The sequence below is a fragment of the Phyllostomus hastatus genome, unplaced genomic scaffold (assembly GCF_019186645.2).
Source record: "Phyllostomus hastatus isolate PE091 unplaced genomic scaffold, TTU_PhHast_1.1 phas_contig_64, whole genome shotgun sequence".
In the NCBI taxonomy this organism is placed as follows: Eukaryota; Metazoa; Chordata; class Mammalia; order Chiroptera; family Phyllostomidae; genus Phyllostomus; species Phyllostomus hastatus.
In genome coordinates this window covers 8,586,377-8,724,014 of record NW_025333928.1, presented here as the reverse complement: position 1 = coordinate 8,724,014, position 137,638 = coordinate 8,586,377, and the positions used below count along the sequence as shown (strand labels likewise).

The 137,638-nt window shown below is 49.4% G+C and overlaps 8 protein-coding genes, 1 long non-coding RNA gene and 2 pseudogenes across 22 annotated transcripts; 6 read left to right on the top strand and 5 right to left on the bottom strand.

Moving 5' to 3' along the window:
• Positions 1–23,431: 23,431 nt before the first annotated feature.
• On the bottom strand, positions 23,432–27,296 carry BCL7C (BAF chromatin remodeling complex subunit BCL7C). 2 transcript variants are annotated; one of them, XM_045849268.1, is made up of 6 exons: positions 27,024–27,296; positions 26,400–26,478; positions 25,977–26,085; positions 25,718–25,846; positions 24,173–24,258; positions 23,432–23,627 (listed from the first exon to the last, which is right to left on the bottom strand). In XM_045849268.1, exons 1-6 carry the CDS (start codon positions 27,113–27,115, stop codon positions 23,502–23,504), a joined length of 621 nt encoding a protein of 206 aa, XP_045705224.1. In that variant the 5' UTR covers positions 27,116–27,296; the 3' UTR covers positions 23,432–23,501. The 2 variants fall into 2 exon arrangements, with proteins under 2 accessions (XP_045705224.1, XP_045705223.1); XM_045849267.1 differs by having other exon boundaries at positions 25,718–25,879; positions 27,024–27,294.
• Positions 27,297–27,324: 28 nt separating this feature from the next.
• Positions 27,325–28,379, top strand: LOC123825668. Its single transcript, XR_006786931.1, has 2 exons — positions 27,325–27,483; positions 27,691–28,379. It is a non-coding gene; the product is annotated as an uncharacterized LOC123825668 (long non-coding RNA).
• A 1,209-nt stretch (positions 28,380–29,588) lies between these two features.
• On the top strand, positions 29,589–33,475 carry LOC123825598 (cardiotrophin-1-like). Its single transcript, XM_045849140.1, has 3 exons — positions 29,589–29,663; positions 30,843–30,961; positions 32,451–33,475. The coding sequence occupies exons 1-3, from the start codon at positions 29,639–29,641 to the stop codon at positions 32,910–32,912; spliced, it is 606 nt and encodes a 201-aa protein (XP_045705096.1). The 5' UTR covers positions 29,589–29,638; the 3' UTR covers positions 32,913–33,475.
• Positions 33,476–34,320: 845 nt separating this feature from the next.
• LOC123825446 (cardiotrophin-2-like) lies at positions 34,321–38,300 on the bottom strand. Its single transcript, XM_045848818.1, has 3 exons — positions 38,285–38,300; positions 36,316–36,452; positions 34,321–34,779 (listed from the first exon to the last, which is right to left on the bottom strand). The coding sequence occupies exons 1-3, from the start codon at positions 38,298–38,300 to the stop codon at positions 34,321–34,323; spliced, it is 612 nt and encodes a 203-aa protein (XP_045704774.1).
• A 3,644-nt stretch (positions 38,301–41,944) lies between these two features.
• LOC123825445 lies at positions 41,945–42,990 on the bottom strand (annotated as a pseudogene).
• Positions 42,991–52,155: 9,165 nt separating this feature from the next.
• LOC123825444 lies at positions 52,156–52,884 on the bottom strand (annotated as a pseudogene).
• Positions 52,885–63,237: 10,353 nt separating this feature from the next.
• On the top strand, positions 63,238–83,550 carry FBXL19 (F-box and leucine rich repeat protein 19). 4 transcript variants are annotated; one of them, XM_045849235.1, is made up of 11 exons: positions 63,238–64,778; positions 66,064–66,264; positions 67,897–68,040; positions 68,162–68,248; positions 68,342–68,560; positions 69,058–69,090; positions 70,344–70,855; positions 77,278–77,441; positions 77,531–77,692; positions 81,725–81,943; positions 82,049–83,550. In XM_045849235.1, exons 2-11 carry the CDS (start codon positions 66,088–66,090, stop codon positions 82,225–82,227), a joined length of 1,896 nt encoding a protein of 631 aa, XP_045705191.1. In that variant the 5' UTR covers positions 63,238–64,778; positions 66,064–66,087; the 3' UTR covers positions 82,228–83,550. The 4 variants fall into 4 exon arrangements, with proteins under 4 accessions (XP_045705191.1, XP_045705190.1, XP_045705192.1 ...); XM_045849234.1 differs by having other exon boundaries at positions 69,058–69,219; XM_045849236.1 differs by lacking the exons at positions 77,278–77,441; positions 77,531–77,692 and having other exon boundaries at positions 69,058–69,219; positions 82,049–82,215.
• Positions 83,551–83,709: 159 nt separating this feature from the next.
• On the top strand, positions 83,710–89,161 carry ORAI3 (ORAI calcium release-activated calcium modulator 3). Of its 3 annotated transcripts, none has more exons than XM_045849289.1 (3): positions 84,531–84,661; positions 87,112–87,232; positions 87,476–89,161. In XM_045849289.1, exons 2-3 carry the CDS (start codon positions 87,179–87,181, stop codon positions 88,145–88,147), a joined length of 726 nt encoding a protein of 241 aa, XP_045705245.1. In that variant the 5' UTR covers positions 84,531–84,661; positions 87,112–87,178; the 3' UTR covers positions 88,148–89,161. The 3 variants fall into 3 exon arrangements, with proteins under 3 accessions (XP_045705244.1, XP_045705245.1, XP_045705246.1); XM_045849290.1 differs by lacking the exon at positions 84,531–84,661 and adding an exon at positions 86,160–86,570; XM_045849288.1 differs by lacking the exon at positions 87,112–87,232 and having other exon boundaries at positions 83,710–84,661.
• Positions 89,162–90,848: 1,687 nt separating this feature from the next.
• Positions 90,849–113,794, top strand: SETD1A (SET domain containing 1A, histone lysine methyltransferase). Of its 6 annotated transcripts, none has more exons than XM_045849097.1 (19): positions 90,849–91,578; positions 92,315–92,479; positions 92,694–92,789; positions 94,508–94,778; positions 96,044–96,165; positions 96,397–96,626; positions 96,907–97,756; positions 97,914–98,699; positions 99,661–99,837; positions 99,969–100,056; positions 100,799–100,956; positions 101,109–101,196; positions 103,258–103,536; positions 109,216–110,250; positions 110,610–110,782; positions 110,872–110,982; positions 111,163–111,282; positions 112,737–112,874; positions 112,953–113,794. In XM_045849097.1, the coding sequence occupies exons 2-19, from the start codon at positions 92,330–92,332 to the stop codon at positions 113,124–113,126; spliced, it is 5,046 nt and encodes a 1,681-aa protein (XP_045705053.1). In that variant the 5' UTR covers positions 90,849–91,578; positions 92,315–92,329; the 3' UTR covers positions 113,127–113,794. The 6 variants fall into 6 exon arrangements, with proteins under 6 accessions (XP_045705053.1, XP_045705048.1, XP_045705050.1 ...); XM_045849092.1 differs by having other exon boundaries at positions 103,204–103,536; XM_045849094.1 differs by having other exon boundaries at positions 90,849–91,594; positions 103,204–103,536.
• Positions 113,795–114,122: 328 nt separating this feature from the next.
• HSD3B7 (hydroxy-delta-5-steroid dehydrogenase, 3 beta- and steroid delta-isomerase 7) lies at positions 114,123–117,627 on the top strand. Of its 3 annotated transcripts, none has more exons than XM_045849023.1 (7): positions 114,129–114,380; positions 114,825–114,993; positions 115,211–115,366; positions 115,627–115,735; positions 115,817–115,916; positions 116,059–116,221; positions 116,596–117,627. In XM_045849023.1, exons 2-7 carry the CDS (start codon positions 114,828–114,830, stop codon positions 117,009–117,011), a joined length of 1,110 nt encoding a protein of 369 aa, XP_045704979.1. In that variant the 5' UTR covers positions 114,129–114,380; positions 114,825–114,827; the 3' UTR covers positions 117,012–117,627. The 3 variants fall into 3 exon arrangements, with proteins under 3 accessions (XP_045704980.1, XP_045704979.1, XP_045704978.1); XM_045849022.1 differs by having other exon boundaries at positions 114,130–114,380; positions 114,822–114,993; XM_045849024.1 differs by lacking the exon at positions 116,059–116,221 and having other exon boundaries at positions 114,123–114,380; positions 114,822–114,993; positions 116,596–116,794.
• Positions 117,628–117,741: 114 nt separating this feature from the next.
• Positions 117,742–136,822, bottom strand: STX1B (syntaxin 1B). Its single transcript, XM_045849025.1, has 10 exons — positions 136,551–136,822; positions 127,995–128,069; positions 127,716–127,815; positions 127,552–127,626; positions 124,806–124,879; positions 124,330–124,438; positions 124,068–124,141; positions 121,580–121,717; positions 121,374–121,484; positions 117,742–121,111 (listed from the first exon to the last, which is right to left on the bottom strand). Exons 1-10 carry the CDS (start codon positions 136,578–136,580, stop codon positions 121,031–121,033), a joined length of 867 nt encoding a protein of 288 aa, XP_045704981.1. The 5' UTR covers positions 136,581–136,822; the 3' UTR covers positions 117,742–121,030.
• Positions 136,823–137,638: the final 816 nt, after the last annotated feature.

Genomic DNA, 137,638 nt, shown 5'->3' with positions numbered 1-137,638 from the left:
CAACCAATGTTTCCTAGCCTTTGCTGAGGGGCCATGTGTATATATGTGTGCAGAACCACTTTAACCTTTGCTTCCTGCTTACAGAGCCTCAAAGTCAGCTAGAGGTGAGAGCTTATGGTCTTCTCAGGCACTTTCTTGGGCACGCAAACACCTCTACATATGCTTGTGACCTAAAAACTCCCAGGAATATGTCAGAGCTTTTCAAGGCCCTCTATGGACATCTCATTCCCTAGTTTTTCCTTTTAAGACTTTTTTTTGTCATCCTTTTGCTACCCGCAACTGGAATGCCACCTTAGGCAGCTATAATGCTAAACAATTGCTAGTGACTGTTTTCAACTAGGGATAGTTCAGTATATCCCTAGGGATATGGCTATTCACACACCAAGACCCCTGAGTCAGGTCAAATAAAGACAACCCTTGAGAAAGAGTTTTTCAGAGAGCTATCAGACAGGTACAAGAGTGACACTTCTTTAGGAATCGGGCTCTTGCAGAGCATCCAACCTGTTCTTCTTCCTCCAGTGGCTGCTAGGCCATTGTTCTCACAGCTCCTTTAATTTTGAGGCTTTTAGTTTTAAAGGTGTCTGTGGACATGGGGGGAAGAGAATAGGACTAGGGCAAGTAAAACTCAACAAAGTTCATATTCTCACTAGGATGCCACTATTTATTCAAGAAAAAATAATAGTGGCATCCTAGTCAGACACCACTTTAGTTAATTTCCAGAGTGCTGAAAAACTTGATTTTGACAATTTTTACTAGGATTCTTGTTTTTGTGGAGTGAATTTTTGGAGGTCCTTACTCTGCCATTCTGGAAGAGTTCCCTGCTTGATCTATACAGCAAGGAGAAACCCTAGGTCTGGTAGCCCAAATTTTGACTTGAGTTGCAATGGTGGAGAGTCACAGCCTCTCACCAGTCCCCAGACTGACATCAATCATAGACCTGGGCCCCTTAATTGAAGGTGATGCTGGGTGTCTTTGAGAAAGGACCCTGCACCATGGCTGCAAGTGCTTGTAAATCTTCCTCCAACCCTTCCCCAAGGTACCTATGGCCATTTACTAGGGTATCTGGGCAAAGGACATAGCCAAGCTCTCCAGGATTATTACACATTCATTCTAAATGGGCTCTCATTCTTGGGGGCCCAAAATGCCACTTGGTTACCAGAGTAGGGGCTTACATAGGTCGGGTGACAGATGGAGTTTTAACTACAGGCCAATTCCATGGGCCCAGGTGGCCCACAAACCCATTCTATGGAAACTTCCTCAATGCTCCAGTTTATCATTAGAATACACATACATGGTAATTGGCACAGTCTCTAATGAGAGATTCAAAAATAGTAGAAGAAATCTTACAACACATTAAACATATAAGGGAAAGGAAGTCATGTCATTAAATGTATAGTTGGACAGATCCAGAAGATCTAGCATGCAAATAATAGAAATCCCAAATAAGAGAAAAGTAACAGTTGGACAGAGAAATTTGAGTCGGAAGATTAAAAGGACTTATAATTAATAAAAATAAGAATCTGATGAAATTTTTCAATTTTCAATTCAGAAATAGAAAAAACTTACAAGCTTCCAGAGAGAAAGACTAGGAACAGGAGTCACATGAGTTTAAGATCACCCCTCTGCAATACTATAAGCTGGGAGGCAGTACAATACAGATTGCTAAAAGAAAAGGAATGGCCTGGCTAGTGTAGCTCAGTGGACAGGGCACTGGCCTTTGAACCAAAGGGTCGCCAGTTCAATTCCCAGTCAGGGCACATGCCTGTGCTGCAGGCCAGGTCCCTGGTGGGGGGTGTGCAAGAGGTAAACACACATTGATATTTCTCTCCCTCTCTTTCTCTCTGCCTTCCCCTCTGTCTAAAAATAAATAAATAAAATCTTTAAAGAAAAAAGAAAAAAGAAAATAAAAGGAATGTAACCCAAGAAACAAGACCAGCAAAGACATCTGGCATACAATGTACAGCTCATATATGATGCACGTGCCCTTTCTCAGGGAAGTGCTCAAGAAATTCTCAGTAGTGATTGAGAGCTCACTTTAAATGGTAGAAGAGTGGGACTCTGTGCTTTAAATGTTAAGAAAGAACTCTTACAGAGTTATTAACTTTATTATTTTTTTAAGATTTTATTTATTTTTAGAGAAAGGGAAGGGAGGGAGAAAGCCAGGGAAACAGCAATGTGTGGTTGCCTCTCATGTTCCCCCTACTGGGGACCTGGCCCGCAGCACAGGCATGTGATCTGACTGGGAATTGAACCAACGACCCTTTGGTTCACAGGCTGGCACTCAATTCACTGAGCCACACCAGCCAGGACCAGAGTGATTAAGTTTAATGGAAAACCAAATAATAGACTAGCACAAAAAATTGTAAGGTATCTTTGTAAAACTCCAGAAGTAAGGAGAGTGGGGAAGTTAAAAGCATTCTTTTTTTTAAAGATTTTATTTATTTATATTTAGAGAGAGGGGAAAAGAAGGAGAAAGAGTGGGAGAGAAACATTGGTGTGTGGTTGTATGTTATGCACTCCCTACTGGAGACCTGGCCCACAACCCAGGCATGTGCCCTGACAGGGAATCGAGCCAGCAACCCTTTGGTTTGCAAGCTGGCACTCATTCCACTGAGCCACACCAGCCAGGGCTAAAAGCGTTCTAAAGAGATTACCTTTCAGAAGGTTGTGGAGGAGTTGGCCAGTAAAACATTTCGGTGAAGTAGGGTTATTACCACATACTGACATCACAATTTAAGAATAATTATGATTGTTAGGAAAGAGAAGATAAACACTAGAAGATAAAGGAAGGTAGGAGGAAGGTAATAAATACAAACTTGACCAAGCCCACAAATGTATTTTAAAAGCAAGCAAGAGCCCAAATAGTGTATGTAAGCAATGGCTAAGCCTCCCTTGGGGAGACAGAGCTTTGGGTGTGAATTGTTTCCTTTAGTTGTTCTAAGTAAATAAAACTACCTAATGACAACCCCGTCTTGTTCTTGAATAGAACACCTGAGCAGTGAACCCCTTGAGTTTGGTAACAAATCTGGTGACTCAGGTGGAACTCTCCTAAAAGGACTGCCTCCAGTGTGCTGTGGATGCTTGGCGGAGCAGTCAGCACAGCAGCTCATTCGGGACTTACACACCTGGGTCTCTACTGGGTGGAGTGCCTGTCCTCTGGGAGACTCCTGCTCCATGCTGACCACTGGACCGGCTGCCTGGCCTGCCTCCACAGCAGAGTAGAGTGGCCACCTGAACCTATTTCGTTCAATGCTTCAGAAGGGAGGTGGGTAGGCCAGTCCTTATGGTTGCTTTAACTAGTATTTCTACTCCTGTTTTAGGTATGGGATTGTTGGAAATATAGTTTCATTTCTAGAGTGCACTTCGATTCTGGGATTTTATAGGCAAAAAACTCTTTGTTGGGATGCTGACTCTTGAAGATATTTCTCTTTGAAGGTATTTCTGGAGGGGATTTTCAAAGGGATTGAAGGCTGAGAGACATGAGACATCCTCGGGCCACTGTCTGGTTCAGTACTTTTGGTAGTCATCCTGAGCTTCTGTTATTGGCCTTTCTGGTGAGCTGGGAGGCTTTTTCTTGCTTGAAGACCTCTTAAGGGCAGAAGAAGAGAATTTACTGATTTGTGGTATACCAAACCCACAGAGTTCAGCTCAACCACAGCAACAGGTTTTAGTCAGTGAGCTAGTCAGTGCCAAATTGTCTGAGAGGTTGGAAATGTCTCAAGAAAAATGGGAAATCACCTTTAATTCTGGATTCCAGTACCTTGGGATGCATCCCAAAACACTGGACACTTTTGCAATATGGTCCTTTAACAAAGAAACAACAATGCCCTGGCTGGGTAGCTCACTTGGTTGGAGCATCGTCCCATACACCAAAAGGTTTGTGGGTTCGATCCCTGGTCAGAGCACATACCTAAGCCACAGTTTATCCCCAGTTGGGGCATGTATGGGAGGCAACCCATTGAAGTTTCTCTTTCACAATGATGTCTCTTTCTCTCTCTCCCTCTCTCTCTCTCTCTTCCCCTACCCCCCTGCCTTCCTCTGTCTCTAAAATCAACAAACATATCTTCAGGTAAGGATTAAAAAATGTTTTTAAGTAAACTTAAAAAAACACACAAAGAAACAACAAATTTTTTGTATGCAGTGTTGCATGGCCCCAATATGTTTTAGGGAACCAGGAGTACTGGCCTGAAAATGGCTCTTTAAATTATAATACAATATTACACCTGGAACTATTCTGCAAAAGAGAGGGGAATAGGGGATGAAATCCCATACATTCAAAATTTTAGGGCATTATATCAAAATACCAGCTTACAAAAGAAATGTGAATTAAAGAGGACCCAAGGGTTGTAAACTGAGCTATCAGCCAAGACCTTGCCAGTCATTGAGGGCCCCTCAGAAGGTTTTCTTGATTTCTTGCCCTCAGGTGCCCTAAACTGGGGGGACACTGCCCTCTTTAGGAATGCACTTAGGAGAAGTCCAGAATGCCCAAAACCACACGTCTGAACACCTGGACAATGACTCCATCTCAAAAGCAATCCAAACGGGACCTCTGCCCATTGTGGACTACAAGAAAGAACTCTGACTATTCAACACTCAAGCTTGGCTGTACTGTGGATCGCATTTGGAGGCGTGCTGCCACGCTGTGCTTGAAACCAATGCCCTCCTCTCCATCTGCAGACACCACCAGTGACGGGGAATTCACGTCGGAAGTTTACTCTACTTGCTTCTTTCACTTAAGTTCCCTCTCTCTGTGTGTAACCTGCGTGTGACTATATTGGCTTGTTAGGGAGGTCTCCCCTAACAAACCTGGCTTTGTGGGCAGACACAAATGTGTGTGGGTGACTCCTTTCAGAGATGCTCCATTATTCATGACAATCCCTAATTTCAAGATAAATGGAAGAGAATACCTACTTGGAATGGGACAAAGAATGCCAGAATGGTTTTGAAAAACTAAAGCTAAAACTACAGGAAGCTCCTGCCCTGTGTTTATCTGATTTGAAAACGCTTTTTGAATTGTATATGAATGAGACTCAAGGAATTGCCCTAGGACTTTTAAATTCAAATGCTGAGGCCTCTAAGATGGGTGACTGCCTATTTTTCTAATTGACATGTCAATTGACATTGGCATGTCAATATTAGAAACAGAAAAATTAGCAGTGAGAAAGTCTCTAACTACATGGACCTCCCACCAGGTAGTCACTGTCCTTGAAATGAAGAGAAATAATTGGCTAACAGGATAATTCAATGACAGGTCAAGTTGTTGGATAATCCTAGCATCTCACTACAAAAAGTTGTCACACCCTCAAACCTGCTACTCTATTGCTGACCTCCTTAGGGCCCCAGATCATAACTGTGTTGAAATAATTGAACATGTGTTTACTAGTAAGAAAGACCTTAAGAGTGAGCCATTAGCTAACTCAGAAGAAATATGGTTCACGAACAGGAATAATTTCATATACTAGGAGTAACTTCATATAACCAGTGGAGTCAGGAGGGCAGGGTATGCAGCGGTGTCCTTGTTCGATGCCGTTGAAGCAGGAGCCCTTCCCCCTGGGACTTCTCAAAAAGTTGAACTCATAGCATTGACCTGAGCCCTGGAATTAGGAGAAAATTAAACTCTGACTACATATACTGATTCTAAATATGCATACTCTATACTCCACGTCCACGGGACTGTCCAGAAGAAATGGAGATTGCTGATGACTAGAAATAAGGAGATAAATGTAGACCCTTGATCCTAGGATTACTAGAAACCACTGCAAAACCTAAAGAGATTGCAGTGGTACACCACAGGGGTTTCCCGAGAGAAGACTCAGAAGTCTTCTCTCAGAAGACTCTGAGAAGACTCAGAACTCAGAAGTCTCAAAAGAACAGCCCTGCGACGCCACGGCAAAAAAGAGCATCTCTAAACAAAAGAGTAATGCAGCTGGCCCTCCTTTCCAGCTTAACTCTGTCTGAGTCAGTAGACTCCTCTGTATACCAAAAATTATCTAAATGTTGCCCAGAAATGAAGCTCTAAGTAGACTCCTACATCTAAGGGGCGGGTGATCAATGAACACAAAAAGACATTGTTCCTCCAGGACTGGTTAGAAAATAGTAAAAGAAGCTCATGACTCTCTCTACACATTATGGAAAGTAAACACTATATGAATGGTTAGTTAGGGTAATAGAAGAATCAGAAGAAGAATCATTAGTAGTGTCATAGCGAGCTGCATGCAACACACAAAGAATCACACATGTACTAGGCCTCCAGTACCACTTTTAGCCAGGCAGTCCAGGCCAGGAAATTTTGCCTCAAGACTGGCAGGTACACTTTACAGTAATGCCCCCTGCTCCTGGAGGATGCAAATACTTACTAGTATCAGTAGATACCTTACTGGATGAGTTGAAGCATTCCCACACAGAACTGGAAGAAGCAATGAAGTTGTGAAGGCCTGCTTAAGGAAATAATACATATGTCTAGACTCCCCAGGACCTTTCAAAGTGACAATGGGCTGGCTTTCACAGCAGCTGTAATAAAGGGAGTAGGAGAGCCACTCTACAAGTTAGCTGGGCCTTACATTTTTTGTGGAGACCACAGTCCACAGCAAAAACAGAACAATGGAATCAAATGCTCAAAAAGACCCTGACCAAACTGCGCTGGGGAACCAGTGAGACCCGGCTCAGATCAGGGCAGTGAATACCAACTGTCCAGACCTGGATTAGGGCAGTGTGTAAGAGAATGCGCAAGTCCTTTTGAACTTATTTACAGTAGACCCTTTTTGGACTCCTCCCAAATTTTAGGATGCCTGAACTCATTTATAAAACAGGCTGTTAAGCATATTATCCAATTAGGAAAAGTAACTGAAAACTTAAATAAATATGCTAATCTGATTTTACCCATACCAACAGATACCAAGCTACACCCATATAATTCAGAGAACCGGGTATATTTAAAAACCTGGAATCAGGGTCCTTGCAAGATCAGCTGGGCCCAATATGGACAGGTCCTCATTTGGCGTTATTAGCAACTCATTCTCTTAAACTACAAGAAACCTCCCTGGATACAACTTACTCTCTGGTGAAACCAGCTATACCACCTAGTGAGAACAAGGACCCAGATCCATAGTACTCCTGTGAACCCATCTGACCTCAAGTTGCTCTTGAAAAGACAAGTGATGTTCAGTAAGTCTACTCTTACCCCTGACTCTCCCTCCCCCCATATTCTGTCTCTTTATGGACTCCTATTCTTGGGAACCCCAGAACCCAGGGGACCCCAAGACTTTCATAAATTAGGAAGCCAGAGAATTTCACTCCTCTAACTTAAAGATGTACTCTGTCCACGTTAAGCAGAAAGCAATTACAGAAGTATGATCCTCATCTCCATTCCCTCAAGAATGAGGACTGAAAAAACTCCAGGACAAATTGTTAGATAGGACAAGGGTCTCAAGGTCTGGACTGTTCTTACTAAATGCTATTCTTGCTACATGTTAAAATGGAGCACAATGTTTTGTAGATGCAGCTATAACCAGATGAGTTGGACCTGAACCACCCTTACCCAACCAGATGCAAAGAAGAAATCCATATGTAATTAATCAAATAGTGTATATGAGCAGTAGCTAAGCCTTCCCTTTGGGGAGACAGCTTTGGATGTGAATCACATTTCCTCTACTTGCTGCAAGTAAATAAACCTAATGACAACCACTCTCACTCTTGAACAGAACACCCCAAGTGGCAAACCGCTTGGTAACAGAATCAGTGAACATGGTACTTCACATGGCGGAAGGGATTTTGCAGGTGTGATTACGTTAACGATCTCGAGATGGGAAGATTATCCTGGATTATCCAGGTAGTCTGGTGCAGTCACAGAGTCCTTAAAATTGGAGAACCTTTCCTGGTTATGGTCAGAGGGAGATGTAACTGTAGAAGAATGGTCAGAGAGGCAGACATTGTAGCTCCGAGTTTAGGGGAGAGGAAATCTGGAGAGCCTCTAGAAGCAGGTAAAGACAAGGAAATGGATTCTCCCCTAGAGACTCAGATGGAACACAACCGGTCCACACCTTGATTTTAGCCCAGTAAGACCCATGTGAAATTTCTGACCTATAAAATTGTAAAATGATAAATCTGTACTGTTGTAAGCCTCTAAATTTGTGGTAATTTGTTGCAATAATAGAATACTAATACAATAGCCCTGGCTGGTTGGCTCAGTGGATTGAGTGCCAGTGTGAGAACCAAAGGGTTGCTGGTTTGATTCCCAGTCAGGGCACACGCCTGGGTGGTGGGCCAGGTCCCCAGCAGGGGGTGTATGAGGAGCAACCACACATTGATGTTTCTCTCCTCTCCCTCTCTTTCTCTCTCTCTAAAATTAAATAAATAAAATCTTTAAAAATATTTTTTAAAGAATACTAATACAACAACAAAAAAAGATTTTAAACATTTTCCTATGACTGCTGCTTCACCTTCCTTCTCAGCTTCACTTCTAAACTAATCGACATAGTCTTATCACTGGGAGAGAACAAGTGCAATGAAAACTAAGCTTAAAAATAAGGGACCAAAGTTGTAGTTCTAGATTTTTTTAAAAGATTTTCTTTATTTTTTTTAGTATTTGTTTAACTTTTTTATTAAATATATTTTATTGATTATGCTATTACAGTTGTCCCATTCCCCCACCCTTTATTCCCCTCCACCTTGCACACCCCCTCCCACCAGCATTCCCCCCCTTTAGTTCATGTCCATGGGCCATACATATAATATTTATACCAATTTGCTGTGTGGCTCTGAGCTTATTGCATTCCTGGAACCTATAACTTTCATTATTTTAATTGACAACTATAAATTGAACAAAATATTTAGGTAGGCATTGTTTAGGGAGTAATCCCTCCCCAATCACAAAATCTACTTATACAAAATTTTTAAATATGAATATTTAGTCCTGGCTGATGTGGCTCAGTGGACTGAGTGCCAGTCTGTGAACTGAAAGGTTTCCAGTTTGATTCCCAGTCAGGGCACATGTTCAGATTGTGGGCAAAGTCCCCCCAGCTGGGGGCATGTGAGAGGCAACCATTCTATGACTCTCTCACACATTGATGTTTCTCTCCTTCTCTTTTTCCCTCACTCCCCCTCACTCTAAAAATAAATAAATAGCCCTGGCTGGTGTGGCTCAATGGATTGAGTGCCAGCCTGAGAACCAAAGGATTGCCAGTTCAATTCCCAGTCAGGGCACATGCCTGGGTCCTCACTAGCAGGTCCACACTAGTGGGCGCACAAGAGGCAACCACACATTGATGTTTCTCTGCCTCTCTTTCTCCCTCCCTTCTCCTTTCTAAAAATAAATTTTAAAAATCTTTTTAAAACCCTGGCTGGTGTAGCTCAGTGGACTGAGCGCGGGCTGTGAACCAAAGTGTCGCAGGTTTGATTCCCAGTCAGGATACATGCCTGGGTTGCAGGCCATGACCCCCAGCAACCACACATTGATGTTTCTCTTTCTCTCTCTCTCTCCCTCTCTCTCTCTCTCTCTCTCTCTCTCTCCCTCCCTCCCTTCCCTCTCTGAAAATAAATAAATAAAATTCTAAAAAAAATCTTTTAAAAACTAAATAGTCTTTTTAAAAATAAATAAGTATGGGTATTTACTTTTTTCTGTTCAACTGTTAGGCAACTGAGAAGTTCAGATCCAGTATATACAAATTTCAAGTCATTTCTGACTTGAAAGAAGTATTTCAAGTCATTTCAAAGTCATGACATTGGGGCTTGGAGCTGTAAAGTTAAAAAGGCAGCAAACATCCTATAGAATAATCTCCCTCTTAGAGGGCACATCACCTGTGCCAAAATAACCCATGAAACAAATAAATCCTAAATATTTCAAGAAAATAAGGAAAGGTCTGTAGAGTACCTATTACTAGAGGAAGTAATTTTAAATTATTTAAAATGTCACTTACTGCCTATTCAATGACTTTCAGTACAAGGAAAAACATCTATGGGACCTTCCACAGGTTTATGTATTCCATCTAGCTGCTGAGTGGTCATGAGGAAGCCTCACAGACACCTGGGACATTGGTCATACTTTTGATACCCACGAAAGTCAAGGGAGGCCCTGAAATATCCTTGTTCCTTAAAAGCAGCACATTTGCTCCCAGCAGTGACCCCACCAGACTTCTGAAATGGGCTCCTGTGGTCCCTGCTGTTTCAATTTACTTCTGGGTCTGGCTTTCAAACTTCCTAAGAGATTAGATCTGATCAGCTGGGTAGGCATGATGCAATTAATTAGGAAGTATTTTCAGGTCCAAATACCTCAGAGGCCACCAGGCCAGCCTATAGGAGTCCACTGACATTCTGGGCAGGACATCCGTTGCATGGGATGCCTGGTGAATTGCAGGATGATCAGCACCCCTGGCCCTGCTAACTGTGTGCTGGCAGCACCCTTGGAAATTGTGACAAACGCATGGGGCATCTGCCCCATGCCTGTCAGGCCCAGGACTGCCCGGCTGACAATCACTGAAATGGAAAACTGGGTTCAGGTGCCAATCCCTGGGTTAATTGCGGATTTAAGAGGAGGAGGGTGGAGTGTCATGCTTGGCCCCTTTACTCAGGAGGACTGCCACTTGAATTAGGAGAAAACCTCTCTAACAAAAGGTCTTGAATTCCTTCACTGGAATTTCTCCCACCAGGGGGGTTTTGAGGTATGTAATCATTTAAATTAGAGAAGGAGTACTGTACAAGTTAAGGCATATTGTGAGGGAAGGGAAATGATTTTAATTTTATTATAAAAGCAGTATATGTTCACTGTAGAAGGTTAAGAAACACAGATAAGCAAAAATAAGAACAACACTACATTCCTAACACCTAGAGATTCCTACTGCTAATATCTCAAGTTAGTCTTTTGTAAGAGCTCAGCGTGTAGCCTGGCCTGGAATAGAACCTCCATGACTGTTGAGGACTGAATAGAAAAGACTCGTCACCTCTATATTAGGAGGTTGGATATTGTGATCTCTAAGAAAACGATTCTCTAAAACTCTAGAGAAGTAGGGCAGCGGATAAAAGCATGATTTCTAGCATATGTATGTATTACATTGTAACACCCATGTATACACAGCCCTTGGCCTGACCCTGGCAAGTTATGAAGACCCAGTAAATAAGAATCATTGTTACCATCATGTCCTTGTCCCCCTCGTAGGCTCAAGGAGCCCCATCTTCTTTGATTCAAGCTCCAAGCCCCTCAGCCCATTTGCTGCTCCAGAAGCCTAGGCAGGTCTCCTAAGAGTAAACCGCGTGATCACCCCCAACCCCAAAAAGAACTTCTTTCTTTATAAAACAGGCTTTGTAGTGGTCTTTGAGTTTAATTGTGAAATTGCAAAAAAAAAAAAATGTTGAGAGACAAAAAGATTTTGCAGTTAAGGAGATGGAGCCATAGAGGGTTGCTTGGGTGCCACAGCCAGTCCTCATATCCCAGACTCATTTATGTGGTTCTCAACTTGGAAGACACTAAGCAGTTAAGAGAGCACAGGACTCGGGGATGGGCATCTGGGTTTCAATCACTGTTGCTCTATTCCCTAACTGTGTAATCCTAAGCAAGTCACTTCACCTTCTTAAACCTGTTCACTTGTCTATAAAATGGGAATTAATCCTTGCTGGGTTGTAGCAAAGAACAGAGAAATTGTAAATCTTTCTAGCCTGATGTAGACACACAGCAGTAACTCAGAGTGGCAGTTCTGGATCAAGAGAACAAGCAGCTGTTAGTTGACTCATGCCCTAAGAGGCAGGAGCTGGGGAGGGAGAAAAGTGTCCTGAGTGAGAGATCCAGGTCTCAGGATGCTCAGACACCTCTTTAGGAAGCGGAGACCCCAATTCTACTTCCCAAGTAGCTACAAACTGCTCCAGGAGGGCGCCAGTGTATAGGGAATGCTAAAACCTACTGTAAATGCTAAAGGAAGTAGCCCATAGCACACACTCAAGTCAGACTATGTGGATTCAAATCTGCCTCTACTATTTATTGTGGGACCTTGGACAGGTGAGGTAACTTCTCTATGCCTCAGTTTCCTCGTGTAACGTACTTACCTCACAGAGTTGCTGAAATGATTTTGTGAAATTATGCGTGTAGAACTCTTAGAATATTACCTGGCTCAATATTACCTATTTTGTTTTTATTAGACCCAAAATTACTTTTAGATGTAAGTTGCTTGGAGTTAGGGTTGAGACTCCCACTCAAGATGAGTAACAATAGACAAAACCTAATTGCCTCCTAAGGAGGACAGATGTGATTAACTTCAAGTCTGGGTCCAAGTTGAACTGCATAGCTCTGTGAGATTAGGACTGAGGTAATTGTGTTGACAAAAGTATGGCAGGATTTGGTTGTTTTGTCTTCTACCTGCTACTTTTTTTTTAGTTTAAAAATTAAGCTCTCTCTCGCCCTGGCTGGGTGGCTCAAACTGGTTGGAGCTACATACTGTGCACCAAAAGGTTGCGGGTTCGATTACTGGTCAGGGCACATACTAGGCTGCCAGTTTGATCCCCTCTTAGGGCATGTACGGGAAGCAACAGATTGATGCTTCTCTCTCTCTCTCTCTCTCTCTCTCTCTCTCTCTCCCCCCTCCCTTCCTCTCTCTCTAAAATCTAAGCGTATCCTAGGTGAGGATTAAAAAAATAATAAAAATTAAGCTCTCTCTGCATTTGAAGAAAAGGAAACTAGTTTTATTGGAAATGGGCTCTGAGTTTCATGTGCTTATTCCACTTATTCTTTCAGTGGAATGAGAAGGACTTGAGGGGAGAGGCAGGCCTTGGAGACAGTGATGACAGGAGATGGAAAACTCCCCGGGCCTGGAAGTGGGGAGAGGAAGGCCGGGTACGTGTGTGGCCTTGCTCCACGAAGTAGCTGGTCCTGAGAGCAGGTGGCTGCCTTATATCCCAGGAGACATCATGGGATCCTATGCGCAAGGAGTCTTAGCCAGCACAGAGATTCTGGTGCCCCACGTGGTACAGGGCAGAAGGCATGGAATTTAAGGAACCACTGTGGGCTTGGACAGTGATGACAACAGCAACTAAGATGAACTAGACTTTCCCTGGCACCAACACCATGTGAGAAAGTACATGCACCTACATACACTCCCACTCCCAACACACACCCTGGATTCTGGTGTGCCTTTGAGGAAGAGAGCCCCAACAGTGACTGAGAATGTTTGTTTCGAGTCGCAAATTGTTTTATAGAAACATTTGGATATTTGTTTGAATTATCTGAATATTGTTTGTACTCAAAACAATTTAACCAGCCTCATGTCCGTGTTTTTGTCTAGTGGCTACAGTCCTTTCTTGAGTTTGCTAGTCCATACCTCAGCCCATTTCACTTCCTTCCAGACTTGAAAAATATGTGGTCTTTGGAATTAGACAGACTTAGGTTAAGTCTGGGTTTTGCCACTATCTGGGTGACCCTGGACAAGTTACTGTACTTAACTTTTCTGCACCCGTTTCTTTCATCAGTGAAATGATGTGCTTCATTACAGTGAAATGTAACAGGGTGGTTTTCAAACTGTGTCCTGGAGAATCTCAAACCAGTCTAGAGTTTTCTGAACTTTCCCTTCAGGCACATTTGTGCACCACCTCTATTGTCATTCACTTAATCTTGTTCTTTAAAAGTATTAACTCACTTTTTATGGAAATGAATTTATTAAAAAAGAAAACTATCACTTCCATAAACTGGAATTACTTATCATTTACCCTAGAGTAGTGAAAATAAATACAACAAAATCAAAACAATGCTATTCAATTCTAGTTGGCTATAGTTATATATAAGCCAAAGCTCTGAGCTCAAAGCCCGGACTTTGTTCAAAGTAGATTATCTCAGTCACCAAAGGTCACATGATGACCTTCTCAGAAATGTCCAGAATAGGCAAATCTGGAGAGACAGGGATTAGATTAGTGATAGTCTAGGGCTGGGGGTGGGATGTTTGGATGGGAGTTACTGCTAATGAGTGTGGTTCCCTTCCAGGGGTGATGAGAATGTTCTGAAATTGAAAGGTGATAGTGCACAACTCTGTGAGTGTTCTAAGAACCATTGAACTGTACACTTTAAATGAATGAATTGTATAGTGAGTTATATCTCAATACAGCTTTTCATAAAAAGAAAGATGTTAAGTGTTTCTTGCTCTCTGAGGTAAATGAAGGGATGCAAAAATACCTGAACCTGGACTACTAGGTCTGTGACACCCACCTTCCCATCATCTCCTAGTGGTAAGCTGTTGCCCCTTTGTGAAAGGGTTTCGTTGTAAGCACTCAGTGTTAGCTGATATTCCCCAAAACAGACCTGCCAGTCAAGTCAAACCTGGGCTTATACTCCTGCCTACTCAACAACTCTGGAGAAAACTGCCCTGAGCCCGTTTTTCTTACTTCTAAAATGTGAACAGCACCTGCCTTAAGAGGTTGTAATAAGGGGGACAGGAATATGTAGCTACAGTTCCTGATGCACAGCTCCCAATAGTGCTGAGGGAGGACAGTAAGAACCGAGGCAAATTCATTGGCAAGTGGAATGGGGAAACTGAAACACAATTAGAAAAGGCCAAACAACTTGACCAATTTACAGCCAGCTAGTATATTGTGAAACCTTATGTTCCCTAATCAAGGGCACTTAAGAGCAAAGGGTTTACTCGTCTCCCTCTTCCCTAACCAGAGAATACGTAGCTTAAATCAGCCCCCCGTCAAGGAGATAAGTAACAGAGACCCAAGTAATGCTACTAGTGCCAGCCAAACCCAAGGACAGATGAAGTCAGGGGAAGAAGTAACAAAAACCCAATTAGAGCCAGACAGACCCCAAATAAAAATAAAAGAGTGACACTGACCAAGAATGATCCCAAACTCCCCTATAGGCTCATTTTCGTGAATCAGCTTATTGAAGGACCTGGAAAACTAATGAATAGTCTGCTGAAACCCTCCCTAAGACCTCCCCTAAGATTCCTGCCCACAGAAGAGGGATTAAAAACCCTCAAGATAAAGGACACAATGGGCTGGCTCTAGAGCACACTCATGCCTTTTGTAGGACCGGACTTTTAACTTTCTCCTAAACTCTAAGGGTTCCCACGAGACTTGCAACCAGGAGAGCAGCGGGCAGCAGTTGCTCATCCTGGGCTAACCCCCTGAACCTTCACCAGAGAAGAACCCCTTCTTCTCTGACTCTCCAGTTGAGCTAAAAGTAGCCAGCCTTGGCTCACTTCTTTCCTAAAACGTTTCTAGGGGGCCAAAGCAGAGACCGCTTAGATTCTCTCCTACTGCTTCTTCTACTCCAAACCCTTCATGGTTTCACTATCACCAGCTTTTAATTAATGTACTCTCAAAATCACCCGGACTTGTACGTGACATCTTTACGAAGAACCCACACACTACAGGCAGGGTTCTACTATCCCGCTCCCAGCCAGGTCTCTTTCTGGTGACAGTGGCTCTTCTCAGAAATATTCCAGGAGAAGCAGCGCTAGAACTCAGGGGATGTGGCTGTGAACCATGCCGCTTCCTGGACTACGTAAGGTAGTGGGAAAGCATGCCTATTCTATTCCGAAGGAACTTCTCTCTCGGTCTGTTTCCTTGACTGTAAAATGGGGATACCTCGGATCCCAGGGTGCGGTGAAAGAAACCCGACTAGCCCCGGGATCCTCATGCCTGCATTACAGCCTGGCAGGCCAAGGAGCAGGGGCGCTCAAGTGCCGCTCCAAATCACACCGCCAGTCCGGAACTGAGGGGAAGGGCCCCCACACGCCACCACAGAGAAGGCAGGGCCTTGGCCCGGCAGCTCTCCTCGGTAGTGCCCGGCATCCCGCCCGTCCGCCCGAGAGCCAGGGACCGAAAAGAAACGCGGACACTCGCACCTCCCCGTTGCCGGCCCGTCCCCGCCCGGCGGCCCTCCCGGCGCCGGAAGTCCGCCCGCAGCCGCTCTAGGACGCGGGGCGCCGCGCTCGGCGCCCTTAACCGTCTCCTCGCCGCGGCGCGGCGCCGGCTCGCGCGGGGCTCTTTCCGGGGCCCTTTCCGAGCGCGCCGCCCTCCTTTGTTTCCCGGTAGCTTTTTCACAAAGGCTGTGGGGGAAACGGTCCATTCCACTGACAAGGCGATTGAAGTAGCACAGCCGCTGAACCTAGCACTGGCACCCCGTTTGGGGGCTGTCGTCATTTATCCCAACCGCTTCACAATATCTTCAAGTATGAACATTAAAACCTCAGCTGGCATTATTACACGTTACAGGCAGTTTACTTTCGTTTCTTTGGCTCTGCATTTCCTAAATGTCCTAGCCTGCCAGTGATCCTACTGATAAGTCTAAAAATTAAAGATTTTACTTTACAAAATTTTGGTTTACATACAGCTTCTCAGATGCTGTTTGCTCCTGACATGGTTCACGAATGGATGGCCCAAAGATGAGGAAAAGATTATTGGCTCCATGTTTCAGACGAGACAACTAAGGTCTAGAGAAGTAAGGGATGTGTCCGAGATCACTCAGTGAGTACAAATCGGCTGAACCTGAAAAAGCCCACTCCTATCCTGCTGCTTGAGCCTCCTCTACACCACAGCTACCTCCCAGACATGGAAGAAAAACAGAGGGGACTGGTGGAAAAGCCATTGCCAACTGAAAATCGATAGGCAAATGTAAAATGGAAAGTACGTTACTGTGCTCTGCCCTGTGTAGGGCCCTGTGTCACCAGTCAGACAGCCGGGGTCCACAGCAGCGCAGAGACCCAGTCACCTACATGGGGATTCTGCCCATCGCTGAGTGTGCCTGTCAGTTATTCAGTCTGAAACTGGACGGGTTTGAGGACCCGCCGGGCCCACTGTGAGATGAACCTGAGCTCAAGGAGGTTTTGGGTCTCCAGGAGAACAGAGTTTTGAATACTATAATGAAAATGTAAGCAGAAGAAGAGTATAACTTTGCCAGTGGAGAAAGGGACATGTGCTTACTTGTTCTTTCATGAATGAACACCTATTATTTACCAGGCAATCCACTAGGCCCTAGGAGGACAGATGAACAATGTGACCTTACTCTAGCAGGGCAAGTGAGATGTCAATCGAAAAAGGAAGTGACTAACAGGGTACCTGACCTAGTTTAAGAGTCAGGGAACCTTCCTGAAGGAGGTGAGATCTAAACCAAGGCTGAATAAGTAGGCATCAGCCAGGAAGAAAGAGGAAGGGAAGAGTTACCCAGACAAGGGACCGCAGGTGCTGCAATGGGAAAGACTTCAGTGTGTTCAAAGTTCTGTGTGTTTTATGGAAGAGGGAAGGAGTGAAAGAGATGCACCAGGGCCAAGATGAGCAGACAGGCTCCCTTCTGCCATGATAAGGAATTTGGGGGGGGGGCAACTGCATGGGCAAAGGCAGGTGTGAAAGGGAACCATGAGGCGCATGTGGCTGGAGGGCACAAAGTAAAGAAGCTGAGGAGGTGAGTAGAGGCCTACACCTGCAAGACCTCAGAATGCCTGGCTGCAGAGCTCAGACATTAGTCTGCAGGCCATGCAAATGAACATAAATGAGAAGAATAAGACACTAAGGAGTGGTGGGCGTGCAACTGGGGAACACAGGGGCTCCGCCTCTGGGGGCAGGCAGCGCTCCACACTGCAAGGTGAGTACCAGCTTGGAGGCAGCCTCAGTGTCTCAGACTGTCTGTCAAAGGTAGCTGGGAGTTCAGATGTTTTTATATGAAATCACTTGATTTTAAGTGTTTGCAACATATTCAACACTATGTAAGCCAAACAAGTTATATCCATAGGCCAATGGTTCCCAAACTTTGCAGCATACTAGTATCACCTGTGAAGCTTTAAAAATGCCCAATGCCCAAGTTGCCTCCCATACCATTGAAAATGTCTGCGGGTACAAACCAGGTATTACACAATCCTAGGTAGTTCCAACGTGCGGAAACATTTGAGAATCGCCGCTGTAGGCTGAGTACAGGCATATCTCACATTGTTGTGCTTCACAGGTGTTGCATTTTTTTATAAATGGAGGCAAGACCCTCCACCAACAAAAATATTATGGCTCACTTTGTTGTGATACTTGCTTTATTGTGGTGGCCTTGAATGGAACTTGCAAAATCTGAGGTACACCTGTATATCATTTGGGTTTCCAGGCAAAAGCCTTGGGAAGTTTGAGAGCAGGGGAGGAGCAGGCCAGTTTAGAGTTTGAGGAAAATCCACCCTTAGGAGGAAGGTAGTGCAATCTGGGGTGAGAAAGGGGTAGTGGTGGGATCTGGCTAAGATCTGACCTCTTTCCAGGCAAGGCTAGGGTGACCAACCACCCCAGTTTGCCCACAACTGAGTGACTTCTTGGAACATGGAACTTAAGTACTGAAAGAAGTAGGCAAACCAGGATGCTTTGTCATGCTAGATCCTGCCTCCTGATATAGTTCTCTCTCCCCAGATTTCTGGGGGACTGATGCTACTGACTCTACATTCTAGAAAGGTCCCTGGCAAAAGGGTCATCTAGTTCCTTGGGGTGCACCCACCTGGGCTGAATCCCAGGCTTGACGGGCTTGTGCAGGTAGCTAGAAACAGGGAGGGGACTTAGACCCATCTGTCCTCCATGGGGCAGAGCAATCCTAGTCAAACCCAAGTCTGTGGAATACAGCCAAACAATAGAAAGGGACAAACTACTGACCCAACTATAGTATGGATGATTCTCAAAAACATTATGCTGAGGCAAAGAGAACAGGTGCGAATGAGTTCATACTGTATAATTCCATGCACATGAAGTTCTAGAACAGGTTAACCTAATCAAAACGACAATCAGAACAATGGTTGCCTCTGGGAAGTTGGGAGGGGAAGGGGCAACAGGAACTGGGGGAAGATAGTGACATATTTGACAAGGGCTCGTGTTATGCAGATGTATGTATTTGATGAAATTCACTGTTAACACCTGGGCATTTCATTATGTGGGTATTTTGCCTCAAGAGAAAAGAAAAACAAACTTGTAAATAAATACTAGTTAATGATGCGTATGCTGAAGTGTTTAGAGGGAAGCATAACATTGCACCTTATTTTGAAATGGATATGGGATAAAGCAAATACAGTAAAATGTTATAGAATCCAAGTGGTGAGAATATGGGTGCTACCTGTAAAATTCGTGCAACTTTGATGTATGTTTAACACTTTTTATAATAAAATTTTAGGGAAAAAAACTAAGTCTGATCATATCACTCCTCTGCTCAGACTCCTTCAGTAGCTCTTCATCCATCCCCGAGTAAATGCCCAAGTCCTGACAATGGCCTCCAACAGAATGACAATACATTCTGGTTATCTCAGGTTTCACCTGTTATCTGGGCATAATTATAAATACATCATCCTCTTTCATTCCCCAAGTTTGAATGACAGATTATGTGTCTGCTTTGCCTGTGAGGCCCTTCCTGACCCGACTTCATTTTCCACCATTCTGCATCCCTGCCTCCCTCCCGCTCCAGCCACGCTGACTGACCTCATTCCAGGCACATTGCCCCTCAGGACCTTCGTCTGTTCCATCTGCCCAGAATGCTCTTCCCCCAGATATCTGCATGGCTCTCTCCCTTACCTCCTTCAAATTTTTCATCAAATGTCTCTCATAGGGCCTCTCCTGAGCTCCCTATTTAAAACTGCAATCCACTCTTTTCCCATCTTCCTTGCTCTATTTTTTAAAAAAGTACTTTTAACTCCCTACATATGATATAATTTACTGAATGTAAACTCCATGAAGGCAGGGTGTTTGTTTTGTTTTGTTTTGTTTTGTTTATGCTGTATCCCCAGGGCCTAGGACAGTACCCAGCAAACAGTAAGAGCACAATACACGTTGCTGTGAATAAAGAATTCCCCTCCCTAGTGGTGCTCACAGTCTGGTGCCACAGCAAACACAGACCATCCCAGGGTAATAACTGGGGCTCCACAAAATGGCAGAGGAGGGTACAGGGGGCATGAAAAGAGAGAAACCCCCACCAGGAAGCAGAGGTTTGAAAAACAAGGCATATGCCAGACTTAGAGGGGATGAGAGGGGCACCCCGGCAGAGCAAATAGCATGAGCAAAGCCTTAGAGGACGAAAATCAGTGGTGTGTATTTGAAGGCGATTATAAGTGTTCCAAGGGTAGCTGGGCAGGGTGCAAGTGTCAGAGTGCGGGCTTCACCCTGCGGGTGATGAGAACTGGAGGGTTCTAACCCAGGGCAGCATCGTGAACAGATTTGGGTTTCTGAGACGGCCCATGTGCTGGGCGGAGAATGGATTGGGGGTGGGCAAGAGTGAAGCAGGGAAACCCGCAGGGAACCGCCCAGAAAAGAGTGGGACCCTACACAAAGGGGCAGAGGGGATAGTAACTTAGGACAGAGACTTAACGTGTCATGATAGCACATGGGATTTTGACTCTGACTTCTGGGTGCTCTCATCTTAGCCAATTCTGGTATCATGGAGCCATTTCTTGGCACAGGGTGGTGAAAACAGGTTGGGAGGAGGATGAGGCTCAGGTTTTATGGGACATCCCAGTGGAGAAGTCTTGAAGGCATGTGCTTTGAGTCTGGAAGTAGGAGGCAGAACTTGGAGGCAGAGACTTGAGAACCATTGAGTCAAGGAGTAGGCGGGTCCCAGCAAGGAGAAGAGCGGCATGAAGAAAAGAGCTAGCCCAGGGCAAGAGATATTTAAGGTATTAGGGAGAGGAGAGAGTGGCAGAGGGGAAAAGTGGCACTGGGCCAGGACCCGAGCCAGGGGTAGAGAACAATTACAAAAAGGAAAAATATGGACATTGGGAGGAGGCGGGGTGGGCATGGTAAGGTGATGACTGAGGAATTTGGCTATAGAAAAGGTAGCTTTTAAATCGGGTCAGCCCTGGGTGATGTGGCTCAGTGGACTGCGTGCTGGCCTGCAAATCAGAGGGCCCCTGGTTTGATTCCCAGTCAGGACACATGCCTGGGTTGTGGGCCAGGTCCCTAGTAGGGGGTATGTGGGAAGCAACTGTACATTGATGTTCCTCTCCCACTCTCCTTCTCTTCCTCTCTCTCTAAAAATAAATAAATAAAACCTTTCATAAATAAGTGAATAAACAAACCCAGTCACAAGTAGGGGAGTAGGGGTTGTGTAGCCAGGGCTAAGAAACAGATAAATGCCTGGGGACTGGGACCAGGAGAAGGAGAGAGATTGGGGAGACTCAAGCATTAGCCTTTCAAGGCTGCTCAGAAATGGACTTCTCCTCCCCAGTTTCATTGACAGGCAAGTCTCTGGCCTGTCTCTACACCCTAGTATCCTCATCTGTAAAATGGGGTAACAGGAAAAACAGCTGCCATTTATGAAACACATACTATGTGCCAAGCCAAGTATTCTCTGTCCATGTATTTAATCCTCACAATGGTCTCACTGGGTAGATGTTACTATTCTTCTCATTTTACAGATGAGAAAACTGAGGCACAGAGATGTAAAGTCCTTGTTCAAGTTAACGTAGTGAATGACTGGAGATGCTGATATTCGAACCCAGAGCCCGAATCCTGGGCCATAATACTGTACTACTAACCTATACAAGGCGCTTCCCAGTTTGCAGAGCACTCTCATCACACCATGGGCTGATTGAAGGGAATCATGAGATGACCCACACACCCAGAAAATAGCGGAAATTATTACCACAAATAGTGAGGTTGGATAATGGCCCTCCAAGGATGTCCACACCCTAATTCCAGAACCTGTGACTATGTTACTCTTCCAGGCAAGCGAGATTTTGCAGATATGATTAAGTTAAGGACCTTGAGATGGGAAGATGAGCCTGGATCATCCAGGTGGGCCCAATGTAATCACAAGGGTCCTTATACAATAAAGGGAGGCAGGAGACACAGAAAAGGAGACCTGACAACCAAAGCAGAGAACGAGAGAGTTTGGGAGATGCTACACTGTTGGGTTCTAAGATGGAGGGAGGGGCCACAAGGCAAAAAATCAGGTGGTGTGCAGAAACTGGAAAAGGCAGGGAAACAGATTATCCCTTACAAGCCAGCCCTGCAGACACCTTGACATGTAGCCCATTAAGACTAATTTTGTACTTCTAACCTCTGGATAGTAAGATAATAATTTTGTGTTGTTTTAAGCCACTAACTTTGTACTAATTTGTTACAGCAGCAACAGAAAATGAATACACATCCTTGCACACCTGGACCCCAGGCCAGCCCTGGCTCAGCTACTTATTGCGGCAGCTGAGGTCAGGAAACACCGTCACACTTTCTAATAGTTCTTTCAGTTTCCACTTTGGTCCTCTCTGAGCCTTAATCTCTTCTTTTATTAAAAATAAAAATAGGGCTAATACACCTGACCCTGACTCTCTTGCAGGCACAGAGTGAATGAAAGTGCTTTATATTATTTAAAGATTCCCATAAACACTGGGACAGATGAGGCCTACTTATTTTCCCCACTGCTGAGATGGACACACTACGGCTCAGAGAAGGGAAATGTTCCATGCAGAGCCACACAGTTAGTGAGTAACAGAGCCAGGACTTGTAACAAGATTCTGACTTCAAATCTACCACACTGGCCCTGGCTCAGTGGATTGAGCACCAGCCTGCAAACTGAAATGTCACTGGTTTGACTGCCAATCACGGTGCGTGCGTGGGGTGCAGGCCAGGTCCTTGTTGTGGGGCACATACAGGAGGCAACCAATCGATGTTTCTCTCCCTGTCTTTCTCCCTCCCTTCCCCTCTCTCTAAAAATAAATAAAATCTTTAATAAACAAACAGACAAAAACACACTAAGGTTAATCTCTCAGAGCTCACCTTACATGCCACCTCCTCAGAGAAGCCTTCCTGGATAGCCTCAGACCATTCATTCATTCATTTGCCAAGCAGTTGCTATGACTGCTCTGTGCCCAGTGCCTAAGTACCACGGGGGACCAAGTCTTGCCTCAGGAGCCCACAGCATAGTGAACAAGGCAGACACACAAACCAACCATCCCAAACAGCCTGATAAATGCTGAGATTAAGAGAAGGAAGCACAGAGGGTTGTGAGAAACCAAAAGATGGGGAACTGACTGTGCCTGGGGTGAGGGAAGGCTTCTTGGAGGAGGTGGTGATCGGGCTGGGGACAAGTGAGACTCAACTGAAAGTGTGGGAAGGGGTTCCAGTGGAAGAATGACTAAGCAGAGGCAAGGAGGCACTATATTGTAGCTTCCTGAGGGCAGCAAAGGGGTTGAGTTGTCCCAGGCCCCAAAGGGCCTCCATGTTCCTGTGTACAAATGGGAATTGCCCAGAGCTTTGGTAATTGCTGGGCCCAGGTCCCTGGATTCCCAGAAGAGGGCTGAAGGTCAGGAGTGGTCAAAGGTAAGAGATACAGGGCAAGGTGGAAGGAGTTTGGGTGAGTCGGGGTCCTGGCTCAAGTCCCCATTCTGTATCTGATTCATGGTGTGACTATAGGAAGATCCTCTTAGAGCTTCAGTGACACCATCTGAGAAATGGAGCCTGAGACAAAACTGTCTCCAAAGACCCTCCCCAGCCCCTGACGGGGAAATGACATGACACAAAATTACAAAAGGGTCTTTATTTGTAAAAAGTCAAAGGGGCCCCTGGGGCAACAGGAAAGGCAGACAGGCTTCTCAGGGGTCGGGGGCATTTGGGCAGATGCGCTTGAGTGGGGGGGCGCCCTCCAAGTCCTCTGTGTCACCCTGGGCTGCCTCGGGGACAGGTGGCACTGGCTCAAAGACAGGGTAAGCTTCAGGGGCCTGGAGAGGAAGGGTGGACAGGCGTGAGCTCCACCCAAACCCAGGAGGGCAGCCTCCTAGCCTCTGCCTTCTCCAAAGCTTCCACTCCACTCCCCTCCCGGACCCAGGAGTCTAGCCTAGAGCCAGGGACCCGGGATGCAGATTAAGTAGGGCACCAGAAACAATACTGTTTTGGGGAAGGGAGTTGATATTTAACATTTCTGGGAAATGCATCAAAGTAGTCCTTGTGGGAAAAGTTAGAAAAGTTTATGGGGGACTTTCTTAAGCTAATTGTATAGTTTAGGATTTAAACAAATAACACTTACAGGAGCACCATGATCTTTTGGGCTTTCAATGGTCTTAAAACAGCCCTGATCCAGCCCGCAGGACTTTGTTTCTGAAACACCCTTTCCTTTTTAGTCCCGAGAACCCAGCTCTATGCTTCCACTGAATCTGAGGTCTGCATTTCCCACCTGGACCTCAAGAGTGCATCCCCCAAGCCTCTGGCTGCCCCAGAGCCCCATTCCCTCCGAGACCCAGGAGTTCAGCCTTCTGGCCTCTCTCACCTCAGCCTCCAGCAATTCTGGAACAGGCTCCTCCTTGGTCAGCATTGGGGGTTCATCGGTGCTGCCTGCTGTTATACCCCCAGGATCTGGAATGTCAAGGTAACAGACATTCCCTGAGCAGCTGCCCCATGCCATAGCACAGACCAGGGGGAAACACACACCAGTCACGTGAGCCCCCGGGCTGTGGGAGCACTGAGGAGGGAGACGAGCACCTGGCTGCAATCCAGGAAAGACATGGGAGGGACATTTAGGTAGGATCTTGACAGATGAGGAGGATTTGATCAGGTAGACGGATTGGGAAGTGGAGCACAATTTAGGAAGAGGGAAAATATTCTTAGGGAACACAGATTCTGGGGTTGTACTCTGTGGGTTCAAATCCTAAACTTGAGCAAGGGACTTAATTCCCCTGGGCCTCAGTTTCCCTATCTGTAAAATGTGGATAAGTATAGTAATTACCACAGAAAACTGTTGAGAGAATTAAATGAGATAATATAGGTAAAGCCCTTCGCATAGTGTCTGGCCCATAGTTAAGTACTCAGTAAATGCCAGTTAGTTTCTGCATCAGTAAAGGTGCAGAAGTACATGGCACCATCTAGACACAGCCATAGGCCCCAATCACGGTGTTCCTGCAGGGAGCAAGGAGGTCAGGAGGGAACAGTTCACAAAGGGCGCAGAGTGCCGGGCGCAGAGTGCCAGGCTGCAGTGATAAAGGCCATGGGGAGCCCCTGCAGGCTTTGAGCAGGAAAATGACCATCAGTTGTGTGGAGGGGACTGGGAGGAAGGAGACCTACAAGAAGGCTGGAACCAGGTGAAGGTGAGAGATGACAGAGCCTGAGGAGGGGAAGGAAGGTGGGCAATGTTGGGAGACAGTACTGACCAAGTAGGGGATTGACTCTATGGAAGAAAGAGAAGCTAAGGAAGACTCATGCCCAACACGCTGGCTCACTGGCTGTGTAAGCTGGGGCAACTTACTTAGCTGCTCTGGGTTTCAGTTTCTCATCTATAAACAGTGATAGCAACGCTCGCAGGATTGTAGTAGGGGTTAAATGAGATAAAATAAAACATGTAAAATGCTTAGAAGAGTGCCAGGCACACAGTAGAAGCTCAGTAAGTATTAGCTGTTATTATCACTTATTATTAATGACTCTTAGAATTATCACTGTTATTTATGTCTCAGCAAATATTTACTGAGCACCTACTATGTGCTGCATGGTGTTCTGAAAACACAATGGCAAACAAGATCAATACAGACCCAACATTCAGGAAGCTAACAGGAGGTGGGAGTAGGGGGAAAAGATACTTAGGTAGTAAAAATTAAATTTACATGAAAATCCCAGGCAGTGATAAGTTATTAACAGACCAGAAGAAGTCAAGAGGAAGAAGACAGTCACTAGAAGTAGGGCAGTGATCTTCCACAGGAGTCACTGAAGGCCTCCTGAGGAGACGACACAGGAGTGGGAACAGGTATGGGGATAAGCTGGTAGCTTCAGCTTGGGAGAGGACAAGATGCAGAGGGGAGGGCTCCTGGGAGGCACCTGGTCCTACCTCTCTCCTGGCCTAGCCGTGGAGGCTGAGCTTCCTCTGGGACCCCTTCTGGTGGTCCAGAAGGTGACGCAGGGCGGCTGGGCTGGGGGGTACCACCAGGGCTGGGCTCAGTGCCCTTCTGCAGGGAGCCTTCCGAATGGAAACTCTGGTTACTATTCTCATCTGTGAGAGCAAAAGTTGAAAGGGTTGGGCCTGAGGTCCCCAGTCTCCTCCTTCAATCCCATAGCGCCCCACCGCAAGTCCCAGGATCCCTACATACCATTGAGATCAAGCAGGATGAGAGGGCCACCCCCTCGGGGGCTGGCACCCCTGCCCCGACGATCCCGGCCTCGGGATCTCTCTGCCCCGCCACCTGCCCTCCTTCGCTCCTGGGGATAAGAGGGGCAAGGATCAGTTTGCGCTTGCAGAACCCCCACTCTACAAATAAGTAAACCGAGGCACAAAGAAGCAAAAGGCCCTGCATGAGGTGATAGAGGTGGTGCACACTGGGTATAAGGTCTTGAATTCTGGGGTCTGGAGGTGGAAAAAAGGAGAAGGGGTGGAGTTGCCAATAATTGTTAACATGTGTCTGGGCTGCTGTATTTGAGGTCTCAGAGTGGGGACTGGAGGTGGAGGCCAGGATGGGGAGGGGCTTGCCTGGGGTTGCACAGATGCAGGGTCTGGTGTGGGGGTGCTTGCTCACCTCCTCCTGGGGGTCCACCACGGGCACCCACTTGAAGATACGAAGGGAAGTGTCGCCCACAGTCACCCAGCGCTTCTCCCTGTGGGAGAGTGGGGGACTAGGTCAGAAGGGCCTGAGTTGAGAGCCCCCCTCAGCAGCTAGACACATCTGGGGATACCTGCAGAGATGGGGGTGGTCCATAGGGAAGGGGCAGTTTTGCTAATGGGGCATAGTTAGAGGGAGAAAGAGAGCTCTGCAGACCCCAGGGCATACATGGGGGCGTATGTCCCTCTCTCTCTAGTGAGAGAGAGGCTTGGGGCCGCGGCTCACAAACCCCTGGGGTATACTGGGGCACATGCCTACGGGTCTGGCTTGAAATCCGGACATACTTTCTGGAGAAGTGTCAGAGCTTTAGGAGGTGGGGAATAAATGGGGGGCTCCTGCTCTGGGAGGGCACCGCTGGGGAACAAGCTTTGTAGACTCCAGGGTGTAGCCAGGAGAAGAGGGACAGAGCCCTGCAGAACCAGGGCGCAGCTGGGGGGCACTCCTAACACCTGGGGCCACAGCTGGTGAAAGGAGGATAGACGCCTTTAGAGGGGGAGTGGCCCCGCCACGTCCCGTCCCTGGCCCCGGGACTGAGCTCACCATCTCCGGACCTTCTCGATGGTCGCCATCACCTTCTTGATGTCATCCTTGGCCCGGCTCCGGGTCTCAGCCCGCACGGTCCGGCCGGCCATGCTGGCGGGGCTGGGGCCGAGACCGAGCCCGCGGCTGGGCCGCCTCCCGTCCGGCGGGCTGAGGCTCGGCGCCAGGCCGGGTCGCCGTTCTCTCAGCCAGACGTCCCTCCGGGAGTTGGCCGCGCCCTCCCTCTCTCCCCAGCGCCTCCGCGAGTCCCCGCCCCGCTTCCTGCCGCCGCGCCCCGCCCCGCCCCGTCCCCGAAGCTGCCTTAAAACGCAGACCGCCAGAACCAGGCCTGGAAGCCCGCCAGCCCCGCCCCTCCCCGGCCCGCCCCCTCGGGGCGCCCAGACACGCAGCGCCCCCTGCCCGCCGCCCAAAGGGAGGTTGGGGGTAGCTCCGCGGCTGGACGCGCGCGGCAGGGCTGGAGGTTCGTTCAAGACCACGTGGGCTGGGAGAGCTAGAGAGACTGTGTCCGGGTGTGCGTCCGCTGCGCGTGGGCGTCCCTGAAACGCGCGCATGCCTGTGTGTGTGTGTGTGTGTGTGTGTGTGTGCGCGCGCGCGCGCGTGTGTGTCCACCCTCACCAGGGTCTAGGTCTACACTGTCCAACTATTTCTTCACCCATTCATTTAACAGTCTATTAACTGCGTGCCAAGTACGTGCCAGACACTGGATCTCCACCCACCAGAACAGCTTAACTGAGGATGACAGACCGCACCAAGGGTAGACGAAGAAGAAGTAGAGCGACTGGACCTCTCATATTTCTGGGAAGTGTAAATTCTGAGACACCTTGGAAAGCACAGTTTTCGATTGAAGCCCAAAATACACCCCAACATTATGACCCAGCAATTCCACTCCTACATCATCAACACCCAACAGAAAAGCGTAGTTATGAGCACCAAGTGAGATGTACTGGGATGTTCATAGTACTATTTATAACAGCCTCAAACTGGAAACAACCCATCAAAGGAAAGTGGAAAAGGAGCTGTAGCCTATTCACACCTTGGACACAGAAAGGAGCATGATGTCCCGCTGCATCCAACAAGGGGGACAAGTCTCACGAAAGAAGTCAGATACAACTGTACACACTGTGTGATTCTGTTTACATGATGTTCCAAACAGACAAAACTAATTTATGGTGTGAGAAATCAGGATAAGGGACACCTTGGGACTGCGAGGGGATAAGAGGGGGCTCTGGGAACTGGTTGTGTTCTGTTTCTTAATCTGGTGCTGGTTCCTTGGGCATATTTACTCTTAAAAATTCATGGATGTTTGCACTTTTCCCTATGTATATTATACTTCAAGTAAAACTTTATTTTAAATGAGCATGTCTCGGTTGATATGATGCTGTTTGCCAGCAGATATGACATGTATTAACTTGTGTTGCTGTGTGTGTGTGTTTTGATGTGACTGTCCACAGAGGTTAAGGTATAGGAAGATGGTTATGACAGCATTTTTGGAGCCAGACTGCTGGGGTAAAATCCCACCTCTGCTTATCCATTGACTCTGGATAAGTCACTTGTCTCTAATTCCTCAGCTATAACATAGGAGTGAGTTAGTAAGCATATAGCTCTTTGAACAGTGCCTTGCATATAGTAAATACCCAATAAATATTTGCTGTTAATAAGTATGTGATTGTGGCCCCTACCAACAATCTGGCTTCATGAATTTTAACTGCTGTGCCCTCTGCCAGCAATCCCTTTCTTCCTTTATTCTGGCAATACCTTCACAGACACCCAGGCCTCCTTCCCAGTCCCTTCTCTCACATTGCCTGCTGTTGTCTGTAGTCTCCCCCATCAGACTGTAAGCTCCTCAAGGAATCAGAGAGCAAGTATGGATCACCTCTGAGTCCCAGAGCCCAGGACAAAGTAGGCATTTGTCTGCACTAGGTTAGTGGAGGTTACGTCAGTAAGATACCCCACTCTGTACCTGTCTCTGTAGCTTGATCCTGGGTGAGAATTAGTCTGTATGCAGTAGAAGTGGGTGTCAGAAGGGTTCCCTTACTGAGCCCAGTAAAGTGAGATGAGCTGGTGTATCAGTCCTGCTCCCAGTAAGTGGAAGGAGACAGAGAGCAAAAAGTATCTTAAGATAGGCCTGGAGGTGTATGTCTGGGCAGGTGCAGCCCAAGCCTTAGGGCCTTTTCTCGCCTCTCTCAAACTCCCTCTCCCCCTCCTTCCCAACCAAGAAAGAGAGCCGGCACATTCCTGTCCTGCCAGCTCCACCCTCTCCTATCTCCCCAGTTTTCTCCGAAAAGCAGCCCAGGAGCCAAGTCTTGCCCCAGATCCGAGCCTGAGCCTCCTACTTCTGACGTGTTGCAGGGCTACCTCCCAGGCCTAGGCGCCGCCAGCAATGAGGTCCCAAGTCCACCATACCGACAACCTGCCGACCCCCTCAGGGCCCCTTTCTCGACTAGGGAGCGCAGGCAGTGAACTAAGCTCAGGGACAAGGAAAGTTGCCTGGGGCGGGGGAATTTGGGGGGGGTTGAGCCCTGATTGGCTGCGCTCGGGCCCGCCCCTACCCCTTTCCCCCTTCTCCCTCCTTGGAAGGGGGGCGTGGAGGCAACCGGGATCAGCCTGGGGCCAGCATGAGCCGGAGGGAGGGAAGTCTGGGTAAGGGACTGAAGGGCAGATGCCGAGTGCCCAGGGGGAGCAGTGGTCAGAAGGGCTGGAAACTGGGGTCTGGGCCCTGCTACCTCCGGGTCCGGGAAGGGAGCGGCCTGGGGGGCGGGGGGGAGAGCAGGGCCCGGGTGTCAGGTAACGAGCGGTGAGCTGTTGTAGAGCTGTGGGAAGGTGCTAACGCCAGAGTTCAGAGGAGGCCTGGGGCAGTGCTTCAGGTACATAGTCTCTGGGATTAGATCACGGGTTCGAGTACACCCTGGGGGAGGACTGGGGTCGTGGCTGAGGCTGTAGGACTAGACCCTCTTTTGAGTTTTGGGAAAGAATCAGACTGGGGGCCAGAGGGAGGGGTAGAGTTAGGAGAGGAAGTCTTTTGGCCACAGGAGATAGTGAATGACAACGGGAGACGAAAGTCAAGGCTGATGAGGATGGGAATAGGCGGTGGGAAACTCAAACCCGGTGGAGGTGGTGTGGGGCGGGAGTTGCGGAGCTATGACTACATCCCCCAGAATGCCTTGGGCGCGTGCGCGGGGTGTCTCGGGAAATGTAGTCCTCTTAGGGCACCACCCTACAGCTTGTGCTAAGCAAGACTGATCACTCATACGTTGATGCTGCCTGGTGCCCAGCTCTGGGCCTTGCGCAAAAAAGCTACCGGAGAGGAAATGGTACTTCAGTCTCCCAGTCTGTAAACTGAACTGAAAGGTACATTCCGATTTGAAGTTCTGTGCTTTCGTGAGGTTGAATTCCACCAACAATCACAGAGGTACAGAGATATGTGAGCCTTACCATCAAAGGGCTTCCAGGATGAAACCAATTCCCACAGATAAAAGAGCTATTAAAATAACTACCTTGGAAGTATGAAGAAAAGGCCTTAAGTAGAAAGAAGAAGTTAATTTAAGAGAGGGGTGAATCTGAGGCTGCCCTGAGGAGGCAGTATTTGAATTTGGCTTTAATAATAACATTCCAATAGTGAATTGAGGACAGGAAACATTTCATGTAGAACAACCATTTGGCAAATGTCTGGTGCCTCATTTTCCCTCAGTTGGAATGGAGCAGAGCCTGCCTGGCTTAAAAGTTGGGGAATTCAAAGCTGAGCTTCTGGGTTCAGGAAGAAAGTGGTCAGGAGTAGGGGTTTGGGTTACCCTCATTCTTCCCCCCCCCTTTTCCCACCAGAAAACCCCCAGGCTGACTCCTCAGTCTCATCCCTTCCCCTCTTGGAGGCCAAGATCCATCAGACACACAGCCTTGCCCGCCTCCTCACCAAATATGCTGAGCAACTGCTCCAGGAATATGTGAGTGTGGATGGATATGGGGGTGCCAGAAGCCTGGGGGACAGGGAAGTACAAATCACAGGGTTTCCTGACTACCAGTTTTTCTCAACCCCATTTCCCAGCTGCAGAAATTGGGGCTCCGAGATGAATCAGTAACTTGGCTCTGGCCACTGAGCAAATTGGAGGAGGACCTTCTTTATGCCCCAAATGCCCCTCTGTCCACCTCTGCTTGGAGGCTCCCTCCTTGGTGCTTTACGACAGAGGCAACCTGAGAATGAAGAGATCTCTGGTCTGAGAGACAAGAAACCTAGCTTCTAGGCTCTGTGTGGTTTTGTCACCTCACCTCCATGGGCCTTGGTCTCCCCAGCTGTAAAACAAGGAAGTTGTACAAGATAAGCTGCGAACTCTTCTACCTGTGCTATGCAGAGAGGCCAAGAAAGGTTTTCAACCTGTGACAAAAATTCCATCCCAAGAGGGGACTTTTACAAAGGGGGGGGATCTGCCAACATCTTTGGTTGGATAGAGGGCCCTGCTCAAGGAAAGAAGGAATTTTCCCAAATTATTCTGGTGTAGTGGATGAACATTATGGTTTCAAATCAGGCAAACAGTGGGCCTGACACATTGCTGTGACTTTGGGCAGGAGTGATAACACTAAAATAGTGATGTAACAACTATGACAGCATGTAGTGGGATAATAGAGCTAGCTTTGTAGTCCTACCAACTTTGGTTCAAATTCCAGCTCTGTCCCTTCCTAGATGGGTGGCCTAAGTCAAGTCACTGTATTTCTTCAGCCCCAACGTGCTCATTTTCAAAATCATCATCATTACCATCACACCCATTATTGCGAAGATTAGGAGTAGTGTAGTGTGTATAAACCAGCAAGCACAATGCCTGAGCCAGCGGCAAGGTGTTAGAAAAGAATAAATGGCATTGTTCTAGCAGTTTTCCAAATTATGAATCACCTTTAGCTTTTGTTTGCTTATTCATATGACAGTTATTCATGGAGCCCCTGCTGTGTGCCAGGCAGATGCAGAGGTGAGCAAGGATGAAGGGAGAGAGTGAAACATACTAGTTAATGCACTATCTTATGGAGATCTCTGGTTGGAAGACAGGACAGGGAGCTGTTCCCGGGCCCCCTCCGGCCCCCATTTTACAGAAGACTGAGGCTCAGAGAAGGAAAATGGTTTTGTAAGAAACGGAACAGGTAGTAGAAACAGGATTGCAACCTAGTGCATAAGATAGCATTAATAAAAGAGCTATCATTTATTATGTCTTTCCTCTGGGCCAGGACCTGCCTTAAGCTTTTGAACATGCTCATAAACTACGTTTTGAAGTTGATAGTGTTGTTATCTTCCCTTTAGAGAAGAGGAAACAGGCACTTTTTTGTTGTTTTGTATTACCTCAAACACAGCAGCTCTGTTAGGAATTTGTCCTTTGCGAGATGGAGATACTGAGGCCCCAGGTGACAGGAGGAGTTCCGAGAGTCCCGCTGACGGCCCTGTTTCCACAGGTGCAACACCAGGGAGACCCCTTCGGGCTGCCGGGCTTCTCTCCTCCGCGGATGCCTGTGGTGGGCTTGAGCGCTCCGGCACCGGGCCACGAGGGCCTGCAGGCGCCCGAGCGGCTGCAGCTGGACGCCCGGGCACTGGCCGCGCTGCCACCGCTGCTCGACGTGGTGCGCCGCCTGCAGGCCGAGCTGAACCCGCGCGCGCCGCGGTTGCTGCGGCGCCTGGAGGACGCGGCGCGCCAGGCCCGGGCCCTGAGCGCCGCGGTAGAGGCAGTTCTGACTGCGCTGGGGGCCGAGCCCCGCGGGCCCTGGCCCGAGCCCGCCGCCGCCGCCACAGCCGCTGCTACCGCCGCCGGCGTCTTTCCCGCCAAGGTGCTGGGGCTCCGCGTGTGCGGCCTCTATCACGAGTGGGTGAGCCGCACCGAAGCCGACTTGGGCCAGCTGGTGCCCGGGGGCCCCTCCTGAGCGCGGGCGCGGCCCTCAGTTCTCTGACACCTTCTCCTCACCTGTCTTCATCTCTCCATCTCTCTCAGTGTCTCCATCTCTCTGTCTCTGTCTGTTGTCTCTCTTTGCGTTGTATGCTCTATCTCATTTTTCTCTAGGGACCTTCTTGTCTCCATAGTGACTTTCCATGTCTATCATATTCTTGCTTTCTCCCTCTTTTCTCCATCGCTTGAGTCTGCCTAAGTCTCTCTTGGTCCCCCCTTTACCCATTTCTGGGGGGGCACTCTGTACCCCCTTTTCCTCTCTTATCTCCTTTTAGCCCCATATAAGCACATGTACAGCTCAGCCTCATCTCAAGAAGGGGACACCTTGTCACTGTTTCCCTCTGTCCCTCTCCCTTTCCCCAGAGTCATTTCGCCTGCTGCCCTCTCCCTCCCCCATCCCATCCCTGCCCTCTCTCCCTTTCATGCCCTTCCCCTCCTTCACTTCCCTCTGCCCTATTCTTGCATCTCCTCTTCCCCCAAACCAGGTCTGTGAAGAGAAACACTTTACACCTTAAAAGAGTTTCATTTCTGATAATAAATCTTTTTTTTGTAAATAAAGTGTTAAAAAAGATAAAAAGAACACAAAAGTTACCAGTATATATACTTGTTGAAAGTGGGGAGACACCTTTGAGAAGAATAGGATCCTTGGGGTATAGCCTGGCCCCTGAGACATACCCAAAAGCCACAGTATAAATAGGGTATTCCTGAGAGACCCGGGCCAGGGATGCCATCTGTCAGCCCAGAACAGGAATGAATGTGTGCTGATCAGGAAACAGATGTGGCATGAATCCTTAGTTTTTTTAAGAATTGAACTTCCATTGATCAGGAAGTAAAGCCCCTTAAGATGGGAAGTTGTAACAGTGGCACAGTCAGAAAAGGAGACTAGGGGAGGAAATGAACTCCAGCAAGAAGAGAGGCCCGCCTGCTCCACAAAGTCCGTATCTTCAGACAGGAAGTGAGGTAGACAGAGACATGAAGGTAGCCCTTGGACCTTCCCAAAATTACAGGAAGGGGAAGGTCTCAAGGAGAGCCTAGAAAGGAGACCAACTGTTTGTTCCCCATAGAGTGGAAGTGAAGCCTCTTCAAAGAGGCATTTCTCTCCACCCAGGAAGTAGGCAACTAGTATCACTGGATTGGTAACTCATGAAATGATATCCATGGAATCCCACCCAGATCTGGAAGGGAAGCCTTAGTTAGGACCTAGGCAGGAAGGCCGAGGCAATAGGGCATTGAGGCCTGTTTCCCAAGAAATGTTCCCCAAACATGGCACACAAACCCCATCTGCTAGACAAGATGTGTTTTCTTTCTAGTGAAGAAGCAAGGCAGAAAAGAATCCATTGTGACAGGAGAAATATTGCAGCCTCTGATAGGAAGTCCTACCTCATCTATCCAGGGTACTTGGCCTTGAGCAGAGCCAAGTCTCTCACAGCTCTGTCTGTCCAGTAGCCATATTCCCGGGTCACTACATAGCCTCGACATTTCCTCTCGAAGGCTGAGGCTCCAAAGGAGACAAGCCCAAGAGTGTCCTCTTCAGGGGGCATGGGCAGGCCCAGGGCAGTCGTGATGGCAGCCATGTTGCCCAACAGGCCTTGGGCCCTGAGTCTCGCAGCCCTGAGCTGAGCCAGCAGGATAGGACTGCCAGAGTTCAGGCTGCTTTGGTCATCCCCCACGAGCTGGAGGTGCTGGGTCAAAGCCAAGAAGTCCCCCTGGGCATGGCCCAGCCGCTCCCCATCATCCAAGGCATGCCAGGTCTTGAAGGAGACAGTGGTAGGTGGCAGGCTGCTCAGCTGGAGCTCAGGTGCTGAGAAGCCAGGGTCACTAAAAGGGCTGCCCTGGTACTGGAGCTGCATGAGGGACAGAGATAGGAGTGAGGGGACCAAAGGGGTACCCTGAGACTCCCTGTGATTTCACATTTGCCTTTTACAAGACCAGCATCTTCCCAGGGGGAGGTGCTATCCTCTACCCTTCAGAGAGTTGGTGGGATGTCCTAGCACAGAGCCTGGGCTCTATTGGGTTCCAACTTAATTTCCTCCATACACAAGTTGTACAACTTTGAATCACAGCTTCAGTAATCCCTATGTGGCAATATTATTGTGAGATGATAAGAAGTAATATATATAAAGCTCTTAGTACGGCACCTGGTGTACAATAAGAGCATGATAAGCCACCATTAATGGATAATAATATTAATATGAGCACAGATTATAGTAATTACTATATTATAATATTTTCAATCTGAATATATTATTGACAATATAGTTATAACCATGTATATTTCTTTTTTATTTATAGCATTTAGTTGTTTATGTTGGTTGATTTTACTATAATCATTGAGAAGTAATTATTAAGATTATAAAATTTAGTTGAGTGCCTTTCTCATTAAAGTCCTTACCTCCACAAACCTAGACCCACAGAATCTTACTGCACACTGATAAATTCCCTCACAGATAGGTCACCTAGTTGCACATCCCCATTGTACAGGTGGAGAAGCAGGCTTAGGGTACCCCAAACTATCCATGGAATGGTAGCAGGTATGGGACTAGAAACTAGATTTAGTGACTCCACATGGGCCTGGAATATAGGACAGGGGGAGAGTCACAAACTCTAGAGGTCCAGGGGCCAGACAGATGGTGTAACTCGGGGAAGAAAGGAAGACTAAGATGGACGGGGGTGGGGGCGCAGGGGCTTTGATCAATGGGATCCCTGTGTCTACTTTAGACAGGCATTCATATTCCAAATTGAACAAGCACTGCATGGCTCAAACAGAAAACATCTGTTGGTCAGACCCAGCCAATAGGCTGTCAGTCTGAACTTCTAGACAGTTGGGGGACTTGGGGAGAATTGGCAGGAATTGGCATCGAATGTCACAGACCTGGTTTAAGATCCTGGCACTGTCAGTTATTAGCCGTACGACCTCCGGCAAACTATTCACGCTCTCTCAGACTCAGTTTTCTTATCTGTAAAGTGAATTATAACACTATGTCTCAGAACTTGCTGGGGAGTCAGTAGGATAATGAGAGAGAGTGCTCAGCATGGCAGAAGGATCAAATGCTTGTGGAAATAATTGTGACCCGGTAAAGCCCTTCCCTCTGCATGCTTCCTTTGAATCTCCTAACAGTCCTGACAGGTCAGCAAAGGGGGGGATCACCATCCCATTCTGCAGATGAGGAAGCTGACACTGAGAAAGAATGACTTACCCAGGATCACCAACCATCAGTGACAGTGTTCATGTGGGTGAGACTCTAGTTGACAGATCCACTGTACCCTCGGACCCATGGAGGAAACTCCTCCTAGCCTTGCTCTGTTTCCCCTGTCCAGGGCTGGACAGGGAAGGCAGTGTTCCTCTCCCCTCGTCCCCTCTCGTGCCCAGTATCACTCACATAAGTCTGCAGCAGCATTGATGTGTTCTTCTGCATGTAGAGGGCCAGGCTATAGGCTTGACTGATGGGCTCAGCTGGGGAAGAGGGGGCCCCCAAACTGAGGGGTGGCAGCAGCAGGGTCAACAGGCAGAGAGGGGCTAGCAGAAGAAATCAGAGGTCAGACCCTTGCCCCTGACCCTGTCTACTGATTCATTTATTTCTCATAACAGCTCAAATGGGTACAGCCCTTGTGGCCTACAACAACCCTGTACATCCAAGTCAGGGCAGAATCACCCTGAAAGTAGATTTCCAGTCCAGAAGATTCCCTTCAACTCCAGACCCATGTATTCAACTTCCTTCTTGACATTATCCCTTAGATACTAATAAGCATCTCAAACTCAAACTATCCACTACCCATCTCTTCTCCCATCTCTGGAAAGAGCACTTCCATTCTTCCAGTTGCTCAGGTCAAAGCCATGGGGTCCTCTTTGAGGCCTTCCTCTCCACATTCAGCCCCACAGTAAACCCTGTTGGCTCTGTCCTTAAAAGGTAGCTGGCTACTCCCTGAATCCCAGCTGCCAGCACCTCTCACCTGACCATTTACAGTGGCCTCCCCACTGGTCTCTGCTTCCACCCTTGCCCCTGCCCTCCCTGCTGTAACCCCTCAAGTCCAACCCCTTAGATCACTCCCCTGCCTGAACCCTCCCGTGGCTCCCACCTCACACAGAGTGAAAGCCAAAATGCTCAGTGTGGCCTAGAAGGCCTGGCCCCTCTTCACTGGCCTCCATTCTGTTCTGCAGCATTCTCCTTAGCCTGCCGGGACCACCCCCAAACCTTCCCAAGGCTGGCTCCTTCTTGTACTTCAGGCTGCAACTCATATATCAAAAGCCTCAACCTCTCCCAGATTTTTAGTCTTCACAGACTTGTGCTATGTGCAGCTACCTCATTTATTTGTTTGTCTACATGCTTGTCGCTGTCTCTGCCCCTAGAATGTTGGCTCCAGGAAAGAGGCAACCACACCTGATTTCCCAGTGCTTGGCACAGGGCTTAGTATTTGTCCAATGAATGAAGGGCTACCATGAACATCCTTCTCCCAGCCTCTGTGGGCACTTTTAAAAGTGGAAATATCTGGACTGGAGGGTATGCTTGTTTTCGATTTCAGTAAATGCTGCCGAATTGTCCTCTCAAAGGTCAAACCCAGTTTATGTTCCCACCAACGGTGTAAGGCTCAGAGGCAGGGGAGTTATTAAGGTTGCCAGAAGAAAACAATGGAGATGAGAGGCAAACCAGGATGGCCTCCTCTATTCTCCTTTCTAGATTCCTGTGTTCCCAGAAGTTCAGAACTTAAGAGAAGGCCGAACGTGAAGGCTCATTCGTTCATGAATCCATTCAACAAACCTGGATTGTTGTACTTACCTTCTATCATGGCATTCTAATTTACTTATTTATTACATGCACGACTACTGTCTGTGTGCAGAATAAAATCTCCATGTGACCATAGATTTTTGTCTGTTTGTTCACTGCTCTATCACCAAATGCTTAGATTATTTTTTTAGATTTTATTTATTTATTTATTTATTTATAGAGAGAGGGGAAAGGAAGGAGAAAGAGAGAGATACAACAATGTGTGGTTGCCTCTCATGCACCCCCTTCTGGGGACCTGACCTGCAACCTAGGCCTGTGCCCTGACTGGGAATCAAAAGGGCAACCCTTGGGTTCACAGGTCGGCACTCAATCCACTGAGCCACACCAGACAGGACCAAATTCTTAGGTTATTATCTAGTACAAAATAAGCACTTCAAAAACTACTTCTTGAATGAATGGATGGATTAATTAATTAATGATGAATGAAGCCTTCTGTGTGTAAGAATTTGGTGTTTCCCAGCAGATGCAAAAATAGCCAGGCACAGTTGGGCCAGAAGGCCCAGGCATTGCCCCCTTTGAGACCTCCTGGTCTTTGGGGCCTTGGTGCCCCGTCCCCCTCACTCACCCAGCAAACAACTCATGCTCTCTCCTTGGCTCCTTCCTCTCTGCAGTCTCTGGGTCATTCTGGGCACCTGTCCTGTCCCTCAGATGGCTTTATACCTGGGGTGAGCCCTGGAGCTGCCCAAGGGGGAGGGAAGGAGTCACATGGGGGAGAAGAGGAGATGCAGAAGCTCCAGAGGCAGGGAAGGGGACACTGAGGTGACACACTAGTACCTTACAGCCCCCAAACTCAACTTTAAACCCTGGATGCTGGGAGGGCGGGGGTATGGGCAGGGAGGGATTATGGGGGACAAAGGGGACGTCCTGCTCCCTGCAGCTCTTCACGTCCCAGGATCCAGTTTCCCATGAGGAGGAGGCTGCCTGCTCTGCCCCACAGGGACCCAGGCATTGGGCCCTGGCTTCAGAGGAGTTTGGAAAAAGGACAGGATGGATGTCCTGTGAGCAATACCACCTGCACCCAGGTGCACTCTTAGATGTGCTCACATCTACACATATGTTGGTACATGGGCACACACCAGGCATGTGCACACACACACTTTCATGCATGCATGCATGCATGCATTCATTCATTCATTCAAGTATTTATTGACAACCACTGGGTGCTGGCCCCTGTTTGAAGTGTTGAAATAGAGCAGAGAACAAGTCAGACAAAAGTCCTTGCCCTCGTGGCACCAACACTCCATACCTACACACATGTTGTCACACGTACACCCAGCCAGACCTGCACACATTGCACAGGGAGAGCCTGTGTACAGAGGAGTACACAGGTGTCCACACAAAAGCGCAGATGTGTGAGTGCATAGCCACAACAGGAGGTCCTGCCAGAGGTGCATTCACACAGCAAACATATACATACATGGGTGTATACACACCATGGCCAAGTGTGTGCACACAGACACATCTGCAGCTGGGGGGCAGGAGTCCTGAAATCTAAACACATCTTAGTCTTTGCTGTCCCGGGAGATCTTGGGCCAATGGTTGTTGTCCGTCCAGGCACAGCACACACCGACACACAGACATGTATCTAAAGCCCTCCCTTGTCTGGGCCTTACGGCAGAGGGGTGGGTAGGGAGACAGGTGTTAGATCTGGTCCCTCTCCAGAGCTTTCCAATCTCTTCATAAGGGATCACTGTTCCATTCTCAGCCCCTGCCTACCTGCTGAGTCAGAGAGTGTCAGTCAGAACCCCACCCTGCTTCCATCTTGTGGGTGACTGAAATATTACTCTACCTTCCCTCATTCTTTGGGGCTGGTGTGGAGGGAGAAAGCCCATATCCTTTCTGCTTAGGCAGGAGATACGTATGTTCACTCATCCACCCATGTATACATGCCATCAGCAGATTTTGATGGAGGCCCTGCTGTGTGCTGGCACTGGAGGGGAACAGTCAGGCAGGCCAGGCCCCTTCTGGGCACCCAGTCCAGTGGTTTAGGCAAACAATAAACATATGAACTGATTGAAAAAATTCCTAAAGCAACAATGCTCAGAAGATGCCAATATAGGCGGATGTGATTAGCTGGGGGTCAAGGAGACTTAGATAAGGAGACTAAGGCCCAGAGAGGGATGGCTACTTACATGGACTCACATAGCAAGTCCAGGACAGATCCTACACTCCTGTCCCTAGCACAGGACTGGATCTGGGGTGTCCTTGGCCTGAACTGTGAGCTGAAGGAGAAAAGAGGTTGAGAAAAAGATGGGTTCTGAGGTGAGGGATTCTAAATTGAGTCTCCAAACTGGTCAGGCGGTAATGTCAGGGGATTAGACGAGGCCCATTGACAGGGTGCACTGAGGCATAGGCCAGGCCAGGTAGTGGAGGTGGAGAAGGCGGGCAGGAGGGGAGGAGGGGAAGAGGGAGGCAGATACTTGATCTGGTGCTATTCACAGGCGGATGGTGTACGGATGGTGTACATGGGGCTGGGCCTCATCCAAAAGGGCAGACTCACCCTCACCCAACCACACCCCCTTCTGCTTCTCTCAAGGCCTTCACTTTCTCCTTCTCTGGACCCCTAAGTGCACCTTCACAGCTGGAGGAATAGGACCCCATCCCAGGCCCAGCTCTATTCATCCAAGATGTCTGTCTTGGCAGGGGTTAGTGGTTCTGCCACCCTGTCCAGCCCCACCTCACAGCCCACCTCTCTCCATCTCTCTTTTGGTCTCACCAAAAACTGATGCCTGAAGAATCCTAGCAACTTATGAGTCAACAGACTTGGATTCAAATCCTGCCTTTGTTCATCACTAGTTTTGGCAAGTTACTTAACCCTCTATGAACCTAAGTTTGTTTCATCATCTGGAAACTGGGATAATACCCACCTCCCAGGCTTTCACTGACTCCACCCTCTAAGTGCCTTGACTCCTGCTATGAGGCCCCTCTTGGGTCCCTGAAGTGTTTCCCCAATGGTACATAATGCTTTCTCAGTGTCTTACGATACCACGCTTGAAGCTCAGTCCACATCAGTCACACATCTCCCAGGACACTCAAGCATGACCCAATGCCACCTGGCAGGTCACAGAGTGAGTCCCAGGCCTCAACGTTAAGTTCAGCTGTCCTTCCATCACTAACTATAAATCTTCACCCTCCTTTTCCAGGCAGAGAACAGCACATGCAAATGCTCTGAGGTGGGAGCATGCTCAGCAGTTTTCAGAACACCGAGAGCAGAGATTGATGCTTGGTGAGATATGACACAATAGGGAAGAGCAAACATGGCCTTGCCCTCTCCCACCACCTCCATACCTTTCCTTACTCCCCAGCGCCCTCAGGAGAAAGCTCTCACTCTGTAGCCTGGCCTTTGAGGTCTCAACCCCTGAGTCCCTTGCTTTTCTCACTTTCTGCCTCAGCTGCATAACCTGTTTATAATGCCTGCCTGCTCAACACCAGGCCTTTCTCATGGAATTCTTCCTGTGTAGAAACCTCTCCTGCTTCTCCCTCACCTGACACAATCCTTCTCACGTTTTAAACTTCAACTCAGGTCTTACCTCCTCTGGGAAGTTTTCCCTTCCTCCTCTGCCCCTTCTGGGCTCCCTCAGCATCCCCATTCCCCCTGTCCATTTACTGGTCACCTCACACTGTGATTCTCAGTCCCCCAGTCTCTCTCTCCTGCACGTGACAAGAGGCAGAGCCTTGTCACCTTTACATCCCTAGTGCCAGACCATGCACAAAGGAGACACTTCAGTGAGTGTTGGATGAAGGAAGGAAAGCAGGAGCATGGGGGCTGTGCAAAGCCAAGTCCAGGAGTCTGTTCTGCTGAAAACTAGTTCCTGATCTCAGATGCACGTCTTGTTACTGCCTCTTCTTGATGGGGTGGCAAACTGAAGGCACAGCACGAGTACGCAGAAGAGGTGCCCAGGGCAGGGATCTTCAGGGTGAGGAGCACAGTCTGCTGCATTTGTCTAGTCCATGAGCCTTCACAGCACTGTTCCAGAGGCTGGGGTGTGGAAGGGCTCCTGCCCTCTGGGAGCACACAGCCTTCCTCATTGTCATTGTCACTAACACTTCTTTTTTGTTTGTTTGCTTTGAACCTTTAATGCAAAAAAATATATATCGAGCTCAAGAACAGTGTGGCATGTCACTGGGTCAAAGTTGGGGATACACTTTACAAAATTAACAAACAGGAATATACATAAACAAAGATACACATGGTCACAGTATGAAAAACTGATACCTGGCACTATTAAGTCTCGGTTTCCTCATCACTCAGCAGCATGTTTGGGACCCCGTGGGTGATGTGGAACAGTCGTCCATACTCTGGGCATTGCAGCGTGCCCTCCATCACCTCCACCTCCAGCTGTATGTGGTGCATCTTCCTCAGAAATGTCTCATCTTGCTCATATCCCTGAATCTGCTCTGTGGGCACCCCGCCCAGATGCAAGGTATTGGCCACCTCCTGAAGCACCGCCCACTCCACCTTGGGTACATAGGTGCCACGAAGTCAGATTTGAACTCCATGAGCATGATGCAGACCTCAGAGGCCTGCAGGCTCAGGGGGGAATCCATGGGGTCCCACTCCTTTCACGTGTGAGCTCAGGAAATTGTGGGTAAGCAGCTTCACGTCTCATCAAAACTCTCAAGAAGCTGGAACCGGCATCACTTGAGTGCATTTCTGCACTTGATGACATTTCTTGAGTGCATACTAGAGGCCTGGCATTGTTCTAAGCTGTTTTTGAAAAACTCATGTTTCCTTTACAAAACCCCACAGAGTGGAGAGCACTGTTTTCCCATTGTATAGATGAGGAAACTGAAGCACAGCAAGGTTAAGCAGGGTCACACAGCTAGTAGGGAGCACGTATAGCTAGGGTTTGAATGCAGGCTCCAGAGCCAAGACTCTTTACCATTATCACCATTTCTAGTCTCTAGGAATTGATACTTTCTGGTCCAGGAGCCTTCCCACCATCCTTATCACCCCAGATTCCCTTCAGGGTTATCTGACAAGGGGCTATCATCCCCATTTCACAGATGAGATGCATATGTTACCTGTCACTTTATACCTAGACATTATCTTGTTTAACCCTTGTAACAACACTGGAAAGTAAGTGTGTGGTTATTACCTCTACTTTTACAGATGAAGTTCAGAGGTTCGGTGACTTGCCAAAGGTCATACAGAAAATGAATTGTATAAGCCTTTAACTCAAAACTGGCACCAGTGTCCAAGCTGTTCCCTTCCACCCCCAGATGTAGCTCCTTTGCTGTCCCAATATCTGCACCACTATCTGTCCCCATGCTTGGGGCACATAGCTGGACACCATGAGGACCAAATGGAAAACACAGATCAGATCAGACAGTGTGCTGCCCAATGCACCTATATCCCCACTGGTGTCCTAACCTAGTCCCAACTTGGCCCTTGGCAATCTCTCTGGAATCTAACCCAGCTTCGCTTTTACTCCTGAGCAACCATAGCCTTAACAAGGAGGGCCAGAGGAAAAGGTGTAATGACCCCTGTACCAGAAGCAGAGTCTGATGGGGAGCAGGTTGGGGGCATTGGTTTTAAAATTGGGAGAAAGTGCAATTAGAGCCAGCAGGGCTGTATTCCATCCAGCAATTACATACTGCATTACCATTGTGTAACCTGAATTTCCCAAAGAAGTGGCACATGAAGAGTGTAATCAGATAACTGGATCCTACCAAATAACCAAAACTCCTCAAAACTGTACTGAATTAAACACTGAGTGATAGAGGCACAGAACCAGGCTAGTAGGTCAATGGAACAGAACAGAAAGACCAGGAATAGACCCATGTATACACAGGGATTTAGGGTGCGATAAAAGGGACATTTCAAATGAGGGAGGATAAGGATAAAATATTAAAATGAAGGGTCTTGGTATGGCTGCAAGATTATATGGAAAATTTTAAGTTAGACCCTGTGATGCATGCAGCGGGTGTCCCACCCAGATCCCCTCTGCTCTCAGTGCACCTATCCCCATGCTGGTGTGAGTGTTGGCTGCTGACTCACAACTGCCTCCTCCTCCCTCAGATCCAGGAACCCACTTTGTGGCAAAGGAAATGTGGTGGTGGACACACTACAATTTGCTGCACCATCAAGAATCTGCTGGCCACTTGCGGTGGTAGATCAGCCTCAGGAAGCGCAGCTGAGAAAACAACATGGAGAGGATGCAGCACCAACCTTCGGGATGAGGCACACATCCTGAAGTAAAATGGCTGTTTTACAGTGCTGTGCCGCAGACATAGGTACATGAGCCTGGGAGCAAAGGAATAGAAGCAGGAGTGACTCTGCTTACCATCATTGCCAGTGACCTCCCCAGGGAACCTATGCTTCTAGCCCCCCAACTTCAGACCCTGAGGGTGTAGGGGTCTTAATTCCCATGGTGGGTGTGGGTATTTCCACTGGGGTCATGGCTAGAGTCCCAGTGACTTTTGAGCTACACCTGTCCCCTAATCACTTTGGTCTCCTTGTGTCAATAGACCAGCAGACAAGGAAAGGACTTGCCATACAGCCAGAAATAATAAACCCTGGTCATCACCAGGAGGTAGAACTGCTGCTATGTGATGGGGAAGGCAGGAATATGTTTAGCACCCAGGTGATCCATTAGGACATCTCCAGATATTCATGCTAAGTTTTGTTTGTAAGTAGGCAAGTACTATGACCATGGCCTGATAGAATATGGTAACTAGGGACTCATCCCTTCAGGGATGAGGGCCTGGGTCAACTACAAGGCAAGATATGGGGACAAGCAGAGAAAAGCCAGTGTATAAGGTGAGGAGGAGGAGGGGTAGATGAGTGAGCAGCAGAAGAAGGACATGATAAACATCAGTTAATGCTCTAAAACTAATTCCCCTAGGTTTATCCAGAAATTGTGACCAATCAGAATCCTGCAGAAGCTGTATGTGGATAGAGTGAACTGCATGGGAAAAACAAGTAGATCAGAGAAGTGCAAAGATGAACTGTAGTGCAACTGTTAGTACCACCCCGGGTCCCTTTACTAACTGTACACCCATCCACCAGCTTCCCACACCTCTGGAGAACTACCCAGAACTCCATGGCAGATCTTGGCCAGTGACTGAATGGCAGAGATGTATAAATGGCAGATTTCTTGCCTCCAGGAAGAACTAACTTGGTGACCACCAGCTGAGAGCACATTTTTGCTCAGCTTTTCATCACCGCCCTATTCTAATGACCTCATTCTCCTTCTGAGAACATTTCCTCAGTCACTTGGTCAAGAATTTTCATTTTGGACTGTTTCTTGGGAACCTAAAATAAGGCAGATCCCTTTCTAACACCATTTTTTAAATAATGTGTTAAATACAAAAGAGATCTCTAAAATTACTAAGCAGAAACATAGAAAAATACTTTAAAGGGTATATGAAAATACTGCACAGGGAAAACTGCCCCTGTCTGGACCTGCCCCCACTCTTGTTTCTCTTGTCCTCTTTTCTCTTTTTCTGGTGCTCATTTTATTGGTGAGATGTGGGTAATAGAACAGCCATGGGCTTTGGGGGACCTTTAACTGTCTTTGTTGTTGTTGTTGTTATTGTTGTTGTTTATAGAAACACTAAGCATTCAATTCCAGAAAACCAAAAATTGTACCTTCCCACTGAATACTACTAAGGGGCAGGTCTTCTGCTCCATACCTTTTCTGTTTTTCTTTCTCTCTTGCTAATGCTTTTAAAAACAAATGAGTTTTAAATATAAATAAAGTTTTTAAAATATATAAAACAAGGCTAAGAGAGAGCCTTCAAAAACAAGTCATGGATGTTCAAAAAACTTAGTGAAGTCCTCAACAACATAAAAAAGATCCAGTCAGAATTGAAGGATACATTAATTGAAATAAAGAACAATTTACAAGGAAACAACAGTAGAGTGGATGAAGCCAAGAATCAAATCAATGATTTGGAACATAAGAAACCAAAACAACAATAACAACAACAACAACAACAACAACAATCAGAACAGCAAGAAAAAAAAAGAATCTTAAAAAATGAGGATAGTGTAAGTAGCCTCTGGGACAACTTCAAGCATTCCAACATTTGCATCATAGTGGTGACAGAAGGAGGAGAGAAAAGAACAAAAAATTGGAAATTTGCCCTGGCTGGTGTAGCTCAGTGGACTGAGCATGGGCTGTGAACCAAAGGCTCACTGGTTCAATCTCCAGTCAGGGCACATGCCTGGGTTGTGGGCTAGGTCCCCAGTAGGGGACATGTGAGAGACAACCACACATTGGTGTTTCTCTCCCTCATTCTCCTTCCCTTCCCCTCTCTCTAAAAATAAATAAATAAAATCTAAAAAAAAAAAAAGAAATTGGAAACCTATTTGAAAAAAATACTGAAAGAAAACTTCCTTAATCTGGTGAAAGAAATAGACATGCAAGTCCAGGAAGCATACAGAGACCCAAACAAGATGGATGCAAAGAGGTCCACTCCAAGACACATCAAAAGTAAAATCCCAAAGGTTAAAGATAAAGAATCTTAAAAATAGCAAGAGAAAAACAGTTAGTTACCTACAGGGGAGTTCCTATTGAATCTAAAAAACAAACTAAGCAAACAGGAAGAACAGGGACAGAATAATGGATAAGGAGAGTGTTCTGACAGTTGCCAGATCAGAAGGGAGTTTGGGGGAATGGGTGAAGAGGTGAGAGGATTAAGAAGGACAAATTGGAGCCTGGCTGGTGTGGCTCAGTGGATTGAGCACTAGCTCGCAAACTACAGGGTCACTGGTTCAATTCCCAGTCTAGGGCACATGCCTGGGTTCCGGGGCAGGTCCCCAGAAGGGAGTGCACGAGAGGCACCCACACATTGATGTTTCTCTCCCCCCCTTTCTCCCTCCCTTCCCCTCTCTAAAAATAAATAAATAAATAAAGTCCTTTTGAAAAAGAGGTACAAATTGTTAGTTACAGAGTAGTCATAAGGAGGTAAAGTATAGTATAGAAATGGAGTTGCCAAAGAACAATGGTGTAGGGATTGCCTGAGGGAGCAGGGAATGTTGGGCGGAGGGGGGAAAAGGGGGAAAAATTGGGGCAGTTGTAATAGCATAATTAATAAAATATAATTTTAAAAATTAATCAAGTAAAAAAACAAGTCACAAAACATAATACCTATAAAAATAAAAAGTTAAAGTTTGATATATTTGAATACATCTGTCCCTTTTTTTATTATAAGTACACCCAGATATTACTTGTGATTACTATTAACTTGCACTCTCTTGCAACACAGAACACTAATGGATTATGCTTCCATTGATACTGTCAGTGGTAACAACCAGAATGTGGCAGAAGTGATGTGTGACTTCTGAGGCTAGGTCATTAGAAGTGGCTCTCTGGACGTTTGCCCTTGGAACCCAGATTTCATGTTGTAAGGAAGGAAGGCCACATCAGAGGCCATGTGTAGGTTTCTGTCTTAAAGCCCCAGACTAGGCCCTCAGCCTAACAGCCAGCATTAATAGCCACATACTTGAGTGAATGAAGATTTAGATTCCAGCCCCCAGCTTTTAAATCTTCTAGCTGAGACCTCAAACATGATGAAACAGAGACGAGTCATCCCTACTGTGGCCTGACTGAATTTCTGACCACAGAAACCATGAGAAATCACAAACAACTGTTGTTTTAAGCCACTAAATTTAGGAAAAATAAATAAAACAGGGACTATGTGAAATATGTGGCACAAAAAATGAAGAGCAATTAAATTACATAGACTCAATAGCATTTGCAGAAAGAATCTGGACAGTTCAGAACCCAAAGGGGGTTTAACATTTCAGATTTCCTAAAATTTTTTGACTCTTCAACATTTTATATACAATTGAGCTGATTTTCCCATAAATGTAGTTTGTTTCTTAGATATATGAAAATTAACATGCAGAAAAACTTCTCTTTGGCAAACTGAAAAACCAGGTTGGCTCTCCCTTGCAACGACTTGAGTTTGTACATGCTTATATAACAGTGAGTATGCAAGGATATATGTGAAACCATCCATCCCTAGGTCCAGTTCCCCCTCACTCGACTTACAACCCAATCTCTTTTTCTGTCACAAAAGAGAGATCAAATTCATGGATCAAGAGACAGAAAGAGAGCAGCATTATGAGAAATATCTCTTACAGATGACATTACTGAGGTTCAAATAGGCGAGGTCACACAATGCCCCACAGCTAGTGGTAAAGCCAGGTCTCCAAATCAAGTATCTTTGATTCCAGATTTCAGTGGATGAAAGAATCCCTGGGATTCCTATAAATACAGAATCCTGGACCCCATCCATTGAGTTATTAGGTCCCAAAGAGCCCATGCATCTGAATTTTTTAAAGTATATTTTATTTATTATGCTATTACAGTTGTCCCATTTTTTCTCCCCTTTATCTTCCTCTGCCTGTACTTCCCTTCCCTCTAACATTCCTCCCCTCAGAAATGTTCACATCCATGGTTCACATCCATGGTTCACATCATACATATAAGTTCTTTGGCTTCTCCATTTCCCATGCTATTCTTAGCCTCCCCCTGACTATTTTGTACTTGCCAGTTATGCTTCTTATTCCCTGTACTTTTCCCCCATTATCGCTCTCCCCCTTCCCACTGATAACTCTCCATGTAATCTTTATTTCTGTGATTCTGTTCCTGTTCTAGTTGTTTACTGAGGTTTTTTTTTTAACTTAATTTATTTATTTTTTGAGAGAGGGGAAGGGAAGGAGGAAGAGAGGGAGAGAAACATCAGTGCGTAGTGGCCTCTCATGCACCCCCTACTGGGGCTCTGACGTAGCCTGTAACTCAGGCATGTGCCCTGGCTGGAAATGGAACCAGTGACAATTTGATTCTCAGGCTGGCGCTCAATCCACTGAGCCACACCAACTAGGGTTGTTGTTGTTTTTAGGTTCAGTTGTTGACAGTTGTGAGTTTGTTGTCATTTTACTGTTCATAGTTTTGATCTTCTTTTTATTAGATAAATCCCTTTAACATTTCATATAATAAGGGCTTGGTGATGATAAACTCCTTTAACTTGACCTTATCTGGGAAGCACTTTATCTGCCTTTCCATTCTAACTGATAGATTTTCTGGCTAGAGTAATCTTGGATTTAGGTCCTTGCCTTTCATGACCTAGAATACTTCTTTCCAGCCCCTTCTTGCCTGCAAAGTTTCTTTTGAGAAATCAGCTGATAGTTTTATGGGAACTCCTTTGTAGGTTACTCTCTCCTTTTCTCTTGCTGCTTCTAAGATTCTCCCCTTATCTTTAATCTTGGGTGATTTAATTATGATGTGTCTTGGCATGTTCCTCTTTGGGTCCAACTTCTTTGGGACTCTCTGAGGTTCCTGGACTTCCCGGAAGTCTATCTCTTTCACCTGATTGGGGGAGTTTCCTTTCATTATTTTTTCAAATAAGTTTTCAATATCTTGCTCTTCCTCTTCTCATTCTGGCACCCCTATGATTCAGATGTTGGCACATTTAAAGTTGTCCCGGGGGTTCATAAGCCTCTCCTCACTTTTTTGAATTCTTGTTTCTACATTCTGTTCCAGCTGAATGTTTATTTCTTCCTTTTGTTCCAAATCATTGATTTGAGTCCTGGTTTCCTTTCTTTCCCTGTTGGTTCCCTGTACATTTTTCTTTATTTCATTTGGAATAGCCTTCACTTCTTCCTTTATTTTGTATCTGTGCTCAATCATTTCTCTGAACATCCTGATTACCAGTGTTTTGAACTCTGTATCTGATAGGTTGGCTATCTCCTTGTCACTTACTTCTTTTTCTGAAGTTTTGATCTGTTCTTTCATTTGAACCATATTTCTTTGCTTCAGCACACCTGGTACATAGTAAGGAGTGGAGCCTTAGGTATTCACCAGGGCAGGGCAACCCACTTGGCTTTATGTTGTGGTGCTATATGTGAGGTGGGGAGTCAGAGAGAACAATGCCTTTTGCTAGGCTCTTGCCCCACTTTCAGTCACTTCCCCCATGACCAACAACCAAATTGGGCCCTTCTAGTGCTGGCTCTTAGGTGGGTGGGCTTGTGTACATTCCAGGGCCCCATGGGCCCCTCCAATGGACTCCACTGTGAGACTGGTAGTTTCTTCCACTGCTACAACACCCACAGGTTTTTACAGCCAGAGGTTCTGAGGCTTTATTTTTGCCCATGTTGGAACCCTGGGTTCCCTGGTCTGTCTCTCTCCCCAGTTGTTCCTCCCCATTTATCTGCACATAAATGTGGGACTGCCCAGTCCACCCAACTACCACATTGCCCCATATCTTCTCCACTCTGGCTGCCCATCTCCACCCCTCCTACCAGTCTGGATTAATGTTTCTTCTTTAACTCCTTGGTTGTTTGACTCCCTTACAGTTTGAGTTTCTGGCAGTTCTGGTTGTTTTCGTTTTTAAATTGGTTGTTGTCCTTCTTTTGGTTGTGTGAGGAAGCAAAGTGTATCTACCTACACCTCCATCTTGGCCAGAAGCGAATATTTGTCTGAATTTTTAATTGGGGCCAGCTCCCAGGGGATTCTGGGTCCAACTTTCAGTGCCACTGAACAATACACACAACCCTATCTTCCATACAGAAACAAGCATGGCAAAAAAAAAAAAAAAAGCTGGGAACTGTTGTATATTATAAAGACAGGACAATAGGATTAGTTATCCACTGCTATGTAACAAGTTAAACCCAATGGTTTAAAATAACATTTATTATTTCCATTTTTGTGGGCCAAGAATCTGGGCTGAGAGGCTTTGAAAAGGCTACAGTCATCTCAAAGGGCAGAAGAATCTGCTTAAGTCCATTCATGGGGCATTGGCAGGACTCAGTTCCCCAAGGTTGTTTGTCTGAGAGCCTTAGTCCTCACCTGGCAGTTAGCTGGAGGCTGCTGCTCTCAGTTCCATTTTATGTGTACCTCTCACAGCATGACATCTTGCTTCATTAGAGAAGACAATAAGAGCCAGAGAGTGCTAAGAAGATGGAATCTGCAGTCTTCTATAACCTTATCCTATCCTAGAAGTGACATCTCATCACTTTTGCCCACTCTCTTCATTACAGAAGCGAGTCACTAGGTCTAGCCTACATCAAGAGGAAGGGAATACCAATAGGCCAGGGCCCATTATTTATTTAGAAATCACAAACATCTGTGGTTATGTTTTTTAAAAGATTCCTCATATCTGGAGCATATTACAAATGAGCCCTGGCTGGTATGGCTCAGTGGATTGAGTGCTGGCCTACAAACTGAAAGGTTGCTGGTTTGATTCCCACTCAGGTCATATGCCTGGCATGCGGGCCAGGTCACCAGTAAGGGACATGTGAGAGGCAACCAATCACTGTACCTCTCACACATTGATGTTTCTCCCTCCCTTCCCTTCTCTCTAAAAGTAAATAAATAAAATCTTAAAAAAAGAATGTTACAAGTGAAATGTTATGACATCTGGGATTTGTTTTAAAATAAAACGAGGGGGGAGGGAAGGGGAATGAGTGGGAGTATATGTGAAACTGGCTTAGTCATATGTTGATAAATGTTGAAGCAGGTAATCTTACATGCATAAAGGGTTCATTATACTGTTCTACTTTTATATGTTTTCAAAATTTTCCATAATAGTTAAAAATCAAAGTGAATTGAAACTAAAAATTGTACACTGGCCCTGGCAGGTGTGGCTCAGTGAACTGAGCACAGTGCCCTGTGAACTGAAAGGTCACCAGTTCTATTCACAGTCAGGGCACATGCCTGGGTTGCAGGTCAGGTCCCCACTTAGGGCTGTGCAAGAGGCCACCAACCAATGTTTCTCTCACACATTGATGTTTCACTCCCTCTCTTCCTTTCCCTCTCTTTCCTTCTCTCTAAAAATAAATCCATAAATAAAATCTTTTTAAAAAACAGAATCACAGAGACATAAAAAGTAAAAAAATTAAAAATTGTACACTGAAGTCGGAATAACATACAAATTCTAAAGCTGTTGCATATTAACTGTATTTTAATTAGAGAAAACAATAATGAGAAATATTTCAGATAGGGATAGATAAAAGTAAATATAAAAAAGGGGGAAAGGCAGGGAGGAAGGAAGGAAAGAAGGAAAGAAGGGAGAAAGAATGAAAGAAATAGGCTTGGGATGCAGCCAGCGTGAGAAGCAAAGAAAGCAAGCGTGATTCATGTCATTCTAGTGAAAGAGAGAATTTTGGACACCAGCAAATCTAAGCCCTTGAGGTTTCCTAGTAACTGTATAAGAAGAGCTGAAGTTTAGGGGCTATCTTGGGCCTAGAGGGATGGAGCAGCTGGGTCCATTTCCGAATGGAGATGGATGCAGGTGATGTAGTGGCAGCTGGTGGAGTTATTACACAGGTATTTTAGGTTCTCTATCATGCTTTGGAAGGATATAATATTGTGCAGGATGCCATAGTCTTACAAATCCTAGATTATGGGGTGAATAAATCCTAACTCCGAATCTCTGCACAGAAGCCTGAGGCTCCCTTCTCACTCTGGACTGGGCAGAAATTTAGTGCTGCTTCCTTCTGAAGGAGCATTCTTCTGTAAGCCTGGCTTGTCTTCCTATAGGCTGACAGAGGACAGTGGAGCAGCCAACACACAAAACTATCATTTGTGCATGGCTAAAGACAGTGGTGATTTTATAGCATCCTGGGTATTTCATGTCCATGAAGTTAGAGTTGAGGTTCTGCACCAGGTAACTTCTTGTGTTTTCTCTTCTCCTCTTCTGGAGAGGAGTGAAGGAGATCCTTAGTGGGAGGCCATCACTGTGGGAAAAGGCCAGAAATCTTTTAACATCATTTGATTCTTTATAATTGTGTATGATTCTTTATTTTGATTTTATTTTATTTTATTATCTTAGAGGGAGGGGAAGGGAGAGAGACATTGATGTGAGAGAGAAACATCAACTGGCTGCCTTCCTTATGCACCCCAACCAGGGATGGAACCTGCAACTCAAGCAAGTGCCCTGACAGGGAATCCAACCTTTGGTTTGAGGGACAATGCCCAGCCAACTGAACCCACTAGGGTATAATTGTGTATGATTCTTTACAAAGATAATGCAGTCATTTTGGGACAGGTAATTCATTTGTCTAGCTCAATATTCAAATGGACCCAAAAGGCATCTGTTCACTAAAAGCGTTTTCTCCCATCTCTGTTCTCCAGAGACTCAGTTCCCCACCCTAGAGGCAACCATGCCTACTTGTTTCTTCTGAATACTTTCAAGTACATTTACGTACATGTTATCAAACATGAATTCTTGGTTTTTGCCTTTAAATTTTTTTAATTTATTGATTTTAGAGAAAGAGAGAAGAAAGAGGGAGTGAGAAACATCAATTTCCTGTTCCACTTATATGTGTATTTATTGGTTGATTCTTGTATGTGCCCTGACCAGGGATTGAACCCACAACCTTGGGTATGGAGGCAATGCTCTAACCAACTGAGCTACCCAGCCAGGAAACTAAGCTAACTGACTAGGGTGGTTTTTGCCTTTTTAAAACAAGTAGTAGCAAACCACACACACTGTTGTGCTTTTTTCATTTACCAATGTAGCTCAAAATCATTCCCTACTAGTTATTTGATTTTACACAATTATATTTAGTTATCCACTTTTAAAACAAACAAAAAATGACTGAAATATAAGTTTGAAAAGTTTCCAGGTAATATTCTAAGTTCATTACATAATTTAAACCCACATCTTTTACATCCATTCTAAACTAGATACTTGTTGTAATTACATCCTTTTTCCCCTGTTATGACAATACAATGGTTTGTTGTTTAATGGAGTAAAATGTATATAACATAGACTTCTGGTCAAGATGGAGGCATAGGTAGACACACTGTGCCTCCTCGCACAACCAAAATAAGGACAACAAAAATTTAGAAACAAAAAAACAACCATTACAGACAGAAAATTGAACTGTGTTGAAGTCAAACAACCAAGTCATTAAAATAGACACATTCATCCAGACTGGTAGGAGGGGCAGAATCGAACAGCTGGATGGAAAGAGGTCATGGCAAAAAAAAAAAAAGCAGTGGTTGGTGGACCCCGGGTGTGTAAGGTGGCAGCAGGCAGACCCAGTAAGGTGGTGGATTGTAGAGGGGCGCTGGCACACAAAGTGGCAGGTGGAAGGGGTGGTTCCACATGCACGCGCAGATAAACCAGACAAAACTGGGAGCAAGACAGACTGTGCAACCCAGTCCCAGCGAGGGAACATAAAACCTCGAAATACCAATTGGAAACACCTGTGGGGGTTGAGGTGCCAGGAGAAACTCCCAGCCTCACAGGAGAGTTCATTGGAGACACCCATAGGGTCCTAGAACATACACAAACCCCCCACACAGGAATCAACATCAGAAGGCCCCAGTTTGCTTGGGGGAAGTGGTGGAAATGACTGAAATCTGGCAGAGAGTGGAGCAAGCGCCATTATTCCCTCTCTGACCCCTGCCTCACATACAGCGTCACAACCCTGTGACTGGGTTGCCCCACCCAGGTGAACACCTAAAGCTCCACCCCTCACTATGTAACAGGTGCATCAGGACAAAAAAAAATGGTCCCAAATGAAAGAACAGATCAAAGCTCCAGAAAAAATACAACCAAGTGACAATGAGATAGCCAACCTATCAGATAAACAGCTGAAAGCACTGGTGATCAGGGTGCTTACAGAATTGGTTGAATTTGGTCACAAATTAGATTAAAAAATGAAGGCTATGCTAAGTGAAATAAAGTAAAATGTACAGGGAACCAGCAGTGATGGGAAGGAAACTGGGACTCAACGGTGTGGACCAGAAGGAAGAAAAAAATAATCAAACAGAAAAGAATGAAAAAAAAAAAGAATTACAAAACTGAGGAGAGGCTTACGAACCTTCAGGACATCTTTAAATGATCCAACATCCTAATTATAGGGGTACCAGAAGGAGAAGAGGAAGAGCAATAAGTGGAAAAGTTATTTGAACAAATAATAAAGGAGAACTTCCCCAATCTGGCAAAGGAAATAGACTTCCAGGAAGTCCAGGAAGCTCAGAGAGTCCCAAAGAAGTTGGACCCAAAGAGGAACACACCAAGGTACATCATAATTACATTAGCCAAGATTAAAGATAAGGACAGAATCTTAAAGCAGCAAGAGAAAAGGAGACAGTTACCTACAAAGGATTCCCCTTAAGACTGTCAGCTGATTTCTCAAAAGAGACCTTGCAGGCAAGAAGGGGCTGGAAAGAAGTATTCCAAGTCATGAAAGGCAAGGATCTACATCCAAGATTACTTTATCCAGCAAAACTTTTATTTAGAATGGAAGGGCAGATAAAGTGCTTCTCAGATAAGGTCAAGTTAAAGGAGTTTATCATCACCAAGCCCTTATTTTATGAAATGTTAAAGGGGCTTATCTAAGAAAAAGAAGATAAAAAACATGTACAGTAAAATGACAGCAAACACAATTATTAACAACCACACCTAAAACAAAAACAAAAATAGACTAAACAAACAACTAGAACAAGAACAGAACCACAGAAATGGAGATTGCATGGAGGGTTAGCAATAGGGAAGTGGGAGGAGAAGAGAGGGTGAAAAGGTACAGAGAATAAGTAGCATAGATGGTAGGTAGAAAATAGACAGGGGGAGGGTAAGAGTAGTGTAGGAAATGTAGAAGCTAAAGAACTTGTAAGTATGACCCACGGACATGAACTAAAGGGGGAGATGTGGGTGGGATAGGGTGTGCAGGGTGGAGGGCAGTGAAGGAAAAATGGGAAAATAGCATAATAGCGTAATCAATGAAATATTTTAAAAATTATATACATAACACAAAATGTATTATCTTATTCATTTAAAGTGTACAGTTCAATGGCATTAAGTACATTCATTGTTATGTAATTATTACCACTGTCTCCAGACTTTTCATCATCCCAACTTGAAACTCTGAATCTATTAAACAATAACTTTCCCTGGCTGGTCTGGCTCAGTGGTTTGAGCGCTGGACTGCAAACCAAAGGGTCTCCAGTTCAAATCCCAATCAGGGCACATGCCTGGGTTGTAGTCAGGTCCCCAGTAGTGGGCATGTGAGAGACAACCACACATGGATGTTTTTCTCCCTCTCATTCTCCCTCCCTTCCCCTCTCTAAAACTAGAAAGGAAATAATACATAAATAAATAAAACTCCCCATTCCCCATTCCACCTCCCCCAGCCCTGTTAACCACCATTCTATGTTCTGTCTCTATGAATTTGACTACTCTAGATACTACATATCAGTGGAATCATACAGTATTTGTCGTTTTGTGTCTGGCTCATTTCACTTAGCATACTGCTTTCAAAGTTCACCCATGCTCTAGCATGTATCACAATGTCATTTCTTTTTATGGTTAAATAGTATCCCATTGTATGTATGCACCGAATTTTATTTATCATTCATCCATCAATTGACATTTAAATTGCTTCCACCTTTTGGTTATTGTGAATAATGCTGCAATGAACATAAGTGTACAAATATCTGTTCAAGTTCCTGCTTACAATTCTTTTTGTTACATACCCAGAAAGGGGATTTCTAGATCATATAGTAATTCCATGTTTAATTCTGTTTGACTAATGAACTAATGACACATAAATTTGTTGTTTAATTTATTAAGGACTTACCATACTGCACTGTTTTACATTCCCATCAGCAATGCACAAGGATTCCAGTTTCTCCACATCCGCACTAACACTTGTTATTTTCTGTTTGTTTCTTTGTTTGTTTTTAAATAATAGTCATCCTAAGGTATGTGAAGTGGTATATCATCTGGTTTTGATTTTCATTTCTCTAACAACTCTTGATGTGCTTATTGGCCATTTATATATCTTTTTTGGAGAAATGTCTATTCAAGTCTGCAATTAAATCCCTTTTCTTTTTTATTTTATTGTTGTTTAAGTACAGTTTTCTGACTCCCCCCACCCACCACTCCCCCTGACCCCAGCCATCCCCACTTCCCTCCCCTGATTCCACCCTGCCTTGGTTTTGTCCATGTGTCCTTTATAGTTGATCCTGAAAACCCTTCATCCTTTTCCTTCCTATTATCCCCTCCCTCCTCCCCTCTGGTTACTGTCAGTTTGTCCTTAATTTCAATGTCTCTGGTTACATTTTGCTTGCTTGTTTGTTTGTCGATTAGGTTCCACTTAAAGGTGAGATCATATGATATTTGTCTTTCATTGCCTGGCTTATTTCACTTAGCATACTGCTCTCCAGTTCCATCCATGCTGTCGCAAAGGGGTTCCATCCATGCTGTCGCAAAGGGTAGGAGCTCCTTCTTTCTTTCTGCTATGTGGTATTCCATCCTGTAAATGTACCACAGTTTTCTGATCTATCCATTTACTAATAGGCACTTAGGTTGCTTCCAGAACTTGGCTATTGTAAATTGTGCTGCTATGAACATCGGGGTGCGTAGGTTCTTTTGGGTTGGTGTTTCAGGGTTCTTAGGATATAATCCCAGGAAGGAATTTCCAGGTCAAAAGGCAGTTCCATTTTTAGTTTTCTGAGGAAATTCCATATTGTTTTCCACAGTGGCTGCACCAGTCTGCAATCCTACCTACTGTGCACTAGGGTTCCCTTTTCTCCACATCACTTGTTTGTTGCTTTGTTTATGATGGCCATTCTCACTGGTGTGAAGTGGTATCTCACTGTGGGTTTAATTTGCATCTCCCTGATGGCTAGTGAAGCTGAGCATCTTTCCATATGTCTCTGGACCCTCTGTATGTCCTCCTTGGAGAAGTGTCTGTTCAAGTCCTTTGCCCATTTTTTATTTGGGTTCTTTGTCTTCCTGGAGTGCAGTCATGTGTGCTCTTCATATATTTTGGAGATCAAACCCTTGTCTGAGGTATCATTATCAAATATGTTTTCCCATATGGTTGGTTCTCTTTTCCTTGTAATGCTCTTTTCTTTAGCCATGTGAAAACTTTTTATTTTGATGAGATCCCATTTGTTTATTCTTTCCTTTATGTCCCTTGCTCTAGGGGATATATCTGTGAAAATATTGCTGCGTGGAATGTCTGAGATTTTCCTGCCTATGTTCTTCTGAAGGACTTTTATGGTGTCATGACTTATATTTAAGCCTTTTATCCACATTGAATTTATTTCTGTGTGTGATGTAAGTTGGTGAAAAAAGTTTCATATTTTTGCATGTAGCTGTCCAGTTCTCCAACACTATTTGTTGAAGAGGCTATTTTTACTCCATTTAATGTTGCTGCCCCCTTTGTCAAATATTGATAGAGACTTGGAGTTTATTTATGGGCTCTCTATTCTGTTCCATTGTCCATATATCTGCTCTGATGCCAGTACCAGACAGGTGCTGTTTTTATTATAGTAGCCTTGTAATACAGTTTGATATCAGGTATTGTGATCCCTCCTACTTTGCTCTTCTTTTTCAAAATTGCTGCAGCTATTCAGGGTTGTTTATGATTCTATATAAATTTTTGAAGTGTTTGTTCTATATCTGTGAAATATGCCATTGGTACTTCAATAGGTATTGCACTGAACCTATAAATTGCTTTGGGTATTATGGACATTTTCATGATGTTAATTCTTCTAATCCATGAACATGATATATGCTTCCAATTGTTTCTGTCTTCCTTAATTTCTTTCTTCAGTGTTGTGTAGTTTTCTGAGTACAGGTCTCTTACCTCCTTGGTTAGGTTTATTCCTAGGTATTTTATTTTTCTTGTTGCTATATCAAATGGGATTTTTTTCCTGATTCCTGTTTCTGATATTTCATTGTTGGTATACAAAAATGCTCTTTTGAATTCTGAATATTGGCTTTGTATGCTGTTGTTTTGCCAAATTCATTTATTAGGTCAAGCAGTTTTTTTGTTGAGTCTATAGGAGTTTCTATGTACACTATTATGTCATCTGCAAACAATGACAGTTTTGTTTCCCCTTTTCCAATTTGGATGCCTTTTATTTCTTTTTCTTATCTGATTGCTGTGGCTAGGACTCCCAATACTATATTGAATAGAAGTGGTGAAAGTGGCCAACCTTGTCTTGTTTCTGATCTTAGTGAGAAAGTTTTTAGTTTTTGCCCATTAGGTATGATGTTGGCTGTAGGTTTCTCATATATGGCCTTTATTATGTTGAGGAATGCTCCCACTTTTCCCACTTTGCTGAGTGTTTTCATCATAAATGGGTGCTGTACCTTATCAAATGCTTTTTCCGAATCTATTGATATGATCATATGATTTTTGTCTTTGCTTTTGTTTATGTGATGTATTACGTTTATTGATTTGCGAATATTGTACCATCCTTGCATTCCTGGGAGGAATCCCACTTGATGATGTTGTATGATCTTTTTAATGTATTGCTGGATGCAGTTTGTCGATATTTTGTTGAGCATTTTAGTGTCTATGTTCATCAACGATATTGGCCTGAAATTTTCTTTCTTCATTGTGTGTTTATCTGGTTTTGGGATTAGGATGATGCTACCTTCATAAAAAGAGTTTGGGAGGCTTCCAGGAATAGTCTGTGAAGGATAGGGGTTAGCTCTTCCTTAAATGTTTTGTAGAATTCTCCTGTGAAACCATTCAGTCCAGGGATTTTGTATGTTGGGAGGTTTTTTTTTTATTATTATTGCTTCAATTTCATTAGCTGTTGTTGGTCTGTTCAGGCTTTCTGCTTCTTCTTCATTCAGTTTTAGAAGATTATATTTTTCTAGAAATTTATCCATTTCACCTAGGTTTTCAAATTTCTTGGCATATAGTTCTTCATAGTAATTTCTTACAATCCTTTGTATTTCTGTGGTATCAGTTGTAATCTCTCTTCTTTCATTTCTGATTGTGTTTATTTGGGTCCTCTCTCTCTCTTTCTTAATGAGTCTGCTTAAAGGCTTGTCAGTTTTGTTTATCTTTTCAAAGAACCAGCTCCTGGATTTATGCAATTAAATTATTTAAAATATACATTTAAAACACTAATGACTTTATTATATTTGTTAAAATGATACCCATTCATTACAAACAAAGGAAAAACCAATGGCTTTATTTTACCACCCAGAAATAGTTGTTACTATATTAACATGTGGTGAACATCATTCTAGTTATCTCATAGGTAAATGAAGAAACAGAAAAAAATTATAGTGATCAGTTCATACTGTGTGTCCTATTTTTTAAAAAGATTTTATTTATTTGTTTTTAGAGAGAAGGGAAGGGAGGGAGAAAGAGAGGGAGAGAAACATCAATGAGTGGTTGCCTCTCAATTGCCCCCAACTAGGGACCTGGCCCAAAACCCAGGCATGTGCCTTGACTGGGAATCGAACTGGCAAACCTTTGGTTCACAGTCCAGTGCTAAATACACTGAGCCACACGAGCCGGGGCAGAATATTATTAACTATATTCCCCATGCTGTACTTTACCTCCCCATGAATAACACCCAATTTCTACTTTATTTTTTTAAGATTTCATTTATTTATTTTTAGAGAGGGAAGGGAGGGAGAAAGAGAGAGAGAGAAACATCAGTGTGAGGTTGCTGGGGGCCGTGGCCTGCAACCCAGGCATGTGCCCTGACTGGGAACCGAACCTGCGATGCTTTGGTTCACAGCCTGCGCTCAATCCACCAATTTGTACTTTAAAACATTTTTAAATTTATTTTAGAGAGAAGGAAGAGAAATATTCATTTGTTGTTCCACTTATTTATGCATTCATTGGTTGATTTTTGTATGTGCCCTGACTGGGGCTCAAACCCACAACCTTGACATATCTGGATGATGCTCTAACCAACTGGCCTACCCTGCCAGGGCCCAATTTGTACTTCCTAGTCCCTTCACCTTTTCATTCATCTCCTCAAACCCCCTGACTACTGTCCTTATATTTTAATGTCAACATGGATGGATTATAGTATTTTCAGCTCATGTTTTCAGTATATAAATAATATTGGCTTATGGCAAAAACCTCAAACTGTAGAGTAGGTTCTAATGCAAAAAGCAAAAGTTTTCCTATGTCTTCATATGCAGTCTCACTCTGTCATTCCCCCTATGCACCCAGCTGTGGACCCAGGAATAGCACCTGGCACTGTGGTGCTCAATACACAGTGTAAGAAATGGTCTGGCTTATTCTGGTTGTCTCAGGTAATGCAATGGAGTCAATAATGCTTACATTAGAACTGAAACAAGCTAGGTGGGGACTGTGTTGAACTGGTGAGTACATCCTATCCAAAAGGGGCAGCCACTGCTCAGCTCCAGCTGTTTCTTGTTCTGAGAATCCAGACTCAGAGTTGCTACATTACAGGATTTCAAATTAAAATGAAAATTCACTTTTGCATCAGAAATTTGCTGCTGCTGCTATGTCAAATTAAACACACATGTGGGCTGCATTTGATCTGTCTGTGGATGTTCCACTAGTTATGAGGATGGGCTCTGGAGTCTTGCGTTTGATTCCTGACTTGTCCATTCTAAGCCCCAGTTTTCTTATCTATAAAATGAGATTCTACCTCATAGGATTCTTCTTCTGTTGTGAGTTTTTTCTTCTTTTTCCTCATAGAATTTTTATGATCAAATGAAATGCTGAAAGCACTTAACATCTGAGGTGGACTCCTCATAAAACCTACAATCTAGTGGAAGAGTCAATAAATGAATCTCATCTGGGAATTATGGAAGGTGTCACTGGGACAGTGGCATTTAAAAAGAGACCTGAAGGATGAATACATTAGTTGGGTAGAGAAGTGGAATAGGAGGAAGGGAAGGGCATAACAGGCAGAGGGAACAGAACTCAAGAAAGACCTGAAGTAATTATGTAAGCCAAAGCTAAAACAGTGAGGACATAGAGGAGACAATCTTTGGCAGCCAAGGATTTTCTAACTGATAAATGTGAACTAGACGGAGACTGTAAGCCCTTACAAATTTAGGATTTCACACCATACTGACTAACGGTTAAGTTCTTCTTACAGAAAAACCATACCTCTAACCCTCTCCTCTAAACACAGAAGAGACAAGGAAGCCTTGGGGTCAAAAATAAGTAGTTTTCCAGGCAGAGAAAGATCAAGAAGACAGGAAAGAAGGCACGGAGGTGGGAAGCAGTTACATTTGCTTTGGCAGCTGAGGTGTTTAGGGCAAGGGTCCCCAGCCACTGAGCATTCACATTATCACCTGAGCCCCGCCTACGCCCCCACCCCCACCCCTGTCCGTGGAAGAACTGTCTTCCACCAACTGGTCCCTGAGGCCAAATAGGTTGGGAAGCACTGGTTTAGGTTTATGTCTCCAAAGCTGGCTGGAGAGGGGGCTGGCAGTATGTAGCACCCAGGGGTGTCCAACCTGCAGCCCGTAGGCTGCATGAGGCCCAGGATGTCTGTGAATGCGGCCCGATACAAAATTGTAAATTTACTTAAAACATTATGAAATGTGTGTGTGTGTGTGTGATTACGTGTCACAATGTAATTTAATGTGTGACCCAGAGACGCCAAAGGTTTGGACACCCCTGGCCTACAACTTCATGTTGAAGTAGGACCTCCCAGTCAAGTGGAGAATGGGCGCCCCCTGGTAGCAGTGCTGAGTAGTGGACTCTGGAAGACCAAGCTGAGGAGTTCTAGGGGTGGAAGAGCGGGGCTCAAATGGAAATAGCCTGCCCAGTTTTCTTCTCTCATGAGCTAACTTTTTCCAGCATGATGGATTCCTGGGATCCCAGAATAACTGGGTTAGAAGGGACCACAGAAAAGGAACCATCAATGTGCGTCCCGTGTCAAGCCCTAAGCTGGGCACTTTTGTGACCATTGTCTTAACACACCTAACTCTGCTTCAGGGTAGGCATCATTATCCCCATTTTTCAGATGTGAAAACCGAGGTTTGGTGACTACCCAAAGAGGGACGGGGATTTTGCATGACTTTAGAGCCTTTTCCCTGGTACCCTCAAGACCTGAAAGGTACTTATTCCCTGAGATCTGGGGGAACAAGCCTCGAGTGTGAGGTGTACGAGCTTTCCAAAGACAACAGCGTGATGGTGCTTTTGCCCACAACCACGCCTCCCTTGTCACAACAATACTGATTAGTGTTGCTTTCCTTTAAGAGCCTCCCCTGAAATATGAAGTCCTCGCCAAACGGGGAGGGGGGCATTATATAATCCTGGCTTGCCCAGGCTTTTTTCTCTTTTGCCTGCTCTGAAGCCCACTAATGACATAAATTCTTCCCCTCCACTAGCGAGTGGGGGCGTGGGACTACATTTCCCGGCAGGTCATTGAGAAGCGGGTAGCTGGGAGAGGGCGACCGTAGGTTTCTGTGTGCTCAAAGTTTGGCCTGTCCCCCGTAATACACACTTCTACAGCCCACATCCTTTCTCTGCAGTAGCTAAACGAACTACGTCCCCCAGCAAGCATTGCCGCAGAGGAAGGGAGGCCGCCATTTTTATTGTAGTCCCTTTCCCCATTTCTACAGGGAGTAGCCTTAGGCTGTGGACTACAAATCCCAGGACATCATCCGCACTTTCTTCGGCTGCCATCTTCGCCGGTGGTCCCCGCCCCTTTTTATTTCCATTGTCTCGACTGAAGATAACTGAGAGGGGACTGGAAGACTGCAACTCCCGTCAGGCTCTGCGCCACCAGGAAGGGTATTTTGGTATTAACAGGCGGACTAGGTGCTCAAGGTGGTATAATGAGGCGAGGGGAAGAGGCTGGGTAGCCTGCCATCTTTACGGTAGTCTCCTTAACCTCCCGGTTTCGTCATTCTTAAGGAACACTAGCAGGCTAAAAAAACTACTATTCCCATCGCACCCCATAAAATCGGACTACTAGTCAGGTTGTACGCCCCTCTTCCGCCATCTTGTTTGTAGTCCTCGCTCCTTTTCACCTTTCCATTGTTCCTGACGAGTAGAAATGGCAGCGGGAAAGCAGCAGATGAACTGCGACTCCCGTCAGGTACCACTCACGCGGAGGGTTGTGGACAGAAGGGCGTGTGAGTGCCTGGGAAGGAGGTCGGGTCGTGGGGGGAAGGCCATCTTGTTTGTAGTCACCGTTCCCGCTCCTTCTGTATGCTCTGCAACGGGGAGCCTCGGGTCAGCCGGACTATAACTCCCGGCATCCTCGGCTCCCTGCTTGGCACGCCCTCCGCCATCTTCTTTGTAGTACCCGCTAACCCCAGGGCCCCATTGTTCCCACGGTAGCATCTGTGGCCGCAGGACTACGACTTCCGTCGTCCCCTGCGCGTGTTCCTCCTGGCAAGTGGAGTAGTAGGGCAAGGAGGAGGCAGGGGGCGGGGTTCCTCTGGGAGAAGGAGGGAGTAAAGAGGTGGAGGAGGAGGGAAGGAGGAGGGACAGGAGGGGGAAGAGAGGAGGAAGGAGGAAGGAGCTCAGGAGGGATGAGAGAGGAGGCCAGGGCCCCGGGCCGAAGCAGCACCGGGCCGAGGGACCAGGGGGGCTGAGGCACCCCGATTGTTCCCTCCCCCTTTCCCTACCTCTTTCCATCCTTTCCTTCCACCCTCCTGCTTGAAGAAGGGAATTTATTCAAATTTTATTTAAATCCCTGTCTCTGGAGGGTCGCGCGCTGGGGGGGAGGGGGAGAGGGCAGGGGTGTACGCAGGCTGGGGGGGCGGGGCCGAAGCAGCTTCCTTCACCCCCCTCGGTTTGCCAGATAGTAGTAGGGCAAGGGGCCTCAGTCCAGGGGCGGGCCCAGGGGAGGGGGGCAGGTTACAGGGACCCCCCCCTCCCCGGGAACCGGCGGTGGGCGGGCCTTGAACCCCGGAAACGGTGGGGGCCCCAGGCCTGGACCTGGACCCCTGGGCAGTGGGGGCTGGAAAGGGGCCAGTTAAAGGGTCCTGGGCGCTGGGGAGAGGTAGGGCGGGGTTGGGGGAGGGGAGCTGGGACTGGGACCCGGGACTGAGAGGGGCCCGGGCAGAAGCTGAGCACCCTGCGTCCGAGGAGCCCCCGTTGGCCTGGGGGGGCTGAGGGACTGAGCCCCCCAGAGCAGGACCTCCCCCTGGAAGGGCCGCGCCGCAGCCCGTGGGAGGGCCTCGCCCCCGGCGCCCCCCATCTCCACTCGCTGCCGTCCCGGCCTCCACCGGAGGGAGGGGCCGAGCGCCCTCGGGGGGCCGTGGACCCCGGCGTTCTGAGCGTTCCGCGCCCCGCGCCGCCCGGCCCCCCCGCCGCCGATGGCCGCCGACCCGCCGGGAGCTGCCGAGAAGGGAGAGATGGCTCCCGGGACACGTGTGAGGTGGGTTCATGCGACTCCTCCTCACCCCCAGACCTAGGCAGCTCCCACTCCCATTCATCCTCAGCCCAGCCTCTCTTTACCTTCCCCGCCCCCAGCCTCACCCTTTCTGTGCTCCAAACTCATCTCCAGTCCTTCATCCTGTTACCTTTCTACCCGGGGGAACTGACCTTCCTTCCTAGACCCGGCTTCCCCTTGCAGACCCCCATCCCCGCCTGCAGTCGCCGCCCTCCAGGCTCCTCCCTTGGAGCCCTGGAGGGCCCCTTCCCCACCCCCATAGGTGGATCTGAAAGCTCCTGGAAAGGGGGAAATTGGGGTAAGATTCCGGCCATGAAGAGAGAGACCCTTCAGGCCTGCTGGGATCTTGGAGGATTTGGTTTCCATGGGAAGGGGAGCCTAAGGGATTCTAGATAATTAGGGATGGAAAGCAGACTGGGAAGCTGGAGATGGGGGACACATGTACCAGCCCATCCTGAGTTGTGTGAAAATGTCAGGCTGGGTTCTAGAATCCCAGGAAATCTGGGAGGTTGCCCAGGTTCACCTGAGAGATATGAAAGGAGGGTGTCCTAGGGCAGAGGAAGCTCTATAAGGAGCAGAGGAATTGAGATCTTGGGTGGAGGAGGGACTGTGAAGCAGCATTTCAGGGGGTGTCTCAGAACCCTGGAAATTGGGCAGCAGAGTGAATTTTTAGGGATAGGGGTGGGTGGGGCAGGGATCCCATTGGATCTGGTGACAATATCTAGGTTTGGGAGGAAGATAAATTGTGTATGAGAGGGAGAAAGGTCTGGAGCTTCCACTCAGGAATCTGTGGTTGTCTTGGAGGTAAATCTGGGGAATTTTAACTTGGGGAGAGCATGGGTGGGGTGTAGTACATTTGGATAACAGGAGAAGAGTTGGGACTTCCTCACATAACTCCACAGAGAAGGAGTCCCTGCTTTCTAAGCAACTTTGATGTGGGATGCCAGTGGAAAGGCCGGTGCCCCTTCATCTTCCTTGGGTTAGTCAGGGGGGCACTGAGGAAGTGTTGGAGGAGGATTGAGGTTAGGAAGCCAAGTTCTCAGACTTCAGACTCCCAGAGGAGCCAGGTGAACTGCTTGGGAGAGATAGGACTTGAGGGAGTGGTTTCCCCCCCACCCCCTGTAGGAGGAGTGAGATCCGTGTTCCTTATCTCCCTGGGTAGGAGGATGAGCTCTAGCTGCCTAGAAGTGGGGGGAACTGTCAGGAGTTTCTCTGGTCAGGGCCACAGGAGGCCCAGCTGACCCTGTTCCCATTTCCCATTCACCCACAGCCCTCGGCGTTGCTGACGCCCCCAATGTCGTCGAGCAGCCGGGGGCCGGGGGCCGGAGCGCGCCGACGCCGAACCCGCTGCCGCCGCTGCCGGGCCTGTGTGCGAACTGAGTGCGGGGACTGCCACTTCTGCCGAGACATGAAGAAGTTCGGGGGGCCTGGGCGCATGAAGCAGTCGTGCCTGCTCCGGCAGTGCACTGCCGTGAGTTCTACCCCGCTTTGGGACTCTGGGTGCCCTTCCTCAGCCAGCCTAAATGCCTTTCTGGGGTGCCTGGTGGTCGCTTCCTAGGGTAGAGTTGCTGTTTGTTCACTTCTTCACTGGTTTGTTCAAATGTCCATCAGGCCTGTTGTTTTCCCCTCAGTTCCAGTTGAGGGCAATGTTAGGATACACAGAGGAATCCAACCCAGTCTCTACTGTCACACTTTTCCCAACTTTTCAGGGGCACAGATCTCTAGAAAACCTGGTCCTTCTCAACCCACTCCCTAGAGGTATCTGTGCACAGTGGCCCACCCCCAGAGATAGTGCCTGTGAGTAGGTCTTAGCCTTCTTTGTCCTCTTTCTGACTTGCCAGAGTGGTCTTAGGTTTGAGGCCAAGCTTACCCTTTGTGTGACCTTGAACAGATCACTTGGAATCTCAAGGTACCAGTCTGCAAAATGTTTCTTTTGCCGAGTTATTACAGTAGCACAGATATGAAAGTGCCCACTACAAGGTCCAGTACACAGTAGGTATCTAAGGAACATAGGTTTTTTCTCAGCTGCCTCCATCCATTGAGCTTCCCAGACCCCCAAAGAGTGGCCCTTCCCTAGCAGCCATGAGCAGCCACAGCATCCTGTGTCCCTCTCCCCTCACCACCACCCCCTTTTTTCCCTCCAGCCGCTCTTCACTGCTTGGTCTCCTCACCCCACAGCCCCTTTCTTCTCTGTTCCCAGCTCTAGCCCACTTTTCTGTTCCTTCTTCCCCCTACCTGCTTCTTCCTTGAGTCTGTCTCACAGCCTTCAGCATCCCTAATAAGACTCAGTACCACTGTTCTCAGAGTCACATTCTCTGAAGGCTGCTTCCTTTTCCCTAGAATTGGCCTTTAGTGTTCCCAGGGGTCTTGCCTAAACCAGGTTCATTGTGAGGTCCAGAGCAACCCTAGGCTGCCCATTGGGCAAACCCAGAATCATCCCAGGCTGCTATTGTATCTCCTCCAGCCCTCTCTGAGTATTATTGCCATATTTGCCTATGGTCTGTCTTCCTCTTAAAACCAGCTACAATTCCAGGGTCATACAGGCCCTGGATCCAGCTGAACATTCACAACAGTGAGAACAAACTATGTATTGACTGGCCCTCTTGCATTATCTCATTCTTAAAGCAGTCCTGCACAGGAAAGTTCCTAGTCCCATTTTACAAGTGGAGAAACAGAAATAAGGAAATTAAATGAGTTGCTCAAGGTCATGCTGCCAAGAAAGAAGAAATAAGAAATTCAAGCCCAGGCTGGTGTGGTTCATTTGGTTGGAGCGTTGTCCCGTAACCAAAAGGTTGCAGGTTCAATTCCCCGTCAGGGCACATGCCTGGGTTGTGGGTTCACCCTGGTCCAGGCATGTATGGGAAGGCAACCAATTGGTGCATCTCTCTTGCATCGATGTTTCTCTCTCTCCTTTCCTCTCTCTCTAAAATAAATGATGGAAAAATGTCCTCAGGTGAGGGTTAAAAAAAGAAATTCAAAATTTGACCCTCCTTGGCCCATAGGTTCTGAACCTCATCCAACAGCTGGCCAAGGTTCCCAAAAAGAAGGGTCTTTCCCTTGTTGCTTGCCTTCGGGGTTTCTGATGCCCCTTCTCCCCCAACAGCCCGTGCTCCCACACACAGCTGTGTGCCTCTTGTGTGGGGAGGCTGGGAAGGAGGACACAGTGGAGGGAGAGGAAGAGAAATTTGGTTTGAGCCTCATGGAGTGTACAATCTGCAATGAGATCGTCCACCCTGGCTGCCTGAAGGTGATGGCCCTGGGGAAACTGGAGTCTGGGATGGGGCAAATTGTCAGGGAGCAAGGAAGTGGGGAACACTGCCTCTGGGTTTACTGATACCTATATCTACTTCCCTGCCCTCTGCCCACAGATGGGGAAGGCTGAGGGTGTCATCAATGCAGAAATTCCTAACTGCTGGGAGTGCCCTCGCTGTACCCAGGAAGGCCGGACTAGCAAGGTAGGGGCAGGGACTGGGCTGAGTGCTGTCCTCTCAGTAGGCAGTGGGTTGGGGAGCTGTGCAGAATCTCACCCCCAGCATCTGTCTCCTCAGGATTCAGGTGAGGGACCAGGCCGTCGCAGGGCCGACAATGGCGAGGAGGGCGCCAGCCTGGGGAGTGGATGGAAGCTGACAGAGGAGCCCCCGCTTCCACCACCCCCACCCAGGCGCAAGGGACCCCTGCCTGCTGGGACCCCCCCAGAGGATGTGCCTGGGCCCCCCAAAAGAAAGGAGAGGGAGGCAGGGAATGAGCCCCCCACCCCAAGGAAAAAGGTGAGCCAGGGAGCATGCTTAGTAGGTTTCAGCCCAAGGGAATTTGGGGGCTGTAGTCCTGTTAATTTTTGAGGAGGGTGGACCTGGGAGGCAGTGCTCAAGGGGTTCCCTCAGAGGTTATTAAGAGATGTAGTTCAGGAAGTGCTGAGAGGAGGATGGGGCATGCTCAATGTGGAGGAGAGGTACATGTGAGGGGCAGCTGGCATTGGGCAGGGAATCTTTGGGAGAGCTGGGTACTTTAAGGATTAGGGAAGGAGCGGACTCAAAGCTGCTACCGAGGAAGGGAAAGGGCTGGATAGGACTTGGTGGGGAGGAAGGGAAGATGAGAGCAGGATTACTGAGCGTAGACACTGGTTGGAAGGTGAGCATGCTCAAAGCTCTCCTTGTGGTAGGGGCTTCTGGGAATTGTAGTCCAAGAAGAGAGCATGGGTCTTAATTTTGTGGACAATGAGGGGCTAATGGGTCTCTCCCTTTTCCCATGTGTCTTTCCCTGGTAGGTGAAAGGAGGCCGTGAGAGGCACCTGAAGAAGGTGGGTGGAGACGCCTGCCTCCTCCAAGGATCGGACCCAGGCGGCCCAGGCCTTCTGCCCCCCAGGGTTCTGAATCCAAGCCAGGCTTTCTCATCCTGCCACCCTGGGCTCCCTCCCGAGAACTGGGAGGTGTGCCGGGGATCTTCTCCCTCCTTCTCCTATCTTTCCTTGCCTTACCCTCCATCCTGGAGACCAAGATCTGTCCCTTCCTGTTTGCTGTGCCCTACCCCTGCCCCACTTGGCCATGATGAACATCCAGACCTCTGGGAAGAGTAGAGGAAGAGGATGGGTTGGGGCCAGGCCATATGCGTCCCTGACTTTCCAAGAACCCTTGGGGTATTATCTGACCCTTTTGTATCATCTTGCCAAACCTTAAAGGAGAAAGAATTGAGTCCAAAACCCTGCCTGCCGATTCCCTGTGAGGCCTTAGCAACTTGCCAGCTGCTCTGAGCCTCAGCTTTCTTATCTAGGAAATGAAGATGATACCACCTTCCTTACCACCTATCTCACAGAACTGTTTAAATCTACTGAAAGTAAATGATGGGCTTTGTAAATTTTAAAACTTACCTAGAACCAAGGAAAATAAGGCCCAGAGAGGTTAAAAAAGACTTGCCTAGTATCACACAGCAAAGCTAGATATCAGCTGCTACTTTGCATAGACACACTAAATGCAGGGGTCTGCCTGGTTGCATCCAAATCCTGCTTCTGCCATTTGTCACTTTGGCATTTAATCTCTCTGAGCCTATTTTCCTCATGCCTAAAAGGAATGACCCAAGTTGCCACTCTATTCAACCACTGTGAGGATGTGATGAGTCAGTGACTATGGGATTCCCTGCCTGGGACCAGGAGATCTCTGTTATTCTTATACTGTTGACTTGACACTTGGAATTGTCTACTCCAACATCCCATGTTGTGGATGATGAGGCAGGGGCTTCCTAAGGTCACACAGAGAGTTGAGAGCTGGGCCAGTACTCCTGTCCGGATCTCTGTTTTCCATACCATACTGCTTGGGGAAATTGATGAGCTTTTGGAACCCGTAAGGCTTTCAGTTCTTTGAATTAGTGCCTTCATGTGACAGATAAGGAAAGTGAAACTCAGAGGGACATGGCTTGGCTGATGTCTTACATTGTTCAGAGCCAGTGCTGGAACTCAGGACTGTCTCTTGGGCTGTTCATCCCCTGGTGACTCCTCATAGGCTGGGGTGGGAAATTGTGTGTCGGACCCTAGAACAGTTTTCTTCTATCTCCTTGCAGAAACCAAAACCACCTTTGGCCTCTGCTGAGGGCCCAGCAGCGCCATCCCCATCACCACAGAGGGAGAAGCTAGAGCGTTTCAAGCGGATGTGCCAGCTGCTAGAGCGGGTGCCTGACACCTCCTCGTCCTCCTCGGACTCAGACTCAGACTCCGACTCATCAGGCACATCGCTGAGTGAGGATGAGGCCCCTGGTGAGGCCCGGAATGGGCGACGGCCAGCCCGGGGCAGCTCCGGCGAGAAGGAGAACCGTGGGGGACGACGGGCTGTACGCCCTGGCAGTGGGGGGCCCCTCCTCAGTTGGCCGTTGGGCCCTGCCCCACCGCCTCGGCCCCCACAGCTGGAACGGCATGTGGTACGGCCCCCACCTCGAAGTCCTGAGCCCGACACACTGCCTTTGGCTGCTGGATCCGACCACCCTCTGCCTCGTGCCGCCTGGCTTCGTGTCTTCCAGCACCTTGGGCCCCGAGAGCTATGCATTTGCATGCGAGTCTGCCGGACTTGGAGCCGCTGGTGAGTGGCCTGCATAGGCCTGGGTTCTGGTGCTAACACCCTTTTCATTTTCAGTGTGAGTTGCAAAGGGTTCCTGATTATTCCTCCCTGGTCACTGTTCTTGTGTTGATACTTCTGTAGTATGTGCACATTATGTAGTGTGATACTTCTGTATTTACTATGCCCAGGTTGCTTTCCATTTTTTAGCTCATTTAACCTTTGTAACAACTTTGTGAGTTAGGTACTATTATTCTCTCTTACAGATGAAGTTGAGGTGTCAAGGTCATGTGGAGAGGAAGCAATAGAACCAGGAGTTTGAACCCAGGCCTTCTTGCTCCCAAATCTTCTTAACAATGTCATTATGAGTATTTAGTATGTGCCAAGCACAGTACTGACTGCTATATATGCATCATCTCATTTCCTTTTCACATTTCCTCTTCTGAGGACCATCTAAATGTTCCATTTACATACGAGAAAGCTCTTTGCTGAGGTGGCCCCTGCCCTAAGCCATACTTGGGCCTTCTGACCCCAAATAACCTCTTCATGTCCCAGATCCACCACCAGCTCTCTCTCCCTTTCCTCCTCCATCTCTCCACTGCTTCCTGAGCCTTGTTTATTCAGAAATCTCCTTCATCCTCCCAAACCTTTGGTCTTTCTTCCCCCAGTCAAACTAGTATAGCACTCTGTTCCCCTCACAGCACTATAGTGGCCTTCTGCATGTTAATGAGCCTTCATTCATTTATTCATTTCCATGTTCCAATCAGTTGCTGGGATGCTGCAGTTACTGTGTCAATTTTATCTCCATATTCTTAGCACAGGACAAGGGGCAGTGTAGATGCTTAAGAAATATTTTTTTTATTTTATTTATTTATTTTTAGAGAGAGGGGAAGGGAGGGAGAAAGAGAAGGAGAGAATCGTCAATGTGTGGTTGCCTCTCACGTGCCCCCAACTGGGGACCTGGCCCGCAACCCAGGCATGTGCCCTGACGGAATTGAACCAGCGAGACCCTTTCGTTTGCAGGCCAGCATGTAATCCACTGAGCCACAACATCCAGGGCAAGAAATATTTTATTAAATGAGTAAATTCAGGCTGTTTCTCAGGCACTTAACTGTGGAACAGGCATCCTGTTAGGCACTTTGCAAATGTTGCTGATTTGTTCTTCATAATAGCAATTTTATAATACAGCATCTGTGTACTTTATAGTGTTTTTGTAAGCTAATATAGCTAAAGAACTGAGGACCGTACCTGGGAAATAGAAACTACTCAGTGCCTTAACTGTAATCATTATTATTCACTCAGTTATAAGTAAGTACTGAAAGCACAGACTTAAATTTACATCCTTAAAACATTGATTTATGTCCTAGAAGAGCTCCCAGTCAACCTAGCAAATAGTTACAGCAGTTGCTGGGGATTACCACCTCTGGCTCATGTAGTACTTAATGAAATGTTTGCTGAAGCCTCTTCATCAAGACCGGCCCTGTGCTTAATACTTGGGACCCAGAATGAAGAGGCCTTGATTTCTGCCTCATGAAGAGACTTGTGACCAGAAGTAGAGAGGCTGGACTGCACAATGGTTTCTAGCTTGGGCCCTGGATCTGGTCCTTACAAGTTTCATCATCTCTGATTCTGATACTTCTTGGATGTGTGGCCATGGTTAGACAGCTATACCTATCAAGACCTCAGTTTTCTCATCTATTATTTGGGGTTCATATTAATACCTTGTGGGGATTAAATGAGATGGTTCTTGCAAAGTACTTAGCATAGTTCCTGAAGGGTACTGAACACTCGGTGAAATGGTGGTTTTCGATAAGAAGAATGAGGGCAGGGCAGAGCAGGGGCCTGTGAGGTGGGGCACAGTGGGAACAGGAGCTCTGTCAGAACTGGGGGCAGCAGCAGGGGCTGTGGGGATGGAGAGGAAGGCCTCAGGTTGAGAAATTTTTGAGAAGCAGAATAGCTTGGATTTGGTGACTTAAGTGTCTGTTGGGCAACAGGGTAACTCTCAACTGAGTTTCTGTCCCACAAGCCTGGGTGGGCGTCAGTGCCATTTCTCACCAAAGGAAGAGAAGCAAGTTCTAGGGGAAAGTGAATGCATAGACTTGACATGTTTGATCTAAAAGGTTTGTGGACCAGTCGGGAGCTAGTAGGAAAACAGCTGGATGTACAAATCTGCTCAAGAGAAAGATCTGAGTTTAGAAACTTGGGACACAGCAGTGAATAAACAGGTGGGAGAGCAGGCAGTTGCAGGTCTTCCTATCTGGTGGCTTCTGTCCTCTTGGAACTAGAAGGTGAAGTGATCTACCAAGAGAAAGGTCCAAGTTTGGGAGTTTTTAGCCTATAGGTATCAGCTTCAAGGAAGAGGGCAGAAGACAGGAGGTCATTGTTTGTGAGTTAGAGAAAGAGCAGCCGGAAACTTAGAGGAGATCGAGGGTGGAGGTGTGTTCTGAGGGAGAGTTTGAGGAAGGAGTGAATCACGAATGTTGGCAAAAGGTTGTGGGAGTTCAAGGACCAGAGTAGCAGTTAGATTTTGTTACAAGGAGGCCTTGGCATCCTTGGCCGTTCTACATGGGGGTAGGGGACCAAAGCCAGGTCACATGGGGTCAAGGATGTCAGCTTAAAGGCAGGGACTTTATCTCTTTGCTGCTATACCCTGGTTTCTAAGGTGACACCTGGCATACAGTAGGCACACACACAAAAAACTTGTTGAATGAATGACAGTGAGGAAATCAAGATGGAGTGTAAAGAGGTAGTAAGGGTGGAACTGGAGAGAAATTCGTTGGTGGGAGAACAGAAAGTTGCAGGCTTTCCTCTCTGGTGGCGTCTATCTTCTCTTGGAACTGTGAACTGAAGTGATCTATCTACTGAGAGTGGGGGGAGAGAAGGCAGGCAGAAGTGTGGAGGAGTTGTTGAGTTGCAGGGAGGAGGGTTGGGACTTTGGAGGACGTGGGCAGAGAAGGGTGGCAAGGAAGGGACTGAACATAGGGTCAAGGCCAGTTGGAGTTGTGAGTAAAGACAGGGATGGACAGATTGGAGGACATCAGTGGCATCAGGGATCCCAGAGAGCTGAAAGGAAAGAACTGGCTTTGGCTGAGGCCCAGGAGGCTGTTGTGCCCATTACAGGTAGCAGTTTGGGCTGCTCCATCTCTGTCCCCAGAGGGCCTCTGTGGGGTGGAAGAGGGCTCTTTTGAGGACTAGAATTTAGCATTTTGGAGATGGGCTTAGTAGGGGGATGACTTACTTGGAGAACTTGAACATCAAGCCCTGACCCCCTGGATGATGGCATGCCTTGGCCTCTTAAGAGTTCTTCCTGCTTTTTGCCTTAGTGTTCCCCAGCTTAGAAAGAAGCTATCTATGGCTCCCTGTTGCCCTCACAACAAACTCCCACAGTCCTGTTGGACCGTTGGTCATGAACAGTGCCCCAGTGACTGCACTAAATACTTCCCCTGAATCATCTCCCTTCATCTTTGTAGCAAACCTTTGAAGTAAGTGCTGCATTTACTCCCTTTTATGGTTTAGAGAATGGCCTAGAGAGGACAAGTCACTTGCCTAAGGTCATTTCAAAGTACAGAAGTGGCAGAGCTGGGATTTAGATACTCATAGTACTTACACCCTTCACCTCTGAGCTCTGTGGCCATGACAACCCAGCCTGGCATTCTAGCCCTTCTTGACATGCCACCCCTACTGTAGGCCTCCTCTGCGGGCCTCACATCTGCTTCCTCCCCACTTACCAGAGATCAGGCTCTCAGTCCAGGCCAGCTTGGTAAGCCCTGGCTCTACTCTCATTTAGTAGCTGTAGTACCTTGAACATGTTTCTTGACCTCTCTGAGCCTTGTTTTCCTTTACTTTAAAAAGGAGATGATAACAGTATTTATTACCTCCTAGGGCTGTTGTGAGGTTAAATGCTTAATTCATAGAAGAGTACCTAGCACATAGTAAACCTTGATAAACACTAGTTATTAGTGCCGGAGTCATCATCATCATTCTCATTATTAAGAGACAATGAATTATTCCTGCTACCTGAGGTTCTCAAAGCTCTCTGTTTCTGTGTCCTGGACCTGGATACTAGTTCTTCCCCATCTGAAATGTACACCCTCTTTCTCCTCTCCGCTCACTGGAATAGTGGCTGCTGTCCTTAAATTCTCATCATGCAATGTCTCCCTGGGGCACTTCCCTGTCCCAGTCCTCTCATTGACTCTTATCATGTCTTTTGTTGCTTCGCTTCTGTCTGCTGACTGTATCTCCCCCATTTTCTGACTGCTTCATGCCCAGTGGAGGCTGGACATTTACTATTAGTAGGGCACTCAGTGACTGTTTGTTGCCACTCTGAGGCTTAACGGACAGATTGGGTTCAGCGAAGAAGAGTCAGGAGAGACTTCCTGGAAGCAGAGGCACTGGAGTTGGAGGATCTGGGTTGGTTGGCATTTCCAGCACAACATGGGCCACAGTGTGTTGGCACCAGACAGCCTTGTGTGTTGATAGGCTGGCAGGTGGTTTGGTGTGGCTCTTCTGGAATACGATGCAGAAACAATTGGAGGCCTGTGTGTGCCTCCAGGGAGAAGGGTGCCCTTCTAGCCATGGAAGATCCAGGAGGAGCTTCAGGTTGGTGGTCACAGTTGAGCTGGGACTCAAGACTGGGTCAAAGTGGGCAGAGAGGTTTTGGGTGGAGCAGGGTTTTACTAGGTAGAAAGAGGAAAAGGGGCAGGACTTAGGGACAGAAGCTGGGTCGAAGGTAGGGTTTTGTTTTGTGTTTTTCCTTTCTAAAATTGGAGAGATTTGCAAATACTATTGGTTGAGTGGATGGAACCAGGAGAGGGAGGGGCTAGCATGCCAGAAGGGGGCGGAAATGGGAGGAGGTGATAGGTGGGACAGAGAGGTGGAGTTGTTGGGGTTGAAGCCTGAATGTCTGTGCTTCCAGCATTCCCAGACCTGTCACCCAGGGGCTCTGGAGTATGCCCAGAAGTTTTAAGTGGTACAAAAACATGGCTTAATTCTTTTATTAATTTTGAAAAGAAAGTCTCTCCATTGTGTGCTATTGTATCTTTAACACCTTTCTTATATTTATGTCCCTGTTTAACAAAAATAGTCTCTAGGCAGTAGTCTAACACCACAGCAACACTCAGCTAGAACTTAATAACCCTGGTCTGTTTTTATTGTATTTATTTCTATGGTTAACACATTTATGTGAAATAGTACTGGTTTTAAGTACACAGAAGGGATCAATTCATGTTTTGCAGATACATGGATAACAAATGATTGGGGTTTGAGGATTACTGCTCTAGCCCAGGGCTTCTTGAATAAAAAGCTGATCAGAATTGGGGGGCGTGGGGGGGATAAGGTTCCTGGGTCCCTCCCCACCCCTGCTGCTTTTGACACAGTTCATCTAGCCCAGGGGGAAATTCCTGACATGCCTTCAAGAACTGCATTAAGAAGAGTTTTCAAAGGGAGGCTCAAGGAACTTCAGTGTATCACGAAGTATTAATAGATGACCTTGGGAGAGGTAGGGAAATGTTCCCTGGTAAAATAAGTTTGGGAAGCCCTTTTCCAGTTCACTTCATGTTGGACTAGTCAAGGTTCTCAGAACTGCTGGGATCGGGAAACCAGTTTTAACTTTGTTCAGGCTTCATTCATCTTCATAGCTTACTCAATACCTTGGACTTGCCAGGTCTTCTATAAACATTGACTAAGGGAATAAATGAAAAGGTATAAATGAAGTATGTTGTGTGGGGGGTGCTCAGTGGAAGCTTGGCACTATTTGTTCATTCAACTAAAGTGCAACAGATAACCTACTATGCGCTTGGCACAGTGCTGGGTATTTGGGGAAACCAAAGGGAAAAGCCAAATCTGCCCTTGTGAAGCCTACATTGTAGTTGGCAGTACACAGTAATTGAGCAAAGAGAGCAAATAGAGCTGTAAGTCAAGCCTTGGGCACCTTGTCATCAGGATGGGGTAGATGGGAATCAAGGGCACAAATTAGTAGAAGAGATGAAAAGTGCCTGCAAGCCAACAACATAACTTGGGGTGGGGGGTGCAGTGCAGTTGGGGTTGCTGATAGATACCATTGGTGTTACAGTAAATACAGCATATAGGGTGTTTTTTGTGTGTCTTTGGTGGAATGTATTATGAGTTGTAAGGTACGAAAACCAGAAAGACCTTATTTGACCTTATAGCAATCCTGTGGGGCAGGCCCAGTAAGGATCATTATCTTCGTTTTCTAAACTAGGCCTCTGAGGCTCAAAAAGAATGGATTTTCCCAGGGTCTCACATCCAGTTAGTGATGTTCTTGAGCCCCAAATTCAATGCCCTTAACTTGGGTCCTGAAACTTCCTGCACCTGGCCCCTATCTTCTATATGGATCCTGGAGAAAATTGGGGTGAACTGGTGAGTGTGGTGAGGCTTGTGGGTTCCCTGAGAACTGAGGGCTTTGTCTACCCCCTTGTGGCCGGCAGGTGCTATGACAAGCGTCTGTGGCCTCGAATGGATCTGAGCCGGCGGAAGTCACTGACTCCACCGATGCTTAGTGGTGTGGTTCGTCGCCAGCCCAGAGCCCTGGACCTCAGCTGGACAGGTGTCTCCAAGAAGCAGCTCATGTGGCTTCTGAACCGACTGCAAGGTATGGCATAGTGGTGAGGTAGAATAGGGTGAGTTGGGGGATAGACCTGGCAGAGAGCTCTCTTGCACCAGCTTCCTAACTTCCTCCAGGCCTGCAGGAACTGGTGCTGTCTGGCTGTTCCTGGCTCTCTGTCTCTGCCCTGGGCTCAGCCCCACTGCCAGCCCTGCGGCTCCTGGACCTGCGCTGGATCGAGGATGTTAAAGACTCCCAGCTCCGAGAGCTGCTGCTGCCTCCGCCTGACACCAAACCAGGTGCAGCCTCCATTGTCTATTGTAGAATGGGTTGGGCAAGGTGAGGGTATGAGGCCTCCAGGGTCTCTTGTGACTCATGCTAGGTGTTAAAGGTTTGAAGAAAGGATAGAACACTTGAGTTTGGCTAGGAAGACCCTGCTTGGCCATTGTTCATTCATTCACTCACCTGCTGTGTGCTGGGCTTTGTGATAGGAGTGGGGGAACATCCCTGCCCTTCAGGGGGTGATAATTACAGGATTAAGCACACTATGGGATGAAGCAAATACAGGACACTGAACTCTGAGAGGAGCCAGGGTATGTGAGTGAAGTCACTGGGTGTTGTGACCTCTACTGAAGAGCCTCCTCCAAAGGGAGCGGTGGCAATGGCCATGGGAGAATGTGAGTCTCATGTGTCCAGTAAGTTCTGTTTGTTAAGATGAACCAGAAATACGTATTTTTCTGTGACATATCCTGGTTTTTAAATGATGGAAATCAGTTCAGGTTCTTTTAAAATTCATGTGTGGGCCAGTAAAAATATGGCTGAGGGATGGATTTGGTCCCTAGATTCCCTTGCCTTACAGTAAAAAGATACAGATTTTCCTCAGGGAAAAGAGCAGAAAGAGGGAGCCAGTTGACTTGGAAGGTTGTGTGGAGGTGATACTATCATCTCTCCGGTCAGGGCAGCCACCTCTTCACCATGAGTGAGGCCCAGGTACCCTGCCAAGTAAAGTCACCTTTTATTGTTGAGCTCGTATTCTGGGCTGCTCCTGTGTAGGACCCTGGAGACCTCAAACTGAACCAACCCCATCCCCCACCCTGGTAGAACCCCAGTCATGCAGGAGAGAGAGACTCAGAAGGAGAAGGTTGTATGGCTTGATGTGGTAGGGTAATGGCTATGGTCGGGGGAGGGGGAGCAATGAAAGAAACCCTCTTTGAAAGGAGCTATTTGAGCTGAGTGCTGTGAGAGACAGGGTTTCCTAGGGAATGTGAGGCAGAATAAGTAGTTCTGTGGGGCAGGAGGCCCATATTGACTGAGGGGTATGCTGGGAGCTGAGGCTGGTCAGGTGATCAGAGGCCTGGTCACCTTAGGGGTCATTTGGAGGTGTGAGTGTGGGAGCACTGAGGCCTTGGGGGCTCCTTGTCTAGTTGAGATGAGATGCTTACAGTAGCATCCTCTTTGGTCTGCACCAGTCTGTTCTCTACACCCAAGTCAGGAGAACCATCCAGAAAGACAAATCGAGCCATTTCACCTCTGTGCTGTAAACTGTATTTCATTGGTTCCCTGTGTTCTTTGGACAAAGACCAATGTTTTACTATAGTTGCTAAGGCCTGGCATGGTCTGGTTTCTGCTGAGCTGTGTGATCCTTGCATTTTAGCCACCTCAACCTCTTTGCCAAGTTTCTTCCAGCTCCAAGGCCTTTGCCCATTCTTCTTGGCTCAGTATGCTCTATCTTCCTTCATCTAATTAACACCTAATCACCCTTTAGGCTGCAGTGTAAATACCACTTCCTCCCAGAAGCCCTTGATGATTCTGTCCCCACTTGAGATCAAGTTCCCCTTTAGCTTTGAGAGCAGTCCCCTCCTAGCAGATCAGTGTACTGTTAGGAAATGGTTTGATTAACATGTTTCCTCTCACTAGGTTCTTAAGCTCTGTGAGGGCAAGGACTATCTACTTGCCCCAGCACCTTGCTTTCACAGCTCTCTCAAGGCTCCTTTTTTCCCACCCTCCCCTCCCCTCCCCCTTCCACAGCAGCCTTGAAAGAGGAGTAGAAAAGCAGCTAGGATTCTTTGCATTTTCTGGACAAGGCACCAGAGGGCCAGAGGGGTTAACTGACTGCTGCAAGTCACATAGGCCAAGCCAAACCAGAGCTTGCCCATTGCCCCCTCTACTGGGAATGGACTGAGCCAGGAAGATTTGGGCATGAGTAAGGGTGGGTATTGGGAAGAGTACAGTCCATGAGGTGAGAAAGTGCTGGTTAGCTGGCAGACTGACGCCTTCTCCTTCCTGAATTCACTTCAGTTTAAGCCCCTTTATCAGGAGTTTGCAAAGATGAGTTTTCTGGGCCCTTGAGACCTATTGTGCCTGTTGGAACTCTATGCTTACCTTTCTGATCTTGGCTCCCTGGTTCTAACAGCGTTCCTAGAGCAAAACTTAAAATTCTGCTTCTTGCTTTCGCCCCTGCTATTTTCTGCCTTGTGTAGTCTTCTCCCGTCTCTCTACAGGGTCAGTCCTTGAAGGCCCTGCTTAAATGCTACCCCTCAGCAAAACCCTCGCTGATGCCCCCTTTTCCCCACCCGAGCCAGAGTGTCCTCTTTCCTCTGCTTCCCTCTAATGGCTTTGGCTATGGCCCAAGGTTGAGGGCATCTGTAGATATATTCCCTCTCCAGGCTTTCAGCTTTTCAAATGAAAAAAATAAAGGGAGTAGAAGTCAGAGCTTGCAAAGTCAAGTACCCACAGAGGGGCGGGACATACAACAAGCTGTGGGCTTGGTATAGGACATTAAGAAGGAATCCCTAGCAGCCCAGTGATGCCAGATGTTACGATTCTCAAGGAGAAGCTCAATATCTAAATTTCTTTATAAAAATGTCCTTTTTTATAGGCTTAATCACATAGGAAATTTTTAGCATTATTCAGACTCCATAACACACTATGTGTCTGATGTAGTTTAGCTAAAGGCTAGGCTGGTGCCTGGGGGTAAATAGTGTTGTGATAAGAGTTTGGACTTGTAGTCACCAGGCCTGCTGTGCTGGCTTTGTTACTTCATAGTCACGTGACCTTGGACAGATTGCTCAAGAGTTTGAGCCTCCATTTTCTCATCTGTAACAGGAATGATAATTAAAGGACTTGTCTCCTGAGGCTGTGGTTCTTAAAGCTTGGTCTTCAGACCAGCAGCTTCAACATCAATGGAGAACTTGCTAGAAAAATAAACGCTGAGGCTCTAACTTAGAGTACCTAAACTCTGGGGGCAGGGTCAGCAATCCATTTTAACCATCCTACCAGGGATAGTTAAATAGTTTGAGAGCCACTGGCCTAGGAGCAGACAACCACTTAGCCCATGTTTGGCCCTCAGTGACTGCTCAGTGACTACTGGTGCACCATAGGTGTACCAAACACTGTAGTGCCAGGAATGTGGTAAATACAATAAAAGGGAAGCAGACCCTGTGCTTTTGGTGCAGAGACGAGCAGTGTAAGCTCTTCTAACCCCAGAGACAGATGAAGAGGAGGACTCTGAGCTCAGACCTGAAAGCCAGAGACACTGGTCAGGCAGAATACTGAGCACAGGTGGCCATAGGGAGAGTGTCTCAGGGCAGGGTCAGCTGTGGGTTTGGTCCCAAGCATTTGGGGGTGAGGGAGAGGAGTTGAGAGCTGAGAAAGGGCTAAGACCTTATAGGAACTGGAATGTTCACCAAGGAGATTGGACTTCTTTGAGGTGCTGTCAGAGTTTTTAGCAGAGAAGTGATAATATTGTCCTACCTAGTGTTTGAGAACGGCTCTCTTTGGATTCCAGGAAGAATAGGAGAGACTAGAGTGAGGAAAGAGGCTGGGGCAGAAATTGAGGTAAGAGTGGTGTTGATTCAGAGTGGTGAAATGGGGAAAGGAGAGAAAGGAATCCAGTTAGTGACTTTACTAATCACAGAAGCAGAGGGAAGTGGAAGAGCAGCCTGGAATGATAGTCCTATTAGGGATATTGTTTGTTGCATGAATGACTATAGATTGAGTATCCGTTTGTCAATTTTGGGGATAAAGCAAGAACAAGACAGACAAAAATAATACAGGGAAGGGGTAGGACTTTGTGGAATATTATAGTTTCAAATAGAGTAATTTTGACAGACATCACTGAGGAGGCAGTGTGAGCAATGAACAGATGAGATGAGGTCAGACATGTGGGTGTTTGGGAGAAGAGCAAGCCATGCAGAGTGCCAGTGAGGCTCACATACAGTGGGAGCAGATTTAGGGGGTAGTGAGGAATATGAGTGGAAACATAGCTGGTCTGGTTGCCTAGTTGTAGGTATGGAAGCAGGGAAGTACTGACCTCTTACCTGCCTATCCAGGGCAAACGGAGAGCCGTGGGCGGCTGCAGGGGGTAGCAGAGCTTCGCTTGGCAGGCCTGGAGCTGACAGATGCGTCCCTGCGGCTCCTGCTGCGCCATGCACCCCAGCTGAGTGCCCTGGACCTGAGCCACTGCGCCCATGTCGGGGACCCCAGCGTCCATCTCCTCACAGCCCCCACCTCCCCACTCCGAGAGACCCTGGTACACCTCAATCTTGCTGGTAAGCATGGTCCCGTCTGTCTATCTTGCTAGGCTGTTGGTCCCCATGACCAGTACCTACCCCTACTCACTATCCTGGTGTTGGCTACCATTGCCCCATCCCCAGGTTGCCACCGCCTCACTGACCATTGCCTTCCGCTGTTCCGCCGCTGCCCTCGTCTACGCCGTCTAGACCTGCGTTCCTGCCGCCAGCTCTCACCAGAAGCTTGTGCCCGGCTGGCAGCTGCTGGGCCCCCTGGCCCCTTCCGCTGCCCAGAAGAAAAGCTGCTTCTCAAGGACAGCTAGTTGGGTGCCCCCCACTCTCCCCCAGGACTCATCAGGAGCCTGGACCCCGGGCCTTTATTTCACTCCTGCCAGGAGGCCAGGTTACCCACCTCATAACTTGGGATTCCTGAGCTTTCTGACATAGGATTCCTGCCCAGGGACTTGAGCCAGCCTCCCTACTCTTTACCCCCTGCACTGATATTTCTGGGGGTCTCTCCCTCCTATCTCCTCCCCTTTCCACCTGCTTCATTGTCCATCCCCTGGGGGGAGTGAATCAGAGGTACTGGGGGTTGCTGAGCCAAAGGGATGGTGGGAGGGGGGGTAAGGTGCAAGTTTGAGGGAGGGAGAATGGGGGAAATGTATCTACACACAAGATACTGGGAGCCAGGGGCTGGGGGAGGTGGAGGATGGGCTGGGGTGAGGGGACACAGAAAGCAGATCACCAAGGGTGCAGGGAACAGACCAGATACTTGGACGTGGGGGGAGGGGCAAAAAGGGAAACCAGAGGAGCAATTAGGTGTTGGGGGAGGGGGGACTGGGGCAACCAGGGAAAGCCAGGGCTAAGAGGAGTCCAGGGGTTGGGGCAAGAGCAGGTGTGGGGGCAGTAAGTACTCCCTCAGGGGGTCACTCCTCCCCTTACTCCCTCCCCAGTTTCAGTTCTTCCCCCAACCCTGACTCTTTGAAAGTCCACTGACAATGGCAGCTATTGCGAGGAGTGGGGGCCAGCTGGCCTACCTGCTGTTCAACGTGGCCCAGGGGAGTGGTGAGGGGTACCCCAGCCCCCTACCTGCCTTCCCACTCAATACTTGAACATTCATCTGTACTTAAGTGTTACTTGAACCTGGGGAACCTCGAACCTAGGGGAGCCGGAGTGTGAGGGGCCCGTGACTGCTTGGACTGAGACTGGACCGGTGGGCACCCAGTTTGGACTGCGCCACCAGTAGGCTCTCTCTTGCTTTACTGTATTGAGCAGCTCCACCCCTGCTGACCTGAAGTGGGGTGGGGTGCCAGCTCAACGATGGGGAAGATGGAACTCCTCCAGTTTGGCTCTTCCCACTCGTCGTCGTCATGGAAGCTTGTATCCCATTTGTCCAGGGAACTGCCACTCCTGGTTGCCATGGAAATAGCCAATGGACGTGTCCCAAAGCCAGGGCTAAGGCTGGTAATAGCCCCTCTTGGTTGCCATGGGAACTTAGTAACACTCTTGGCCTGCCCTTGCCCCTTCCTCCAGTGGTGGGGCGGGGTTAGGGGAGCCAGTGCACGCCCCTCAAGCCCAGGCCTCCTGGGGAGCTGGGTTGTACCAAGTAGGGGAGGGGGGGATTTATCCACATACCTCAGGTATCGGGGCGGTGCACGGGTGGGGGGAGGGAATGGGCGGACCAAAGGTCGATGGGAGGGGGTCGTGGGGGTTATGAAAGGCTTGAGGTTGGGGCCGCTTGAGGGGAGGGGGGAGGAGGGGGCAGCCTGGCGGGGGGACAAGTTGGGGACCCAGCCGGGCTGGGCCCCGGGTCTGTACAATATGGTTTGCTATAAAACTCAAAATCTTCCAGCTGGGGCCACAGAGTTCATGTGTCTGTCTGCGGTGTCGGGAGAAGAGGGGCCCAGGCGGGCCTTGAGTGCCTGTTCTTTGGGGCTGTCGGGAGGCGGGGCTGTTTGGATGGATTTGGGAATCTTGGGCCTTTTCTGCTTCCTGGAACTGAGTTTGCGGGACCCCTGTAACCCCTACAGGCTGATGGGCTCACCTTTACCTAGTTTACAGTTTAGGTAGGGGTTTAGAGGTCTGGAGATCTGGGAGTGTCCAGATATATTTGGAATGGCCAAGGGCCCGGTTACTGCCAGCCACAGGCTGCAGCTGGTTACTAACCTCAGCGGAGCTAGGGCACCTGCGTGACATTTTAGGTGGACTACTGTCGCTGGGTCCCTTGAGAACTTTACCAGACGCCCTCGGGCTCCACCCCATCATGTGGCCGCCTCAGCTCCGCCTCTGTCCCAGTTCCTGTTTCAGCCTCTGCTGTCCCGCTTCGGCCCCTAGGGTTCCCCGCAGACTCCAGCTCTTCCTTCTCGGTTTGGACTGCCTCTTCCTGGGCGCCTGCCGCCTACATCTCTGCTCACCCCGCAGGGGGATGGGGTCTCCCTCTGGACTGAGCTGGTCTTCCTGGACTCCCCACGGCTACTTGGTCCTACCCTGACTGCCCAGTCCACCTGGTGCTGCGGCCCACCCCCCAGGATGAAGGGCGGCGAGGGGGATGCAGGCGAACAGGCCCCACTGAACCCGGAGGCCGAGTGCCCCGCGGGCTCAGCCACATACCGAGAATTCGTGCACCGCGGCTACTTGGACCTCATGGGGGCCAGTGAGCACTCGCTGCGGGCGCTCAGTTGGCGCCGCCTCTACCTCAGCCGGGCCAAGCTCAAAGCCTCCAGCCGCACGTCTGCCCTGCTCTCGGGCTTCGCCATGGTGAGGGGAGGGTGGGGGTGCACAGGATGGGGGGAGGTACGGGGTAGTGGGTAAAGTAAACCCAAGGGAGGCAGGGCGAAAGAAAAGGGAAAGGCTGGGTTTTAAAAGGTGAAAGAGGGGAACAAACAAGGTCCCAAGAGACAACACAAATCTCTTTAATGGGTGTGTCTGTGTATGTAAACAGACCCCTGGTATAAAGTGGGCCACAGGAAGGATAAGTGCTAAAAAAAGGGACACAAAAGATGTTAAGGGGTTAGGCAAATCACCAAGGGGAATACATACGCAAAGGTGGGGCAAAGAGGTCCAAAAGCAACTCCAGGCAGGAGTGATGATTAGACAAGGGCAAATCAGATCTGGGGGGTGGGGGGTGGGATCAAAGAAAATAAACTGGATGGGGCCCTTACCCAACTGGAGGTCAGCCCATCCCAAGGAGGTGGCTAGCATCCAGCAGGACAAAGGGTACTTAGTTTAGCCCAGGAAGCTTTGAGAAGACAGGATGCTTGTGAGGAAGCCTCGGGGGGTGAAAGAAGCTGACTAGGAAGCTGATTCATGATGTCTGAGCTGATAAACTGGGGGTGTGGAAAGATGATATCAACTAACGGTGCCAGCGAAACCTCATAGGAAATGGGACCGAGGGAGGTCCCAGGGTAAGGAGTCAGCAGACACAAGTCCTGGCTCTTTCCTGCTTGTGGCCAGTTGTGTGACTGGACAGGCACCTACCACTTGCAGGTCAGTGGGAAATTGTGAGGTCATGGAGGGTGCGCCCTGTGTAGCCTGCCAAGTATTTGCCAAAAGATGAGCTGATTCTTGTCATCAAAACCTAGATCCAAGCATGTTAGAGCAAGACACACATCAAAGATGCCTCAGACTACCTGTATGGACAGTCGTGGAAACCAGGGCCCAGAATGGGGCAGCAGCTCTGCCAAGAGCATTCATCAGATGGAGGATATAGAAGAAACTCAGGCACAGAGTCATTGACCTGTTAGTCCAGGGTTTCCCCACCATCATGACAGGAAGAAGGGAAACATGTCTGGCAGAAGGGGTGGGGTGCAAATCTCTATAGGACCTGTTTTTGTTGAGGGCACATTGAGATGGGTATAAAAGGGTCAGAGCACTAGGTGTTTTGGATTAGTCCCTGCCTCTTTCAGTGTCACAGCCTCTTTATTTGAGATGCTGAGAGGGAAGGTATCCCTAAGGGTCATCCTAGGTCTCTGGTGTTTTATGCGAGGGTTGGAGATCACAGGCCAGCCCACCCTTCCTGACTGCAGTCATGTAGGGATGGGGAGTTGGCTCTCCTTTAACTGTACAGACTACAGAGGGAAGGAGGCAGTCCCATGGACCTATCTGAGGGAGGTTCCTCACCCCTGCCCACCCCATGGTCTAATCTGGCCTGCTGCTGGGCTTGTATGTTCCTGGGGTGAGAACTTAAGGGCCAGGATCTTCTCTGCAGGATCAAAAGGCCACATGAGTAGGTTCTGGGAGCAGGACTGGCTCCAGCCTTGCCAGGGGAGAGCAAGGCTGGGTCATCCTATGGCAGAAACTAGGAGTAGGCCTAGCCCAGATACCTGTCTGTGGAAAATGCATGCTAACACCCTTCATAGTCCAGTTTCCCAAAATATTCATCTTTGTTTTTCCACCACCTCTTTCCAAACTCTGCACCTTCTTCCCTCCCTCAACCCCAGAGCAATCTAATGGGTCCTGCAAGAACTATTGGGGAGAGAGAGATTTTTGAGTCCTGGTGGCCTAGGTTAGAATAACATACAGATTGTATTGAATTGTCATTCTGCTTAGGGCTTGTATGTGCATCACCTATTACCCTATAAAGTAGGTACCACTGCTATGGCCATTTTACAGATGAGAAAATTGAGGATCAGAGATGCTGAGACACCTTCCTAGGGTCCCACAACAAGTAAGTGGCAAGGCAGTCTGGTTCTAGAGTTCAAATTTATACAAATCTAGAACAGGATCATCAACTTAAATGTTCGCAAAGGCGAACAGGTAACATGGAAGCCAAGTTGGTTTTGTGGGGACTGACTATAAAGAGATCCCATGAGCTGTTCAAAGGCAGAAGCCATGACTCAACTCTATCTGATAGTTGCCATGCAAGAATGTGGGCCTGGAATAACCAGATCTTCCAAATTTTCAACAGCATCTGGAAATTGGGATATTTATATGAAATCTCTTGAATTTTAAAAGTCTGTAACTTCATTCTTTAAGAAATACACTGTTTGAGCCAAGTGAAACATGTTTGTAAGCTGGCCTTGGTTCATAGTGTGCCAATTTGCAAACTCTGGCCTTGGAATTTAGTGTTAACTCTAATAATAACAGCAAACACTTGTACTTACTATATGTCTTGCATTATTCTGATCACTTCACGTATATTATCGCATTCAGTTTTCACAATAACTTTATAAGACAAGTAGATGCTATTATCAATCCCCATTTTCCAGATGAGGAAATTGAAGCACATAAAGACTAAGTCACTTGCTCAAGACCATACAGCTTATAGACCTGAGAATGATCCCAGGCAGACCAGCTCCAGGATCTGTGCTTTTTAACCCTTATAACAAGGTAAGATTGTCAGAAACATGTCATTCAGCCATTTGGATAGCTAGGTGGGAAAACTAAGGACCAGAACAGGCAAGAGCCTTCCCAAGGCTGCCCGTTCATGCACTCAACAAAGACTGAGAGTCTTTTTTCTGCCAGGCAAACAATAGGTCCTAAGGACACATCACTGATGTATGCCAACAGGCAAACCCTTTGCTGCTATTCAGGAGGTTATGGCACTCAATCCATCCCCTCTTGTCCCCACAGGTGGCCATGGTGGAGGTACAACTGGAGAGCAACCATGAATACCCACCAGGCCTGCTGGTGGCCTTTAGTGCCTGCACCACCGTACTAGTAGCTGTACACCTCTTTGCACTCATGGTCTCCACGTGTCTGCTACCCCACATTGAAGCTGTTAGCAACATCCACAACCTCAACTCTGTCCACCAGTCTCCACACCAACGACTCCACCGCTATGTGGAGCTGGCCTGGGGCTTCTCAACGGCCTTGGGCACGTTCCTCTTCCTCGCTGAAGTTGTTCTGGTTGGCTGGGTCAAGTTTGTACCCATAGGGGCCCCCTTGGGCACAGCAGCCCCTGTGGTACCTGCCTCCCAGGTACCTGGGACTCTGCCACCAGTGGCCACCTCACTTAGTCCAGCTTCTAAGCCACCCTCTGCTTCTGTAGCCCCGCCCGAGACTGAGCCATCTGAGGCCTGCCCACCCCAGCAAGCATGTGGTGGTGGTGGTGGTGGTGGTGGTATCCATGGACCAGGCTGGCAAGCGGCCATGGCCTCCACAGCAATCATGGTACCTGTAGGGCTTGTGTTTGTGGCCTTTGCCCTGCATTTCTACCGTTCCTTGGTGGCACACAAGACAGACCGCCACAAGCAGGAGCTAGAGGAGCTAAGTCGCCTGCAGGGGGAGCTACAGGCTGTGTGAGGTTGGTGTTAGCCATCCTCAAAAACACTGCCTTCATCAGGGGTCAGCCAGAGACCCCAGGTCTCTGAATACTGCTCCCTGACCCTGCCAGAGGTACTTAGGTAGAGACCAGATTCCTGGCCTCAGGGTCCTTTGGGCTGGGCCTTAGGGCAGCTCCCATATTCCCAGGGATTTTCCCTGTCAGCCTTTCCTATGGGTTTTATAAATTCTGCTCTATGCCTGGGCTGGGAGGAGTGGAAGATCCTCAGTCCAAGGTTCATACAGTAGGTGGAAGGGAGGCAGGGAGACCCTGGCCAGACCTTTGGTGCTGCTCCTTAGCCACTTTCCCCTAAACAGGATGTGGAGGTTAGGTTATGCACCCACCCAATTGCTCCAGAAGGAAGCCAACACTTACTTTATTTTTGTAGAATTTTTAACATTGATTTTAGAGAAAGATACGATGTGAGAGAGAAACATCAATCAGCTGCCTCTCTCCTGTACACATCATGAATAGGGATAGAACCCACAACCTAGGTATGTGCCCTGACTGGGGATTGAACCCTGACCCACAACCCTTTGGTGTACGGATAACACTCCAACCAACTGAGCCACCCAGCCAGGGCTTGTAGAATCTATTTTATGGTTGGTATTTCTTGGAAAGCTCTTCCCCATCCCCAGATTTCAATGGGTTTCACTCTCTTGCTTTAGTTGCTATAGAGATTTGGGTGCTTCTGCCCCAGGCATAGGTCCAGCCTTTCCTAGAAGGAGCCTCCCTATTTTTGGAGGTTCAAGTGCCAGTCCAATTTCCCTAGACCCACACTTATTACTTCTATATAAGATTCTTATTCTTCTGTGCCAGGGTTTGGGGGTCTTTGGAGACTGAGGGCCTGTGTGCCCAGCTTGACTACCTAGCAAGGGTTGGGGTGACAAGGTTTTAAGGGAAAAGGTGTAGTCCCTAACCCTTGGAATACAGAGCTGTTCTGCCACTGAATTTATGATGCACCTTGTTTTGTATAATAAATTGTGTTTCACAGATGTCCCTGTGGCTGTAAATGGGGTGAAGGGGAGGGCCTCCTTGGGATCAGGTGACTTGTTCTAAGGGACCAGTAGAGACAAATGTACCTGGGTGCTGAGCAAGGGGGTGGAAGAGTAGTTCCAGGTGTGACCCTCCACCCCGCCCCCCTTCTGGTGCTGACTAGAGCCAGTAGTTTCTGAATGCAGAGACTTATTCAAGGCAGAAGACTTGCACTCTTGTTTTGAGCCCAGGGTCTCTATCTCTTCCATTGATGGTTTAGCATAAGTTTCTTTTATGCTGTGTTTTTGAGTGACTACTACATAATATGGGCTTTTCATTTAACCCTCAGACCACCTTAGGAGACAGGTCTTTTTCATTTCCATTTCAGAGGTAGGGGACCTGAGGCCGAAGAACGCTGAGGATCTTGCATAGAGCCACACATCTAGTCAGTGAAAACTTGGACTACTTCTACGATCACGTGGGGAATCCTGTTTGACTTGAGAAAATGAGCCAATATCATTTAAGAAAAAGTACCTCTTGGATTATTTGTTTTCTTGGTATTCTTGTGCTTTTTGAAATTTTTAATTTATTTTTAGAGAGAGAGGAAGGAGAGAGAACCATTGATTTGTTGTTCCACTTATTTATGCATTCATTGGTTGATTCTTGTATGTTCCCTAGGATCAAGCCTGCTACCTTGGTATATTGGGAGGATGCTCTAATGGAGCTACCCAGTCAGGGCAGGAGCCAATACCTTTCAACTGGGACTTGAAAGAGAAGGGAATATGATCTCATCACCCATGCTTCTGTGTAAATTCATTTTATTCATCCTCATTTAAAGGGTCTCAGTTCTAGCTCTTCTATTCTTATGATGTGAGATTTTGGAAATGTCCCCCTTTTCTCTCTTCCTGTTATCTAAAATACAGAATTTTAATGAACCAGGCTTCGAGGGCCTTTCCCCATGCTTTTCTGAGGCCTACAATAATATCTTGCATGATAGGAATTAATATCCATTTTAGAGTAAGACTCAAGCTTTGAGAGGTCAATTACTTGCCCAAGGTCATACAGCAAGAGATGCAGATAGAGATGTCTGGAACTTAGGACATTCTCAGCTCAGGCAGAGTGGCCTCCTTGGACTGTCATTACCTAAAGACCAGAATGTCTTGCATCCAAGACGGAGATAAAGGGTGCCCAGCATCAGGCAACCCTAGTCCCAGGGTCCCAGGTGTAGGCCTGGGCTGGTGCTGCCCTCCAGCGGGGATGCGTAAGTATAGCAACCGGCCTCACCTCCTCCCGCCGCGCCCCTCTGGTGAAATACTCGGGCACTGGCACCTTGAAGCCTGGCGAATCCACCATCCCACCTTAGTTCCTGTAAAACCTAGTTTATTTTTTTTTACGAGACCCAATCAAGGGTCTTTAAGCCAGGTTTTTCGCAAAACTTTAAGATAGCCTTCGGATTTAATCACTAATGGTGGCCAAGTACAGGCAAAATGCGAACCCTCTGCGTGCCTCAGTCTCCTTATCTGTCAAGTGGGCATCTTAAGCAGCTAAAGGCCCAAAGTTAAACGCTCCCTGCGTTACGTGAGGCGCCAGGCAAACGGCCTGAGTCACCATTGTTCGTTGTATTTTTCCATCTCATAGGAGCCCCTCCCAGCCCGCCCCGGTTTCGGTGGGTCCTACAGGAAGCGCCCCCGCGACGTCGGGCTCCGCACGCTCTGACCACGCCCTCTGCGAACGGCACCTTGGCTCCGCCCACAAAAGAATTCGCAGATTCGCTCTGCTGGGTCCTTAGAATTACCCAGGCCCCAGTACTCGGCCGAAAATTCTCATCGGACTCCGAGAGGAGCTTTAGGCCATAGCCATTTTTCTCGGGTCAGAATTGAGCAGTCCCTTGAGTTACACTAATAAAATCCAGAGAAGTGGTCGACTTTGCCAACAAGGCTAACCAGACATTATTTTCTTGTCTTCACCAAGGCAGGTAAAGGGAAGCAACAGCTGTGACCAGGACCTGTGACGAATCTGCAACCTCTTGGGCGTTCGGCCGCGCTAGGGGAAGGAAAGAGGAGCTAAGGAGCGCGCGTCCCGTCCACCCGTTCGCCCCGCCCGCCTGACGAATCTGCGCCAGTTCTGCGCGCCACTCAAATCTCCCCAGTTCTGGCTAGCCTCCTCCCCTCTGCCCCGCCCCCTTTTCCTCAGGGATTAGTCGCTGCTTTCGTCGCCGTCGATTCGTCAACGACCCCAGGCCAGAGCAGCTGGATAGTCGTGGTGAAGCCCACTCTCCGGGGGATGCGGCCAATCTCCAGGCTCTCTAGGCCGCAACTCTCGAGCCATATAGGGCGCCGGCCGAGGCGAAACCGCTATCCTCGGCCCCGTTGGTGTCCCGGTGGCGCCCGTGGCGAAAGTGCGAATGTCGACGCTGTGCCTGCTGGGCCTCGCGCAGGTGGCGGTGGTGTTTGGTGCGCGCGCCGGGGAGGTGGTGGTGGGGGGGCGCCGCCGCCGCCACCGCTGCGGGGCCGGGTCTCGCGCTGCCGCCGCCGCCGCCGCCTCGCGCCACTAAGGTGCCGCGCGGGGTGGGGGGAGGGGGAGCCGCTCGACCAGAGCGGGTGAGTGGGGCCGCGCCGCGCGTGCGCGGGGGTGGGGGGGGCAGAACGCGCCGGGGCGGGAGGAGAGGGCAGCGGCGCGCGTTCCCCCTACTCCCCCGCCCGGATTTGGGGCCGAAGCCGGGTCTCGAGCTCGGTCTCGCGGTGTTTCCAACGCCCCGAATAGGTGCTACCTCTTGGCCGGAGGATCGGGGCTGGGGACACGAGCGGGTGTGTGGGAGCGGGAGCCGGGCTTGGCCCGGGCCGCTGGCCGGTGAGGAGGCGGGAGGGGGCGGGGCTTGCCAGGGGGCGGGGGAGGGGTCTTGCTCCGGAGGCAAGTGGGGCGCGCAGTAGGTAGAGCGGGCGCACGAGATGGGCCTGGTGGTCTGAGCAGAGAGTTGGGAGGTGGAGAGAGAATGGGTGGTTACGGTGAAAGAGTGTACTTGGGTGAAAATCTGGGGGAGCCACGGGTCTTGGTGAGGTGTGGAAACTGGGGGGATGAGAGAACCTAGAGTCTGGGCTAGTCGGTGAGGGGCAGCAAGAGAGTCAGTCAGGCCTAACACCTGAACCTCCTTGCGTATTTCCTTCTCATAACAGTGTAAATGAGCAAAGATGGATCAGGAAGGTGGGGGAGATGGGCAGAAGGCCCCGAGCTTCCAGTGGCGGAACTACAAGCTCATCGTGGATCCTGCCCTGGACCCTGCCTTGCGCAGGCCTTCTCAAAAGGTGTACCGCTACGATGGAGTCCACTTCAGTGTCAACGTGAGTGTCCCAGGCCTCTCCTTGCCATCTAGGAAACTCCGGGCCCCGTTCTCCTGTTGGCTCTGTTCAGCATCTAGAACTTCCATACCCATGGCCTGCCTTCTTAAAAAGTGGCTAACCAGAACCCAGCTCTTTTGCATATGGGCCTCCAAATGGGCTTCTCAGAGCTCAACAATGTGGTTTCACCTTGAGCTGTCATTCTTTTCCTTCCTAGGACTCAAAGTATATACCAGTCGAAGACCTCCAAGATCCCCGTTGCCATGTCAGATCCAAAAACAGAGACTTTTCTCTCCCAGTCCCTAAGTTTAAGGTATGTGTCTACTAGTCTCCTGGTGTGGTGGCCCTTGGAGGGCGTGGAGGATTCATCTTGGCAGTCTAGTCTTAATTTAGCTCAATAAAAGTTTTCCAACAAGAGGATCACAGCCAGATTTAACAGTTTCTGAGGTTGTGAGAGTGAGTTGTTCTGGACAGGAGGTATGTTAATCTTCTTGAAAGGTATAGGTGAGATGTCCCAAGCAGAGGTTGACTTCTTGAAGGATAACATAAAGACAGGTTTAGCTGCTGTATCTGTCACTGTGCATTCCTAGACAGTGTATAACTTGACAGTTCCCTGGTGTACAACCTCAATTTCTTTACAATTAAGGGGAGTGACAAGGCCAGGGGCTCTGTCCCTGGAGTCCTGTGTTCCTTACCTCTCATTTGGCCATTTGATCCTCCATCTTGTTTCCTCAGAGGGTTCCCATTTTCCTGTCCGTGCAGGATACTCATTAGGACTTGGGCTGGGCCAGGAAAACTGGTGGTTCTCAGTTTCCCTTACTAACTTTTTATCCTTTGTTTTTAAATAAATCACTTGTGGGGGTCCCCCACTCCTTTTTTCATTTTGTACACTTCCCTGGACAATTCCTTTCACAGCCATAATTTTGACTGTTACCAAAACGTTCATGACTTCCAAATACCTGTTTCTGGTCAAGATCAATCTCGAACTCCAAACTTATATGCCTGAGAGTGGGACAGCTCTATCTGGAGGCCCCATGGACATGTCAGACTCAAGAGATCTAAAAAAATTAACCTTTTAATCCCACTCTCCCTGCCATCTACTCAACTGCGCAAGCTAGAAATTGGGAGTCATCCTGTGATTCGCCTCTTCTTTATCATAGTCTGTCACAAAGTTTTGCCAGCCCTTTTTGTCTTAATTATTCTATTTTCATTGCCATTTCTTTGATGCAGACTCTTGTAAAATTTTTTCACCTGTTCCCTTGCTTCTCTTTGTTTTCCATTTCACATTTCACCTTGCTGTCATTGTCTTTCTGATTTCACTGTTCTCTGATTTTACTTTTGTTGCTAAGTCCATGTTTTTGTGCATTGATGTGTATGATTATTGATCTGAATATACCTCACCTCCTGCCTTGATACTGCACACCTGTGTTCATTCTGCTGTATACCTTTTACTATCGAGGGAATGCTAAGTTATTTTATAGTTTTTTACTTTTCAAGTCCTTGTCATTTTGGTGAACTCTTGTTTATCCAAAAAGCCCAGTACGAATGACACCATCTGTATGCATGCTTCCTTGTCTCCACCGTGAACAAAGGTTTCTGGGGGCCCCCAAACACCCTGTCTACACCTCTGCCGACACTGTGTCATGTTATCCATGTTATCATGTACGTGTCCTGTCTTGTCTACTTTTCTGAACAGGAATCTTTTTTTTTCCCCAATCTTTGTATTCCTAGTACCTTGTCCATGGTAATCACTTAGTAAAAGCCGATTTAGTAAATTATTTCTCTAGAGCTAGTTCCTTCCGTGTGTGTGTACTTCTCATTTTGCACCTTTTCCTGGTTCTTGCCATTACTCTGTGGTGGGAAGAATTAAGGGAAGAAAAGGGTCAAGACTGATGAATCCCTTGTTGGGGCTCCCTTCCCTTGCCCCTCAGTTTCCCAGTCTTAATCTCTCTTGATCTCACAGATCTCTCTGAAGTTTCCCAAAGGAAAAAAGTATTAAGACCCCAGACTTAACTCTTGTCCTTTCCACAGCTGGATGAGTTCTATATTGGACAGATCCCACTGAAGGAAGTGACTTTTGCAAGACTGAATGACAACGTGCGGGAGACCTTCCTGAAGGATATGTGCCGAAAGTATGGCGAGGTGGAAGAGGTAGAGATCCTTCTTCACCCCCGTACTCGCAAGCACCTGGGCCTGGCCCGTGTGCTCTTCACCAGCACTCGAGGAGCCAAGGAAACAGTCAAAAACCTCCACCTTACCTCTGTCATGGGCAACATCATCCATGCCCAGCTCGACATCAAAGGTGAGGGTTGCCGTGCCTGCTGCTGAAGTTGGGCTCCGGCAGAGATGGTACATACAAATGCCTGCTGGAGCCAGGCATATGACTGGGTTCGGGATTCCTCATCTGAAATTCTTGGAGCCAGATGGGTTTCTGAAATCACTGTTTTACGGAGGGATTATGGTACATACATGGTTTTTTGTGTGCTATCTTCAGCAGGGTTAAGGTCTCACCCTACTGTTTAGCATATGACTTTTTGTAGGAAAGTATATGAATGGTCATACTGTGTTAGATGAATAAAAATTGTAGTAAATAGTTTCAGCTTAGGTTAGGTTTTGACATTGAATCCCCGCAAACACTGGGTTTTGAGTTTTTGAGGGGTTTGAAATTTTGGATCAAGAATTAGAGACCTGCTGTGGCTGGTGTGCCTCAGTGGATTGAGTGCCAGCCTGCGAACCAGAGGGTCACTGGTTCCATGGCTGGGTTGTGGGCCAGGTTTCCAGTAGGGGGCATATGAGAGGCAACCACACATTGATGTTTCTCTCCTCTTTCTCCCCTCTCTATGAATGAATGAATGAATAAATAGTAATTAGAGGCCTGTTTAGGTGAGTGAAGAAAGCAGGCTGGTGGGCTTCAGTGTTAGGAGTAATAGGGGTGGGGATTGTGGCATACTGTGATAATGGTGCCGTCTAAATGAAGCAACTGTTGGTTGGCATTAGCCATTTTGCATGTGGGAATGAAGACTAAAATTGCCAAAAGATTTTTTGTTAAGCCAGAAACCTAGGTTTTAGTGTCAAGTTGCATGGTTTTAAAGTCCCTCTCCACCCCCCGAAAATTGTTTTAAATGACTATTTAAGGTAAATAAAACACAATCTTGGGTTGAATAAAGTCCTTAGACTACCATTTTGCAACCCTAAGTTTATAGGATGAGGAGCAGGATAGGATCTAGTATCAGACTACCTGGGTTTGAATTCCAGTTCTGCTGCTAACCAACTTTGTGACTGTGTATAGGACAACTTACTTTAAGCTTATGAAGTAGGGGTACTGATGCCTTTCCCATCTGTTGGGCATTCAGTGTAGTAACACGTGTAGAAGAAACTCAGGTGTTGTACTATATGTTGTTGGAGTTAGGTAGAGATGAAGTGGAAGGTCCTCAAGATAGAAATATGGTAGAACAGTTGAAATCCCCAAACCCAAGACCCAACTTGAGGGCTGAGGCATAAGTGGGAATAGCATATTAGGAAGGAGTTGGTTTCTCCATCTGACTGCTGGTTCCCATTTTTCTCTAGGACAACAACGAATGAAGTACTATGAATTGATAGTCAATGGCTCCTACACCCCTCAGACGGTGCCCACTGGGGGCAAGGCCTTGAGTGAGAAGTTCCAAGGCTCTGGTGCAGCCACTGAGACGGTGAGAAGCTTGTGGTTGCCGTAGCCCTGGCCATGTGGGCGTGGTCCTTGAGCAACAGGGACAGTCTTTGGGAGGTTGTGGACTTCACTGTTAAGTATAGGATGAACCAAGAAGAGATCCCTAGATGCTTTCAAAAGACAGGGAACTGGGATTCTTCATTTGGGGAAGGGTAAGTTGTTAAATGGTACTTGATCTCTTTTCCTTTCTCCCTGCTCCACTCTCCCCCTCCAGACTGAATCCCGCCGCCGCCCCTCCTCTGACACAGCTGCCTACCCACCAGGCACTGCTGTGGTGGGTACTCCTGGCAATGGCACCCCCTGCTCCCAGGACACAACCTTCTCCAGCAACCGACAAGACACCCCATCTTCCTTTGGCCAATTCACCCCTCAGTCCTCCCAAGGAACCCCCTACACATCTCGGGGCAGCACCCCCTACTCTCAGGACTCTGCCTACTCTAGCAGGTACAGAGTGAATACCCTTAGGGACCCTCAGATTGTGGGAGCTACCCCTGAGAAGAAGAAACCCCAAGTCTCTCTAAAAGGAAATTGGAATAATTTGTCCTAGTTTCTCTGTGGATTCAGCCAACAAATCCCTGTTCTTAAAGAACTCTCTCTAGCTAGAACACAGCTGCATTTAGATCTTTTGGGGGTAGCATAGAGGGGCTTTGGGGGCTGGGAACTGGGACCCTAGGGTTTGGAGATACAGAGCTGAACCCAGCTAACTCCTGCATATTTTCTCCAGCACCACTTCAACCTCCTTCAAGCCCCGGCGGTCAGAGAACAGCTTCCAAGATTCCTTTTCCCGTCGCCATTTCTCTGCATCTTCGGCCCCCACGACCACCTCTGCAGCCATCTCTGTCACTACTGCAACCACCGCCACATCTTCCACCTCTTCTTCCTCATTGTCCTCGTCTTCCTCGTCTTCCTCGTCTTCCTCATCCTCTCATTTTCGTGGTTCTGACTCAAACTACCCACCATATTATGAAAGCTGGAATCGTTACCAACGCCATTCTTCTTACCCGCCCCACCGGGCAACTCGGGAGGATCCCCCCGGGGCTCCCTTTGCTGAAAATACAGCTGAGCGCTTCCCACCTTCTTACACCTCCTACTTGCCCCCTGAGCCCAGCCGGCCCACTGATCAGGACTACCGGCCTCCTGCCTCAGAGGCTCCACCCCCAGAGCCCCCAGAACCTGGTGGAGGTGGTGGTGCTGGGGGACCCAGCCCTGAAAGAGAAGAAGCTCAGACCTCCCCGCGCCCAGCCTCACCTGCTCGTTCCGGCTCCCCAGCCCCAGAGACCACCAATGAGAGTGTGCCCTTCGCTCAACACAGCAGCCTGGATTCCCGCATTGAGATGTTGCTGAAAGAGCAGCGCTCTAAGTTTTCTTTCCTGGCCTCTGACACAGAGGAGGAAGAAGAGAATAGTACCACAGGCCTTGGGGCTAGAGACACAGGGATTGAGGTGCCTTCCGGTTCAGGTCATGGGCCCTGCACGCCCCCTCCAGCCCCAGCTAATTTTGAGGATGTGGCACCTACAGGGAGCGGAGAACCGGGGGCTACCCGGGAGTCTCCCAAGGCCAATGGACAGAACCAGGTGAGGATGGGGTCAACCAGTGGAGGTACTTAGGGTCAGAGAGGCAGGGTTGGGCTCACGGGGAGAGGGAAGGAAATCAGACAACAGAACATGGATTTGAGGAAAAGCCCAGGGAACAAGCAGAGGCTTTTTGTGACCCTCCTCTGTACTCCTACAGGCTTCTCCATGTTCTTCTGGAGAGGACATGGAGATCTCCGATGACGACAGGGGCGGCTCACCCCCTCCGGCCCCAACACCCCCCCAACAGCCTCCGCCCCCTCCTCCTCCACCCCCTCCTCCGCCTCCCTACCTGGCTTCCCTTCCCCTTGCATATCCTCCCCACCAGCCTGCCTACCTCCTCCCACCCCGACCTGATGGGCCACCGCCCCCTGAGTACCCCCCACCTCCTCCTCCACCACCCCACATCTATGACTTTGTGAACTCGCTAGAGCTCATGGATCGACTTGGGGCTCAGTGGGGAGGAATGCCCATGTCCTTCCAGATGCAGACCCAGATGTTAACTCGGCTTCACCAGCTGCGGCAGGGCAAGGGATTGACTGCTGCCTCCGCTGGTCCCCATGGTGGGGCCTTTGGGGAGGCCTTCCTCCCATTCCCACCCCCCCAAGAGGCAGCCTATGGCTTACCTTATGCTCTGTACGCACAAGGGCAAGAAGGCCGAGGGGCATACTCCCGTGAGGCTTACCACCTACCTTTGCCCCTGGCGGCCGAGCCCCTGCCCTCCTCTTCAGTCTCAGGAGACGAGGCCCGGCTCCCTCCAAGGGAGGAGGCAGAGCTGGCAGAGGGCAAGGCCCTACCGTCAGCAGGCACTGTGGGCCGTGTGCTGGCCACTCTTGTCCAAGAGATGAAGAGCATCATGCAGCGAGACCTCAACCGCAAGATGGTGGAAAATGTGGCCTTTGGAGCCTTTGACCAGTGGTGGGAGAGCAAAGAAGAGAAGGCCAAGGTGAGGGCCAATGTCTGGGACTGGGGAAACCTGGGGCTCCATTGGAGGAAATAGACCCCTTGTTTCTCCAGGCTACACAACTCAAAATACAGAAGAGGGATAATTAAGGCAAGTGGAGAGAGACTATGGGCACTTGGTGGGATGCTGGTTGGGCAGGGGAGTTGGGGCACAGGGAGCAGTAAGGAAGTATGAGCCTGAGAGTCTGAAGGCTTTGTCCTGTCCCTGCTGCCTGCTTGCAGTGGGTGAGGCCCTTACCTGTCTCTGGGCTTCAGTCTTCAGAGTTATCATTTGTAGAGTGGGAAGAATAGTTGCTCCTTTCTAAGGTGGATGGGACTATAAATGAGCAGCCCTTTTTTTAAACAACTTTATTTATTGATTTTAGAGACAAGAAGAGAGAAAACATCAATTTGTTGTTTCACTTATTGGTTAATTTTTTTTTTAAAGATTTTATGTATTTATTTTTAGAGAGGAGAAGGAAGGGAGAAAGGGAGAGAAACATAGATTGGTTGCCTTTCATGTACCCCCAACTGGGGACCTAGCTTTTTAAACAATTTTTATTTTCTTTCTTTTTTTTTTTTTTTTCATTTTATTTTAATCATTGTTCAAATACAGTTTTCTCCTTTTTACTCCCAATCCAGCCCCCCACAATTTTTATGTCCTATGAATTATATTTTATTGAGCTATTGGTTGATTCTTGTATGTGCCCTGACTGGGGATCAAACCCGCAACCTTGGTGTATTGGGATGATGCTCTAACCAACCAAGCTACCCGGCCAAGGCTAAATGAGCAGACTTTTGAGGAAATGCTTCTACAGGGGCTAGTACCAGGGAGGCCTGGCATAGATGTACATCAAATGGAGGAGTGAGTAGATGCAATTCTATGTTCCTGGGGCCTGGGAGTAGTTCCCAGGCAGGAGGGAGCACCTGGCTTCTGGGGCTCATGGTCCCCCTACTGTCTGCAGCCATTCCAGAATGCAGCCAAACAGCAAGCCAAGGAGGAAGATAAAGAGAAGACAAAGCTCAAGGAGCCAGGCCTGCTCTCCCTTGTAGACTGGGCGAAGAGTGGTGGTACCACAGGCATCGAGGCCTTCGCCTTTGGGTCAGGGCTGCGAGGGGCCTTGAGGCTGCCTTCTTTCAAGGTACCCAGAACTGTGGTCTTGCCTAATACGGAGAGGGGTGAGGGGACCCCCACCTCTTACTTGGGGTAGCAGTGGTTGGGAGCTTTGAGTGTTTGAGTTCTAAATAGGCTTTGGGTTTTCCCATCACCCAGGTAAAACGAAAAGAGCCCTCAGAAATTTCCGAGGCCAGTGAGGAAAAGAGGCCCCGGCCTTCCACTCCAGCTGAGGAAGATGAAGATGGTGAGTTGGAAGGTCAGATAGAAGGAGAAAGGGGAACGCTGCTCAGATTCTGATAGGAAAGTAAGAGACAGGGACAAAGGGATGAAGGTGTCTTAAAGGCAAGGTGTCAGGTGGAGATTTTGGTACAGGTTAAAATAAAGCAGTTCTGAGATGTGAGAAGCTTCAGATAGGGTTGTCCCTGGATTTTAGTTATGGTGCTTACTCTGGCACGCTGACCTAAGTATTGTGTATTTCAGTTTTCTCCTATAAAATAGAAATAATAACTTCCACATCTAAGGCACAGAACTTTAAGGTTAAATAGGTCATCTACCCAGTTAACCATCCAATGCTTAAACTCACTTATACCTTCTTACCAGTTTGTCTACATCTAAGCTATTGGTTGGCAGCCTGGGTCTGGGAAACTTCCTCATTGAGTCTGATCATCTTCCCTGGAAACCAGACCCATTGGCCTCGGAAGTGTTTTTAGGGGCCAGGCATAACAAGTCAACTCTCTTTCACTCAACCCAGAAAATGATGAAAGATAAAATGAGCGTGATATGTTTAAAGCTGTTAAATGTTAGGTATTGAGGTTTTTGTGTGTCTCTGCTGAGCTTCAACTTCTGGTCTATAAAACGAGGTCTGTCTTGTGAGACTGTGGTGGGGATCAGCGACAGTATATGCACAGCTCCTTTCACAGGTCGAGAAATGGTAACTTACTGCTGATGATGGTAAATTGTCCTAACTGCCATTCACCCGGGCCTAGACCCTGAGCGAGAGAAGGAGGCTGGAGAGTCAGGACGTCCAGGGACCAAGCCCCCAAAGCGGGATGAAGAGCGAAGCAAGACCCAGGGCAAGCACCGCAAGTCCTTTGCTCTGGACAGTGAAGGGGAGGAGGCATCCCAGGAGTCTTCCTCGGAGAAGGTGAGGTGCCAGAGCACCAGGTCCCTGCCAAGAGCCTACCTTTCTGAATTTCTGTCCCCATGGCCAACTTCCCTTTGGGCTAAAGCCTTCTAGAGGATCAGTGGTCCTTATCCTATTAGTCCCTATTTGTCTCTTTTGTCCCTTCCTTTAAGGATGAGGAGGATGATGAGGAAGATGAGGAAGATGAAGATCGTGAGGAAGCCATGGATACTGCAAAGAAGGAGATAGAGGCATCAGATGGTAAGCACAGACAGTACATTAGAGTTCTGGTTGGGGATGAAGGGATTTGGCCACTTGTCTAGTCCTTTCCTGAACCCACGTAACATTTGTGCTAGATTTGCTAGATTTGTGGACATTCCTGCCACCTTTACCCTCCCCGGAAGTGACGTTTCTAGTCCTGTCATTTGGAGCCCTTGGCCCACTGTAACAATAACTCCAATACCTAGGACGTTCCCTCCTGCTTGCTTCTGAAACACAGCAGTTCCCCGAAGATACCCCAAAAGAGTCTGTTTATTTTCCCAGGCCCTTGAGATAAGGGGTTGCATTCTCTTTGCCTCTCTCTCGATGCTGTCAGGCTGTGCCGTTCCATCTTTGAGCACTCTTCTTCCTTCGGGGCTCGGCCACTGCACTGTGCCTCCCTGTCCCCCTCCCTGTAGCTGCCATTACCAGACACAGTTCTGTTCTTCAGCTGAATACCTGTTCGTTCCTCCACATTCACCGAGGCTTTGGTTGAGTCTTTTCATTCCTCTGTTCAGAAATATGCATGGTAGGGCAAAAGTAGGTTTCCAGTTCATATGGAAAATAATACAATAATAAATAACACAAGAATGAACTTTTGAATACTCACAACGGTAAACCTACTTTTGCTCTGCCCTGTACATTGGACCCCACCTCTGCCAGGCACTATTCTAAGTACAGGGGCACATCAGTGACCAAGACAGATGTGGTTCCTTCTTTTGCAGAGCCTGTGGCCGGTTAGCGGGGAGGGCGTCATCTTGACAGACAGGTGAACAAGCAGTAGCACTTGAAATACAGATAAATGCTTTGAAGAAAATAAAATAGGTTAATGAGGCAGAGAGTAAGAGGCCAAAGCCATCTTCCAAGGATGGGTGTGTGCAGTCCCCCACCCCTCCACCAGCTCCTTTCAGTTTCCCCACCTCCGTGGCTCTGGAACTGTCACCTTTGACCCTGTTGTCTTGACTTTCTCATTTAGAGGCTGCAGCAGTTTTGTCTGATTTGCCTGTCTCTGCTTCCATTCTGTCCATTTCCATCCATTTTCCAGCCTGCTGATGAAACAATCGTTCCTAGAATGTACACTGGACCCCTCTGTAAAGTCTTTTCCTGGCTTACTATTTTCCACAAGGTGACTCCTCAGCCTGACACATTGGTCCACTTATAATCTAGCTCTCGCTTACCTGTTTAGGTTCATCTTGTCATTACCCAGACCCTCCCTCACCACCACTGCCTTCTAGTCAGGTTCACCCAATCAAGTTCCTCAAAGACTGCGAAATTCTTAATTTCTTAGAGCCCTTTTTATATTTTATCATCTCTTAGGGCGGGGGTGTCAAACTCATTTCACCAGGGACCACATCAGCCTCACAGTTGCCTTCAAAGGGCCGAATGTAATTTTAGGACTGTATAAATGTAACTACTCCTTAACAGTTAAGTGAGAGCATGGCGCTGCCACCAGGTAGAAACAAGGTGGAGGGCGGGATTTGGCCTGCAGGCCTTGTGTTTGCCACCTGTGTCCTAGAGGCACAGAGCATGTAACATTTCCTAAACTTATTTTAGCCCAAAATCCATTTTCAGAGTCTTTTGTTCAGCTGGCGTCTATAAGACCCATTGTGGAGAAAGCTTTGGTGTAGTTAGGACTGCTTGCCAGTCTCTGCGTGCCCCATCTTCTCTCAACCTTTGACACCCCCACTTAGCCCCGTGTCTGCTTGGTAGACTCCTCCACGTCTTTCTCGACTTCAGCATCTCCTTCACAGGAGTTCTTTCCTTAACTTCACCCTCCAGGCAGAATCCAGGGCTTCCCTTTGCCATGCTCCCCCAGCCCTTCCCACTGAAGTTCATCACACTGTGAACAAATTGTGTGCGTACCCAACTCCTTGAGGCTAGGGCTTCCCAGCAGCCAGCACAGAGCCTTACATGTCCTCAATAGTGCGTCAGTGAGTGAACCCATGGTTTGGCCAAGTGAGGGATCTTCCCACCTCGCACCTCGCCTGATTGCCCCTTCTGGATTTCCAGGCGAGGACGAGGGAAGCGATTCGTCCTCCAAATGTTCTCTGTATGCTGACTCAGATGGTGAAAATGATAGCACTTCGGACTCCGAGAGTGGCAGTTCATCCAGCTCCTCCTCTTCATCCTCTTCATCCTCTTCATCCTCGTCATCATCATCTGAGTCCTCTGAAGAAGAAGAGGAAGAAGAGCAGCCAGCAACCATTCCCTCAGTATCACCACCCCCCAGAGATGTCCCTGTGCCCCTGCCAGCACCTGTGGAGGAGCCCAAGCCAGAGAGGATTGCAGGCTCACCGGTCACACCACTCCCTGAAGAGGAGAAGTCTCCAGTGAGACCTGCAGGTAGGCAGTGTAGAGCTACTGGTTTGGTCTCTGTGTGTGTGTATTTTTCCCATGATAACAGTGAGGTCATCATGTATTTGTTGTATACAGTGTGTGACTTTGTTAGAAAGCACACAGAGTTGGACAAAAGTCACTATTGTCTGTCACTCTTCCCTGGGAGCAGTTCATGGCCTAATCTTCTCAGGATGCACTGCCCAAAATGGTGTGCCCCTCTGGCCTGGGCGCCTGGCTGCTACAGTGAAATGGGGTGGTCTCTTCTGAGTAGGTTGAGAAAATTCCTAATTTAACAGATTCCTCACACAGTTTTTCTTAAGCCCACTTCTTAATGTGTAATATATACTTGCATGTGATTAAGTGGACAAATAGGTAGCCAACAACCATTAAAAGCCTTAACTCAGAATTTAGTTCTTTTTGCTTTCCCTTGCGGATTTGTACATTCCCTTGTTAGCACATACACATAATTTATTGGGCTGAATGAACTGCTTGTTTAGGTCATTGATATTTATTTATTGAATACTTACAGTAGGTGCAAAGGATACAATGGTGTCTTCACAAGAGGCACTGTTCTCGCCCTCATGAAGCTTATCATCTATAGGGAGACAGTTCAGTTGAGTGATAAATACATACGATTTTAATTACCAACTGTGATAAGCACTGTGAAACAAAAGTGTAGTCTATTCTGAGAACCTGAGTACATCTGGGAGAAGCTCTTGCTGAGGCATCATTGGGCTGTGAAACACGGCACAGCAGGCTGCAGGGTGTGATTAGCATGTGCAAAGGCCCTAAGGAGAAGGAAACAGCCTGTTGGAAGACATACAAGAAAGCTGACCTGGAGGGCTGACACTGGAGAGGACAGCAAGGGCTGGGCCATGCAAAATGAATAGGCCACTGTAGGAATTTGCTCTTTATCTTAAGGGCAGTGGAGTGCCATTAGAGGAATGACATGGTTATATTTGTGTTTTAAAAAGATGTAATGCAGAGAAAACTTGGAAAGGGGCCAGAGTTTATGCAGGAAGATTGAAACTGTTGTGAGTAAAGCAGGCAATGCTGGTAACTTTGGAGTACAGTGTTCTTCTAATGGAATTAGTAACTCAAGTTTTCAAGATGTGCTTCAAAGATGTATGTGGCCTTCCAGAGATCTCTCTTGCACATCATTGAGATTCTGTGGTCTGAGATAACTAAGTAGAGACCACGTGAAGACATCCTCACACTGGTGCCCTTTGCCTGGGTTCAGACCCCATGAGAGGAGGAGTTGAGGTTGTCATCAGTCCTAAGGTGCCTCATGTACCCTTGTTTTAGCCTGTTGGTAGCAGAAGAGCCAGTGGGGTCAGCAGGAATCTAGTACTCTTTCATTCTCAGCAGGCGGGGAGGAAGTGTGGGACATGGTTAGATTTGCATTTCAGAAAGATCATTCTGGCAGGAGGGAGAGGGATTTGGAAGAGGTGAGGAAGGCTATAGGGGGACCCATGAGGAGGTTTGAAGAGATGCCTGTAAGTGAAGGGTGTGAACTAAAGTGGGGGTGGTTGCAATGAAGTACAGGGAGTAGAAGGTGGTGGTGAGGACTTGAGAGAAATTTAGAATACAGCCTCTTGGTTAAACTGCTTACCAGGAAAGGAAACTGAAGTAGAACCAGAATTGGGAAGAATGTTCATGCGTTTAGTTGGGGTTGAGTTTGATATGTCTCTGGGATCTCCAGGTAGAAATATTCAACAGGTAGTTGAATAAACAGATCTGAAGCTCTGGAAAGAGCAATAGGCTGGAAATGAGGTGGGTGTTTCAGAGTGGCGAAAGCATGAATGTCAGTGTGTCCGTGTGCCATGGGAAGCTGTTGGGAAGGAAAGAAGAGGGCCAGAGAGCCTTGTGTTCTTTCAGAAGATAGGTGGGCAAAGGGGAGCCAGCCACGGCCGAAAGGAATGATCTGGCAAGGAGAGCAGGGAGCTTGGAGTTTTGTTTATTTTTCTTTTCTTTCCTTCCTTCCTTGATTTTATGTATTCATTTTTAAAGAGAGGGGTGGGAGGGAGAAAGAGAGGGAGAGAAACATCGATTGGCTGCCTCTTGCACGCCCTCAATTGGACACCTGTCCCGCATCCTAGGCGTGTGCCCTGACCAGGAATTGAACCAGCAACCTTTTCAGTTTGCAGGACAACGCCCAACCCACTAAGCCACACCAGTCAGGGCAGGCGTCTTGGAGTTTCCAAAGGAGGGAGTGGCTTGTATCAGCAGGCCACAAGAGATATTGTAAGATAGGAAAAGTGTCTGTTGGATTTGGCAGTTGGGTCACTGGTGACCTTATCAGTTCAGTAGAGTGGATCAGACTATAGCCAAGTTACAGAGTTTTAAGAAGTGAGGACAGTCACCAGAGGGAACCCATCTTGTGGAAGGATAGACCTCTCTTATAAAAGGAAGGAGAGTTGAGGAGTTGTAGTTAATAATGTTAGCATTTATTGAGTACCTGTGTGCCAGGCTCTGGGCCTCACACATTGTAATTTTATTTTCTTATTCAATCTTCACAATAAACTTACTCCCATTTTACAGATGAGGACTTTAAGATTTAGTGAGATACTCAAGAGTACCCAGCTGGGATTGGAGAGACAGCAAGAAGGAGGGTTGATGGAGGGTTGGCTTTTCAGAGTAGGTGAGATGTGAGCATGTTCACACACTGAAGGGAAGAGGAAACAGGTAGCTGGACCAGGAGAGGGAGGAGCACTTGCTGGGTTAGCACGGGGGAAGGAGTGGACTCTAGATCTGGTGCAGACCTACCTATAAATGGGGGGTAAGGAGATGTGGGGTTTCGCACCTGAAGGCCCCTTTTCTCACTTTGTAGTAGGAAAGTAGGACATTTTTCAAACCTGAGGGTGATGGGTGGAGTAGAAGCCTGGACAGAGAAAAGAATGGGGAGGATGAAAGCCAACTGAGTTTGCCAGCAACTCAGAAGCTCTGCTGATGCTGAGGGCTGGGCGTTAAGGAGGACAAAAGGCAGGTGGTTGGGTAGATTCAGGATTGGTGGGGGTCTGCAGGGTGGAGGTGGCAGGAGGAAGTGGAAAGTTCTGTGAAAGGAGGGGACAAAGTGAGGGCCTCTGCTGCCTGGGCACAAGAAAGAAAGAAGTTAATTTAGGAGGAGTAGGGTGGGCTGGAGGGAGAAGGATGATAAATTGAAAAAGTGCAGTGGGATGAACTGAAAGGACCTGGGGAATTGTGGTCAGAAGGTGGGGTCAGAGTGTAAGGGTTCAAGGTAGAATATAGGGTGACTTGGTCAGGTGTGTGACTGTGGAGGGCAACGGAGGATGAAGGCCACTAGAGATGTAAAATTAGGTAAACAGGTGGGAGATATCAGAATCTCTGAGATAGATGGCAGAGGTGGGAGAGGAGATGACAATTAAGGCAAGTCCCTTGGTTTTTAGAGAATGACAGGGAAGTCCAAGTTGCCAAGGCTGCAACTGGACGGAGAGCTAGGTGGCTGGATGGATGGCAGGAGCCTGGGACAGGCTCTCTGGTGGAACCCAAAGGCAGGGGCCTGGGAGCCTTTTGGACTTGTTCTGTCTTCTGATCTGGTTCATTCTTCTCTCCTTCTGCAAATGGGCTTCCTCCACTTTTCTATTCCAGTAGAAAATGTTTTCCCCCACAGACAGACCCACGTGCCTTAGATCCTTATTCTCTGGGAGGTTTCTGGTTGGGCTGGCTTGCGTCAGATAGCCATCAGTTAATGAGAGTCAGTCATGCAGTAGGAACAGTGACTTCTGGGAGTTGCATAGACTGGGAAGGTACCCCAAAAGTTGTCTCCCTAAGTGAAAGGCATGACTAGGTCTCCTTTAGAACAGAGAAATTTGTGTGAAGAAACTGAGCCAGGAGGGGAATTTGTTCTCTGTAAGAGCCAGGCTTCCAGAGGGCAAAGTGGGCCAGGCTGGGAGGATGGGTCAGAGGCGGAAGCTGTCCCAAAATGTTGGAGAGAAGTGAGAGGACTCAAACTGGAGAGCCTGGGACAAACATCCCAGGGCCTTGCTAGCTTCAAAGTGGACCCCAGAGGGTGTCCAGAGGCTTGGGAAATGCAGGCTGGGGGCCCTGCTCAGGCTTCCAGATTGGAAAAGGCACTGGACACACCTGATAACTACCTGCTCAGGCCAGGCCTGGTGCCGGCTGCCCTTCGGCTCCGAGAGTGGTAGAGCTAGATAGGAAACAACTGAGTTCCAGGTCAGGGCGTCTAGAGCAGCGCAGGGCAGTAGGGAAAACTGTGAACTGAGCTCAGGGTACCCAGTGTGCACATCTTATTCTGTCATTTGCTAGCTCTGTGACCTTTGTCAGGTTATTAACTTCTCTCTGCCTCAGTGTCCTTATCTGTCAGGTGAGGTTAGTAATAGTGCCCCTCTCCTAGGATGGTTGTGACAATTCAATGAGAAGTTAACATATGTAAAGGGCTTAGATTAGTGCTTGGCATCAAATAGTAGATATTAATCTGCTGCAGCCACTTGAAGACTAGAGATTGAGAATCCCGCCTCCGCCCCCACCCCCTAAGCTGGTTCTGAGAGGAAGGTATTAACAATGTCTGAGGAAGCCAGGGAAGCCCTCACAAAGGAGATGGAGTTAAGCTGGGTCTAAAAGCTGCATGTTGGCTTTCCCGGCGGGCAGGGGGAGAGAGGCATTCCGAACGAAGTGAACCATGTCAGCACAGGGCCAGAGGTCTGAAAGGCCATGCCTGTTTGGGTGGCTGAAACCTAGGATGAGAGGGCAGAACGTGGACTGGCCTTGCGGGGATTGTCTGAGGGTCAGACCTACAGGAGGGGCTGCTCCAGGGAAGGACTGTCCGCGGCAGGCTTGGGGGTTCCAACAGAGGGAGGGTGTGCCACCTGTCCTGTGGGTGCTAGCGCGGGGGAGGACGCATGGCCTGCCCAAAGGTAGTATTTTCCCCTCCCCTGCTCACCCTGCATTCTTGGGCTCTCAGCCTGACCTTCACCTTCTTTAAGAGAAACTTCTTGACTCTCTCCTCACTTGGGCAAATCCCCAGTGCTGTTTGGGGGACACTGGGGAAGAAGGCAAATTTTATGAAGTATTTTACTGCAAAGACTCAGCTTCTTACATTGTATCTTCTTCACTTACTAGACAATATTGTTTGTAGTTGAAATAATGGATACTTTAATTCAGACCTGGCTCACTGTGTCCTCATAAATGTAGCTGGCAAGAATTATCCTGGTCTGTGTGCCCAGTTCCTGGTGGGGTTCTGTCACCACCAGTCTTGGTAGAAGGGCTAGAGTCTGAGTGTTGGTTTCCTTAGTGCCCCGACCCTACCCCCACTCTTCACAGTTCGGGCTCTGCATTTGTTTCATGTCGTTGTCTCTATTGGGCTGTAAACTCTGAGGGCTTGGAAAGTGTCTGTTCAACGTGTCTTTTACCATATCTGACACACAGTTGGTGTTTAGGGATGTGGAATATATGAATGAACAGATAAAATACTATCCTGTCAAGGGAGCCCATAGTGCCAAGGACATTACAGGTGTGAGAGGCAGGCAGTGTGTTTGCGGAGCGAGCAGGAGGAGCATCTGTTGGGAGCTGAGGAGAGAATGAGCACAGCTGGGGTGTGGACTTCCTGGTGAGGCTTGCCAGTCTCCTGTCCATAGTGAATCTAAATCTGGTGATGTTAGGCCAAGAAGCTGACCCTCTCCCTTTCCTGTGTGTTTCCTTCCGCAGGTTCCATTGAGGAACCAGCTTCCAGTGTGCCCCAACCTTCCCCAGAGCCACCAGCTGGGGCCCCAGCCCCACCCCTCTGCCCCGATGAGCGCCCCTCCTCTCCTATCCCCCTCCTGCCCCCACCCAAGAAACGCCGGAAAACCGTCTCCTTCTCTGCTGTGGAGGAGGTGCCAACCCCAGAGCCTTCCCCAGCTGTCCCACAGCAGATCAAGTCTCCTGGCCCCATCTCCCGAAAAGTCCCTCGGGGTGTGGAGCGGACCATTCGCAATTTGCCCCTGGACCATGCATCTCTGGTCAAGAGTTGGCCTGAGGAAGTGTCTCGAGGAGGTCGGAGCCGGGTTGTAGGCCGAGGCCGCTCCACCGAGGAAGAAGAGGCTGAGCCAGGGACAGAAGTGGACCTGGTGGTGCTAGCCAACCTGGCCCTGACCCCAGCCCGGCACGGGTTGGCTGCCTTGCCTACTAGCGATGACCCAGAGGCCACAGAGACATCGAATGAGGCAGACCGCCTGGGCCCCCTGCTCAGCCACATCCTACTGGAGCACAACTATGCCCTGGCCATCAAGCCCCCACCCTTCACACCATCCCCTCGCCCCCTGGAGCCAGTTCCTGCCCCTGCAGCGCTCTTCAGCTCCCCTGCGGATGAGGTTCTGGAAGCCCCTGAGGTGGTGGTGGCTGAGGCAGAGGAGCCAAAGCAGCAACAGCAGCAGCAAGAGGAGGGTGAGGAGGAAGAGGAAGAGGAGGAGTCCGAATCATCCGAGAGCAGCAGCAGCAGCAGCAGTGGGGAGGGGGCTATCCGGAGGCGCAGCCTCCGGTCCCACACCCGGCGTCGGAGACCACCCCCCCCACCCCCACCCCCACCGCCTCCCACCTTTGAACCCCGCAGTGAGTTTGAGCAGATGACCATCCTGTATGACATTTGGAACTCAGGCCTGGACTTTGAAGACATGGGCTACCTACGGCTCACATATGAGCAACTGCTGCAGCAGACAAGTGGGGCCGACTGGCTTAACGACACCCACTGGGTCCATCACACCAATATCCTGAACCCAAGGCTGGCCTCCTCAGGATAGGAAGACAGGCTCGGGGAGTGGGGTGGACTTCCCTGGCCAGTTCTCTTTCCTACCCATGTTCAGCCCGGGTATTTCTCCTCTGGCTACTGGTAACCCTTTTCTCTCTGCTTCATGCCTCTTTTGTGCCTCCCAAAGATTTTCTGGCAGAAAGGGGGGCATAAGACTTATTTCTCTCTTTCTGTACTCCTCACAGCAAGTATGATCAGGACCTCCAGTGAAGGTCAGTCACCCTTTCCTTGGGCTGGGACTGGAGGGACATAGGGAAGGGGGCCCCAAGGATCTGGTCAGTGAGGAACACATTCTCTTCCTTAACACACCCTGCACTCACCAACCTGAGCACTCCAAAACGCAAGCGGCGGCCCCAGGATGGGCCCCGTGAGCACCAGACAGGCTCAGCCCGCAGTGAAGGCTATTACCCCATCAGCAAGAAGGAAAAAGACAGGTACCTGGATGTGTGCCCTGTCTCAGCCAGACAGCTGGAAGGGGCGGACACTCAGGTGAGGCTCTGCCCTGATATGTGGGTCTCTGGCATCCTCTTCCCAATGTTCCTCTGGAACTCACCTCCTCTCTGTTCTGCTTCTCACAGGGGACTAACCGTGTACTTTCGGAGCGCCGATCTGAGCAGCGGCGGCTACTGAGTGCCATTGGCACCTCAGCCATCATGGATAGTGATTTGCTAAAGCTAAACCAGCTCAAGGTGAGGAACGAGAACTTGAAGAGAGAGACTCAGTGGAAGGGCAGCATTGTGGAGTCCCATAGGGGTGCGGATGGGGGCGGGGCTGAGTGGCCAGAATACCCTCCTGCCCTGGAGGTCTGCAGGAAAAGCCAGGAGATAGGTTGAGGCACCCAGCAGCACAATCTACCTTCTGCTCTCTAGTTCCGGAAGAAGAAGCTTCGATTTGGCCGGAGCCGGATCCACGAGTGGGGTCTGTTTGCCATGGAACCCATTGCAGCTGACGAGATGGTCATTGAATATGTGGGTCAGAACATCCGCCAGGTGAGGAGGCCTATACCAGCTCCCTGTCCGATGTCAGCATGGGATACTGACATGAGCCCCATCCAACCCTCTGAATAAAGCCCCACGTACCCTCCTGGCCCCAAGGCTTAATCAATGAAACCACCCCTTCCCTTCTTTCCTCCCTCCCTCCCTCCCTCCCTCCCTAGTAATGGGAACTAGTAAACTAGATGTTAGTGACCCAGCAGGAAATGAGATTAATATTCTCTCTCCCTTTAAGGACCTAAGTTTAGTGGGGAAGACAGGCATTGAACAAGCAGCTGTAATAAAGGACGGTGTTTGGTGGTTACAAAAGGGAGGCAGGACTGGTTCGAGCACAGTGATGTTTCCCACCAGGAGCTGAAGGGTGATGGAGTCAGGGCTCAGGTGTGGGGAGGTGCTCCTGGTTATGGGACAGCATATCCAAAGGCACAGAGGCGGGACAGTCTCAGGAGGGCAGGAGGGCACTGTGGCTGGTTGGGAACACTTGGGCCAGTGGCAGCGATGTGTAAATGGAGGTAGAGGCCAGACTCCCCAGAAGTTAGGAGCCACATTAATAAGTTGCAACAGATGGTAAGAAGAGGAAAGTTGCTGGGAAGCGTTAAATAAAAGAGGACTTGGGAGATTATAAACTCCCTCTTGACTGCAGTGTGAAGAGAGACCAAAACCAGTAGGGTCGGAGGGGGGTCTGTTACAGAGAACCTGGCCAAAGGTGAGTGCCTGGACTAGGCAGTGGCAGCCAAGAAAACAAGTCTGTGGGTCCAAGGCAGCTGGCCTGACAGACAGTAAGTCAGCTTTGGAGAGTGAGGGCAAGGGGGTAGGTGTGGCCATTCCCAGGGCACTGCCTTTAGTAGCTGGGAGTAGTAGGGCTGTCAGGGAGATGGGAGTCGGGAGGGGGAACAGGTGGGTGATAAAGATGAGTTCTAATCAGGACATGTGAAGTTGTAGTATCCAGGGTTCACTTAGAAGATGACACCCAGCAGCTCCGCTGAGGTGGATTTTGGCTGGAGGCGGAAGTTTGGAAGGAGTCCCCAGCACTTAGCTGGCAGCTGAAGCCCTGGAAGAGAGCACACCCAAGGGAAGAGTGCAGAGGGCTTGGTGATTTATAGGTAGGGTTCAGGCCATGAATGGCCACTGTCATCTTGGGAGCTGCCACAACCCCTGAGTGGACTGGGGGCTCCACTGTGGGCCAGGCAGACACTGCAGGAGCAGCCAGGGGCTGCTTCAGCCCAGTGACCAGTGCACTTCCGTGGGGTCTTCTTTGGGTGACTTAGAATGGCCGCTGAAGGCATAGGGGGCTGGCCATGAAGGGAGGCCTCCTAGAAGTCAGTGCCCATGCTTTGGGTTAGTGGGAGCCAGAAAGAGGGCTACAGATAGGACAGGTCATCGTGGCTCCCAGGACCCGTAGCTGTGAGACTGAGGGGCAACTCTCTGACATTTGCACCTCATCCTACCAGATGGTGGCCGACATGAGGGAGAAGCGCTATGTGCAGGAGGGCATTGGCAGCAGCTACCTGTTCCGGGTGGACCACGACACCATCATTGATGCTACAAAGTGTGGCAACCTGGCGAGGTTCATCAACCACTGCTGCACGGTGTGCTAGGGGCCCGGCCAGGGTGGGTGGGGTCTGAGGGGGTGGCCACCCAGCTCACTCTGCCCTCCCCTCCTACAGCCCAACTGCTATGCCAAGGTGATCACCATTGAGTCCCAGAAGAAGATTGTGATTTACTCCAAGCAGCCCATTGGTGTCGATGAGGAGATCACCTATGACTACAAGTTCCCGCTGGAGGACAACAAGATCCCATGTCTGTGCGGCACTGAGAGTTGCCGCGGCTCCCTCAACTGAGGTGGGCAGGACTGGTGCCCACACCCCTATTTATTCCCCTTGGTGCCCTGAGCTCCCAGCCCGCCGACACCTCCCCGCCCCCCCCCCGCCCAGCCTTAGTGGGCTCAGGAGGGCCCACATGCCCCCATCTCCAAATACAGAGTTGGGCCCTGAGTCCTGCAAGGGAGCCTCAGTCCTTGAGGCAATGTCTGCCTCCCCTGTCACCCCTGCCACCACCCTCTAATTTTTTTCTTTGCGGAGAAGAAGCTGTAAATGTTTTGTAGCCGCCAGCAGCTGTTTCCTGTGGAAACCTGGGGTGCCAGCCTGTACAGATCCTGTTCTTGGGGACTGCACACCCCCCTTGCTTTGTGTTAATGGGGACTTCCCTTTTGTGCCCTGCGTGCACCCCTCCCCAGTTTAGGGGTCTCTAGGGGCAGTGGCCATGTTCTCCCCCTGGGGAGGGGGGCCCTGTGCCCCCCTCCTGGGGACTCTGTGCCTGGAACCCTGCCTCATCATCTGTTCCTGCCAGACCCTGTGGGTCACCCTCCTACCCTGGTGTCTGGAAGCTCCAGCTGGGCCAGGCCAGGATGGTGGGGGGAGCGGGCCCTTCCTGTTGGGCTGGACTTGTATATATGTTAATAGCACAAACCCAATGCCACATTTTTATAATTGTGATTAAACTTTATTGTACAAAAGTGCTTGGTCAGTATCTTTGGGAAATAAGATGGGATGAGGGTCAAGGACAGAGGGTAGGGCAAATGGAGAGAGGGACTGAAGTTTTGGGTGGGTACAGAGGCTTTCGGGCAAGAGCCCAGACCCACAGACTTAGCCACCTCTGGGCCACCTGACAGACTGGAACAGCCACCTAGAATCCCCCAGTGAGCCCAGCCAGACCTGGCCAAGGTCAGGCCTATCTTCCCAGGGGGCCTCCTGAGCAAGAGGAAAGGACTGATGCAGTAGAAGTGAGATCACCCTGCCTGCTCCATCTCTATCCCACCAAAGCCCCTCAGTGCCCACCCTGCCGGTTTTGGTGTCCCCGTCCCTGTTCCCCAAGTTCTTTGCTGAAACCAGATGTCAGTGGAGCACACTGGCCACCAGGGGGAGCCCTGTGGCAAGAGTGGGAGAGGAGGGGTGGAGGTTGGGCTGGTCTGTTCCTGGAATGGGCAGGAGGAGGAGCAATCGGAAGGGGACAACTGTGTCGCTGGCCGGAAATGAGACAGAGACAGACCAGCTCCTCTGGTGGCTAATTTGGGCACCCTGGGACTGTGGTTGCAGGTAGGCAGAGGTGATACCAGCGGTCCCTTGCCCCAGCTCCAGCCCTGCCCGCCTTCCTCTCCCCCTCCTCCCCAACTCCCTGCCACCCACCGTGTGTGTGTGTGTGTGTGTGTGTGTGTGTGTGTGTGTGTGTGTGTGTGTGTGTGTGTGTGTGTGTGTGTGTGTGTGCGCGCGCGCGCGCGCACTTTTGTCCCAGAACCTCCCCCTCCACCTCAGACACTGAACCCTTTTTGCAAGCCCTGACCTTATCTCAGTAACTGTAGTGGGCAGGGTCAAAGGACAGGTGGCCTGGCTGCTGCACCCACCAGGAACAGTTGTCCCCAGCAGTGGTCACTGCTTCAGTCCACTAGGTTACAGGCCCCTTTAAGGAATAACAGGTGGGCTGCCCGTGCTGAGGCAGATAGCAGCAGGCAGCTCAGGTGAACCAGTGTCTCTCCCTAGCAGGACATGGCAGACTTTGCACAGGCTCGGAAGCTGGTATACCTGGTCACAGGTGGCTGTGGCTTCCTGGGGGAGCATGTGGTTCGAATGCTGCTGCAGCGGGAACCCCGGCTCCGTGAGCTGCGAATCTTTGACCTGCACCTGGGTTCCTGGCTGGAGGAGCTGAAGACAGGTGATCGTGGTGGGGAGTTGGGGGGAGGATGTGGACTCCCTTCACAGTGATGGAAAAGATGATGCCTCTTTTTGTTGTCTATTGCACATGGGTGGGGTGAATGAGTCACACTGGGAACATGTGGTTCCCAAGAGTGTAGGCTGAACCAAGCAGCTGACTGGTGGCCCCAGCTCTGACATTGCTTCTGGCTGCCCCTACCCCATACCCCCCATACCAGGCACAGTGCAAGTGACTGCCATCCAGGGGGATGTGACCCAGGCTGACGAGGTGGCAGCGGCTATGGCTGGAGCCCATGTGGTCATCCACACAGCTGGGCTGGTAGACGTGTTTGGGAGGGCCAGTCCTGAGACCATCCATGAGGTCAACGTGCAGGGTGAGATACTCCCCCACTGTTCTAATAATGCACTTAACACTTCTGGCACATGACCTGACCTTGACTGTTTGTGTCCCGCCCCCCTCCCTTGGACCCTGACCTCTGTGATTCTCTTGTGTCAGTCTGTCCTGTGTGCCAGCCTGCGGTGGTTTTCCCTGGACCTGGGGGAGGAAGCCATGTGCCTTCATCCAGATTTGGGATGGGGATGGGGGAGATACAGAGAGGAAGCTTCAGTTTGAACACACATCTCACCTCCCCAGGCACGCAGAATGTGATTGAGGCTTGTGTGCAGACTGGAACACAGTTCCTGGTCTACACGAGCAGCATGGAAGTTGTGGGGCCCAACATCAAAGGCCACCCCTTCTACAGGTGAGCTGAGTGAGTTTCACCCCCCAAATTTAAGAGCTCCATCTTCCCTCAGCATTAAGAATCTTCCCTCTCCCCTACTAGGGGCAATGAGGACACCCCATATGAAGCAGTACACAGACACCCCTATCCTTGCAGCAAGGCCCTAGCTGAGCAGCTGGTCCTGGAAGCCAATGGAAGGGAGGTGAGACTGGAGACAAGATGCAGAGCCACGGCAAGCTGGGCTTCTTTGCATCCTGACCTGGGAACCTCCCATTTCCAGCTTGAAGAGGCCAGGGCAGAGGGCAGGCCACTGGGTCTTAGCAGTGCCTACCTTTTGTCTCCAGGTCCATGGGGGGCTGCCCTTAGTGACATGTGCTCTGCGTCCCACTGGCATCTATGGTGAAGGCCACCAGATCATGAGGGACATCTACCACCAGGGCCTGCGCCTAGGAGGCCGGCTCTTCCGGGCTATCCCAGCCTCTGTGGAGCATGGACGGGTCTATGTAGGTGAGGCCTGGGCTAGGCAGGGGGGAGCCTAAGAATGGGGCAGGACCTTCGAGGTTCTGGGAGGTATGCAGTGTGTACTCTGGAGAGAAAAGAACAGTCTGTACATGGCCCAGGGTATACTACGTGCGGCCGTGTCCACAAAGGCCATCGAGGAAACAGTACCATGCAAGGTGGGAAGGCTGACATAAAAAACATGTCATAGGCTGAAGAGAGGATCCCGCTTACAGAAGCAGCACCCCCCAGGAGAGGAGGGGGGCAGCATCTACATAGGCCCAAAGAGGAGGTGGCTTGTGTTTGGGCTGGCCTGGGAGACAGCATCTACATGGTCACAAGGATACTCAGGGGCACATGCACCCCACTTCCCTCACCGGCAGGTAACGTGGCCTGGATGCACGTGCTGGTGGCCCGGGAGCTGGAGCAGCGAGCAGCTCTAATGGGTGGCCAGGTGTACTTCTGCTATGACAAATCACCCTATAAGAGCTATGAGGACTTCAACATGGAGTTCCTGGGCCCCTGTGGACTGCGGCTGGTGGGCACCCGCCCACTGTTGCCCTACTGGCTACTGATGCTTCTGGCTGTGCTCAACGCCCTGCTGCAGTGGCTGCTGCGGCCGCTGCTACTCTACGCGCCTTTGCTCAACCCCTACACGCTGGCCATGGCCAACACCACCTTCACTGTCAGCACCAACAAGGCTCAGCGCCACTTTGGCTACGAGCCCCTCTTTTCATGGGAGGAGAGCCGGACCCGCACGATCCGCTGGATGCAGGCCAAGGACAGTGCGGCCCAGTGATGGTGGAGCTGGGGCCTGGAGCCCAGCACAGCACATCCGTCCAGGTCCAGAGCCCACAAACCCTGGCTAAGGAAGGAAGGCTGCACTCTAGAGCTAGTGTCCGGTGCCAGTGTTCTGGCTGTCTTAGAGGTCTCCACGTGTTAAATCTATGAGCTTTAAATCTGTGTCCTGATGCCTCTGAGTTCCAGGGAAAGAACTTCTTCACTCTCAAGCCAGGCCTGATGGCTGGTTGGCAAGGGTCTGATTTCCCCAATGTTCTCAACTGCCATCCCATTATTGGCTTTTCGAGCCGGAAGTGGGTATAAGTTCCACAGGCCTCGTGCTTGCCTTCTGGTGTCCAGGCATGAGCCTCAGGCCTGGATTCTGAGTGAAGAGGCTTTCTGACTCTTCCTACCACCTTCGTCCCTCCTTGGGGGCCATACTCCCATTATTTTAAAACATCACCTTTAGATGTTTGTCTTTTAAGCCTCCTCAATTTTCACTAAGGAAATCTGTATATTTTCACTTCTTCCCACCCTGTACCCAAATTTAGTTCCTGCAATATTGTGAGCTCTCTGCCCGAGGATTCCCAATAATTCTGTACCTGCCCAAGCCCTGTATTAAAACTCCTTATCTACGCCTGTGTCCAGCCGCCTGTGCAGCTCCCTGGCCCGCCTCCCCCCAACGTGTCTTCCCTCCCCGCGGCGCCCGTCCCATGTGGGGACAGAAGGAAGTGAGCACGCAGCACGCCCGCTGTTGGATTGGTTGCTATTTCTCCCGTCCCACGGGGCCCAACCTGGCCCAGGGTGGGGGTGGGGGCTCTGGGGACAGGACATGCAGGGCTGAGGACAGAGGGCAGAATTTTCCTGTGTTTTATCCATTTGCGACTCGGTCACCAATAGAGAAAAATGGGTCTCTGAGGGCTAACAGGAGAGGGTGGCCTGGCTCTGGGCCCCCAGCCAGGCCCCAAGAGTCCTGTCAAGAGGGAAAGAGCTCTAGAAACCAATGGAGAAACAGAAGGGGCAGGGATTCATGTCAGCAAACACAGCTATATCACGTGACACGCCAGCGACACGGAAACACGCCAACGCACACGGCTGCACAGCGGGCAGGGGCAGGTCAGGTAGAAGGGAGCCAGGGGCCACCATCTTGCCCTTTGCAGGGCGGGCTGGGGGGGCAGGGTGAATGCATAGAACACATCATGTACACATGCTCCAGATATGGCAAGAGCATGTGCTGACCCACAGGCACATGGGATGGACACGCGCAGTGTGCTTCATGAGAGGCAGAGCTAGGGTTAAAGGAGAAGGGGAAGCAGTGAGCCCCGGCCAGGCCTGGCACCACCCATGGGGCACACACGGTTGGAGGTGGGGAAGGGTGGGCAGCACACACTCCTCCAAGACCACGTGAAAGACACGAGCCCCAGGCCACACTCCAGGACACACGTGGACACAGCAGCCAACAAGCAAACACATCACATGACGTGCGAGACTTGTGCAAGCTTGGGGATAGCAGACCCTCAGGAGTACTCTGGTCTGACACCCAGAGACGGGCAGCTACGGGTCTAATGCCACTCAAGGAGGCAGCAGCATCACTCGAGCCAGGCCCCCACCCTTCTCCCGTGGCCTCAAGGCTGTGAAAGTCTCAGAAACACCTGGGTCGAAAGGGTGTCTTGGTTGGGCAGCAGGAAGGGAAGAAGGAAGGGTAGGGGTGCTGGGCCTGCTCTGACATGCCCAGAGAAGTCTGAGGACGGAGCAGGAAGGCCACAGTGAGGGCAAACTTTCTGTCCTTGAGAAGGACATTCTGGGAATGAACAGGCAGATGCCCCTCTTCAGGACAGCCCACCTTGGGGTTTACACATACTGGCCACACACAGGTAGGGCCCAAACAGCCAGGAAGAGAAGAGGTTGACTACCTGGGCTGGGACAAGCATGGGGAGGGTATCATGTTCCAAGTCACCTCTGCATTCTCTGTCTCTCTCTCTCTCTCTCTCACACACACACACACACACACACGTTTCACATGCAGTGGGACCCTGGGAAATGATCCGCACACTACCCTGAGTCCTTCCCTCTGTGCACACGTAGACCCACCCCCAGGGCAGGACACATTCCTGTACTTGTGTTCAGTCCTGTGCATGTGGGTCCTTGTTTCTCAGCCATGGAGTGCGGGGACCTTCTAATGTTGTCCTTTGCTCATGTACCTCCCATCTGCCACCAAATGCGCAAAGCCACCTGTACACATGTTGCCTACATCAGGGAGGAGCTGGCTCTTTCCTCACCATCAGGAACCCAGGCCCGTGTCCCACCTTCAATCTCGCCTCGGTGCGGGGACAGCTATTCCAGACATGTCAGCAAATGGGTCTGGGGGGGAATCCTGGGACTTAGCCCACCCTGAGTGGCTGCTGCCACATTGGCCATTCCAGGGTATCTGCAGGAAACAGTTCCCTGAGCCCAAAGTCCCTGGGGCAGAGCCCAGAGCACCCAGTGGGCCAGTGGGGACCAATACTGGCCTCTCCCCATTCTGAGGTATTTGATGGAAGGCAGGGACGCTCTCATTTTCGGTCTGGGATAGCCCTCGACATGGTAACATTCTCACAGCCCTTCCAGCAGGCATTCTAGGAGGTACTCCTGTGCAAATGGGAGTAGGCCTGCGTGGGCACCTTGTGCACATCAGCATGCATGTGTGCTCGTGTGTGTGTGCCTGGGTATGGTCACCTACACAAGGCCTCCTGAGCCTTGGCATGTGTGGGCCAGCTCTCGTGGGTGCAGGCCCGTCCTCTGGCAGAGACACAGAGGAAGAAAAGCATCTACGCGTGTGTGCTCAGGGGCTCTGAGACCCGACAGGGCAGGAAGCGCCAGCTGCACAGTGTTGACGCAGCAGTGTGTGGCCGTGCCAGATATCGGGCAGCAGCTCTGGGGAGAGAGGGAGGGGCAAATCAATCGGCATAAACAAACCTGAATGGGGCATGAGTCCTTACAGAGAAACAGGTGCTCATATAATATACAGGGGACCAGAAACACTATGTAGAAAGCCTCTGTATATGTACACACCCATTCTCACAGACACAGTCTAGACAGCACAGAGATACAGATTGCTGTGCCCCCCAGAACAGGGGTCCGGTGCATGGCACCGAGGCTCTCTGAGGAGACCCACCAGCAAACCCTGACACACACACACACACACACACGCAGACACACACAGGTATTTCTCACATTGCCTGCTGGGGGAAACATACATGTATATAAAAGCCAAACTAGGTTATATATACGTGCACACTTCCACTCATGCGGGCTGACCTCCAAGGGTCACAACGTGCACACACTTACGGTCCCCCAGGACACATGCCTGGGGTGACCAAGCCAGGAAGATTCACTCTGCATCACGCTGGGTGTCTGCCGTGCCCATGTACGTGGGCCTACCCGAAGCCTCGGGGGATGAGCATCCACACGCTCGCAACCTCCCCACTAGTAGCAGAGTAGCAGACACAGGGGAGGGGGCGTCAGTGGAAGAAGTGCTATTGTGTTAGATTCAAACACAAAACTCCATGTACACAAATTATGTGCCCACAGATCGAATGTGGACACACACACACACTTATTCACAGAAGACAGAGCGGGGCTTGGTGGGCTGTTGTGCTATACCCAGCCACAGTCTACACAACAAACAAGTGAGGAGGGGAAGCTCAGACAACACACAGACTCAAGGTGGGAACAGGAAGGCTGATGAGGTGCTTCTACACACGTCTATGAACATACACACACACGCTGGGGTGTCCACTCGTCTCGAGCGTGTTCCGGCGGCATGCATGTTGGTGTGCATGTGTAATCACGCCTGCTGCTATTTATGTGCGGGGGTGGGGGTGGTCCATGGCGCGGTAAGGTCCAGGGACTCCAGGGTCTGATGGGGGAGTAAAGGGGCGGGCTACCTGGGTCTGTCTTGGGGGTGGGCCTGGAGCAGGGGATGGAGTGAAAGGGGCAGTGGGGGTATTGCTCCCGATGTGGTGGGGGAAGGGTCTGGGGGAGGCAAGGGTGGGGGGCCTACAAGCCCAGCGTCCCCCCAATGGATGACGCCAAGACCACCCCCAGCACCACACAGCAAATGATGATCATGATTTTCTTCTGTAGGCAGAAAGGACAATGGGACAGGAGAAGGAGAGACAGACAGACAGAGATTCAGACAGAGTGAGAGAAACAGACAGGAAGATGGGGGGAGGGTATGAGGAAAAAGGAAAGGGGAGAGAAAACAGAAAAAGGAAGAGGTCAGAGCCAGAGATAAGGCCTTCCAGGGGATTTCATCACTTGTCTCAGCTCTGGCCTGAATCCAGCCCCGCCCGCCCAGCTCCAGCCCTCCTGCCCCCCAGGCCCATCCACCCTGGCTCACCCTCCGGGCCTTGCTCTGATATCTCACAGCTTTCTTCGTGTCTGACACAGCTCGCTCCACATAGTCCACGGAATGTTCCACGTTGTACTCAATTCGGTCGATCATCTCACCCTGCAGAGGGGATGTGCACGGGGAGAGGTGGGGCTGGGCTGGAAGCAGGGCTGGGGGAGGCTTCCACGGGGTGTGGCAGAGGGCAGAGGCAGTACCTGGCTTTCCACGAGCATGGCCATGTCCACAAACATGTCATGCAGCTCGCGGATGCTGGTTTCCAGTTTGATGATCTCGTTGTGCCTCGTCTCAATCTCATTCAGAGCCTGCTTCGTCATCTGTGAGTCCATTTTGATCTAGGGCGATGGTGGGGGGTGCGGTGAGGGGAGCTGAAGACCACACTTCACTCCCATAAGAGCTCAGAGTCTGCAGCCAGAGTATCTGGGTTCAAATCTGGCTGTCATTCACTAGCTATAACGGTGGGCAAATTTTTTAACTTCTCTGGGCCCCAGTTTCCCCACCTAAAAAACATGGATAGTAATAGTGCCCACCCCATGGTTGCTGTGAAGATTAAATGAGTTAATATGTGTCCACTGATCAGAATAGTACCTGACACACAGGAAGCATTAAAGACAAGTCTGCCAAATTACAAGAAGTAAAACTTGTCCCTAGCCCACCACCTCAGCCCAGGGCTGCCTCTATCGCACATACCAGGGAAGCCCCGGGAAGGGAGACAGTGGTCCAGGGCCCCCTCTAGTATGGGGGCTCCTGTCTGGTCAAAGGCAGATAGGGAAATGGAAGAAGACACAGCAGAGAGAGAGTGTGTAACGAGCAGAGAAGGGGGCCTGGATGAGAAGGCAGGGTGTCCACAAGTCCCCTGGAGCCCCGTGACACGAGATGGGGGGGGCGGGCGGATAATAAAGGAGTGCACCGCAGCCTCAAGAGTCAGTGGGAGAGAGACCCCAACCCACAATTAGATACCCCTGCTCCCCACAAATGCCTGCCTGAGCCAGGCCACTCACTTCCCAGAGCACTCACTGTTTAGACCTTGTTAAGCCACTTCTGTGCTCTAACACTGGCCAGGGCTCCCCACTGCCCACAGGCCACACACCTTTACCTTAGTGGTCAAGGCCCAGGCTCCCTGTCTGTCCTCATCTCCTACACAAGAGCCAAAACCATCCAGGGGCTGTTTGGCAAGTGGTCCACTTTCCTTGTCTTTGTCCAGTCTGCTCCTTTTGTCTAGAGCAGGGGTGCCGAACTCATTTTCACTGGGGGCCACATCAGCCTCGAGGTTGCCTTTAAAGGGCCAAAATAATTTTAGGACTGTATAAATGTAACTACTCCTTAACTTTTAAGGAGTTGAATTACATTCGGCCCTTTGAAGGCAACCTCAAGGCTGATGTGGCCCCCAGTGAAAATGAATTGGACATCCCTGGTCTGGACTGTCCTTCGCTCATCTTCCCAAGTCAAATAAATGTTCCTCGTCTCTGAAGACACAACTCAATGCCGCTTCCCAGGAAGCCTTCCAGGACTCTACAAGTTAAGTTTAACCACTACCTCCGGGCTTGTCTGCATCTTGCACAGCTCTCGAGCGTGGCACCAACCACTCTGAGCTGTGATGGGGGGCTAATTGGCAGGGATCAGCTCTGCCCCCTTGGAATTACTCACCAGGTTCCTTCCATTCTCAGACAGACAGCCTGGGCAGAGCTGTTTTAGACAGCTCCAGGCTAACTGCCCACAATCCATTTACTCAAAGCTAATTTAACAAATACCAACGATCTAAGTAACAATATGCTAGACAGTCACTGAACATACTTTAATCCTGGCCTAGGGACCTAAACCAGAGCCATTCCACCACCAGAAGCATAAAGAGAGAGACAGCACTGGGCAGGCTAGGGTAAAACTGAACAAAGAGAAAGAAGAACTACAGCTAGGGGAAGCCCATACATTCACATGTAAAATGACAAGAGCAGAACACAGTGCAAAATTAAAACAGGGGCTTTTTTGCCCTGGCTGGACTGGCTCAGTGGATTGAGTGCCAGCCTGTGAACCAAAAGGTCACTGGTTCAATTCCCAGTCAGGGCACATGCCATGGCTGTGGGTTGTGTCCCTGGTTGGGGGCGGTTGGGGGCATTTGAGAGGAAACTGATGATCAATGTATCTCTCACACATTGATGTTTCTCTCCCTCTCTTTTTCTCTCCCTTCCCCCTCTCTACAAGCAAATAAAATCTTTAAAAAAAAACAATAAAAAAAGGGTTTTCTAAAAAATCTTCAAAAGATAAGGAAATTAGTCATTGGGTGAAATAACCTGCTTCAGTAAGGTTATCTTAGTACTGAAAAGTCCTAACTGAACCTAGACTGTGGATTCAGATACAAGCTCTGGCCCCAGCTCTCTAACCTCAGCAAGTTACTTAACTTCTTCAGGCAAAATTTCCTCATCTGTGAAAGTGGGTCCCTCAGAGGGTTGTGGTGAGGAATAAATGAAGTTAGCAGGTAAACGTTAATATGCAAAGTGCCTAAAACAGTGCCTGGCACACAGCTGTTTGCCGTTTCTCCGGGGTGGCTTCCTGCTCTGCCCTCATGGAATTCCCCAGTTCCAGGTCCAGTTATTCCAGGGTGGATTTAGGACCTTGGGTTTAACCTAAGCTTGGGGTGGAGAGGCAAATGCCTTCCAAAAACAGGGCCCATCCCCACCCACAGCTCACATCATCGGTGAAGATGGCCAACTTCCCACTCTCCAGCATGTCTTCCAGTTCTTCGTTGGTTGTGGTCCTTCCGGCTGTGGGAAGGAAGGACTCAGTGCTCAGGGACTGGGCCAGCCTAGGGGCCTGAGGTGGTGGGATGGGGCAGGGACCCGGGAGATAACCCTTCCACCGAGCCTTAGGCCAGATGCCCCCTCCACAGAATGGAAGGGCGCGGAAGGGGACTTGGGTAGGCCTGGGGAGTATGGAAGGGAGGCACACGCACTGATCTCCAGCTGCCGCTGGATCCGGTCCTTGCAGCGGTCTCGGTACTTGGACTGGGTCGCGTTATATTCAGTCATTACTTCCACGAACTTCCGAGAAAGTGTGGAGTGCTGGGGTGGGGGGTACACACATCAGGAGGCAGGGAGCAGAGATCAAAGTGGTGAGTCGTTAGTGCAGGGATGGGATGGAGAGAAGGGGTGATCGCACCCGATCCCGCCCCCTCACAAGTGCACAGTCTCCCAGCGCCTGTTTCTCTGCCCCACAGCCAAACCGGCTGCAGCACGGGCGAAGGCACCGCGACGGGATCCGCACACTCCCTCCGCTATAACCCCGCCCTTTGGGTACGCGCCACACCCCCCCCACCCCCGCCTCCCACCCCCGGCAATGGAGCTTCGCGGCGACTCGCCCGTCAACAACCGGCAGGATTCCTCCCCGACTCCATCCAGGTCCCGCCCCGGCATGGTCGCAGCTTCCTACCTGGGTCTTGCGGATTCGCAGGTCCGCGGAGGAACGATTTAGCCCCTCCTCCTGTTCGATGCTTTGCTCGATCGCTGCGGGAGAGAGGATGCATTGACCGGCAGGAGACCAGGGGCGTGTGGGGCGGGGGTCCGGGGGGTGTGAAGGGCTGACACCCCGGGGCAGGTCCCGGGCCTGTCACACCCGTGGCGAGGGCAGACAGTAAAGGATCCAGAGTGAGGGGAAGGAGGCCAGAGAGTAAAGGGACAGACGTTTGAGCAGGTCAGAAAAGCAGGTAGGAAGGAGATTGAGGGTTGGTCAGTAACCAGAAGGAAGGGGGCTATTTGTTGTTTCGGAAGCTTGGGTCTTGGAAAGTCCCAATAACTGAGCAGCTATAACTGCGGCCCAGTCCCTCGAGGGAGTGTGGGCTCAGCCCCCTGTGAAGGTCCCTCGTAGCAGGGAACTCCACTTTCTATATCCTCTGGAAAGGAGCAGGAACCCATCCTGGGATTCTTCTAGTGGAAGGCAAGCACTTCCAGGTGGGTCAGGTTTTAGTGACCACCCTTTCCTTGGAAAATTCTAGGGTGAATGGATGGACGTTCCAACAGAAAAAACAGCTTTCCCCCTGCCCGACAAGATGATCCCTGTTCCCGGGAATTCCCACTTCTAAAGGATGTTCTGGGAAAAGCGCACAGATTAACTGGGGTGTCTGCTTCTGGATCATGCACTCCTGACACTTACTCAGATTTTCTAAAAAAGACCTTGTGGTAAGATTTACTGTGCTCAGAAAATGCAGCAGGGATGAATCACCACCAAGTCCTCTCAGGCCTGGAAGGGCCTCCAGCCATTCCTGAGAACATCACTTCCCTGCTCTGCTGGCAGCAGAGGAGATTGGGGCTGGATGGCACCCGATGCTCCCTGCCAGCAATGCAGGGCAGTGACTGAATAGCAGCTTTGGCCCAACTGCTGCAGGAAAAGCACAGGAACATACACCCAGGGATGGCAGAGTCTCTGGATCAGACTGGGATCCTACTGTCAGACCTGCGACTGGGGCCTAGCCCTGGAGGACGGCGTCCTTCACATCGTCTCACTGACTTCTTACAACAGTCCTGGGAGTTCGGTGATATTAGTCCACGTTTCAGACGAAAAACTGAGGTTCGCGTGGGTAAAACAACTCAAAGCTCACAAAAACCTGAGCTCGTGCCACCACATAGCTGGAGGAAGAGAATTTTCTCTCTTGCTCTAGAGCTCTGGAAGTCAGCTTCTCTAAGCCACCGTCGCTTTTCCTAGTTTCTTTCCTGATCTGTTCCTGAACCCCTCAGCGGTGTCCAACCTGTGGCCATTGGGCCGCATTGCAGCCCAGGATGGCTATGAATGGGGCCCAACACAAAATCATAAATTTACTTAAAACCTCATAAGATTTTGTTTGTGATTACGAGTCACAATGTATTTAATATGTGGCCTAAGACAACTGTTCTTCGTCCAGTGTGGTCCAGAGATGCCAAAAGGTTGGATGCCCCTGCCAGAGCCCTCCTCATGGTCTAATAGAGAGACTACTAAGGTCAGAGCTGGATGGGCCCAAAGAGCCCAGGGATTTTACAACTGTGTTCCACAGAACCCTGCTTCTGAAAAGGAACTTCAGGGGCTGTGGACAGGAGTGAAGGGGAGGCCCTGGGCCTCCTGGTCCCGGTTCAGCCAGAATAGCCTGACTTTTATGCGCTATGTAGAGTGGAGTTCTGTGCAGGATTTCAATAGAGGGAAAAAAAGGATCTTGTTACCCGCCACCCCCCACCCCCCAAAAGCCAGCTTTGAAATTGCTTCTATTTTTCTTACTGTACTAACGAGGAAGCTGAGGGTAGGGTACTTGTCCAGAGCGAGCTGGTGATGTAAGTTGGACTCCCTCTGCCTGGATTTGCACTTAATGTGCTCCCAGTTAGGTCATTTCCTTTCCAGAACACTCTGAGTACAAAAGGTTTGTTTTTATAGATCAGCACTAGAGGCTGACACAAGGCCTCCTGTGGAGTCCAGGAGGGCATCGAGTCTCTGTCCTCATGTCCCTGGACCAAGGTCAGAGCACACAGGCCCTGGCATCTGTCATGCTTCCTTTTCCCCAAAGCCCAGTAATGTGGCTTGGACAGAGTGGGTGCTTGGTAAATGTTTTCTGCTGCTGAATTACCATGAGCATACAAATTAGCATCACGGTAACACTACTATTCCCCTGGCATCAGCAGACAAGGAGGTTCCCAACCCACAGTGCTTTGGGGGAAGGTGGTTATTACCAGCACCCAAGTCCCCAAATTAGAGAGAATACATGAACATTTGGCAAGTCCCTCCTGAAAGCTTGCCAGCCCCTGATGTCAGCCACACAGTCCAATCTGTCCTGAGCTGAGGACACCAATTCAGAAGCACTTGCTTAACCCACCTACTGGGTGCTTAGCACTATGCCTGGCACCTGTTCTGAAGAAATGAGGCCTTAATGAAACTAAAGCCACTCGGGAGTCTATATTTTCCTGACAGACATTCACGCTGCTGGAACCAGTAGAGCTCAAATGTAATCTGGACAGACAGCCTCTTCTTCCTCATGTCCCTGTCATGCATCTTCCTCCAGAGAATCTGGAGCAAGAAGGAAAATTGGGGCTTTGGGCTTTCTCACTGTGTGAGAATCCAGCTCCTAGAAAACCTGTGGACATTCCTGATAGAAAGGCCCATCTGGTCCGCTGGAAGGCCCAGCTCTTTTTCTCCTTAGTCAGGGGACTGCAGTCCTCACCTTTCAATTTGGACCGAACCTTGTTGGCCGTCTTCTTGATGTCTGCAGTGAGGTCCTCCAGTTCCTGTTTGGTCTCTAAGGAGGGGCCAGGGTGGGTAATAAGTCTGGGCGGACCCCAGACCTCCTCCCCACCCAGCCCACAGCTACCCCACAGCGGCACTCACTCTCGTCTGGGTTGGGGGCAGCCAGGATGGCGCTATGCTGTTTTTTCACTTGCTCCACGTCCTCTGACAGTTTCTCAATGCAGCCCCGGATCTCTTCCACCTGGGGCAGCAAAGTGGCTCTACCCAGCCAAGCCCTCAGGCCGGACAAGGGCATCCACAGGACTCAATCAGGGTTCAGGGAAATGGGCTAGACCCAGAGGGACTGGTAAAAGGGGTGTAGGAATAGAGAGCAGGGGGTGGAGGAAGAGTTGTTGGCTGGGGTATTGGAGTCTCAGTTACCTGCTCAAAGAACTCGTCCATGAAGTGATCCCGATCCACATGGACCACCTCTTCCTCATCATCGCTGTCTTTCGCCTGGGAGGGAAAGAAAGGTGTAGGTCACAAGCAGCTCCCACCCTGGTCCTGCTGCTCCCAGCTCTAGGCTCAGAGAAAGGGTCTTAGGAGGGGTCACATGTAGGATGCATGGCAAGGACCCTGGGCAGGCAACACGAACACTGGATATCTTATGGGACAGAGTACCGGAGGCCAGGTAGCTGACAGCCCAAAGACACCTTGCAGGGAATTAGCAAAAAGTCACCCTTTTGGGGGTGGATGTGGCCCTGTGAATGCAGTGCCACAGCAGCTGCTATTAACCAACCAGTATGAGAGTATTTCAATATTGTCACTACCACTTAAACGTCAGCCTTGCAGTAGCTGTCCCTGGGTTCTGAGAAGAGGTTTGGAACAGAGTCCCAGGAGCCTGACCCTCTCCACCATCCCCTGGCCGCACCAGCCCAGGCCTCACTTTGCTCCTCTCCTCTTCCCCTCCAGCCACATCCCCCTGTGCAAAGTCAATTCACTGCCAGCTCTGGGCTGCGTCAGGTTGAGCAAGTACAGTCAGGCCCACCCAGTAAGGGCTGGAGGAGACACAAACAGCACCCGGATCTCGCTCACTCCTTGTGTCTTTCTCCTGCCCACCTGCACCCCCTCAGCTTGCTCTGCCCCTCGCTGCCCCCGCTGCCTCTGACTCTCCGCAGTGTATTCACTTGCTTTCATCCAGCCTCTTCCAACTTCACACCCACCTACTCTCACTTGCTTGGATTTCCTGGTTGCAACTTGCAGCGGCTCAGCCCTCCACCCCCAGGGCTCAGAGACACAAAGGGATTTACCCACCCACACCTCCATGAAGACACAGACCAGTGACATAGACAGAAGGGCTGACACACGAGGCACACGGAGAGACAGCCCCACTGACACCCACACGGAGATACCCCGACCTGCTGACATGCAGCCACCCACAGACCCACAGCCGCGCTGCACGCTGATGCATGTGGACGCAGCTGGTCACCTGTCCCTTCCCCCAGGGACACTCGGTAGGGCCCTCTGGGCCAGTTCGCCCAGCCTCTCTGAGCCTCAGGTCTGCACACTTGTTTGGAGCTGGGAAAAAGGAGAGCGGGGCAAGAGGGCCCCCCCAATCCTACACACTCTTGACTCTAGACTTCCCTGCTCGGGACAGAAGTCAGAGGATAAAAGCTGAGCTCTTCAAGCTTAATTACATCTGGAGCCCAATCAGCTCCAATGGAAATTTAAACACAGTTCACCCTGATTTCCAGAAAGCACCTACCCAAAACTCAGAAAATCTAAGTACTATAGCCTGAATGAAGTCAAGACAGGATTCAAAAAGTGTCTACCCGGGGTACGGCCAGTTGAGGTCTAAAAAGAACTCACATGGAACCTCAACAGGGTCCGAGCAGACCGCCGGCAGGACCTGGCAGAAACCAGACAGGCTCAGACCAAACCAGACTCGGCATAAACAGATCCCAGACAGCTCAGATCGAACCTAGACAGAGCCAGATGGGACCTAGATGCAACATAGACAGCCAACTGAACTTGGAATCAGGAGAGCCCCGGCAGCACTGGAAAGAACCCGCAAGCCCAGGGAAGACCCAGCAGGACACTCCTTTAGAGCCACCCTAGCTTCCCGCCCAAGCCCTGCCCCCAGGAATTCTCCACGAATTCTCTCCACGGATGCTGGGCCCCATACCACATCAGAAAGTGTGTTCAGCACTTACATTTAATTTCTAGATAACCCCAAATATCCACGGGGAAAGGGAGGCTCCTCTGTTTCTCCCCACAGCTGCCCCAGAAGTAGGGGTGGCACCAGGTAGGGCTTGGGAACTCTGATGACACTTCTTAAGCCTCCACCTGACCAGCCTGACAGACCTTGGCATTTGAAGACTCTGGGATGCTCCGCTCATCTCTGAGGAGCTGGCGCCTTCCCTGATGCTGCCCCCCACAGACTCCTTCTCCTGGCTCCGAAAGCCAGTCCTCTGCACCCTCTCTGCCTTCGAGTACTCAACTCAGCCCTGCTGCCCGCACGTCCTGGGCCTCTCACTTTCCTGTTCTCTGTCTCTTTCCCTTCCGCATTCTGACTTCAGGCTTCCTGAAGTCTACTATCCGTCTCTCCTGTTGTTCCCAGAGCCAGTTTCTTAGATTCTGCCCTGAGGCACCTGTCCTTGAGACAGAAAGAAAGGTAGAGGACCCAAGTAAGACCTGTTTGGTGTAATAATTACAGAGCTTAGTGTTAACAATCCTCTACAGTTCACAAACACTTTTGCATCTATAATACCGCCCTTTCTTTTCAATCCTCACCTGAGGACATGCCCATTGACTTTAAAGAGAGAGAGAGGAAAGGATACAGAGACAGAGATGAGAGAGAGAGAGAGAGAGAGAAAGATAGAGGCAGGCGCATCTATCTGTTGCCTCCTGTATCTGCCCCAACCAGGGATTGAACCTGCAACCTAGGTATGTGCCCTGACCAGTGATCAAACCCACAACCCTTTAGGTGCACAGGACGATGCTCCAACCTACTGAGCCACCTGGCCAGAACATCTGTAATGCCTTTTGATCCTTACTACCATAACCCTGATGAGAAAGGCAGAGCAAAACAAATTATCATTGTCCCCATTTCACAGATGAGGGAACAGGAGGTCAAAAGAAAAAAAGAAAAGTGACTTTCCAGAGGGCATGCAGGCTGAAAGGGGCAGGGAGATCACAGCGTCAGAGACATGCCCCCCCAGCCCCTCCCAAGGCCGGAGACCAGGCCACCCCCTTCCAGCAAGTCTGCTGCCGGCTCCTCTTCCTCTCCGCTCCTGCTCAGGCCCAGTCCGGGCGAGGCTCTGTGCCTGAAATCCTGGCCAAATTTTATCATTTAATAGCACTTCTGCATAGACCTTACCTTCTTGTTATCTCATTTAATCTTCATCAAAACTCTATGAGGGCCCCGACCGGTGTGGCTCAGTGGGCATCATCCCACAGACCAAAAAGTCACTGGTTTGACTGCCAGTCAGGGCACACACTGGGGCGGTGGGCCAGGGCCCGGCTGGGGGCGTGCGAGAGGCAGCCGATCAATGTTGCTTTCATGCATCGATGTGTCTCTCCCTCTCTTTTTCCCTCCCTTTCCCTCTCTCTAAATATAAATAAATAAAAATTTTTAAAAAACCTCTATCAGGACCATTGACCAGCATAATTATAAGTGTGGCAAACACTTACATAGCACATTAGGGATACCACTGTATGCACTCTACATAGATTTATCCATTTAATTCTTACACATGACCCTCCTGAGGTGGATATTATTATAGCCCCCTTTTATAGATGGGGAAACTGAGGCACAGAGAGGCTAAAGAACTTGCCCACGTCAGCAGCCAGAAGGCCACAGATGACTTCTCCCCTCCGAGTCTTGGCCCACTGAATGGCAATAACACCAACCCCAAACGGTGGGCTGGAGGCCCACAAGCTGGGGGAAGAAAGTGCCTGATGGTGCCAGAGAGAGAATTAACGCTTAGTGAGGGCTGGCTAACTCCCCTCCCCTCGCCTGTCAGACGAGGGCACAGGCTTGGAGAAGTTGTCAGCCTATGGCTTGGCAGCAAGTAAGGCCAGAGGTGGGACCTAAAAGGTCTGGTGCTAAATCCCAGATTCTTCCCCGTCCATCCTTCCACCCCTGGTTGCGAAGAGTCCATTCTGCTCTGTCCTCACTACTGCTGAACACCTGTGGCCAGGACAGAAATGCAGCAGGAGGTGCCCGGCTGCCGGGAGAGCTCACGCAGGAAGGCAGGCATTCCAGCCTCCACTCGGCTCACTGCGCGACCCTAGGGGACTCTCAGCCCCTCTGGGCCCCAGTTCGGCTGGGAAAGAGGTGGGCAGGTACACGTGCTCATCGAGGGCCCTCACTGCTCTGAGGCATACATGTTTAATAATGAGCACAGCCTCTATTTCTGGAAGAAGTTGGCCGAAAAGAAAACCAACTGTGGGCAAACAAGAGGACCTAGGAGAAGATGATCAAATGTGCCTGATCCCCTCTATGGACAATTCAAGCCTGTTTCCTGATGTGCAGAATGAAGAAGATAGGAATTGTACACATCTAACACATGCGTACTGATTACCGTGAGTTGGGCCCTGTTACGAGTGCTGTGAATTTCTTTTTTAATCCTTACAGCCATTCCATGAAGTGGATACTCTCTTTATTCCCATTTGACAGATGAGGAAACTGAGGCAAAGTGAGATTAAATAACTTGCCCAAGATTATACAGCTGATGGGTGCTGAGAGTGGTGTTGAACTTGCTCTTTACTGCTCACAGTCCCTCAGGTGCTTGTGAGGATTAAATGAGAGAGAGAGGAGATCCCGGGCACCTTCTGGAACGGCCTTAGAAATAGGGGAAATAAAAAAAAGAAATAGGGGAAATCATATCTAAGCCTCCTTCCCCACCTGAGACACCCAGGGCTGTCTGTGTGTTAGCGGCAGGAGATCACACAGACAGACGCGTCCATGGAAAGAGGAGAGGGACAATGTGAGCCAGCAAGTCAGCGATCAAAGAGACAGATGGTGAGAAGGTGACTAAAACAGAGGCGGAAAGAGACCGGAATTTGGTGATAGAAGAGTCACAGTGTGTGTGCGTACAGGGCCCATGTATACACATGGGCTCACATGTGCTCCTCGGGGTGCGAGCATCGCTTGATCTAGAGGCAGGAGCTGGTCTCCACTGGAGCCCCCTTCCTTCCCTCTGTCTCCCTGACCTGGGCCTCTCCTCCTCCAGCAGCCAGCATTACCTCACTCCTCTGCCTTCCCTGCCTTACTACTTATTCCCTTCCTCATCCTCCCTCTGCCCCACTGAGTCATTCATTCATCGAACAAGTATGTATGATCTGTGCCAAGTTCTCTTGCACGTGCTGCTGAGAGAAGTGGTGGACAATACAAGAAGAAAGTCCTGCCTCCAGAGAGTGGACATTCCAGTGGAGGGAGACACACAACGAAAAATGAATGACAATCCCAGATCGTGCTAAGTAGCAGGAGGGAGATGAACCAGGAGAAATGTCAGAAACGAGCGACAGGAGCCGCTTTGCAAGGGGTGGTCAGGGAAGCCCTTTCTGGGGCTGACACCTGACTTAAGTCCTGAAGGAGTCAACTGTGCTACAGTCTGGAGAACGCAAGATTCAAGGCAGAGGGGATAACATTCGAAATGGAGGGACCAGCATTCCGGGCAGAGGGAACAAGGGCAAAAGTCCTCAAAGGCTGGGGTGAACCTGCTGTGTTTGAACAGCAGACACAAGCCCAGTGAAGCGGGCTGGTACCAACCCATCATCCAGGGCTCTCTGGTCCCTGCCCCCTCTTGTGCAAACTGGGCCACTCTTTCCTTGTTATTTCAAGTCTGCCTTTCTAAAGCCCCTATGGTGCTGTGCCGGGCCACGCCTGAGTGCCACACACCTGACTCGGTCCCTGCCCTCGGTGCAGGTTGTTCTGTGACAGTCCCCACTTCCCACCAGGCCTCAGAGTCACGCCCCTCTCACTGCAGGCCTCACCTGTCCCCATTCCCAGTCTCCCGTTTCCTTTGCCTACTGCCTCCCCACTCCACAGCCGCCGCCCAGGCTCCAGCCCGCAACGTGTCTCTTTGTGTTTCTCTCTCCCACCGACCTTCTCTGCCTCAGATGCTCCCCCTCCTCTCTTCTTGAGCCCCATCCCTGGCCCCAGTACTTGGATCCTGGGATGCCAGTCCAGCTGACGAACTCCAACCTCAGGCTCTGCTTCAGCCCAGCACCTCCCAGTTCCCAGCCAGACGTGTCTGGTGAACTGGAAACAGAAAACCCTGGTTTGACCCTGAGTCTGCCGTAACAGATGTGTGACCTTGAACAAGTCGGGTTACCTCTGTGGCCCTCAATTCACTCTAAAATAAATTAGGGTCACATCCTGCCCATTTCAGGGGTTCAAGAGAAGTTAGTTTGCTATAGAACAACACACACACACATAGAGCATGGCTGGGCGCCAGGCCTTCTGGGTACTTTTTGCGTAGTAACTAATTTCAGCCCTTGGAATAACTCGACAAAGTGTTATCCTAAATTCACACATGAAGAAACTGAGGATCAGAGAGGTTAAGCAACTTACCCAGGCCACACAGGAAGTAGCAGAGCTAAGATTTGAACCCAGACAGTCTGACTCCCAAATCTGTGCCCTCACCTGCTATATGACAAACCTATCTGAGGACCCCTTGGGAACTTTAAAGTACTGCTGGAAAGACAGTCAGGCCCCCTGGGCTGACATCACCTCCCACCACTGGCCCCCACTTCCTCCCTCTCAGCCTCTTAGAGAACCCTTACCCCAGGTCTCCCACACCCTGCCCAGTCTCCCCGCCTTCCCAGCCTCTCTGCTCTCCACTCCTTCAGGGAGATGCTCAGCACTCCTAGCATCCGGCAGCTTCTTTCCTCCCCACCCACCCCTCCCAAACCGCCCGTTCTCCCGAGCTGTGACTAGCACCAGAGCCACCAGCATTCGCCCAGCCCCCTTTACCCTCCACACCACTTCCCACTTCTTCCACCTGGCTGCCCCCCAAAGCCCCAGCAGACAGGACTCCTCACCTCTGGGCTGGGTCCCCCAACCACTCAGATGAAGACTCCTTTCCCCTGCCTCCTCCTCCATCCCTTTTCCCTTCCTCCCTCTCTCTCTAATTCCACCACCTCACCCCAGCTGGCTTTCCATTTCTGTGGGTTTGGGAGTCATGGATGGTCTTGGCAGCAGGGAATCTGGGTTCACACCTGGATTCCTCACTCGCTAGCTGTGTGACCTTGGGCGAGTTACTTAACCACTCTGGGCTTTGGTTTGCTCAACTATAAAATCAGGTAGTATCTCATTTTATCCTTTCCATCAGGTGGGTGAGGGTCTAAAAGACTGCAGATGGCAACCTGCCACGGAGGAAGACTGCATCTGGAGAGAAGGGTAGTGAGGGCAGAGACAGAGTCAGCCTGCCCGGCTGCCTTTTATTGGCCACGTGAATTTGGTTGAGTTACTTAACCTCCCTGGGCCTCAGTTTCCTCATCTATAACATGGAGTAAGACTAGTTCCAGACTCCTAGGGTTGCCCTGACAATCAAAATAAGTGAATGTGTATAAAACACTTAGAACAGTGTCTGGCACATGAGTGTTGGCTATCTTTATTACTGTAAGTTCAGTAAGTTTACCTATTCAGTAAGTTTAATAAAGACATAAACCTTCAAAATTCCCTCCCTCAACCACCAGTTCCTCCTTCCTTCCTTCCCACTTGCCAACCCATCTTCCCCAGAGACAGCAATCACTTGCCTCCAAACCCCTTCCTCTTGTCTTTCAGTAGCAGCCTCCTCCCCCGCTCCAAAATCCAGGGGCTTTCCAAAGACAGAGTCCTTTACCCCCCACGCCACCCCCCACCCCCGCCGGTGTTGAGACTTCTGTTTCAAAGGCCAAAAAAGCCAGGACACCTGTCAACTTGGCAAAAGGAAAACCCAAGCTCCAATCTGATTCTCCCACCCACTTGCTTGGTGACCTTGGGCAAGTTCCGGCCCATCTCTGAACCCCGTTTCCATCGGCCAAATGGAGTAAGTCGGCTGGGCTGGTGCTTTATCAACGTAACACCACAGGACCTGAGCCCACGGCAGGTTGTCAGCTCCGCCTCCCTGGAGCTCCAGGTCATTTCTCCAAATTCCCCAGCATCCTCCCCACCAAAGTAACGTTCTCATCAAGGTCCCACTCCCCAGCCCCTCCAAGTGGCAGCCTTCACGGCAGACACCAGTGCTGCCCTCCTTCCTGTCACCCAAACACAACTTACTGCCTGGCCAGACTCCTGGAGCTGGGCCTCCTCAGGCCTGCAGAGCAAGGGCCCACATCCGCCAGCCCTGACTGCTCAGGATACCCCAGTTCCCCTCACAGAGCACAGTCCATACCACACAACCCAGTTCCAGGGCCCTTTGCCTGGAACCTCCTCTTCTTCTCTGCAACCCCACCTCCAACCTCTGGGGTCACCCCATCTCAGGCCCTGGTCCTCTGGCTGTCTCCTGAGGCAAACCCTTCCATCCTTGAGTCTCAGGTGCCCCTTCCCATGGAAAGTAACACATGCATGTGCACACACACACACACATCTCATTCACTGCCAGGTGCTGGCATCTCAGTGCCAACCTGTGTCCTTCCCGTATCACCCCCCATTTCTGGTCCCACTAGACTCAGCCCGGGGCCGATGGCACCCTCCAATTCCTTCTTGGCATTTACTCTTTCCCATCCCCAGATTAGATCCTAGGGGCCTCCTGGGAATGTGGGGTGTCCAAGACCCCTGAGACCTCTCCTGCCCCTTGTCTCTTACCAGCTTCCAACCCCTTGTAGCCACTGTCCCCAAAATGCAGGTTCACTGGAGCACATTATGTGCCTCCAGATATTGTGGCGCCCCTGCAACCAACCTCCAGTCATCATTTGCCTCCACATCCCAGCACCTGCCCCACTCTACCCCGACACGCTCCCGAAATAATGGGGTCCCTCCCCCTGTTTTCCCACCCCCAAGCTTACACTCCGCAGCTCCTGGGTCCGATCCTTCATCCTGCGACGGCTCCTCCTCCGCCTCGTCCTACTGTCCCTGCCGCTGCTCCTACCTCCTGCCTCGGTGCTGGAGGCCGGGGTCTGGGGGCGCTGGGGGGCAAAGCCGCTGAGGGAGGCGCCGCGGTCGGGGGCGGGGCCGGGGGCCGCAGGCAGAGAGCCGAGCAGGGGCACCGGCCTGGACCAGGCTTGGCTCTGCTGGGGCTGCGGTGGCGATGCGGCTGCGGCACAGGCTTGGATGGAGGGATGCGGGAGCCGAAGCGCGGGGGAGGGGGGTGGAGGGAGGTAAGGAGGAAGGGAGGGAGGGGGGAACCGGGAGGGGGCGGGGAGCAGGGGGCATGCGCAGCACCCGGGTCTGGGGGCGCCTGGGGGTTGTAGTCCGGGGGATGGGGACCCAGGGAGAAGAGAACTGGAGAGTCCTAGAGGGGGTGGGTAAGGGCCGAGCCAGAGGCTGGGAGAGATGTGGAGAGAGACAGAGGAGATGCGGCGGGGAGGCACAGAGATGCTGGGGGGGGGGAGGGGGGAGGTGGAACAGCAGCAAGAGGGGGTAAGAGAATGAATATCCTGGGAGAGGTGATGTGAATCCTTTGACACCAGGAGATACAGATAAATTTTATGTTTTGTCTCTGGGAGTCTCTGTGTGAGCCTGTGCACGACCACCTCTGTGTGTGTGTGTGTGTGTGTGTGTGTGCGCGCGCGCGCGCGCGCGTGTCCCTGCAGGAGGCTCTTTGGACACTAGAAATAGCAAGACTGACTCTCTAGGTGGCTTTTGTGATGCAAAGGAATCAGCCACACTTAGCTGAGAAGGACAAGGGGCATGTTTTTGGAAGAGCCTTCCCAGCTTCAAGTGCGAGTCCCTGGGCAGCAGGGGGTCTCAGAGCTCTTCTTGTCTACCTCTCCAGGCAGGATGCTCACTACCTAACCAGAACTCCTGGCCTGTCTTTAGACGGTTCTGACTTAAAATGGAAATTCATCCGTATTGGGAGGGGAGTTCTGGTACCCCTGACCATCCGGCACCCTGCATCCTTCTTCTGATTGCCCACCTCTCCTCTCCTTGTCTC

Bases quoted from the DNA above. Each gene is read 5' to 3' on its own strand.
- FBXL19 (XM_045849234.1), top strand. From the start codon at position 66,088: ATGTCGTCGAGCAGCCGGGGGCCGGGGGCCGGAGCGCGCCGACGCCGA. The intron at 66,265-67,896 runs GTGAGTTCTACC...CTCCCCCAACAG, and splicing joins TGCTCCGGCAGTGCACTGCC to CCCGTGCTCCCACACACAGC. The intron at 68,561-69,057 runs GTGAGCCAGGGA...TTTCCCTGGTAG, and splicing joins CCCCCACCCCAAGGAAAAAG to GTGAAAGGAGGCCGTGAGAG.
- LOC123825598 (XM_045849140.1), top strand. From the start codon at position 29,639: ATGAGCCGGAGGGAGGGAAGTCTGG. The intron at 29,664-30,842 runs GTAAGGGACTGA...TTTTCCCACCAG, and splicing joins CCGGAGGGAGGGAAGTCTGG to AAAACCCCCAGGCTGACTCC. The intron at 30,962-32,450 runs GTGAGTGTGGAT...CTGTTTCCACAG, and splicing joins AGCAACTGCTCCAGGAATAT to GTGCAACACCAGGGAGACCC.
- LOC123825446 (XM_045848818.1), bottom strand. The intron at 34,780-36,315 runs GTGAGTGATACT...TCCCTCATGCAG, and splicing joins CAATGCTGCTGCAGACTTAT to CTCCAGTACCAGGGCAGCCC.
- STX1B (XM_045849025.1), bottom strand. From the start codon at position 136,580: ATGAAGGATCGGACCCAGGAGCTGCGGAGT. The intron at 127,816-127,994 runs GTAACTGAGACT...TTGCTGCCCCAG, and splicing joins TGGACGAGTTCTTTGAGCAG to GTGGAAGAGATCCGGGGCTG. The intron at 124,439-124,805 runs GTAGGAAGCTGC...CCCCCACCCCAG, and splicing joins TGCGAATCCGCAAGACCCAG to CACTCCACACTTTCTCGGAA.
- SETD1A (XM_045849092.1), top strand. From the start codon at position 92,330: ATGGATCAGGAAGGTGGGGGAGATGGGCAGAAGGCCCCGAGCTTCCAG. The intron at 96,627-96,906 runs GTACAGAGTGAA...TATTTTCTCCAG, and splicing joins GACTCTGCCTACTCTAGCAG to CACCACTTCAACCTCCTTCA. The intron at 110,783-110,871 runs GTGAGGCTCTGC...TGCTTCTCACAG, and splicing joins TGGAAGGGGCGGACACTCAG to GGGACTAACCGTGTACTTTC.
- HSD3B7 (XM_045849023.1), top strand. From the start codon at position 114,828: ATGGCAGACTTTGCACAGGCTCGGAAGCTGGTATACCTGGTCACAGGT. The intron at 114,994-115,210 runs GTGATCGTGGTG...CCCCCATACCAG, and splicing joins GCTGGAGGAGCTGAAGACAG to GCACAGTGCAAGTGACTGCC. The intron at 116,222-116,595 runs GTGAGGCCTGGG...CCTCACCGGCAG, and splicing joins GCATGGACGGGTCTATGTAG to GTAACGTGGCCTGGATGCAC.
- ORAI3 (XM_045849288.1), top strand. From the start codon at position 84,434: ATGAAGGGCGGCGAGGGGGATGCAGGCGAACAGGCCCCACTGAACCCG. The intron at 84,662-87,475 runs GTGAGGGGAGGG...TTGTCCCCACAG, and splicing joins TGCTCTCGGGCTTCGCCATG to GTGGCCATGGTGGAGGTACA.
- BCL7C (XM_045849267.1), bottom strand. From the start codon at position 27,115: ATGGCCGGCCGGACCGTGCGGGCTGAGACCCGGAGCCGGGCCAAGGAT. The intron at 26,479-27,023 runs GTGAGCTCAGTC...ACTCTCCCACAG, and splicing joins ATCGAGAAGGTCCGGAGATG to GGAGAAGCGCTGGGTGACTG. The intron at 23,628-24,172 runs GTGAGAGAGGCC...CTTCCTCTCCAG, and splicing joins CAGAATTGCTGGAGGCTGAG to GCCCCTGAAGCTTACCCTGT.